General features: G+C 40.9%; 1 protein-coding gene and 2 long non-coding RNA genes across 18 annotated transcripts; 1 reads left to right on the forward strand and 2 right to left on the reverse strand.

The window, feature by feature from the left end:
* Window positions 1-184: 184 nt before the first annotated feature.
* Window positions 185-10,155, forward strand: LOC111936564 (uncharacterized). Of its 2 annotated transcripts, none has more exons than XR_002868266.2 (2): window positions 185-374; window positions 6,757-10,155. It is a non-coding gene; the product is annotated as an uncharacterized LOC111936564 (long non-coding RNA). The 2 variants fall into 2 exon arrangements; XR_015284594.1 differs by lacking the exon at window positions 185-374 and adding an exon at window positions 3,795-4,530.
* On the reverse strand, window positions 9,604-14,714 carry LOC111936475 (uncharacterized). The gene is made up of 2 exons (XR_015284593.1): window positions 13,671-14,714; window positions 9,604-13,185 (listed from the first exon to the last, which is right to left on the reverse strand). It is a non-coding gene; the product is annotated as an uncharacterized LOC111936475 (long non-coding RNA).
* A 3,502-nt stretch (window positions 14,715-18,216) lies between these two features.
* On the reverse strand, window positions 18,217-114,760 carry TSC22D1 (TSC22 domain family member 1). Of its 15 annotated transcripts, XR_015284585.1 has the most exons (7): window positions 110,039-114,760; window positions 106,528-109,382; window positions 78,458-78,564; window positions 75,542-75,589; window positions 72,869-75,394; window positions 71,694-71,884; window positions 68,617-70,735 (listed from the first exon to the last, which is right to left on the reverse strand). XR_015284585.1 is itself a non-coding variant. In XM_086881238.1 (4 exons), exons 2-4 carry the CDS (start codon window positions 109,347-109,349, stop codon window positions 19,373-19,375), a joined length of 3,135 nt encoding a protein of 1,044 aa, XP_086737364.1. In that variant the 5' UTR covers window positions 109,350-109,382; window positions 110,039-114,760; the 3' UTR covers window positions 18,217-19,372. The 15 variants fall into 15 exon arrangements, 3 of the variants coding, with proteins under 3 accessions (XP_086737364.1, XP_086737362.1, XP_086737365.1); XR_015284590.1 differs by lacking the exons at window positions 72,869-75,394; window positions 75,542-75,589 and adding an exon at window positions 71,041-71,182; XR_015284588.1 differs by lacking the exons at window positions 72,869-75,394; window positions 75,542-75,589 and adding an exon at window positions 71,041-71,182 and having other exon boundaries at window positions 71,694-71,952.
* Window positions 114,761-144,179: the final 29,419 nt, after the last annotated feature.

The following is a 144,179-nucleotide window of genomic DNA, read 5'->3' on the forward strand; positions in this document are numbered from 1 at the left end:
GTTGAGGCTTTCAGATCTCAGGGCATCTCCTATTTTATTTATAGCTCCTCTGTGACTAAATATTATTTTTCAATTACTATATTGTGGGTTTTTTTCAGTTGGGCTTCTTATCCTTTCTTTGAAGCAACGTGACCACATAGTAAACTGTTTTTGAGGAGTGTTTGCTGTTTGAGGTTACAAGATGAAACCACAGAGTTCCTTATCTTGTCTCTCTGCATCTGTTTTTACATGAGCTAGCAGAGCAAAAGAGCAAAGCAGTAACAACCGAAAACTCCTTTTTCCCCTCTCCCCACCCATATTTTTGAAGCCACGGGAGAAGTCCCCAGTAGGATCCAGCTGCCGGCTCTCGTTGGGTTTTTTTGTCTGCAGACCAGGTAGGAACATGCTTCTGAAGGGTGGGAACCGAGGGAAAGCAGGAAGGTGGAAAGCAGTCACCAGCCTGGCATGGTTCCCCCTGAAACTTGTGTTTGTGCCTTAGGAAACAGCTCTGGAAATAGCAATAAAGTTTGTTTTGCTGCCTTTCCTCCCCAAACTTTCGGCCTTCACTATTTAATGGCTGCTAAGTCTTGACAGAGAACATGTTTGGACATGGAAGCTGGTGGGAGTTTTGCTCGGTACGTGGAGTCCTGGGGCAGCGGTGCAGGGGTTGGGTGGGCTGTTCTCCCAAAGGCTGTTATCCAGTGTTGGGAGGGCAGTGACTGTCACTGCTGCCATCTGCAATAGCTTTAATCACTCTCAAGGGAAGACTTTTGGGTGAGCCCCGGTGACAAAATCTGCTCCTGTATTTATAGTTTTAGGTTACAAGCTCATTAGAGACATCTAATAGGGATAACTGGGCCACCTTTTCTGACAGGGATGTGGGGTTTGGGGGCTGGAGCATCTGGTCCCTGAGCTGTGCTGTGCTCTGCTGGTACCTGGAGGCCTTTCTGACCCACTCAAGCTTCCACAAACTTTGAATTGCTTTCAAAGGCATGTTTTACACGTTCCAGTGATCACACTGGATGTATCCCATCATGATGTTTCTATACAGGTGTGCTGGTACAAATCACTGTGTAAGGCTTTCCCCTTGCAAGGGTTCAGCAAAGTCTGGCCAAGCTGAGATTGGTGCTTAGTCCTGAGCTTTAAGAACAGCCATACTTGGACTGCTGGGGCTTTTTGATCCTGTGACATTTAACTAAGAGGGAAATTATTTTAAAAACCCATTATAAAAACAGCTTCTTATACATGTGTCTTAAGCTATCATTATCTCCAAATTATTGCTCCATGTCACAACGAGGTGCCCAGACTCAGAGCTGAAGGAACCTTCAAGGATCCTCGGGCAGACAGCACAAAGTGGCCTCCTGTGCTCTCTGTCTGCATGTTCATCACACTGAACCAGCCCTGTAGGAAATCAAAGTCGGGCCCAGAGCACCTGAAGCCCTGGGATGCCGAGGAGGAGGAGGAGGAAGCAGTGGGGGAAGCAGTGAGCACAGGAGCTCAAGCGTGTTCTGACCAAGACCAAGTCAACAGCACACATCTGACTAGGCAGCCTCCTCTCCTAAACTCATGGCTGGATTTGGGAGACAACACAATTTTTATAGCACTAAATGACCTCCTCAATCAACAGATTGATTTCTAAGCAAAAAACATTTGCAGTATCGAACTCTGAGGGATGCTCATTATTTGCGCACAGCCTCCAGCAAATCACACAGAAATTTTGTTTGAAAAACAGAATTAGTGTCATTATCTAAAGACCCATCTTGAAAACACAGCACTGATAATGACATAGGTTTAGTGCTGACTCTCAGAAATTTCAACTTTCTTCTTGAATAAGATGGTTGGGGGAGCTGGGTTTAGACAAACATTTCCTGCTGGCAGAAGCCATTTCTGAATCACTTGTCAAACTCAATGTAAGTCCAGGAAGCTTCACCACAGTGGGTGACTTCTCACTGCTCAGCCCCTATCTCAAAGTCTAACCTGAGCCCTGCTCCTCCATCAGCTTCAAGCCATTGCTCCTAACCGGCCACCTTCAAGAGCAGAGCAACAGCTTGCTTTTGTTTCTGTTGGTATACGTCACTGAAAGTGATTTCCCATCCTCTTCCTGCTCACTTCTTCCCAGGGAGGACCCTAAGTGACCCCAGAGGTTTTATGCACAGGCCTGTGTCCTTTATGTATTAGAGGTGGTTCTTACAGGCCTTTTCTAAGTACCAGAGGTGAAAAACACACATTGCATCTGAGATTGGCTGTTTTACCTACAAACCCTTTTTCATAGAATGATAGCATGGTTTGGGTTGGAAGGGGCTTTTAAAGATCACTTCATTCCAACCTCCCTGCCATGGGCAGGGACACTTTCACTAGATCAGGTTTCTCAGGGCCTGTCCGACCTGGCCTTGAACACTTCCAGGGATGGGGCATCCACAGCTTCTCTGGGGAGCCTGTGCCAGTGCCTCACCACCCTCACAGGAAATAATTTCTTCCTAATACCTAAAATAAACCCACTCTCAGTTTAAAGCCTTTGCCCCTCATCCTATCACTACATATCCATATAAAAAATTCCTCTCCAGCTTTCTTGTAGCTTTCTTTCCCAGCCATCATTTCCCTTCCCAGTGCTTTTTTCCACACCATTTCACCCAACATCCTCTTTGCTGGTAACCCCATCCCATCCCCCTGGGTTCACAGCCCCAGGATCCCATCCGACAGGGGCCTGTTACACCCAGTCCCAAAAGGTGAGGGGAAACCAGGATCTTGTTTACAGATCCCTTGGGGCAGATTAGTGAAAGGACATTGGATGATCACTGTTTATAAATATATATATATATATATATATATATATATATATACACCTAGGGTTTATTTTGGAACAGTTTGGTTGCAATGGAAAGCAGGTATGTGGCCGTTTTGGTTACTGTTGTTATCTACAGTAATATGGCAATATGAAAGCATAAAAATATCACTCACTCAGGAAAATGGTTAAGGGAAAAGAAAGAAAGAGGAAGAAAAAGTAAGAGTAGAAACGCATCACCACCCATGGATCTCACGGCAATACTTGATTGTTGCAATTTAGTGTCCCTGGATCAAAGTGATGATCACAGCCTTGATCTGTTGGGGGTGAGGAAAAAAACCCATAAAACACAGAGTCCGATGTGTTCAAATAGACTCAGGCCCGGTGGGAACTCCCTGGTGGCTCCCCTCATGGAGAGCTTTCAGTCCTCTGGTGGAAAGCCTCAGAAATGAGTCTGGGGGCACTTTGGGGGTCTTTGATGGTTTGTGACACCTTCTAAGACATGACAGCTGCCTCTCGCATCAGCGCAGTTGAGCCAGGAATGTCCCATCAGGAGGGATGAAAACCCTCAGGACCTTTCCCAGGAGGAGCTGTGGGGGCAGTTTTGCAACTGGGTGAGTTGTGTAAGGACAATTGGATGTGCCTCTTATCAGCCTCAAAGATGTTTGGCTTTGGTGATTGTTTGGTGATTGTTCAGCCCCTCTGGCTTATGCAGAGCAGAGGTTTGCCATTACACACCCAAAAACTCACCTCCTCTCCCTCGGGGGGGTGCAAAGCACCCAGCCGCCTCCACAAATGGGCCATTGTTTTGAGTCATTAACCATTAACATTTCAGCCTCTGGAAGGGCTGTTTGATTGCAGGACTTGATGGTATTGTCTTCCCACCAGACACGAGTGGTAAACCTTCCCCCCTGGACACTCTTGACACACCATGTCACACCTGAAAGGCATCTTCTTCATGACAACTTCATCTCCTACACTGAGTGGCTTTCCTCGCTTTCCTTTTTTTTTTTTTGGTTTTTTGTTGTTGTTTTTTTTAGGGTTTTTTGTTGTTTTTTTTTTTGTTTTTTTTGTGTGTGTTCCCCCTGATTCACCTGCTGCGCGGAGGGAGGGATTGACAGATCTTGCAGGCAGTGCTCACTCTTCTCCCTGCTTCACCCTGAGTGTCTGGGGGCAGAAGGTGACACAATTGCTTTTGCCAGTCCCAGGGGACATTTCCCCATCTACATGCCTGCTGTGCCTCTCCAAGGGCACCCAAAATCCGGTGCTGCTCATAAGCCCACATGCAGGGCTGAGCTCAGTGCTCTGGCCTTGCCAGAGGTAGAAAGCATCCATCCCTCCATGTGCCCTCTTTGCCTTGACCCATTTCACTCCCTTTCTCTGCTTTACTTCCTGTGACAAATTTGCTGTGCCGGGTCTGTGGAAAGCAGCTGGAACAGTTTTATGCCGGCGCTGTTTTTCTCCTTTATACAGCTCAGCAGGCTTGGATCCATTCAAATCTCCCTTTCTTTTCTTTATTTTTTTTTAATCTTTTCAGTGCAGCTTCCTACAATTTCAGCTTTTTGGCTGACTCGAGGCTTGAAGTCTGTCTTTCCTCTTCCCTGTGCTTTCTCCTGCAGTAACCCCTTATGTGCCATGGCCTTGCTTTCCACAGGCATGTGGAGGTCTGCTATGAACACCGGAGTGGAAAGCTGCTGGCACCCAACAATCTCACAGTGAAAAGCTTTCAGGACACACTGCGTGCTGTGCTGGCTCCATCCTGCAGACAGGTATGGCAGGTAGATGCCCAGCATCTCAGCACACAGGAGGGCTGGCTACAGGCTCAGGCAAGCCCTCAGGGACAGTCAGGAAGCAGAGCCATTCCATGTCACAGCTGCCTCTCCTGACAGCACAGCTGTGCCTGGGGCTTGGACAACCCCGGTTTTGATGGCACAAATGCTAACACATTCCTGGCCATCTCGTGGACTTGCCACAGTCTGATGCAGGAAGGCCAGCAGTCAGCTGCTCTTGCATTTGGCAGATGCCTGTGCAGCTGGAAGCCTGTGGTAGGACACCGGTGGGATGTCCCACCACCAGCCAGCCATGCTGCTGGCAGCTGCAAGCTCAGCTGTTGCTCTACGGTTGGACTAGATGGTCTTTTCAAACCTAAATGATCCTAGGATCAGCAGTGATGTTCACATTATTGGATAACAGTTAAAGCAGGGCAGGATGAGTTCTCAGAGGGGAAGGGGTGCCCTCACTGAGCTTCTATCAAGCTCCCTAACCAAGGCCCTGCAACACAAAAGGACATTTTTGTTTTATACTGATTTAAACTGTACTGGTAAGCCAGCCTGAAGCTGAGGTGAGTTCACTCTGCTCTTGCTGGGGAGCATTTGTGTGATGACTCTGTGTGTTTATTTCTGGATGCTGTTCACTGTGTGCACACTAGCATATGATTCTGTTTGTTGCTTGAGGAATAATAATAATAACAATAATAATAATAATGGTTATTGTTATATGCTTACAGGTGTGGTGTGATGCTGGCACCCGGTTCCCAACTAGCTGGAGTCAGACATGGAGCTCAGCACACTGTTTCCTAGAACAGATCCCCAAGTAGCACAGGGAACTGTCTCAAGTTTATGCTCCAGATCAGGCAGCTCTTTTGGGTTTTATTTTTATTCAAAAAACGTACGTGCCAAGAATAGGCATATTTGCTGATCTGGAATATTTTCTTGGACATTAAACAAGCCAATGGCAACAGTGCAGGAGTCATCCTTGTCCCATGGGTCAACCTCCTCTCTCTTTTTAACCAAGTTAGGCATTTCCAGCCTCACAGCCCTGCCAGCTCCATGCACCCATCCCAGCGGCAGAGCGCAGGGCAGACTCAGTGCCTGGCAAACCCAGCCTGGTCAAAAGCAAATGACAAAGGAAATACCTTTAAAAAAGGTCACTTTCTCTTAAGAAATGCTCTTTCCTGCCTTTTATCTGTAGTTTAGGGTTTTTTTCATATGATTTCATGGCATTTCATTTGTCCTGCATATTATATAGGAAAACCTTATTTTTTTATTCTGTTTCATTTTAAAACTATTAAAACCATCTGCCACTTAGTAAATACTAACATACTTTCTTTTTTAGATCAAAGTGTCTCCTGTCTGTGTTGTAATGGAAGTTTGACATTATTTTTTTTACAAGACAGGCAGGAGACACTTTGATCAGGTGCCAAACTGTTTCACTACAACAAACAGGCAACACTCTGAGCTAGAAATGATAAGATGTTATTATGCGCTGTGATGATTTCATGACATGTCGGCCATGATGTTAAAAAACCCCACAGAACATATAACTTAAAAAGTATCACTGTGAAATTCCAGCTTTTTTAAAATGAACAACTTATGAACTGAAAGCATTCCTATTATATTCTCTCTCTACACATCTAAGATCATTTTGTAGCATTATTTTTGGCTACTTTTTTGTAATTATTTTAATTTCAATCAGAATCTTCTGTCAAAAACACTTCACTAAAAAAATTCTGATTGATTCAACTTTAAAAACTTTTTTTAAAAAGCCTTTTTATAGACAAAATATTACTGTCCCCATCAGAGAACAAAGGAATCACCTGCTAGCTCTTTTGTCATTCCTAAATAAATTAATTGCTTGAGGATTATTTCATCCTTGTTTCTCAAATGCACTGTTCTGACCAGCCCCCCCATACGTGTTTGCCTTTTATCCTGGGATGCAGGATGACTCCAGAGAGCCCATGGCTTTCCAATAACATAAATACTGCAGCTACACACTGTGGAAAAACAAACAAACCCATGCACATTGTAATTTCAGTCTTGATTTGCATTCTGAAGAGGAGCTCTTCCATAGTCACCTATGCCAAGCACATGGACACCACAGACAGTCTGGGTGTGAGTGTGCGGCCCCTGAACACGAGAGCTGCAGGTGGAGCAGGTAAAGCCAACCAGCCTCTATTCCTCTCCCTAAAAGCAGGTTTTCTCCTGCTCTGTCGGCAGAAGCTACCCCAGATTTCCATGTGAACAGTCACAGCTGAGGAAGGATTGATGGTCTCTGATGGACACGGCAGCTGGAGGAGGTGTCTGCAACCCAGGATAACTGGTAGTAGAAGGGAAGCAGCATGCACAAGGTCTCACCAGTGGGAAAAAATGGTGCTTCTCATCTGCAAGTTGCAAATTATTTCACCATAAATGAGGTGAGAAAGTTCACGGGCCAAGACAAAAGTTGCATCAAAGAGAGGTCTGATTGAGTGCTAGGAAAAAACCCAAACAACTTTGGAAGAGATTCCCTAGGGGGGCTTTTTTGTCCTTGGAGGTTTCTAAAACTCATGCAGACACAGTCCTAAGTGATCTGCCTTCATGCTGAAATTAGCCCTGCTTTCAGTGAGAAGTTGGAGCACATGACCTTCCCAGGTCCCTTAAGGGTTTAGTCACTCTACATCTATGCTACTATGTCCCTGCAATCATGTTATGAATCCCAGGTCAGGAGATAACAAGTCTCAGGGTTGCCCAAGCATGGTCCTGTATCCTTATCCTCAGCAGCAATGGCATTTGCTGTGCTGGTGGTGCAGGTCATCTCCCGTTCCAGGCATGTGCCATCGGAGGCACAGCATCCAACCCTTCTAGGAGAAAGTCATTGGCTTCCCAAATAAATGCATTTCAGGCATGCATTTGAACCAGTCTGGGGTTGAAGGACTCATATCACACCACCAAAGGTCAGGTGGAGATCCAGGGCAGCTCCAGTCTGGGGGCATTTTGGCACAGCGAGTTGTTTGTCCAGCACAACCACATGCTGGTGTGGCGTCAGCACACGGAGCATGTCTGAGCACAGCCCAGGCCGCTGCACACCGGGGTTCTGTGTCAGTATGTGCTGCACAAATAGGCACCAGCACAGGTCACTTCATGTCTGGGTCTGCTTTCATCCCCTGATGCTTCGGGTCATCAGGTGTCACAGCCCGGAAAATGATTTTCCAGCATTTGTGGAACGAAGGCTGCTCAAGAAACAATTAGATCAGCCTCTCATCTTTTGAAAGCAAATTGTGTAGAACCAAAAGCCATAGGATTGTGTACATTTGTCATTTCAACCCAGCAGTAAGTATGTTAATGTGCAGTAAATCATTACTCACAGAATCTCAGAATATGCTGAGCTGGAAGGAACCCCTGAGGATCATGGAGTCCAGCTCCTGGCCCTGCACAGCACCATCCCCAGGTGTCACACCCTGTGCCTGAGAGCATTGTCCAAAAACTTCTTGAGCTCTGCCAGGCTGGAGCCGTGACCACTTCCCTGGGGAGCCTGTTCCAGTGCCCAACCACCCTCTGGGTGAAGAGCCTTTTCCTAATGCCCAACCTAAACCTGCTCTGACACAACTTCAGCCCATTCCCTCAGTCCTGTCACTGTCACCACAGGGAAGAGATCGGTGCCTGCCCCTCCTCTTCCCCTCACGAGAGGCTTGGAGACTGAAAGGTCTCCCCTCAGCCTCCTCCAGGTGAAGCAGACCAAGTGACTTCAGCTGCTCTTCATATGGCTTCTCCTCCAGGCCCTTAAATCCAGAATCTGGGAGGCGAGAGGTTTGGGTTAGGTGCTGCAAACCAACCAGAAACAATGCTATTATTCTGTGATTCCAGTTTTTCAAATAACTCTCCTGAACTTTGCTATGCTCCTCATGAAGTTCTAAAAGGATGATTTGTAGTAGACTGGAGATGGGACCATTACTGCCACTGGTTATTTTTGCTGGAAATGGCTGTTGCTCTTTTTCAGTCTCGTTGATTTAGCCAGCAGTTTCCGGAAAACAGACAAGTCAGTGCTTTCTCTTGACCCTTCAAAACACAGCCTAAGCTTTAGGAATCCCATTGGAGAGGTCTGGATGCACAGACCTGCCCCCACTGTTGGGGCCACTGAGGAAACACCGCTGGCTGTAGGGCGGCCGTGCCCCTGGGCACTGAAGGGCATTAGCCCTGGTGCTTGGGCAGAGCCTGCAAGAGCTCCAGGGAAGCAATCTGCTACAAAGCAGCTGGTGCCAAACACTGCCCAGGTTGTGGAGCTATAATAAAAGCCCTACAGATTCTTTTGGGGTGAATGAATGAACACCACTGCCTCGGAACTAAACGCTACTTTGAATAGGCTCAGTAGAGCCGTAGCATTCTATAACCCCACTCTGAACACTGTTTCTCCTCACCCACCTTCACAGCTGAAAGAGTGGCCCCTTGCCTTCCCCGTTTTTATAAACAAAGCTGCAACCTTTATTCCTGCCTTGAGGAACAGATTGAATTGCTTTTGATGATCCAGAACAATGTCATCCTTTATTCCCTCTTCAAAAGCAATTAGTATTTCAGCTTGATTATTTGCAGATAATATGAGTCACCAGATAAAACACACTGAATACAAAATGCTCCCTGGGAATGAAAGAGATAAATGGTATTTAAGGTCAAAAATTTATCATATGCTTAAATATCACAAAACTGTCACACATCATAGAAAAAAAAAAAATCAGTCCCTCTTTGTGAGACAGAAAGATGGATCCTGTGTTTGTTTAACCTCAAACCCTTAATTAATTTGTTGCAGGAGCAGGGCACCATGACACCAAAGGCAGATTGTGTCAGTGTCACAGCACAAGAACAAGTTTGGTGCATCACAATTTCAGAGTTGTCAAACTATCCAAAATTTCAGGCCAAATATGTCATTTAATCTTAAAAAACTATTTTAGATTTTTTTTCTCTTTTATTTGTTTCCTGATTTCTAGCTTGTTGTATTGCAGCTTGTTGATATTTTCAGCTCTTTTACCCAGAAACCCAAGGCTAGAAGCTGACTCATTCTTAATAGAAGGTACAAGCCTCACAGGAGCAGCATTATTTCAGGAAATCACATTTTAATGGGAACATCAAATCTATCTGGCATTACAATAAGGTCATCAGAAATTAGCAATACTGAAGGTTTATCCTGGGTTTGCTTCTAACACAGATGATAGCTGATATATCCATTCTCTGTACTGATGTTGGCAAGTAGCTTCATTGGCAAACGCTGAAGTATATATAGAGTTTTGTGAAAATTTAGATCAAAAATAAAGTTTGCTTTTCTTTTCTCTTTTTCTGAAAAGAAAATTAATGTCTGAGAGTTTTAATATACAGCATCATTTCAACCTTTCCCTAGACTGGTTGGTCTTCCAGGAGCTTTGGAACAGCCACAAACTGCCAGGCTTTGCTGGAAAGATTCTTTCTTCCCCCTGGGATGTACATCACTGTGTAGAGAACTGCTGTGGCCTTCCTCAGAGTGTTTTATATTTACATTAGATTTTTAGCATTGATGCAATAATGTTTTCTTCTCTAAATTACTAATAACTGATACCTGTACTTTCACATCCCCAAAAAGAAACTTTTTTAAATAAAGGGTGCTTGCCACTGAACCAGTGTAGTGAAACACAAAGAGAATTGTGGCACATACTAATTTTACCTCCAGATTGCCTATGATCAGCCATGCTGAGATGAAATTAGAAGATCTATGGAAAGTGGAAGTGTTTCCCCCTAGGCTACAGGGTGCAGAGGCGCAGCACTCTCCTCACCCCATGTGCCTCACCCGTGGCTGGGGGCATAACCCTCACGAGGAGTTCCTGGAGGGCAGGGTGGGTGGGCAGCTGAAAGCTCCTGTATCACCTGTCTTACAGGCCTTCCACCTCCTGATCCAACAGGCTTGGCATGGATGGCCTGGGGGATCTAGGCACATACATGCACCTGCCAAAACCCAGATTGTCCAGGAGCAAGTTAAAACACCGCAGGCTTTGAGGATGCTCCAGTAGAAAAGCAGCCCTAAACCTCCTCACTGACAACTCTTTAAAACAGAAAGGGACCCCTGCTAGACTTAATGCCTTCCCCTGCAAGATTCAACTAAGAACGATATTGTGAAAGGCAGATGGAGAGCCCATGGCTGCAGGCTTCTCACCAAGGCTTTGATAAGCCCTGTGCTCAGGGGCAGACAGGTACAGCACTCCAACCCATCTGCTACACTCAGCTGCATTGCTCTGACCCCCATTCGGTTTTCTCCCATCCCAGGCAAGTATTCAGTTTTCCCTTCTATCAACTGGGGGCCACTTCTCCCTGAAGGCAGGGTAGCTTGCAGTGAGCTGCAAACCAAATCCACTCTTCATGCTCACCTTCACTTTTCATTTCTCTTCAGATCTGGGGTTTTCATCAACTACATCTTTTCTACAAAGAAGCCCTTCTGGCTTGTTTCACTTGTGATTTTGCAAGTCTTTATAATCACTTCTTACAAACGCTTTAAGCAAGACCACCGAAGCACTTTGTAACATCCTTCTGGAGTATTTATAAACAAGGTTGTGGTTTGTGTCAGGGACCAGCCTGACATCACTTAGAGACCAATATTTACCTCTAGGGTCATGGAAATATTTCCAAAGAGCTGCTTCTTGCAGGGGTTCAGTGGCCTGGCGTGCTCAAATGTTTGGACCTCACCTCAGACACCTCACAGGATCATTGCAAGCAGGAATGGTGGCCCTGGAGCAGCTGGCACCAGGGAACAATGCCACTTACAGCACCAGAGACTGAATTAAATCAGCAAAAAAGTCCAACTTCTTTTGGTATGGACACTCCTGTAAATTCATAATGCTTTCATGTCTATGCAAAAGATGCAGTAAGTTATCTCTGGAGCACCTTTAGAGCTCCTTAATATCCTACCTCCCATGGCAGAAAGATTCCACTCTGCAGCAACCATTTCAGTACATTATAAAGCAGGTTTCACCACTCCTCAATGGTGCCAAGTTTCCAGCTTCTCTCCCGCTTTTCAAGGAAGAGGAAATGAGCTCCGACGAGCCTCCTGTGGGGAACAGGTCCTGTCTGAAGCACCTGCAAGCAGGGCCAGCAGGGCAGGAGGGGGAGGAAGTGCAAAGCACCGCAGGCTGCAGCCCCAGCGAGCCAGCCCATGGAGGGCACGCTGTTCTGGCAGCAGCCGGTTTCACAGAGATCGGGAGTTTAAGCACAGATCTAATTGAATTGCAGATGTCTTTTCTGATGGCTATCTGCTAGCAAAGCTTCAATTAAAGCAGGAGCAAAGAGGCAGAAGGGGGAGGTTCTCAGTAATAAAACTAATGGAAGGAAGAGTGGCCATTGACAGCAGCCTCCACAGAGAGCATAATCCAGGTGGATTCTTTTAAGATTTTTTTTGTTTTGGGTGGGGGGGAGAGGTCTGAAACCTCAGCACAGATGCCCAGCTTCCAAATCCTAGAGATCCTGAGTGTATGCCGGACTGGAAAGCAGCTAACAGTAATACAATACACAAATAAGCTCATCTCCATTGCTCCCAGTACTCCCTGATGAACAACTTCATCTGCTTTCCATTCTGAAGGCCATTGAGGTTTGTTATTGACTTTGGTTTTAAAGGCTGAAAAGTTTTACTCACTGGCCTTTTGTTACTTCCAAGATTATGGTGGGTTTGCCCTGAGCTTGCACTTGCCAGATGAAGACCTCTTGTCATTTTACAGTGCCTTTAGAGCTCCAAAGTGGGAGAACCTGAACAGAGCTCTCAGTGCACCCAAACAACAAGACTATAAATCAGAGCATTATGACTTTTTTTTTTATTTTTTGCCTGTAGCTACTTTCTCACGATGACTTGAACTGCATCCAATGTGTGTTACCACATACACGTCACTGAAAAACCACCCCCACCCAACACAGATGAAGAATCAAAATTAAGCTTTAAGATGGCCTGAGAATCTGGTTTAGCTGAGGAATAAGGTTTTTGAGAACTGTTTTCCCTTTCCTCAGCCAATTGTTACGCTGTACCCAAATTCCTGTTGTGCAACAGTTTGGAGGCCTCTTGGCCATGTCCTACCCAAACTCTATTGCTTGTTGGCGCAGCACAACTCTCCTGGGGGCATCTCAATGGACAATCACCCCCTGGGATTCAGTTTCAAGGAAAATAATCAGAGTTTGCTCGTTTTCCCTTTTGAACTGCTGCCCTTTTCCGATGTATTTACAATGTAAGGAAGTCAGTTTTTTCATGGTTTGGCTTTTAACTTTGTTGTTGAGCTTGGCTTTGCTCCTGTTGGAAATTGGACCCCAGTTGAGGAGGGCAGTTGCCAGTGTCTGCTGGAAACTCCTTGCCTGTGATTGTCAAGCAGGCCGTTTGTTGACCTAGCTCAGCACATACTAAACAAATGCAGTCAGAAGAGTCTGCATACTCATTGCAGGAAAAGGACTGGCCCAGCGGCAGGAGTTTTTCAGAATATCACCAAACATTTCAAATGCCCAAGTTCACTCCAGACTTCTCAGAAGGTCCCTCCAGCAACCATCCTGCAATTAATTTCATGCATCTGAAGTAACACTGAACAGCAAAGGTTGGAATTGGGCTGAGTTCCTTGAATTTCTGACTTCTTTCAGGTTTACTCCAGCAGAAAACTCACCAGGAAGTTAAAAAACATATTCCTAAAGAGAGAGGAAAAAAGTGAGAATGCATCATCTGTAAGATGTGACCTGTTACTAACATGCTCAGGATGCTTAACGAGAGGTTTTGCAAATGGCACATATTAAACAAACAAGTATGCCCTCAGCCAGCAAGCTGCTATTTCTCCCTGCAAGGAATAAATAATAATTAAAATTCTTTGTATTGAGACTTGTAGCTACAAAAAAAATCATGGGTGGTAATTCCTAAATACACTTGTGGGGTTCTTTCTGCAGCTGATCCACAGGAAGCTGCCTCCCAGGCATTGATTTATTCCATGAGAATGAGGGAGAGGCATCTCTAAAGCACTGCATTTACTCCCCTGCTGCTGAGAGGTTTTATTTGGGTGCTCTCTGGACAGTTTCCAGGCATGTTATTGAAGAGTATTTCTCTCTCTTTCCTCAGCAGTCACTTGCTCACTCCCCCCCACTGGGACAGGAGAGAGACTCAGAGAAGTTAGAAGACTTACGGGTTGATAACAAGACAGTTTAACAGGTAAAGCAAAAGCCGTGCACAGAAGCAAAGCACAACAGGGAATCCATTCATCACTTCCCATGGGCAGGCAGGTGCTCAGCCATCCCTGCAAAGGCAGGGCTCCATCACACGTAATGGTGACTTGGGAAGATGGACTCCATAATTCCGAACATGCCTTCCTTCTCCTTCCCCCAGCTTTATGTGCTGAGTATGATACCATGTAGTCCAGGATATCCCTCTGGGGTCAGCTGTCCAGGCTGTGTCCCCTCCCAGCTCCTTGCACATTCCCAGCCACTCTCTGGTGGGGTGAGAGGCAGAAAGGGCCCTGACTCTGTGTCAGTTCTGCTCAGCTGTAATAAACACATCCCTGTGTTACCAACAGTTTTCTGCACAAAACCAAATTACAGCCCCACACCAGCTCCTATGACCAATCCTAGCTCTATCCCAGCCCAAACCAGTGTATTCTCCATTCCTGATTCCATATTATTTACATCATGCTCAGGTCCCACATACAATCCAGTACATCCTCATTACCACTGTCACCATCCTCTGATACAATACACAGGTATCATTTCCTTAGTCTATGGATCACCCCTGTGAAATGTCTGTCAAGCATCCACAAACATCCACAAAATGTCCTTCGAATTCATTTAGTCCATGACTTTGGTCAGGACAGGAGACGTGGTGAGCTGTGTGGAGTTAGTGGGCACCAGAGGCAGGTCAGGTCAGGTCAGGTCACTGCTGCACTTGCACTGCTTCCTCTAAGGCTCCTCCACTGGTTTGGGTGATTCCTGCTGTTGTAATTCCTACAATACACAGCTCAAATTCCACATTACAACAGCGTCGAGATGTTTCCATTACAAGCTCCACCTCTGGTTCATTCGGAGCAGATCATGGGGTATAAAACTGCAGTTAACTCTTCTGCTTTCCCTGCTCTGGCTTGGACTTCTCCACAGACCACAGTCCCTTAGGAGTGTACCTGCTCCAAGTGAAGCCTACGAACCACAGACTCTTTGGGGGTCTGCATGCTGGGGCATGGACTTACCCACAGCCACAGCTGCTTTGATGTAGACCAGTTTCAGCATGGTCTTTTCCATGGGCCACAACGCTTTCAGAGATGTTCCTGCTCCAGCATGGCCTCACCCACAGCCAGTCCCTTTGCAAGTAAATCTGCTTCAGCATGGCCTTACCCATGACTGCAGTCCCTCCAGGGGTCTATTTGCTCTCTCCTGGGCTTATCACAGCCACACACTTTGGGGTACTCCTGCAAGACCTCAAGCACAGCCCCTGATGTTTTAAGGTGTGCCTTCTCCAGCACAGACTTTCCCTTGGGCCACAATCCCTTCCGAGGTCCAGCTGCTGCGGCACAGACGTAACCGCAGCCACAGATGCTGCAAGATGTACCTGCTCTGGCTTGGCTTTATCCAGGACCACAGATGCCTCAGGGTGCCCAGCTCCCACATGGGCTCACCCACAGATCACAGGCCCTTCCACTCGAGTTCACACTGGAGCTCCAGCCTGTCCAGAACAGCAGCAGCAGCTCTGGCCATCTGCCAGCCCGACACATTGCCACTGCCCTTATCGAAATGTTCCCAGGCACCGCAGAGTAAGGTGATAAGCAGCACAGCAGTTCAGTGAGCAGCCACTAATGAGCACTAGACTCAGGCAAGCAAGCCCTATGGCAAACAGGAGCCTGTCAATTAACAGCAAAAAAGCAATAATAGCTATAAAATTGATCCAGCACATTCCAGTAACATCTGGTAGTACTTTGAGGCCCGAAGCAGGTGACAAAAATGACTGTTGTGGCTTAAGGAGGCAGCTGCTAAATACCACAACAGCCACTTGCTCTTATTTCTCTTACCTTCCACAACAGTCACTCCTCCACAGTGGGATAGGGGAGAGAATCAGAAAAGTGAGAAATTTCCTGCGTTGAGATAAAAACAGTTTAACGGAGAAACAAAACAAGGAATCCCTTCACCATTCCCCATGGGCAGGCAGGTGTTCAGCCATCTCCAGGAAAGCAGGGCTCCTCCACATGTAACAGCGATTTGGGAAAACAAACACCATCATTCCGAACTTCCTCCCCTTCTTCCCCCAGCTCTATATGCTGAGCACAACACGTATATTGTAGGATACCCCTGTGGTCAGTGGGGGTCAGCTGTCCAGGCTGTGTCCCCTCCCAGCCCCTTGTGCACCCCCAGCCCTCTCTCTGGTGGGGTGAGAGGCAGAAAAGGTCCTGGCTCAGTGTCAGCCCTGCTCAGCTGTAACAAAAACATCTCTGTGTTATCAACACTGTTTTGGTCACAAATCCAAAACACAGCCCCATACAACCTACTCTGGGGAAAATCAGCTCTACCCCAGCTACAGCCAGCGCTCTCAAGCATTTATAGAGACCCCAGAATGTGAATCATCTAGACTTGCCTCAGAATTGTTTGCCAAAATAGTATTGGTTTAAAAAAAAAAGGCCATAAGAAGAAAAAATACCTGGTCTGTGACAATGTGTTTTGATCAGTTTATCATATTGCATTTATATTTAAAAATAAAGCCAGTGTGCAGCTAATTGACAACAAGAAATTAAACGACAGACAGCTTGAATACAGCCTGAAGAGTTACTGGAGATACGCTGCGAATAAAAATCTTGACATAAAAAGATACATTTAATATGACTCTCAGCGCATTTGTAAAAAGAAAAAAATTTGGTGGAAAAAGACAATGCTCTTGACCACTGATAACATTTGATTTAAAGTTCTCTGAAAAATTGTTTCTTCTAGTACAAAAGCAAAAATCAAAACAATTAATTCCAGAAGTATTACAACATAACGGACAAACATCTACTCTTTGTCTGGATTTCAAGCACAATTTTAGTCAATTTGAATCCATTTCATGTAGAGGCTGCAGCTTTGACAGAGCTATTGCTAAAATCATCTCAGCAACAAAACATTGCTCATTTTAGCAATAAATATGCAGCCCCAAGAACCAGCTCCAGTTTAGAACTACTCAGTATATAAATGATTAGATTTGCCACTGTTTAGTACAGTGTACCAAAATTATTAATGTATTACCTAACCAAAATCCTGAAGCCTTCCAAATCCTTTATTAAAAAACAATTTTAAAAAACCCAAACTTGAATTTAGAATATGTTGACGCAGTTCTTCAAAGAAATAAGCCCAGAAGTCAATTTCATTTTTAAACAAAAAAAAACAACCAAAAAGTCTTCACAAATTTTGGTAACTGAAGCGAGTGAAAAAGCTGAGCTATCTAAGTATATAAAAAAGTCAATTTTCACAATATTATGGCCTGGAAGCTCTAAGAGACAGTCAGAATATAAAGGCAACTGGAGACAATTAAGCCCTTTAAAAAGCACCAAAATTAGCATTCCTTTTGTCAGATCCAAATAATTCAAGTGTTGTTCTGCCACAAAGGCCATCAACAATTTCTAATTTTAGCTTAATCCATTAAAAAGAAAAACCCTGCATCTCTCTCTGATATTTCCTCATTAAGAACGCTCCTGAATTGTACACTGAAATCTCAAGAACACAAACTATGAATTCAAGTTCACACTCCCATGAAGACACACTCACACAAGCACTTTAATATGGGAATCCCAATAAAGGCAACTATACTTGCGATTCAGCTAAGCAGTGTCTGAACTGCTACATGGTCAGCATCTACCAAAAGCGAAACTTCAGCTATGAATGACACAAGAATGACCTGTCCTACCTTTGAACCCTCAGCTTTCTAGTTTCCTCTGCTACACTTGATTAGTCTCAGTAACAAGAAGCTCCAGAAAAATAGTATCTCCTGATTTTCATTACATGGAGGAAGCAGTCACATGACCCTAGAAAAAACTCTTTGTGATTAACCCTCACATTTTAAGTCAAATTAATTTCTTGTATTCACATTTTAAGTCACCACTGTAAAACTGCAAATTTCTTTGCTCCCCTGGTTGCAGTGTATCAGTCACACCTTCACTACTCATTCACCTAGAAACTCTTAAGCTTCAAATCATTTTTAATCGGTATTACTAAAGAAGCATTTTTTCCAAACTTACACACGCAAAAGTGGAAATTATTCTCAACAGTTTCCAGAAGGCAAAATTAATACTGTAATACAGGCTGACCTGGTGGGATAGCTGCAGTGCTTACTGCCTTTGTCACCCTGAGTTAAGGGTGGGAACTGTACCAGCATGGGACGAGCAGTGCACAGGCAAGGGCAGAGTTTGCCACTAGGAAACAACTTATATATTCATATAAAACAGATATCTGTGGCCCTACAGTCCTAACCATATAGGACTGGACCAAACCCAGCATTTCGCTTAGGCTCCCTACTACATCCTCCTCCGTTTAACTTTAGTATCTACCTGTTTTTAAAGAGCTGTGGAAAGCAGGCGCTGCATTTTTAGCTGAAACTTAAGTTTTACAGCCAACAGGCAGCATCTTGCACCAAGACTTGGGCTTCCTGACCTCACCACCCATGTAAAACTGCACTGCAACATCCTAAAAGTGTCTGCGGTTAACACCAGTACCATATACAAACAGTGATTTATCAATATTGTATGCTTTATTGAAAGTTGACAAGTGCAACAGTTAAATACATTGACGTGTTACAACTGTAGAGAACATGCACAAAAACATATGCATACTACTATACAGATCATATGCAAAAAATCCATACTGGGAAATTCAATTTATTTTTTTTCTTTGATTCATTGCTAGCAGGTCTTGATAATTTTTGGAGTGGTTTTTCCCATCTTGAACCAAACTACAATGAACAATGATTTACTTCAAGATAATCAGCAGCCAGGGAACTTCAGAAGTTACACAAACAGCATTAATTTGCCAAATTCTGAACAGTTGCGTAGGTGCATTCTTATTTTTGTAGCATAAAAAAAAACTTCTCAAACTTCTTCAGATCAGCCAATGAAACAACTAGACTTCAATCTGTACAACCTAAATAGTTACAGTTTTCTATTTTACAAAGTAATTACACTAAATACACAAATATACAGTAGGCAAATAACCTTCATTGTAATTATCCTATGAACCAACAACTGTATTGTCACCTACCTGTTTTCTATATATAATACAGCTTTATGCACCTGTCCACTGCTTCAGAAAACGGTGCAAATATTTGCACTTAAGGTTTCAGGTGACAATTAAGTGTTAAACACTGAGATTACCTTTCTCCCTCTTCCTCTTAGATCCTATGCACCAGTCCACACTTTGGAACCCCAATGCACTACAGGGGGTTGAGCCATCACTTCTTACTCCAGTCTATTTCTTCACGTTTCCAAGCTTGAAAAGCACTTGTATCAGCTGTAGCACTGGATGAGTGGAAGATTTAAAAACAAACCCAAAAAAAAATCAGGCATGCAGCTTCGTTTCTCAGCCATTTGCAGAAGCTGCTCGAGTTCCCAGTGTACTTGTGCTAATTTTCTGGAAGAAGTTTATTTTATTCAACCAACCTAAGAACATAGACTCCTTCAAGCCAAAGGGGTAAGGGAGGCAAGAGAGAGACAGATGAGTGTGTAATACAAGGGGGAGAAGCCTCTCCTGATGTGTGCAAGGCATGGAGTCCTCAGTCTGGGTTGCAATGTGCATTGAAATGGATGAAGGGCGGCTGTGGCGGATTCCCGCTAGTCCTCCTTGCTCTGGGCAGTTCAGAAGCCAGCCATCATGACGGCGATGACATCTTGAGCTATGCTGAAGGCCCTGAGCCCTGTGATGCCGGCTGAGCAGGCTGCTGTGTTGTTGTCCCTTGTGACTGGGAAGAGGAAGGCGGAGAACCAGTCTGCAGCTGTGCTTGGAACTGGGCAAGCTGCTCTGGGCTGGCAAGTGTTTTTAGCAGAGTGTTTTCTTGCTCCAGCTGCGAGTTCTTCTCTATCAGTTCTTTGATTTGCTCTTTGAGGACCTCCACTTCCTCCCTTACTGCGTACATCAAGTGACTCTTTACCAGATCCTGGAACACAGAAGAGAGTGCGGGCGTTAGGCTGCCAGCCTGTCCGGCCGGGGACGCAGCAGACCCTGCTGTGCGGAGGGCCGGTGTGACCGCTGTCCCCGGGCAGCGCTGTCCCCGGGCCGGGCCTGGCTGTCACCGCCACGCTCACGTGCGGCGCGGGCTGCACCGGGGCCCCGCCCCGCGCCAGGCCCCGCCCCCGCGCGCGCCGGCTGCAGCCAGTTCTGGGCGCAGGTTGCCGCATTTCCCTCCCTCCCGCCGTCCGCGCGCGACCGCGGGTGACGTCAGAGCGCGGCGCGGCCAATGGGCGGCCGAGTTATTTATAGCCGGGAGTTAAAGGCTCGGAGTTTGCCTAGCAACAGCCGGAGAGGCTCCCGGGAGAGCGGCTCCAGGCACCGCTCCAGTAACAAAGGGCGGCCGGGCCCCCGGCTCCGCGCCGGGCGGGGGCCGGGGCAGCGGCCGCGGCGGCCCCGAGGTGAAGCCGCCGGCTCCGGGCACCGCGGCGCCCGTGGGGAGAAGGGCGCAGCGGCGGGGGATGAACTCGCTAGGCTTGCGCTCGCCTGCGCTTAGGGGAAGAGTTAAAAAGATAAAATGAAAAGTACCCCAAAACGCCCCCTCTTTGGGACTGTAAAACCCCACAGATACGCTCCGCTTTTTGCCCAGCAGCGCCCCTCCGCCGCCGCACGGAGCCGGAATCAATCGTTCGGGGAGGCAAGAGCCAAGAGCAATGCCGTCATTCCCTACCCGGCATCAATACACAAACGTGCGCATTCCTCCCCGCGGGAAGACTTTGATCAATTAAAAATAAAAATGAATTTTAAAAAGCTCTCGAAACCGACCCCGTGCCTGCCCTTCCGTCCCCGGCTCCGCTACCGAAACGCGTCCCCGCACGGGTTAACCATCGCCGCCGCATCCCCATATTGTTTACCGCTTCAAGCACGAACAAGGTTTTATGCCCCATCGGTACGTACCATCGCTTGCTCGATTTTGTTGTCGATAGCTACTACGCTTGCACCAGAGGAGCTGCAAGAGAGAAAGAAAGAGAAGAAAAAAAAAAAAAAAGATACAACATTAGCAGCGGCTGAATTATTTAAGAGACAAGAGACGCGAGCATTGGTAGCCAGTTGGCTGAGAAAGTCATCCTCACGCTGCCCTGCCGCCGCCTCACCAGGATGCTCTAATGCAGCAAAGCAACCTGTAAAGCCCAGCCGAGCCCCCCGCCCGCAGCCCGACCAAATATCCCGACATTTTGCCCCTCGACGGACCACAAAGATGGAGCTCAATTTCAGGCTGCGGCAGAAGCGCTGGGCGCCGAGGAGGGCAGCACCTCCGGGGGGAGAGGCGGGCGCCGGTGCCGCCGCTGCGGCTCCCCCGGACAAAGGAGCCAGCCCGGCGCTCACCTGCCCCGCTACCGCCGCGCCAGCAGAGCCGCTCGGACACAACACTTATTTACCTACTGTCGAGCCTCAGAGACGAGTTGTCGGTGCCCAGCAAGGACGATAAGAACGAAATCGAGAAGTGTCTTAGTTGATAAACTCCTAGATCCATTGCCACCGGTCTACAACATTGGGCATTCATGCAACCGCGGCCAGAAACGCTCCCCGGAAAAAAAAAAAAAAAAATCGGGTCTCGCTCCTCCCGGAGGCGTGTGTGCGTGCGGGGCCGCTCCGCCGGGCGAGGCGGGGCCGGGACCCTGCGGGACCCTGCGGGGCTGCGCTCGGCCGGCTCCGAGCGGGGTGAGCGCTCCGCCGCGCAGCACAAAACCCGGGCATCCCGGCCCCCCCCATCATTTATGCGCCGGCGCCGCCTCCCATTGGCTGTGCCGTCCGGGCCCCGCCCCGCGCGGCGCATCTCATTAGCGCGCTCCCCCCGCCGCGCGCGGCGCGGGCCGGCGGTGCCCACGCGGGACGGTCCCGCACGCGCGGGGAAGGCTCGGTCCCGCCGCGTCCGCGAGCCACAGCACGCGCGGTGCCGCAGCGTCGCTCGCGCTGCCGCCCCTCCCTCCCCGCAGGAACGGAGGGGGATCTAGAATAAAAAGAAAACAACAATAAAAAAAAAACCCCAACAAAACCGAAAACAAAATAGGAAAAAAAGAGAAAACAGTAATAGTAATAATAATAATAATTAGCGGGCCGGGGGAGCGGCGGGGAAACCCCGCACGGCCCGGCGAGAGCGCGGGACGCGCCGAGGGGCCGCCCGTGGCCGCGCCGACACCGCCACCTATCGGCGCGCGGCGGCGGGAATGTCCCGGTGCCGGCTCCCACGGCTGAGGCAGCGGGCCGAACCTCTGCCTCGGCCCGAAATCCGCACGTTTCGGCCCCGCAAAGCGGAGCCCGCACCCGGCGGCTCTGCTCGCTTCGCCCGTGCCAAGCAGGAAAAGCAGGATACCCACGCACTGCGGATGAAACCCTTTCAGACACCTACGACCCCCCTTTATTCCTTACACACACCTTACGAGACCATACAGCCATTTATGAAAAAAATACTCAGCCACCGATCATCTACAAAAGCACATACGGCACAAACCTGTGGATTCCTAGCTAGCCAGCTGATACTATTCTACAGGAACAGGGAAAATGCCTATTCACTTCTTTTTAAGTTGCACCATAAGGCACTTAGTCTTAAAAGTTGCAGCACATGCATTAATAATTTAGGAAAAGATCCTTCTCCCACCTAACTGTGGTGTTTTTCTCAACAAATACTATGCTCTCATGTGTCACGGAACACAGCAATTACATTCAGTGCCTGTCCAAGTGATCTTCTCTACCAGTAACAGCTTAGAAAGAGAGATGAGACCCCCATGAAACACTGTCACAAGAAACAGCCAGCCTCTAAAACCACTCTTTTCTAGACCTGCACTTTCAGCAGGTATTACATTGCTTGAAGGCGCAAAAAATTAAGTCAAAAACCTCTTCCATTCTCTACAGCAAACTTTTCCAAGAGCTACAAGTCACACACATCACAGGTGCTGCTCACAGAGAAGTGGGAAAGCCAGGAGGCACGGAATAATCATCTTAAAGCTAAATTTAGCATTTGCGTATCTGCATCATCCTTCTTAGTTTATTTATATTGTCCTAGACTACTATTCTTTCATTCAGTAATGCCAGCAGAGTAGTACAAACTAATCCTGTTCACAGGGAGGTCACATTTAAGAACAAGAATTCCACACAGCCCTTTCCCCCTGCCAGAGAAGGTTCACATCCCACAAGGGTACAGCTCTCATCTCACCCTTTGGATATGTGGGGCATATCCAAGGCACTGCACAGGATAGCACCGAACGGGCTGAACATTAAAGGAAGAGTTTTAGAAAAACCCTTCCCTGTACTTGCAAACGTGTAACAGCGAGTGAACTGAAGCGACACCTTTGAAGGTGTGCATCAGGCTCCAGCTGCCTCCTCCTGAGGGACAAGCACCAGGAGCTACGTGCTGTACCTGCACTTCCCCACAGCACTTTCTCTGCAGAGGTTACTCACTACACACGATGGTGCTCATCGCGCTCAGTGATCAAGTGAGCTGGCAGCACATCATCTGTACTGGAATCTCTATCAACTCCTGTCCTCGACTTGGTCTAAATTCATGGTTTATGACAGGCTGGGCTTCAAAATCAGTAACATCTCAAACGACTCCTCGCCATGGCAGCACAACTAATAAAACTGCAGCTGGACAAAAGCTCTGGGACAAACTGTCCCGTGTATTTCTTTATCAGAAAAAGGACAGAGTAGGTGTAAAAACAGGCAAGTCCTACCACTGCTAATCAGGCTCTTATAAAAGAAGTTGGAAGATAGCAAACTCACAGGCCTGGACAGCCATATCCTGAAAACTCCTGCTTTGCTGTTGCAGGATAGGCAGCAGACAACTGTATATAGTTCCACTCACACATGTAGAAATAAAGTCATGGATGCATTCCAAGATGATTGTTGGTTCTGCTGTAATGACTGATAATTATCAAACGCCATTATTCTGTTTACAACAGAAAAATTATACCATTCTCAAACTAAATTAACAACACTGCCATCTTTAATCTATATTAATCTACACAAAGAAGAGATAACACGTATGATCCCAAATCAAATTCCCACTAAACTCATTAACCATCTTCCATTAACTTCAGTGGGTTTTTAACAAAATCTGTCATTTATTTTTAGATGCCTACAAGCAGAGTTGTGATTCAACAGAAAGCTGTCAGCTGCGTAACTAGAACTGCATATTAATATGCATGTTCTGCTTTGCCCACTCTATAAAAAAGCAAACCATGAGTGTCCCTTTATGGCAGATCATCTAAGAAACAAAAACCCCATGATATGAATTACTTTAATCTCCAAAATTGCAGTGAAATTTTTTGGGAGAAGAGCACTGCTATCTCTGATGTTCTCATTTCAACACCGCATCATCTGCCTGACAAGGACAGACAACGAACTCTAAGGACTGTGCTTTTGCTGTTGGTTTTAACAAATACTTCATTTGTGAAATAAAAAAGTATATGCAAGATTTAAGACAGTTCTCCAAACTCAGTTTTCCTTTAGAAGGAGGTCAAGATTACTACTGTGTTACTCAAAACCTTATAACCACCTCATTAACAGATAATGCACAGTATGTACTCCTCAAAAACCTTAAAATCCTGGGAGTAGGGGTGAGAAAGGCTTCAGAATTCCTTCGTTTGGTTAAGGCATTCTAGGTCTGCAGTGGGTTGGACAAATTCATGCCCCAGGTAGGACACACATTAGAAGCCTATCTTCAGAGCACCCCAGAGCACACAAACTGCATGAAATGACAGAAAAAGCCTCGAGATGGGCTCCTGAGAAATCAGTAGACTGGAGTACAATACAGCAAACAAGTAGCTCACCAGCATCTTTGATCCTCAGACAAACTGACTTCTTAAACTGAACATATATACAGCAGTCAAAGACTTTTTAGTATATGTCACCTTTTGTAATATTTCAGCTCTTAAACACCGCTCCTCTCAGTAAGTAATCTGTTGTGTCAAGCTATTTATGCTAAGCACTTGAAGAAAGTGCTTTTCATTTCAAGCACATAATGAGGTAAACTACAGCACAGAATCATTTTGTCTCTATGCAAGTCTGGTTTGTCATCTTTCTCCATGTGTGTTAAAAAGTTCTTTAATTTAAACCATTTCTCTTTTAAGTACCTTGTCAGTGTATGCTGCTTTCAGATGACAACATTAAAAGCTCTCAATAAGCATCTTCTGAACATAAATGTCATCTTTTGATGATGTTACAAAGATACCACACCAGAAACCATATTAGAAAAACAGCAATTGCTGTCACAGCACATTTGCATCTTAGGCTCAGATCTTGTGAGCTTCAATTATGGTTTTCAATTGCAGAAAGCAAGTAGTGAAGAGGTTAAAAATAAAATCTGCTATTTACTCAAGAAAAGGGTACAGTAATTAGATTCTACCTGACTCTGCATTCCACTTGGCATCTAAAAATGGTGAATAAATGGCAGAGTACTATTCTGCTTTAAAATTCATAGATTCAAAACTCTTTGTGCACTGACAGCAACCTCCCCAGCATACAACTTTTGCGAAATTGTGCCAAGCGAATAACTGAGAGAAAGCTCTGGCTGTGCTTGACATCAAGGACTGAAGGTTTATTTATTTCAAAAGGCCATGATTTTTTTCTTCATGTCAGTAAAGGTACACAACTGGAGAAGCTGTCCAACAAACTTTCTTTCCCACAGTAAATCATATTTTTAACAGAAGACCAAAAAAACAACCAAACAAAATAACCCCACCCACACAAGCCCCATCTTCAGATAGACTAAATAAAGATCACAAAATCTCAGCCAACTTCCTTTTCTAGCTCCAAACCTTTAGCTAAGATCTTGATATAAAGAAGCCAAGCTGCTAAGAACTTACTGCTCAGCTCCAAAAGACGTGTATTTTATTTCTAGACTGAATTCTGCTATTTCAATTTATGTACTTCTGCTAAATTGAAAAAGCTCTTTCTAAGGACAGTACTCTCTCAAGTTTTTCTAAATGTGAGCTTTTCCTCCCCCACAGTAATATTATTTGCATCTATAATTTAGTTTATTCATTTGCTAAAAATTGGAATTTAGTTCCATGAAAACAAGCTAAAAGGGAAAGCTCTGCAGGATGCTAGTGAAATGAAGTGCTGCATTTGTGGGTTTTTTTTTTCACCTGTGTCTTGATTTCAAAAGACACATGTCTGCTAAGAAAGGCAGGAAACTCCCTTGAAATGGAAAATGTAAACCTCCTCTCTCTGAATTATTATAATTTTGAAATCAAAGGGCTCTCAGGAAAAGGTATAGGAATAGGAATAACAGTTCTTTACTAGGAAAATGAAAATAAAAATGCAGTAGTATTAAAAAAAAAAACAACTAAAAAGCCCCACTGAATATAACCTGACACGCTGTTTGTTGGTCAGGGTGTTGGTAGCAGTCCAATTAAATGGTGGCTGCAGTCCTCCTGCAGTGACAGATGTGGTTCTGTTAAAGCAGTGATCCCACAGAAGGCTGTAGTTTTCCTCTGGAGGTCCACTGGAGGTGTAGATGGGTCTGGCCTTCCTCTGGGAATCCCCTGGAGAAAGGCTGCCTGTGGTGTTCCCAGTCTCAGATTCTATCCAGGTAGGAATGCTTGGCTCCTCCCCCTGGGTGGAGCACCTCACACTGGGATGATGTAATTTTATCAGTCCTGCAGTGAGACTCACTGGCCCATTAACAGAAGAGATCCCCCTGGAGTTCTGAGGGATGGGTCATGGAAGAGATAAAGAACACTGCCCCAGATGGTAACAGAATACATACTCCTGGTTACATCTTGCATTGCAACCTAAGACATCCAGATGTGCAAGCACAACTAAATAAACATTTACTGGAAAGAATACACACACACACCCTACTGGGGCTCTGGAAATAGCCTGACAGTATCTCTGATCGCAGTGTGTACACAGAAGTATCATGCTGTGAGCTCTGCACAAGAGACAGAAAGCTGCATTTAAAGCAAGAAGATAATCATGTAAGATCAAAAGAAAAAGAAGAAGAGGTTCTCACTGGTTCCTCTGAGGATATCCTCTTTCTCTTTGACAGGCAACTAATTGCCAAGTCAATCCCAGTTATTTTTAATGAGAATTATAATGATTCTACCAATTTTAATGCTGAGAAAACAAAACATACTGTCTATAATCAAGTACCTGGATATAGCCAAACACAGATGACCCACTTGTTACCCATCAGAGAGAATTCTGCAGGGAAATATGAGCCATCTTAAAGCAATTTTGATGCTTGGAGAGGGATGTATGGCATCCCCTTTCCTGAGATCATCCATAGATAACCATCTAGCAACGGAGTTGAGATGAAGGTCTGTGTTCTGTACAAATCCAATGAGTTTCAAAGTCCCCTCACAGAGTCAGCTGAGGTCTATCATAACTCAAAACCTGTAATTACATCCAGATACTATTCCACTTTAAGAAGTTATACATTGCAGCAACACGCAGCTTGTGGATTACAGGCTTTCCTCATTTCAGAAACCGTTAAATGAATAGCTGTGAATCATTTTACTACAGGTGAAAGCCCTCCTCCTCAGCATCCCATAAAGTGCCCTTGACCAAGGACTGCAAAGGAAAGACTCCACCACATGTTAGCATCCTGAAAGTTTTAAGTGAGACACTTGAGCCAGGAATTGATTTTCTTTCCTCCAGAAAGTTGCACACAACGTCACACTGCATGTTGACACTGTCCCCAGAATGGATGTGGGAAGGAAGTTTAGTGTCATAAAGTACCATATATAGAAGAGTGATAAAATGTGACAACCTTGAAGTTTCACTAACCAAATTTATTTTTCCTTTATGTGAAATTTGGCTTCAATAATTTTAGATTTAATGAATAAAACGAGTATTCAATTCCCTGGTCTTCTGCGTACCTTTCATGTGTAAATGCTTTTCTCAAAGGCAAGAGCACCCTGAAGGAAAACCCACTTACACAAATATTTAATCCCACTTACTCTAACTGTACAACAGATTTTTCAACCACATACTCCAAAATTAAATGAAGAGGGAAGGAAAGAGTCACTGGAGCATTTTAAGTTACACTTAACATAACAAACATGGCAAGTGTACGGAGTGTTTTGGCACACTGACACAACAAGCATTTGGAGTGATGACATTCTCTGCATTAAAAGGCATCCCTGACCCAGGGGACAAACAGCCCAGGAGGGACTATAGGACAATGGCTGACACCCACTCACCCCAGGTTACCTTCAACAGTACACAGTGGGTTTGGTAATCAAATTTCTAAAAAAGACAAATTAACCTGTAACTAAGAGGATCATCTTTTATTTTTGAACTTGTATTATTTTGATTATTATATCCTGAAATTAAGCCTGGATTTTCCACAGAAGCCTATCACACTAGCAGCCAACTAAAGGTTGCCAGGAATAAAGCCAAAACCTCTGCAATTAACTAGAGTTGTCCTGTGGTCTTCGAGAAGCTGAGAATGAAGTTCCCTACTCCAGCTTTTACAGAAATTATTAAGAACAGCTGATGAAAAGTACAGAAACAAAACCTAAGCTCTCAGTGTGGGAAAGGAGCAGGCGGGATGTAGAATCCCAGCTGCCTGAACGAGGATGAAAATCGGCCACTTCTCAGCTTTTGTGGTGGCAGATCCCTCGTCACCACCCTGCTGTGCAGAACCATTTTAAGGTCATTCTGTTAAATAATAATAATCTCCCAACTCTACAACTTGTTTACCATATAGGAAAATAAAGACAAGCTCAGAGCTCAATGCCACTTTTCTTCCCCAGCAAGTATGTTAAGACAACAGACCTCTATCCAGCTGCCCATTTACACTCCCACAGTTTCTGTCTCTGCAATCACTAGCAAATGCCTTTGCATGTATCAGCTGTATCAATGAACAAGTAAGTGACTTTCAGATTAACTCCCCTGGCTCCAATGCATGCATATGACACAAATTTGAAATGCTGTATTTCCTAATCTCTGAGCGGTCAAAATACTTTACATTAGTAATGCCACAACCCACAGTTTATCATAATTTGGCAACTTCCTAAGAAAATACAGGAAAAATTCAAGACCTTCTGTACCATCCATGAACTGTACGTTAGCAGGCTGAAATTACTATAGCCTATTTAAAGGTATTGTTTTATCTGAATGGAGATTTTCATTTATAGAAATCAAACCCTATGTACCTCCAACAATTCAGGAAGCACAGGGAGAATTTCCACAAACAAGTAAGAATGTGACCTGATTTATTGCACAGTGCAGTGTACCCCAAAATCTTACTTTCCCCTTTAACAGCTACTGAGCTGAGCATTTGTGGGATAAATTTCCTGCCTAACCTGTACTTGCCCTCTGGGATATTCCTCCCATTTGAAAAAACAAGCATAGGATGAAGCCCATGAATGCCCAATTTGATGGATGCCTATGCTGCAACTCAGTACAGCATTAAGAAACAGGTAGAGCTCAACTCTGGAGTAGGAAAGCACTCCCGGGCTTCTTAATCCAGGCACAGCTACAGTGATTTAAGAGACACAAATCCTGCTGACTCACAATTGCAGAAATCCCAGCAGAGCATCTCCATTTACATTCTCCTTGCTGAAGGAATAAATTGTAAAGCAATACTGATTTGAAAGCAAATACAAGATACCTGGGAAGGTATGTAAGACTATGAAATGAGGTTCAAAATTTAAAAATTACCTAAAGAATAGATTGATTGAAATTTTAATTTGAACTGACTGCCTGGTGGCTTTAGGGATGCATTACCTACTTTAGCACAACGCTTCGTTCTTGAAACCCTGCCACACTGTAAACCAAAGAGAACAAATCACAGATGTGCTGGCTCAGCGTATTTTGAACATGTCCCTGGAGCACCTTCTAGGCCGGAGACTGCAAACAGCTGGCATGGGTCCAGGTCATTTACAAAAGGCTGTATATCCTGAAGTCCTGGTTCTCCTTCAAATGGGATTCAGCCTTCCTCAGTACCCTACTAATTCTGCAAAGGGACCTCAGGCAGTAAGAAGCTGTAATTTTGCACAGGACAGCATCTTCTAGCTTAAAAGCATCAAGCACCTCAAGACTGTTGGATCCGTGGTGGCTGTGCAGAGCGCACACCACTGACATTTAGCTGCCCTTGAGCCAGACATTCTGCAAACAGCAGAAGACATTCTCTTTATCTTTTAACACACAACTTGTAAAGGAAAGATTACAGCATATCGTTTCATACCTAATCAGTATCTGCATAATTATCTTTATGCAGTGACGGCTAAATTTACAAGTGGCACCCCGTTTATGAAGCATTCCTGTCCTCTCCCTAAAACTGCTGATGAATGTTTTTTAGTGGATATCCACCCAAACCATTTAATTAGATATCCAAGGGTCTTTTGTACATACAAGGTCCAAGGCTCATGTATGTATTGTGTCAGGCACCTAACACTTCTGAAAAACAATTACTTCATCCTCCAGAAACCACTGTCATTATAATGAGACCCTGAACCTCTGTGGCTTAAAACAATTCAAAACAAAACCCAATCCCAACAAAAACAAAACAGAAGCAACTGCAGTATCAGAAATCTGAGTAACCCACTCAGTAATCCATGGGAGTCCGAAACAGCTCCCACCAATGTTTCCTCATTCTTACACAGGGTGCTAGCCCAGTAGCCACTCTTCTACAGCATCAACAAAATGAGCTGCCACACTGCTCTCAATATATGGGAAGGAGAAAAAATCCCTACTGCAACACAGAATTTAAATCCCCTCTTCCAGCTCCACTGACAGAGCCACTGCTGACAAGGAACCACTGCTGTCCACCAAGCACAAGCAAGAAGACAGAAGGATCTCTTCTAAAACCTAGATGGGCAACCTCTTATCCAGGGAGGCATGCCTCCTCCCACACAAAGTACAGAACAGGGGAATTTCTCTCTGACTCTTCCCAGCTACTACTAATTGATTGAGGCCCTTGCCAGGTGGTCAGTAACATCAATCAGCAGCTCAGGCACAAGCATTCATGACATCTATAAACAAGAATATTTGTAAGTGAATGTTTGAGTCACAGAGTAGCACTGCTGCCACTCAGATAGGCTCCTGACTTGAATTAGTTTGCCCAAACCTGTTTTTCATCCCCATTTCTGAAGAACTTGTCATTTTAAAACAAGCTGTCAATAAACTGAAGCAGGTAGAAAGGAGACATTAAACAGATTCTGAGGCTGGGGGAATTTACTTATACTGAAAAGATGTCAAGGTACTTGAAAGGATCCTTTAAATACTTGGGGGGACTGAGATGTGACTTGAGTGAAAAATTACCTTTAAATAGAGAAAACACTAGGTTTAAGGGGCTATCGGACTTCTGTTTTATTTCTCCATATTGGAGTACAACTACCTAATGTTTCCCTAATGATGAATTAAAGCCTCTTTTCTAAAAAGAGTAAGAACATTAGCTCATAAATACAGTGGGTTTTCTATCTCTTGATATCACAGAATCATAGGATCATTTAGGTTGGAAAGACTTTTAAGATCTTTGAGTCCAACTGTAAAACTTAACATTGCCAAGTCCACCTGTCAGAGGCTAGAGGCCCATCACTCGGGTATGTTTTAAATAAGTTTAAATTACTGATGTTCTAATAGGGGTGAGCTAAATATAATAGCAAGACAGATGTTTTCATGCCTGCTTTTACTACTCATATATTTTAGCCTGTGTTTATTTTCCCCCCAGCCTCCCTGCTCACATCTCCTGCACTTCCAACCAAGTTTCAAAAAGAAGCACAGAGGATGACATACCGCCATGCAATCGCTATGAATATGGAAAGATGGTGGTATACATCCAAACTGGACACAGTCACCTGTCTGTAGTCTGCACTACATACACAAGAGGCTGGAGCTCCTGCACACCCCTACAATCACCATTTCCAGCTGTCTGGCGCTAGACAGCTCCCCAACACCACACAGACATTAGGGATTGTTTTTCCAAAAAAACTTGGTGGAGCTCCAGAACATAAACTCTGAATCTTGGACTTCATTCTGGCAGCCAAACTTAAAATGAAAAATATGCATGAAGTATTTAATTTTATTAAAAGTACAAGTCCTTCTCAGTATGCTGCAAACTGCCCTTGACCAAGGATGGCAAGTAGGGAAAGATTCATCAACTGTATCCATACCCTCCTAAGTTTAAAATAAAACGCCTGACCCCAGAATTGCTTTTCTATCCTCCAGAAAGCCACATACAACTGCACTTGCTCTCAAACTCTGCGACTACACCAGAAAAAGCTAAATGCCTCTTTATATTTGACTCATGCATCCAGCAGGGTCAGTTTTGGGAAAAAACATACAGACATATACAGTATTTGTCAAGAAAGGCTGCCATTTGCAATCACCATTTACTATTTATGATGATACGACAACCAGCCAACCTGAATTCACAGAACAATAACCAGGAGAAAACGAGCATCTCTGCAAGAGAAACTAGAGGAAACAAAGGCAAATGAAAATTAAATAGAAAACAGCTTGCACAGTAAGATTACAAGAGAAACTGTCCATGTTTTCTGTATAATGTTAACAGATGAAGACTTAGGTTTATGACTAAAGGTGCTACATCATGCTCCTATGTGTATCAGTAAAAGTCAGTCACAACAAAACCTTTTTAATAATGCAGAAAGGTTAAAGTAAAATGACATGTCTACTCCACCACACTTTTTTCATTACACATCCTTTGGAATAGCTTGGCTGATGGTAGGAAACAACATCCTCCACATTACCTCCCTTGCTCGGTAATATATGATAGCAGTCACTGCTGTATACATGTGCCGCTCACACATATAACATACCTGCTGCCATTATGCATCAATTGCTGTTATAGCATATTTATACTATTCTTATCCTTAAGCATTCAGATTAATTTACCACAATTCTATTGTTCATTTGAAATTTCAACATGTTTTGAGAAACTGTCAATTACTAAAAAAAAAATTAAAATTGACCTTTTAAAAAATGTTGTTCAATGTACAATTTTAAATTTTAAAAAATGACACCATTCACAGAGCAAAGCTGTTCTCTACAGGCAACACCACAAACATAACATGACAAAAATATGAAGCTAAATGTGTTAGTTGATATATGTAAATATTTATATAAGATCAAGGGGTTTAGATTTTAAGGGTGTGGTATAACTAAGGCACCAGTTCAGAGATCAGAAGTTAGGAACAAATTCCATGCTCCCTCCCACAGATGGGTATTTTCCTTCTGCACACAGAAAAACAACTCTGCAACATGAAGAGTCAGGGCATTTTTTCCCCTCACTGTCATATATTTTCAACTCAGTAAAATAATTCTTCAAGCTACTTGGTATTTATTTTAAACACTAGAAAGAACCGCATCAAAAACATACAGTTAATATTTCACTGTTAATATGCTAAAGGAGGTTACAGAAGCCTAAGCTGTATTTCAATGCTCTCCAAACATTTAACAAGACTGATTAACTAAACTTTTCTTTAATCATGTGACAGTACAGAAGATAGTGCACATTATATATGAAAAATATTTGAATTAATACAAACTTACTTGATAATGAGTTTCAAATCCTGTTTTTTTCCAAATTCTCTTTTTTGGTTTAATATTACATTACTTAAGATTTGTAATAACTGGAATGACTTTTTTGAAAAGAAATAAAAGCACTGTAGGAGCAAATGTTTTATAATATGGATTATTTTAAATACTGCAGTAAAGATATTTCAAGGCATGTAGATTTTCACTGAATAAGTAATCAACTCTGCATGGCAGTACTCTCAAGCAGTATGATGTTCCTAGCTTGAAATGTTTTTAACAAGTGCCAAGCACCTTGATTTAGAAGTACTAAATACTTGTGCAAACAAAATAAAGGAACCTCCCCCAAAAAGTAAAACAAATAAATCAAGCATCTACATATTAAAAATTCTACAAATACCTCTTCAGATGCTGTTCCAGTTCCAAGAATAACACTTTCATGATTATTTGGTCAGGCACTTGTTTCTGGAGAAGTGCCACTTTCATTGATGGATCTATTTAGTACCTGCTGATTAGTTTCCCCCAGATGGAGGGTTAAAAGAAATACCTCTCAGTCCTTGGTGGCTGCAGGATTAGCATTAGCATTCCACTATTAACTATGGGTCCTGATTTCTTCAGCACTTTAAAGAATTGCAAAGCCTTGCCCGTTAAAGATTATCCACTTGCTTCAATTCAAAGTTTGCTGAGTTTAATACTAGTTGGTCACGATCAAGAAAAACAAGAAGGGTGAACAGTGACACCACAGATCCTGAGGTCACATGGTGTTCTGTTACATAAGGCATCAAAAGAGATTAAAATCTTCATGATTACGTTTTCAAATCTCAAACAAATGCATCTTCTCTCAGCAGCGCCAAATTTGCCATCTCTGAAGCTGATTCAACCTGCTTCCAACTTTTTGTGAAGCACATGTTAATCACTACAGGTAGCTAATTCTGATTATAGAAAGGCAGCTCAAGTTGTACTGTTTCTCAAATCAAAGTTCTAAGGCTTAATGACATTCTAATTAGATACAAAAGTGACAGTAGCCTGTTTGCCAGAAAATATTTTACACTGACAAATCCTGTCCGTCACTGCTACTTTAAAAAGAACCAGTGATGAGAGTTGGAGACATGTATCTAGTTAGTCAGATAAAGATAGCAACTCATCATGTATCAAGCCAAAATTCAATCAAATACTACATGTTCTTCCTCACAGCAACACAGATTGCCATAAGGAGGTTCTGGTGCATTGTACTAACTCTGCCGTATAACTATGAGCCTATATGCATAGATACCATTATCCAGCATTGCTTCAACATAAGCATGTTCCTTCCTTGTCCTTGTTGAATTTCTTTCAGTGGGAAGAGAAGTTGACTGCCCACAGGACATTGTAGAGAAGCAAAGAAGATTAATTTCCTTACTCCACAGGAAAGCTGCAGTGTGAGAGAGAACCCCTCAGCACAGAACCAGCCAGCCACTTGTTGTACATGCACAAGAGCTCCCAGCACACCAGAGAGCATGGACATTGATTACAATGCTTACACCCTTCCATCAGACCAAGACCACACAAATGCAGAGACAAAACCAGAAACCCAACCTAGCAAATGTTGCTTGGGCTTACTGCTGACTGCTAAAGTGATGTCAGATGTGTCTCTTCAAGTAGATTTGCCTTGCAAGAATACATTGGAAAGAAACCAAATGGAAGGGTCAAACAAGTTCCTAGAATTACAGAATGATTTGGGTTGGAAGGAACCTTAAAGACCATCTAGATCCAACCCCCCTTACACAGACACCTTCCACTACACTAGGTTGCTCAAAGACCCATCCAACCTGACCTTGTACACTACCAGAGATGAGGCATCCACAGCTTCTCTGGACCTCCTGCACCAGTGCCTCACCAACTTCACAGCAAAGAATTTCTTTCTGTTACCTGATCTAAACCTGCCCTCTGTCAGCTGGCTCAGAGCATGGCCATATATTATTTACCTGCTCTTCTGCTGCACCTTGCCAAGTGAAGAGGTAGTTGAGGTAATTGACAGCAAGACAAGTAGGTATAATACAATTAAAAAGAAAGGGGTCTGGCTTGGGTGAGGGAGAGTTAAAACCAACTCTACTTAGAGCTAAGACGTCTACCTTCACTCACAAGGAGTATTTTCTTTAGGAGGTAGTGAGGAAGCAAAGAAAAGAAAAAATGTAAATTGTTTCCCCCTGGAAATGAGGGGTGCAGTGGGATTAGTTCCCCATTCCCAAAGCCTAGAGGGAATTAATTTAAATTAAGCTTCAGATGTACTAACTGTGAAGGAGGGCGGAATATTTCTAACTGGTCTTCCCCAGATCCTTGTACGCCTGTCTTACAAGGACAGAGCATAATGTTCCTTTTAAGGCACACCAAGGAGTTGAAGCTGACAAGTTACTCTTTACAATAAATGTTTCTCTAATTACATCAAGTCCATCTCTCTCAGCACAGCATGGGAATTGGTAACAGTCAAGGCTAATTTTAGCATTTTCCTCTCACTCCCACTGAAAAGGCACAGAGGTGGGACCACTCAGATGGCAGAGCAGTTGTATTCCTGGATCCTGATCCTTGGAGAAGAGGCAGACTGACATAACAGCCCTAAAAGAGGGACGTTTACTCTGAAAGCAGAGCTACTCTTGAAAACTTCAAGCGCTTTCAAACCACATATAAGAGGGAGGTGAATCCAAGTCAACAAGTTTCAGCAGAAAATAAACAAGGAACAAAGGACACAGCCATCATACCAATAAACAACTACTGAGAAAGTCTGACCCAGTATTATTGAGTAACTTCAGTATTCAAAATGAAATATGACTTACAGCATGGAATCTTGCTTATTTTAGAGTTGAAGCATCAAGTCGACTAGAAGAATGCTCAAAACCAGTTCCAAAAAGCTGAACTAAAACAGAAATACTACTTTGAGTGGCATCCTTATATACCCTTCCAGAGTTGGAGACTTGGTACAGCAGTAATTCCTAATGAATCCTGCTGGTTACACAGTCTCAGATATGCTACAGCCTCCGTCGGACATTCTACACAGTTGAGCCATGGCAGTCAGGCTCAGCTAAGTCCGTGTCCCACGGAAGTGCACCAAGAGAGCTGACAGACTTTAAGCTGCCACTCCCCTAATGCAGTTTAACATCCTTCTTGCCACCTCTGTTGCCTGTAAAGCTGCACAGTTGACACCATGAAGGAGAACAATCTTTCTCCATACCTACTGCGCATACAGTACACGTGCACTGGTCACAGGCGTTTTCCCGGACACCTGAAACTACAAATACACGCTAACATATGTTGGAGTGGGAAAGGGATGAAAACAATGACATTAACCTTTCCAGTCTTTACTTTCTCCTTTCCTATTCCGAGATGCCCACTGAACAGGAGTTCCATCAGCAGCAGTGTCACAAGAGTTAAAAACAGAGTCCATTAAGTTGTGCACATCTGACTAATACACCACTCAGCTCCAAAGCTGTTCTGACTCAAATCTGGGTTTCCCATATAGCCAGAAAGATCACTAAATGATAGATTACATGGTGGGGAAAGGAATTTCTTAAAATATACCGTCTAATCACTGAATAAAATTTATGGAAGATTAATAACTGTACTATCAACTCACATCCACACACAAATAAAAAGATACTACAAACTGTTATCTTTGCAGCATCCTTCTCATGAATTTCTGCTAAAATTCTTGTAATTTGCTCTGCTTATTAGAAGAAGCCACATCAGAATCAGCTTGAAAGTGAAAAGCACTTTCAAACTACATATACACACCCAAGCATGTATGATACGAGATTACAACATATATGCAGCTGCTTCATTCTGCAAAGCAGCAAGTTCACTGCTGGGCCCACAAAGAAAAGCCACAGGTAGCTCCATCTCTGGTAACACAAATCACCTTTCCTCATGCTGCAACCCTAGTTCTGGAGATGACTTTATGCTAAAGCAACACTCACAGACTTCATTTGATGCTACTTCTTTATGTCAGGGAAAATGGTTTCTGATCTAAAAGCACCTGATTCAAATGAATCAACTTTTTGTTTGGGGGGTGGTTGTGCCCCAGAGGAATCGTTATGACTTCCACTTCTCACCTTCAGGAAAAACAGCAAAGGATATAATTTGTCAGTTACCAGACTGAAAACAAATTAAAGTGAAAACACAACTGCTTCAGAGGCAGGTATTCTGACAACTATGTAATTTTTCTCATAAGCATTTCCCATAAATTTGACAAAGTTGGTTCAAGTGCATTCAAGTAATTAAAAGCATTACTCAGTTATGTGTAAGTTAACAACTTACAGGTAATAGAAACCACAAAGAAACTGTAAACTAACTGGATTAACTAAGAGATTGAATATTTTTATTGCTTTGAAAAATAGCCTCTAGCTGCTACTGAAAAATGCCTGAAGTACAAGGATCTCTGTTCTTCTGTCACATTCAAGAATTCAGCATCAAGCTATGCTTTCCTTCCTTTGTCCTGAACTATCCTGGCTCTTATATAAAGTGACAGATTGCGCACAGATGAATTATCACTCTGGGTACATGAGAATGTCAGATACAGGCAAATTTTAACATTTAATGAAACAAAAAAACAAGATTTCATGCATGAGAGCATCAGGGTACCTAGGTTCTATCCCACCCATAGCTCTTATGTCCAAAGGGGAGGAGGGAACCTATTTCAAGATTCTTGATTTGTGGTACTCCTTAATAGCTTTGCTTTAAAAAAATAAAAAATACATCAGCTCAAGTTTAAATCTAACCTGTAAGTGAATGAATCTGGCACTCATCCAGCAGAATTTACTGTTAATGTCAAGTGTAGCACTTCAGCCCAAATTCCTCAGCATGTCACACATCACAGATTTAGCTGCCATACCTTCACGAGGTAAACATTTAGTAGGTTCACTTCCCACGTTCTATAGAGGACTTCAGACACTGTTTGAATAAGGCAGGCTTCACCATAAGATAAAGCAGAAAATAAAGCCAACCTTTAGACTACAGATATAAAGCACCCTACGGTAACAAGCATCAATTTTGACATGATGCAGCCAACTTAAGAATAAATTTTAAATTCGCATGTGCCTATGAGTGCTTGATAAAGCACAAAATATACCAAAATATTCAAGCTATTCTGGAAACTTTAAAGTTACAAACATGCAATCCTTAAGATATTTAGGGGTTAAAAAATACTTTATAAATACAGCAAAGAAACCTTTATATGAAGTTACAGTGCTCACTGTTATGGGAGATATCCCATACATAATTTGCATCCTAATCCACAGGATTTTTGATGCCCTGTTCGCTAGCACCCTCATATTTTAAATCAATCTTTATAGAGTTCTTTGGCATAGGGTTTTGCAAGGCTGCTAGTCAGCAGCAGCAGCACACAAAAACTAAAAGTGACTTCAGAAAATATTAGAACCCATGAGTAAAGCAATGCATGCCAGATTACCAAAGGAAATAGTTTTGATGACAAGGAAAAGTAAAAAGCACCAAAAATCCCTGTGAAAAGACACCTGCACTGTAGTGAAAACCAAAGCACTGAAGCAAAATACAAAAACATGGACAAGAAACTCAAGTATCTCATTCCCAAATGCTTGCAGCAAAAATCACTGATGTACTTTTGCTATCTTCATATTTTGAATGACTATAATGAAGTGCAGTTCAAGAAGAGCTTTCAGTCCATCATTATGCAATTTTAAAAAAAGTCCTTAACTATTAACATCCTAATTGAACATCTGAGGAATTTCCTTATACATCCCTCACAATCATCACCACATGATCCCAAAGGTATGGCATTCAGTTACACAGAGATAAGCACTACAATCACACATGTTTAGCCTGTTAGTTTATACTCAATTTTTATTTTCATCTTGGTACCCCTGTACACACTGCTGAAAAGCAAATCCTCCACAGGGAAGATCTCACTGGATTAAAACATACATTTAGCCTGGGAGCCACTTCTAAGCATGGCAAGAGGCATATATTTAGGTGAACACCCAAAAAGGCAAGCAGATAAATGCAGCTTTCCTACAGTATCCTCCAACCTGCCAGCAACCAGCAGCTTGAGGAGTTCCTGCACAAGAAGAAATAACTTAAGTGTTTAATGATGCAAGGTAATTTTTTTTTCCAAGCACTGGTCCACTTATTTTCCTTTCAAGAAATTACTTACATCACATAGTTCTGAAGTTTTCATAAAATTCTGGCTGGTTTATTTGTAGTTAACTACCGAGGGGAGAGACAATATTTAACTATCAACTATGAAGCATCAATCACCCTAGCTTGGTGGATATGGAGATATGATTTTGAATCTCAAGAGCAGTCCTGATTTAAGAACACACATTAGTAACACCTGGAAGCCAGCACAAGCATGAAAGAGCAGCTGCAGGAGCCAGTCTTCTCCAAGAGCCACAGTGAGCCATCTGCAAGTGAGGGCTTTACATTCCACTAACTGAAAGTCACTGAACTTCTGTCATTTAATCATACAGAAGAGCAAATGTCAAAGCACCTTCAAAGTGCGGAACTCCGTTAGCATTGGTACTGAACACACACTGCCAATTAGAATGGTTACTGGTTAATGATTTTTGTACTGTGAAGATCAGTAAAATCAGATTAAGACTACAGGGGACAAGCACAGTATTTCTTTCACTTTTACAAGTAAGGCATCTCTCCACCCTGGCTATGCTTTGTTTCCTAGTCTAGAGAGAGTGCTCCTTTCCTTTGCTGTAGCACCTGTGAAACACAAACCAGCAGAATCTCTGATTAACAAGAAGCCTGACGAACATGAACTGGCACAGCACTTAGCAGCAGCTCAGCATTTTTTGCTTCAAGGGTTTGATAATTTATTTTTCATCAAACAACATCATACATCAGCCGAATACAGAACTAAAAATTAAGGATTTGCAGACAGACATTCAGCCAGACTTGGAGGGGAAGGAACCCTGCCCCACAAAACATACCAGCTTTTAACTGAAGCATACTAGAGAGAACTTGAAAATACTATGAAGTTGCAGTTGCTAGTAGTACAACCTGTGAAATGAAGCCTCAACTTCAACAGATAAATGCACCATGAGGAGAGACTCAAAGCTTCCTATTGAAAAGAGCCATCCAAAACCTTCGCAGGAAAACTGCAGACTAAATCTCTGTCCTGCCCAAACCTCCAAACTGAGACTCATTATTAGGTGTGAGCTAACAGGAACCAGTTAAAGCTGTGCTTATGATATTCTTCCTCAGTTATAGTGGAGCTTTATGAAACTAAATTACAGCAGACATTCCTTGAGCATTTGGTGACTTCCATATTAAAGGAGCAAATTAAAGATTTAGAATAATGTATTTCTAACCTTTATCAAGATAGGAAATTCTGGTGGGGGAGACACCTGTAGAGCAAAAATTCTTCCTTTTTTTCAGATTTCAGAGAGGAGCATGTACTCAAGCAGAAGTTCAGGCCCAATAAGCTTTGGGAGCCATAAGACTGGGATTCTCTCTGCTATGTCAAGTATTTTCCCACAGAAGGAACAACACTTCGTTATCCTGCCTCTCTTCTTCAGTTAGGCCAGAAATTCCACAAGGCAAGTTCTAGCTAAAAAGTGATTCTCTGATGTTTAAACCCTCCATTAAACACATCACTTCCCAAGAGAAGGCCATTCCACCAGGACCAAGCATTTGGCTCCTGGACTACCCCAGGGCCTCTCATAAGCAACACAAGGCAAGAGCTGTGAATGCAGAAGAAAGAAGGGTGTAGCTTGCTACTGGAACTTTAGGGTCTGACAAGTGTTCTGTGTATTACCTGTTCTTGTACAAATGACTTCCATCATGCTGTGAAACCTACTGAAATGGTTAGAGATTTGGCAGGGAAACAGCATCAACGAAGCAACACCACAGGTGACAAACTAAATACCTTGTCATTTTGAGACACTGATGCCACATAGGTCTTTTCCTGTAATGAATCCCATCAGTGGTCCACCAGGAGTGATTACACTACATTATTTCAAGTGTCAACAACATCCTAACATTAAGCATTAGCTCGTTTAGCAGGCATTGGAAGACAGCACTAGTCCTATACTTCATTATTTTTACTGTGAACATTTAACTTTTAACCTGTGTCTGTTTTGGTATACTTCTAAACTGACTGCCTTTGCCAGTGTTTATTTCAGAAAAGACTGAAAATCATCACCTTCAATTTACTTATCTGGCTATGTAACAACAGCCACCAATTTTAAATTAGCTGCTTCTGACAAAGCATTTTCTTCAGAGACCTTCTGACAGTATTTTCATTTCTTCCCTTATCAGTCAGAAACACAGTATGTGACAACATTTCAGATGCGCTGTAATGCCCCTCAAGCCAGAAACTAGGACTTCAGTTCCATAGCCAGTAATTATCTGTGATTTTCTTGAAGTGAATTGCTGTAATCAGGTGAGCAAAAATCTATGAAGGTTATTTGGGAGACCAAAATAAGCACTTGGAAGAGTATCACTGCACCTCAGAGGAAGAGATTATTTTTATATAGACTAGAATTGAGACTGAAAAAATGTATTTATAACGAAATTAAATATTAAATAACAGAATCACAGGAAAACTATCAAACTACAGATTTGGAAACTAGAAAACCATGTCAGTGAACTAAAGAGAGATGTAACAGTAAGAAGCAAAGATTAGAAATAAAAAGGCAAGTGGAAGCAGGGAAGAAAGAAGGAGAAAAAGTAATCAGGGCAAGCCAAACAGTTAGGAGAGCAAAGCATTAAAGAGAGAAGGGTCAGGAACTGCATGAAAGAGCGAAGAGGATAAAGGAATTATTGGCTAAAAATACCCAAAAGAAAGGTAATAGCAGATGGGGTACATTTCATATAACATCTGAAAAACAGAAAGAGCATTTCTGGAAATGCTGCATTTTTCAAAGAAAAAAAAAAAGAAATATAGGAAGAGAAGAATCAAAAAACTAAATCTACAGCAAGCAACTGCCAAAGCCCTGCAGTTTCTCTTGGCAGAACAGCACTTTCACTGATAAACCAATGCCATGGGATCACTGTCTTATGATAATAACTTTTAGAAAAGACAAAGAAAAAGGGGAAAAAATAATTAGACGTTTCAGACTCTCAAGTTCCTTTTTCCACGTACAAAAGCAAAAACATCCAGTCTGTGATGACTCTCCTTAGTTCATGCTCCAAATACAGCATACTAAAGAAATGCTTTAACCTAAAGTAGCAGAAGTACCAGTTACATTAGGCAAGACCCCTACAGGGCTCATCCTACCCCTCTGGAAAGGGCTAAAGTGACAGTGCTAGGGTAGCTCCTCCTTCCAAAATCACGCATCCAGCCCTCAACTGTGCTGTCCTGCCTTTTGCAGCCATGCACCAAAGCGCCTCCAGCACGCAGGATGTCCTGCCAGGGGCACTGCAGCTCAGCCATGCACCACTACCCCCTGGTGTAGCCAGCACAGCAGCTGCCCTTCAGTGCAGGTTGGTTAAACACCATCCAAAGCAAAAACCCAATCTACATCCATCTTTCCACAATCACAATTGATTCAGTCACCGCACGCGTGAGGATTTTTTAGGAGAGCAGCATTCCCATGTGAGCTCTGAACAATGTGCTATTTTCACTCCTCTTCAGAGCACAGCCATTTTGAGTGGGAAGGACAGATGGATGGATGCAATGCCAGTTTATTGACCTACGTGCATTTCAGCTGCAGCTAATAATGACTAACACTTCATATTGTTCACTGAAAAATGCACAAGAAGTGGCAAAGATGATGGGTTCTAAATGTACTCCAAAAACTCTCTGTACTTCTGGCTTCTGAATATCAATTTATCAAGTTCGAAGAATCAAGAGTTTTGTTTCCCAAGGCATCTGGGGGGAAAGGGAAAAAAACCCAAACCAATCAAAGTTTATTTCTTTCCCCTTAGGTGAACAGTTCAATATCCCATTAAATCTTTGCAATGGTCATTATCAGAACATACATAGTGAGCTAAGTCCAAAGATGTAAGCAACCTGCTCAGCATTCATGGCAACAGGCCTTCCACTGAGAAAGGCTGAACTTTACGTGTTTTAATAAAAGGCACAAACGCAGCTAACAAGACAAGTTGAATAACATTTCTTTACTCTCACTCTATTACACATATTCCACTATTGTATTTCACAACAGGCTCCAACTTACTGCCATGAAAGGTTTGCCTACTTCATCCTGCCCACATGTTTTTGCCTTCTCCTTTTCACTTGATCCAAAGGAAAACCAAAAATTACCACCTGCTACTTCATGTGAATAATATGAAATGAAGGCAGAAATGAGTGACTGGTAGAGTGGGAAGAGTGAGACTGTATGAACATTTTCTAGGCTGCTTCCCCTTTTCTTACACACATGCCAACTCCATCAGAAGCCAAGGTCTCCCAGGAAACACCAGGCAGGATACACGACCACCAAAAAGCAAATATGAAGTTTTGTTATTTTCTATCTGGATATTTTACTGTTGTTAAAGTGGGGGAGGAATAAGAAAGAGCAGATAAGGAAATAAATATTCCTGGCTAATTATCTTTTCTAAAGATGCACATGATGGCAGTAGCATTTCGCTTTCCCAGTCCACAGCTGTGTGGCATATCTGATTCAAGATGCATTGTGCACTACCAAGCAAAGGGCATACTCAGTAAATACAGATACAAACAGACTGGTATTTACCTGTGTCAGAAGTTTATCAGAACAATTGAAGAACCACATTCCAATGAAGATAAGCAGGCAGGCAGAAATGACAGCAGAAAAGAGGAAAAAAAACCACCTCAGTTATAATCCAAGTTATCGTATTAAGAGACACACAACAGCAAGTACAATTAACATTAAACCGGTTATTTCAGGGTCACTGAAGAAGTGACTGAATTACTTTGTGCCTAGGAAGAGAGGTATTGACACAGATACAACATTATCCAATTATTTTATTCAAAAGTACTGTTAGAGTCATGGATTTGTCACATATGACTGTGTTTGGACCATTCAAAGAAACCCTGCAAGGTAAGTGCACGGTTAAAAAAAGGTCTGCTCGCAAGCTTAGTAGAAGTAATTCACATATTGGATATCAAGTAATGTTTCTAAACCTCACTTTAGCTTAGACAAGGTTAGATGTCTAGAGGATAGCACCCAGGGTAACTGCCCTTTCCCCACTAATCACAGAAAAAGCCCTTTCCCCCCAAAATCACAGAATGAATATCTTGAACTAAGGTAAGCATTTTTAAATATCCTTCCCTCCTAGAAAGCAGACTTTTCAGTGGCCAGCATAAGCCAAAAGGAAAGCTCATAAAACAAAGAACAAGCACACAAAGCCCCCAAAATCATAAAAGAATTCTGGTAGCTAAAATGTACTATGCACTTCAGCTACTGGTACTATGACCTTACAAGGCTACTCAAACTGAGACCCTTACTGGAAAGGATTTTAGTAGCACCTTCTGTGTTCCTGTGCTTTGTGCTGGCTTCTGAGCCCATCTATTTCTCCATTCCCACCTCTCCTGTATTCTTTATTCTTTCAGGTACTTTTCCCTTTGGATTACCCAACAAGCACACAGTAAGCTTTCCAGGTGTTCTCCTTTCCCCTACTCCCAGAAAACACAGCTGGCAATGAAGTGCTCAGCATGAGGGAAGCGTAAGAAGATGGGTAGAAGGTGAAGGCAATGGATACCAAGCATACATAATTAATCTGAGCTGCAGATGTCTCAGCAGAGAATGCAGAAAGAGTCTTGTAGCAGCCCATACTGTGAGGAAAGCTGAGATCTATGGCCCACACAAAAAGGTCAGTCTGGCAACCTTTAAAAAAGCCAGAGATAACAAGATCCAAAAAAATAATAATAAAAAAATTGTTATATATTATTCCAAGCTGCACAGAATAACCTTAAAATAATTTTAGTTTCAGATGTTTTTTACATTTATTTCAACAACTCAAAAAGAGTGCTCAATATCTAGCAAATCTCACTGAAGATAAAAAAATTATGTTTAAGGTTTGAACACAATTACACAGCAAAAGGTACCTTAAGAAACTGGAACATTATCTGACTATTGCTGTTTTAGCATTTATCCCAATTATTTTCTTGTCATCCTGAATTAAGAGAAAATTAGACAGTTTTCAGTCTCAAATTGCCACTTGTGCATAAAAAAAAGTTTTGACTAGGATTAAAAGGTATTCCAGATTTTTTTCTTAAAGCAAGTGGCAACTCAGGCTGAATTGAAACTCCCTTCACCAGTTAGGTGCCTACTTTTTTTCTTCAAAGTCCCTATTGTATTAATAATTCAGCTGCCTATAAAACGCTCATTTCCATACAACAAGCATAAAAGACAAATAATCCATTTTTGCAACAAGCAGTCCTTTGTTTTATTTTACTTTTGCACCAACTTAGAGCAAGATGAAGCTGCCACTAATATCAGTGCTGCAAGTAGGTATCAAAAATACAAATGCAGGGTTTTTTTTAAAAAAAACACAAAACCATAAACCAAACAAAATCCCCCAGAACAATGAGAAGCTATCGTGTGACCATATGCATAAAGTAATGCTTGGAGAAAAGCAAAGAAGTCACAGAGATTCTTAAACTTCCCATACATCACACTATCCCCAAAAAGAGGAATTAAAAGTGCATAATGCTTGCTTGCATAACCAGAAATTCCTCACTCTCAGCACAGAAAGGCTCAACGTTATCACCACCAAACTTGCCTCCAGAGGGCTCTTTATATGTGGAATTATCTGTAACAGTCACACTAAGTCAGAAAAGCCTCCCTTGTTTATTACTGGGAACTTAAACAAGAAAGATAAAAAGTGTAAACATAGGTCTAGACCATTCACTGTTTTTCTCACAAGCTTCATCCAATTTGGGAGTTGTTCAACCACTGCAATAATTAAGGATACTTTGAGAGTACCATACCTGAGCAAAATTTATTCTCATATACCATACTGCTGACACTGCAGATTCAGTTGAACACCACCCCACCCTGGAAGCTTTAAAGCTTTTTCTGCCTTTCCTTCCCTCGATGCTTCCCTCCTTTTGTGGTCCATGGGCTTGGAGAGGCAGATGCTTCTCTGGTCAGACACACAGCTATCTTGTAGAGGGTCAGGCAAACCCCTACTGACAACTCTCCCCCAGAAGTCTAGCTCTAAATAGCTTTTTAAGTTAAAAGCTGAATCGAGGGGAAATTTAAATAAGAAATATCAGCCCAGGACTCTGCAGAATCAATCTGTAAGAAAGTGGAATAGTCACCATGACACATAAAAGCAAAAAGTAACTTTAATGCCATTAACTACTTCCATCAACCCCATCCTCCCAAGAAACCCATATGTATAAGGTCAGTGAAAGCTGTGTCTAACTTACTGAGTACATTTCACAACTATCATGTACAAACAGAACCTGCATTCTTGTGGGGCATCACTGTCCATTGCCCTGACCCACTCCCCACTAACCTTAACTACCCTCAGTTTGGCCAGGTGTGGATTCAGCTTCACTTCCGACTTGCAGACACGAGTCGTTTCCCCTATGTACATTAACTGGACACAGCAGGGAGCAGCAGAGCCCGCTCCCCGCAGCTCCCCGTGCCGCTGGGATGGGTTATTTCAGGAGTTAACTGGACACAGCAGGGAGCAGCAGAGCCCGCTCCCCGTGCCGCTGGGATGGGTTATTTCAGGAGTTAACTGGACACAGCAGGGAGCAGCAGAGCCCGCTCCCCGTGCCGCTGGGATGGGTTATTTCAGGACACGGCGGCGCTGGGCAGGGACAGAGGGGAGGCGGCGGTGGCTCAGCCGCGCCACCTGCCGGCCGCGCCCGCGCCGCCGCTGCGAGTGGCACACACCGCCGCACCCGCGCCGTCGCCGCCTAGCTCCGCCGCGCCCTGCGGGGCGGCCCTTCCCGCCCACCCCGCACAGGGACGGGGCTGGGGAGGGAAACATCGCATCCCTCCCGGAGTCGCCGAGCCGCGGGCGGAGCGCTCACGGCCGCCGGGAAGGCGGCACCGCCCCGCCGCGGCCGCCAGGGAGCGCTGCGGGCCCGGGCGCCGCCGCCGCAGGGCCCCGGCGCAGGGACCCTCCCCGTGCGGGCCCCGAGCCGCGCTCGGCGCCGCCGCACACCTGCTGCAGATAAAGAACTACACACATAAACCGTGAGACGCGCACACAGAACGGCACGCAGCGCTCCAGGCTCCCGCTCCTTCCTCCCTACAGAAAACGGCTTTATCTCCCTGAGAACGGAGGCACAACCATTGATATCTGGCCTTCACCCACAGCGATAACTGCTAAGCGCGCTGGCACAGGAATATCTCGGGTTTACAGAGACTGGGTATATAAATAAGAGCATCAGAGCAGACAAAACGCGACTGAGAGCGAAAGGGGGTTTTGTGGATGCCGGTGGAGCACAGCCGGATATGGGAAACCACGGCTTGCTGGGCACATGTGCTCCCATCTACTGTGCATCGGTCACACTTAGGCCAGGGCCACACACCTGCCACCGCTTTATACAGCTTTATACATCCCCACCCAGCAGCCTTCTGTTACTCCAGTCCCATCGCATAAACAGAGTGCCAAGGGAAAGCTCACACAGACAGTCCTACCAGAATTCTGAGAAAGGGAACCTTTACTCTGGGATGTGTTCCCACCAGCAACTCATTTCACTGACTGCCCTGAGAAATGGGGTGTCTCCAGGACGCTGTAGCAACCCCCCAGCCTCTTCTCCAGGACATCCACCAGTCACTCACTACGCTTTCAGGTCTAAAGAGACCTTGGGGCCAAAACCTCTATTGGTTTTTCCCTCTAACCAAATATTTAAGGCACGCAGGAGAAGCCCAGAAAAATCTCCACGGCGCTGCCCATAGAGGAAGCCAGCACAGCTTTGATTGCTGAAGCCTGCTAGTGAATGGAGGCAGAGACAGCGATCTGAATCAGACTGAGCACACCATGTTTTTCTTGGGAGAGTAACCTGCAGAATGCCACAGCAGATAGGCTGCCAATTCAAGTCAAGCTAAAGCAACGCGCTCCCCTCCCCTCAGTCCTCTCGTCAGCAAAAAAACCACAGGCAAGGGTGGAAAGATACTGGTGTCACACCAGAAAATCCACACTTCATGGGAAAGGGGAAAAAAAGATAATTTCAATTTATGAAAGCATAATGTGTATTATTATTAGACCTATTTTTTGTTTTCCTTTCCAAACACTTAATTGACAATATATTTAAGCAACCTTCTCTTTTTCCCCACTATAAAGCCATTGCCATTTCTCAGACTGAAACAATCCTTATCAACTGGATTACCAGATTCCCTCTTACGTTTTCCTGAAAACACCCCTAAATGTGGTCCTTTCTATTGCTAGGAGGTCATTAGCCAGTCCACAAAAAATGCATGCCCACTGCATTGCAGCTTTATTGAGAAAGGACTCTTTCCTTTGGGCCAGCCTCATAGCCCATGACAGGAAATAACAACCCAAAGAGTTGTTTTAGCAGAAGCTGCCAAAGGGTCATCACACTTTCACCTCCAACCCAGTCCAGCTGTGGTAGCTGGTGGTTACCTGTGAGCAAATACTAAATCAGTGAGTGAGATGCTGTGCACTCAGATCCTGCCACTGTTCCCAGGGATACCACAAGAAACAAGCCCTTGCTGAACCTAGCTTAAGAAAATATACACAAGTGTATGTACACAATGCACACAAGTGAGGTTTTATGTCAGAACACAGAGATTTTAGAGTCTTAATTTTCAAGACTTTTTACTGCTAGAATATACTTTTAAAAATTTGGTTTGGTGGGTTTTTTTAGTGTTTCTTTATGAAAAATGTGAAGCTTAAACAGAGTGTACCCCCCTGTGCAAACATTTTCAGTGCTAGTGAACATGCAGCTTAGTGTTTTTCCTTTTAATGAACACACAAACACTTGAAGGTATTGTTGTTTGGTTTTTCCCTTCCTTGTTTTTTTTTGTTTGTTTGAACAGCACATCAGCCAACATGGCACAGACTTGTTCTTCAATTGCCAAAAGCATCACTAGTATAAAAGTGATGTCAGCACTGTTTTGTTAGTAACACTGGCCTTCCCTCTGAACAGGCTGAACATACACATTGCCAGGTCAAGCATTAATGGAAACTATTGTTAGTTTTCTTAGCCTGGCAGCGTGAAAGCTTGTAAGACAAAACAACATCATCAAAAAAGATCTGGATTCTCTTCAGACAATCACTCCAACTCACATGAAGACCCATATGGGTCTGAAGAAATGGACTGAAGAAATGGAAAAGGTAATCACAAAGAACAGGGATCAAGCCTTGATTTTTTTAAAAATTTTTCTTTTTCCCTCCTTCACCTCACCTTCCCCCTAACTGACTTACCTACACCTGCACTGAAACATAGTATTTTGCAGAAAAAAATATTCCTGCAAGATTGTGAACTCAATGAAAAACAGGTACTTTATGCAACCTACTCTTCCAGATTTAGTATTGAATCAACTGTCATAACAGGATTTGATACAAGAGTCTGAATCTTTTGTTACTGTGCCAACCTGGAGTTTTGTCTACTGTAGTAGTTTCAATACAGCATGTAGACTCCACAAGTTATCTGATCTAACCCAAATGTATACTTTTAAATTATCAAAGCAATGTTTTATTCAATTATTTCACTGACTCAGCTTTCCTGAAGTAGTCAAGTTCTTTCTACTATCTACTTCACAAAAGAGTGAAGCAGGCAGTGAGTTTTCTTCTTGAGAAAAATCTCTGAAAACTGACCTTTGCCAGGATGCACAGGGAAGAACACTGATGGGCAATTCTTAATTCACAAAATGCCTCTTGCTACAGGTTGTACATGTTAGAGAATTGAAAGTTTCTGCCTTATATGAGTATAAACAGTAACACAGCAAGTCCAATAAAAAGAAAAAAAGAATGAAAAGGAGTAGGCAAAATGTAAGACTTCAAAACCACTTAAGTAAGTATAATACAGGTGTTACCAACCACAAAATAACAGAAAAAAATTAGACTGGAAGGGTCCTTTGGCTTCCATCTAGTCCAACCTCCTGCTCAGATGAAGGTGAGCCTCAAAATTACATGAGGCTGCCTTCTGAAGCAACGGTACAAGAATAGACAGAGCCCAAAGCTCATGAGTACTACTACCCTGACCGACCAACACAAGCTGGAAGGTGCCATCCAAAAGACTCGGCTTTAGGAATGCTGAAGAGCAGTGAAAAAGAAAAGGTGCAAATTTCATATGGACCTTGCAATTCAGACCAGCAAAAGCCATGCATTTGTGACCCCTCACCCTCAACTAAAAAAAGCACAAGTTATTTTCTGGAACAGCAGAAAGGAAAATAACAGAGTATCCAAAGAACCAGCAATCAATTCCCAAAATATTACAGCTTAGGATAGAAGAACCAGGAAAAACTGGTTCCAGGAAAAAATGGCTCATTAAAAGTACAGTTACAAAAGTACAGCAGGCAACTCGTCAGAACATACCTTACATTAAGCTGTGTATGAAAAATTACTTCAGCTATTTGGTTTCTGAACTCCTTGATGGAGAGCAAGCCAGAATCTCAGCTCTCTGCAAGCAGTAGCCTTTAGTGTGTTATATTCATTTTTTTTGTGATGGTTTAAGGTAAGAGACCACATCAGCCTGAAAAATAAAAAGTTTAACTCTCGTCTCTCATGGATGTTCTTAATTAGGAAGGTCTCATGCCCTCAGACTTGTAGTAGCAAACGTGATCACGGCAACAGCCAAAGACAGCAAGAAATTCAGTACATGAAACCTTTTCATAAATGCCCAAATTGCATTTGAACTAGGGCAGGAGCGGTATCAAAGGGAGAAATGACAGTGACAACATCACCAAGTACAGCAGTCACACAGATGGCAACAGATTTTGTATTAGTGTCCCAGATGAAATCCTGCTCCCTTGCCTTGGAAATGTAAAAAGGACTAGGTCTTAGCTCCCAAGCACCCTGAACTTCAAGAATTCAACACAGTGACTGTATCAGTAGATTGTGCTAATTAGATCCAATTATATATTTTAAAACAATGGTCACAAACAATTATGTTGTAATTAGGTATGATATCATGATCCAAGGTGCAGACAGCATTGAAAGAAGGCAATATCCAAACTGACAAGAGATGCTATCTAAAAAAGAACCCCAGAGACTGATCCAAAATATTCATGCCAAGTAGAATTAATTTTAAAAATGCTACATCTGTAATACATGTACACAGTATCACAAAGAAAACTTAAAACACAGGCAAGATTTAGATAATTTGGTCTTAAATTAAAACCAGGCCTGTGAATCTGCACAAGTTTTATACGCTTTGGTACCATTCCGTAATACTCTAATGACCACTTTTCACAAAGCTTATCACCTGCATAGCTCAGGACTGCTTTAATTTATCACTCTGAACCACTGTTTCAGTCCAAGTGTTTAGATGAATGCTGCCTGAATTCAACCACTATTGGCAGTTTGTTAAAGTTTAAAGATATAGATTTAATTAGTAACTCAGTGGGTACAGCTCTGTACAGCCACAAGTCAAAAGCAAAATACAGCAGAAAAGAACAGAAACATTAGAGATGTAGAAATCAACATTGCTATTACTACAAGAGAAAAAAAACAAGCAAGTTACATGAAGACTAAGTGGAGATGTATCTTAACCTTACATCATCTTCTCAAAATGTCTGTGTTACTTAAGTATTTTTGACGTCTATTAAGACCAGTTACTTTTTTTCTACACTCACTGCCAACACTAAACACACCTTTCCATACTACAGCTTCTAACCGTTAAAGGCTGATTATTTCTAATGTTCCGAAAATTTGATGGTCACAAAGTTGTGATGGAATTTTCCTTTTTTCTTTTTTTAAAAAAAGAAGTTGTACTCTAGACTGAGCTGTAACAGCAAGGTTAGACATGCTGGAAATGTTTGCAATACATGTTTGCTGAGGTTAAGAATAGCCCAAAGATAAGCAGTTGCCTAAACTTGGCAGTTATGAACTGGGACTCTACACAGGCACAAAACATTCTTCTGATGCTCAGACTCATTTGTTCTCAAACACTGACTGTCCTGGCTCCAAAGCCATACAAAAGTTTAATGAGGTGACAATCCCCTGCTGTCACAAAGTTTTGAGAGATTCAGGTCACAGGGGGAAAAAAAAAAAAGTAACAAACCATGGGTAATTTGACACAACAGGAACTCACTGAAGAGAATTAGATAATAGGTGCTGGGACTTGGGTTTTTCCCATCATCAAGATAAAAATCTTATTTTCTTCCCAACACTAAATGAGAAGCTTACACTTGGTATCAGAAAATTGTGTATATATTTGATCTCTGAATCTTGGGTAGAATTTAAAGAAAACCTGATAAAACACATTCTTTACAGGGGACTCACAGTCATTTCTTTCCCAAAGCTTTCAGAAACCTGGAACATCTTAAAGTAGTCTTACCTTTATATGCATCCATGTAAAACTAAACTTGAAGGAGTAGGCTAAGTGCAGAAAGAAGAGTTTTAGCAAAGCATGTAATGTTATCCAAGGCAATTAAGTCTGCCTTTCATCAGCAATACTGTCATATTAAATCTGCCTTCATTAACAGCATAGAATTTCCCATATTTGTCAGAAATATAACTGCAAATTTAGTATTATTTAATCTCACATGCATTCTGTACCGTTTCTCTTGAAACCACTGTCTTATACTGAAAAAATAAAAGTCTTAGCAGCAATAATTCTCCCAGCCCCTGAAACACATCCATCTTGTCATCTTGTCTACAGTAAAACATGTTTTTTAGTTTTGGGTGAATTTTTTTTAACATTCCACTCTGGAAAACAAAGAATACTGAATGCCTTGTTTTATACCAGTAGAGCTCATCAGACTCATTATTTCTATTTAAAATTTGATGAAGTAACACTCAAACACTCTGAATGAATTCATACACTAACAGTAACTTAAGTAAGAGTAATTGTACCTGCCTGCTCTGGATTAATTTTATTTAACACCAGTTAGCATAATATGTAAGGATCCACTAAGTTCAAATGATTCCCTATTAGGAAGCTCCACTGAATCATTTTTCAGCCCATTTTAACTGAACAAAACTTTTCCCTAGAATCAGTTTCTGAAACCTGATAAGGTACAATTATGGACAGATTCTTCATCTATATTAGTCAGACATTAAAGTATTTCATATTCTTTCTTTTCATCATGGATTCTTACTAGAAGTACCTAGGTTTCCACCCATTTTAAAAGCAAAACCAGAAACAATGGTATTTTGGTCACTGAAAATCTAAGAGGCTTCTGCATTCAGTAAAACAATGCTGCTTCACAACAGCATGCAGGACCACTGCAATGTCATTACATTACACAATCATTAAATAATTTCCAGATTAAAAAAAGGGCGGGCACAACAATCTGCTATTTCCTCATCACATGTAATGGACAAAATTTATATGATAACAATTTAGACTCAAACTTTACATGAGTAAAACTGTCCCCTTGTCTGTGCACAGAAGACAGCTTTTCTTTCTTTGCTAAAATAGCTTTGTCCCAGAAGTAGCTTTCAATGAAATGTTCCCCCATTAAAGGATACCACCACTATAAATACTTACTGGAAATAAAGTGTTAAATAAATTATGAAGGCTTAATAGAAGACTTGCCCTCTTCCTCAGATTGACTCTCAAACTACTCATAATTAACTACAACAATCAGTATGATCCTCAAATATTAGCTAATAAAAATGCTAACAGAAGCCACGAGAATTAAGAAAAACTTACCAGTCAGAAAGGCAGAATAAATATTCAAACTATACCAAAACACAGGAAAGCATCATAACCACAAAATAATCAAAACCATACATATAGCTTGAAAGAATCTCAAAATATTTTTATTCCTTTCTTACTCTAAAGGACACGGAAAAAAGAACTTCAGCTTCTCTCCCCTCCGTATCATGGGAAAGAAGTTTTATGTTTCCATCTTCATAATTACTACTTTTATCTTTTCAGAAGTACAGTCACCTATTTCCAGCTGAAACCAATGCATTTATTATTAACTTAAGCAAGGAGAATTTGGACTTCAAGTCATTAACGATTTCAAAAATATAGGTTGGATGATCTATAATTAGCATTCCTGATGATTTAAACATGGTTTGATGATTACTAAATTCATCATCTTTAAATAAACACTTCTGACTCAGCATCAGCAAAATAGAGACATTTTCATCAACTAATTTAGCCTAAGACTTTTTGGCAAACAAGAATAGGAAAGAACCAATAGCTTTATAAGATCAGTGAAGGCAGGAGTAGACATGCAGCTATGTTAACAACTAGAAGGGAAAATATTATCATGAAACTGAATCCAGAATCACTGCAGACGTGTTCCCATACCCCAGTGCTTTGCATTTTAAAGTGACTAATCAGAAAGCAGACACTACATAGACAAGAAAAAAGTCCTTATCTAAATATTCAGGTAAGTGACCTGCCCTTTTTTAATTATGATTAAATACTAACACACATTACAAGTCAAGCTGTATCTTGTAGAAACTCACAGAATATAAAATGGAAAACATTTATTTTAGTACTTAGTGGTCAAAGAGGATGAAGCTAATGACTTCAGAATCAAAGTTTAAATCCTATAATGGAGCCACAGTATTCAGCTGCCAGTGATGAGCAGGAGACTTCTCAGGAAGTCACCTGCTAAGTGAGCCAAGAAACAAAACAAATTAAAAGCACTGTGTACCCATAGTGGAAGAATGTACAAAGGGTGAAAGAACACATGCCCATTACGATCCTCAGCAAACACACAAAAACCAGAATGAGGCACCACAATTATTTCATCAGTTCACTGTTGTCCAGAACTCAGACCTTCTCACAGCTCTCAAAGATCTGACCCATGTTTAACAGCCAGAGCCAGAACATTACAGGTCATCTGAACTTCAAAATATTTTTTGCAATACACTGGTGTCACACAAGGTTGACTGTCAGTCTTTCTAAACTCTCACACAAGGATCTGTTCAAGGATAAATATAATCCTTTACACTAGGTAACTGATAATATACACACTCCCAATAATTAGTTGCACAAATTAAGAACACAAATCATTTTGCATTTCAGGTCTTAAACTCTGTTTTGCCTACAGACTCCTTAGAAACCTGGTTTGCACACATGTTCTTTCCAAGAGATTCTTCTGCTGAAGTTAGTATCTGTTTGTTTGGCTTTTTTACTTACAGATAAGGCACTTCTAGTTTTCAAAAACTCATCTAAATTCTTTAAGTTCAGCAGAGGACCCTTCCTTCCATCTTCATGATGCAGGCATTCCATCCTACGTATTTTGAATGAACTCATTCTTTTCAGATTCAGTAACCCTCTCAACCTTTAAATATTGCATTAACTTACCCCACATTAAGATATCAGAGACTTTTAACTCTCTTTTCTACTGTGTTAAATCAGTCTTCAGCCACTGGGCCAAACCATTCCTCATTTTCCCCCTACATCAGTTGCTTTAAAACAGACGAGACATTAGAATGACGCCAAATGTCTAACGTGAGCTTCTTCAGAGATCTGACCTGATTTCAAAAACAAAATAAATAAAAAAGCAGACAAGTGTCTCTCTACTGGGTACAAGAATGTGGCTGAATATACTAGCAACCTATAGTGGCTGTGACATTTTGAAACAGCCTTGCAGCACAGTGTCTGAAGCTTCACAGAGCACAACAGCATCAAACATTTATTCATGATTGCTTCAAGTAGCTTTCCACTTTTCCTGGTTTCCTGTATCAAGGCTGTTGAGATTTTTTTTCTTTTTTTTGACTGATAGGTATTTCCTCCAGCCAAACAGATGGCTGAGAGAAGTCACCAAATTATTTTTTAAAAAACTTGTCAACTTGTGTAAGTTTAGACAATATTACTAACTAACAGTTTAAATATCTGGAAAGTTTTATGAATGATGGCTTTTCTTCAGATGAAGTTTCTTACATCATTGCAGAGAAACTTATTACAGACTTAATACAGTTTGCGATCTTCACTAAATCAAAATAGAGAACTATCCCAGAAAATGGAGACACTTAAATATATGCTGCTTGTATGGATACTGCTTGAGGATACACATACATGGAAAAGGTTTCAAGGTCAGATCTAGGACCCTGAATTTCCCTAAGTTGCCTCAAAACAAAGTGCAACAGTAATAAATCACAATGTACTACCAAAAAAATTTCATTAACAGTCTGAAAATGGACTTAGTAGAGTTCTAGCAGGGGAACAATGCTGTCCAACACCATGTGCCGTACTTCATAGCTGTATTTTAAACCAGATTTTATATTCTGAATTGTATATATGTTCTAAATTAGTTATAAATGGTGTACGCTCAGACTTCTGACTTTCTGTAAGCCCCAGCATCTGTAAGTCTTTACACTGAAATTATTTCCCATTATACTACAATTTCTCTTACGTGGTTCACCAGTGCAGTACATTTATAAACCGGAATCAGTATCTCCTGAAATAAATAATCTCAGAGAATCATTTTGAGTTTTGAATAAGGGGAGATTTTTCTCAGACCCACAGCCCTTTACTAGTAGCTGCCGAATCCAGCAGCCCAACAGAGGCGCCACAGCCCCAGGGTCTGGCCTGGCAGGGAGGCTGAGCACAGTTCCCCACAGGCACACACAAAACACGTGCACAGCACACACACGTCTGGCAGCACAGGTCACTGCAAACTCAGCACTTCGGTAAATAGAGCCAGCACCAACATCCTCTTCCCGCTGCCTGGGGTGAAAGTCCATTGGAAGAGAACGCACAGATGTGCGCCTGCACTCACACAGTATAAGCGGCCCTGTAACTGGCCTTGGGCTCGCTCGCAGTTTGCCCAGCAGCTGGGGTCTGCCCAGCTAGCAGCACAGAGCACACCAGCCCTCATGGCCCCACTCTGGGTGCTGGTACTCAGGCCCCCTCACAAACATGCACACACTCATTACAGAGCCCTCTGGGATGTGGCCTTGGACCCTCTAGCCCAGTGCCTCCCGTTACTTCATGCACGGATACACACACTAACGGGGCTCTCAGCCCAGAGTCTCTGCAGCACTTGGCCTGGACTCCCAGCTCCTCCAGCCGTATCATACAGATGCACACAGGTTTTTTTCTGGACTTCATGGCCACTCCCAGGTCTCTCCTCCTACTCCCTCTCCCCTTCATTGTCCTCAGTCATTGCACTGCACGCACATCCCCTCACCTGACCCCGCCATGTGGGTCCTTGTGACCCATGGTCAGACTCGAGCTGCTGGCACTGAGACCCCTACAGGCACACAGTGTTGAGCCCCTTACACAATAAAACAATTAAGAGTTTAATGAGACTGCACTGATGAAGCCAGGGCACGGCCTCACAAACATACTGACCAGCCACCTGCTTACACACAAGCATCTCCCTTTGCTCCTCTACTTTACCCATGGTTCATTCCCCATAAAGTCACTGATCCCTCCTTTCCCCAAGCTTGTCCCTTCCCCAAACATCCCATTCTGAGCTGTGTACAATTCCAAAATGTTCTTACCTGCATCTCGCCCCTTTCCAGTCTGCAGCTAACCTCTGTTAACTCAAGTGTCTGTCACCCAGGTCCCCACGGGCTGATAATCTCCAGTGACAGGCAGTGGCAGGAGCCAGGTCATGAGGCTCACTTATCTGACGAGGTTACCAGGCTCCCCCCGCCTGCTGCTGTGCCTCAGGGCTTTGCTGTGCGCACGGAGACAAGCCTTTTAATCACATAACCTATCACCCTTAATATTTCCAGGCTGAACATCCAAAGCCATTATGAGGGTATTTATCAAAGCCATGAAAATAACATTTCAAAGTTCAAAGCTAGTGTATTTGGAAAACCATCATGTTCACCACTTGCTTCAAGTTGTGGGGGTTTAGATTAAAAAACACAGGCATATAATTTATCACATTTACTTATTCAAGTTGTTGCTCTTAAGTGTCAGGTGCTGGCTCATGTGTAATCCCAATAAACGTTTTCCAACGGTTATCAGGACACTTAAGTAATACAAAAAGCACCACATACCTTGTTGACCATATCGTATTATATTTGCTTTATAAACACTCAGGACTGTTAATGTTATTGCTAAGTAACTGGATGATCTACCATACAGTATTTGCATAGCACTGTCTATCAGCAAATAAATGACTTTGAACTCTTTTAGTTCACAATTCACAGAACTACACACCTAACTAACACTGAAGTTTTTTTAAAACTTTTGATAAATTATCCAATTGTCTGGATGACAAGAACTTATTCACCACTAATATTTAAGAAATTTGAACTGAGATTAAAAAACATGGGAGGTTTGGGTTGTATAGGAGATAAGAGGAAAGCTGAAGTTTAATTAGACAGCAGCTCAGCAAGGCAGAACTAGAACCGCAGACATAATCTGGAATTCACGAAACACCATTTTATGCCTAGAAGGTGAGAGAACTCATCACTCCTTACCTAGTGGTTACAGTAGCTGCAAAATGCAAATATGTTAATGTACAGAAAAACAGTTAGTCAGAAGAAAAATAATTAATTAGAAAATGGAAGAGGAACAGACAAAGAGGAAGCAGGGCTGGGTTTTTATGTTACAAGTTAAAAGCTGTTCCACTGCCTCCTACATATGGCCTTCTCCAGTAAGCCTGTGCTCTCCTTCACAAGTACACGTGGTGATAGCTGATCCTTCTTCCTTGTCATTTTCTCTGAAAAGCAGAGGTTTTATTTGAATCAAAACCTCACTATTTCCAAACTATTTGATCCCAATGACATAATGTACAACCTAGCAAAAGAGCTACTGTTACTGAATTACTTTTGACACTCCCCCTTCCCAAGTCTCACTCTTAAATGGCTCATTGCCTTGTACAAAACATTATACAGAAATTCATATTCTGAGGGAGCAATGAGCTTGGCCAGACAAGCTGAAGGAGAAAGCATGGCTGGACAAGACCACTAAGGGCAAGCAAAACAGGCTTTTGTATGGGAGCAAGTTTGTAAAGGCTGAACTTCAGTGAAGGGCTTTGAAAATCTGACTTAATAAACAAAACACACTCTCAGCACTGCAGTGATGAGCTGAAACCCTGTCTGACACTGCTATGGAAAGGTCAAACATACAGCAAGAGTCAGCATATGGTTTTAAATGCCCCATTCCTCCATGCAGAAGCATCATCTCACTTCAGTGGTGTAAGCAGCCATACACCAGCTGAACGGCAGCAGGAGGAGCTCACATATTCCCATTTGTGAGGTCAAAACAGTGGGTAATTTTAGAACTACTCCACAAGAGACACATTAAAATAGATGAATGACAGGAATTTGGAGCAGTGGGTGTGACTACAAAAATTCTGATTACCAAGTGTCTGGAATTGAATGCTCTACTAGCTAGAGAATCATCCAAATATTAGTTAGGCAGGTTTTCTAAACATGGAGCTCCAAAAAGTCTATGGCCACCCACACAGCCATATGTTTAGGTTATACCAGACATTCCTAACAACCTGCCTTATTTTTTTGTTTGATCTTTCCCTCATCATTATTCATTTCCCACCTGTACTATTACCAGAGAAGCTGTGGCATCAGTGTTTGCAGCCTAAAGCTCAACACAGATATAAGCACAAAAACCTCGCACAAGAGGATAAGATAACAGATTTAAGCTGCTTTTGCAAAACACATTGACCTCTTAGCATAGTTTGGGAAGGTCCAAGGACACAGAATTTCTTTTCTATATTAAACATGAGAGAGGAAGTTTCAGATTGCTTGCAAAGTCAACATTACAACAGCTGGGGCAGCTGGAGGAAGAACTGGCCAGAACAATGTCCTACCCACCAAGTGGAAGTGGGCTGCCTAAACAGAAGAATATTGCTACACTTTAAAAAAGGAAAAAAAAAAACTTCCAGGGCAATGCTCTTAAAATCTTGACCATCAGCAAGAATCAGAAGTAGAAAGAGTAAGGCTGAATGAAGAGAAAGGACAACTCCCTACCTCTCCCAGCCCTACAGTGCCTACTTAACATGCACTGCGCATTAGCAAAAAGACATTCCAAGCAGATGAACAGCTTCTTCCAGGCTAAACAGTTCTATAAAACAATGCACGTATTAAATTATATATTAATTAATATTTATTAATACATATATGAAATCTGGCATCACACAGGCCTAAAGTCTCTGTGGATAACAAACTATACATCAATTCTGTCTCTAAGTTAAAATGTAAGCTATTCTAGAGACTACATCTCTGAATTTTTCCAGGGAGAATCAGAAGGAAGTGATACAAGACAGAAGCTTTTAAGTACATTATATATGCTTAATCAGATGAACAGCCATGGGTTTTTAAATCCTATCATAAACCAACATTATATTTCAATATAACAATAAAAGAGAACGGAAACAAAGCTCCCACCATCAGTGTCAATGGAGAACTACTCACATATTGATAAACTAGGATTACTTTAGAATTTGAATGTGATAGCATCAAATTTGTAACAGTTTAATGCCATTATCAAAGTAACAAATTGTACCAAAATTAATGGCAGGTCCTGACACATCCAATTATGCTAGAACTTGGATATCACCATGATAACATGAAGGCATAAAAAGAAGCCTTTCAAAAAACTATCTTTAGATACATGTAGTAGTTATGCATGGCCTAAAATACTCAGAGGGAAGTATTACTGAAAAAAAAAGAATGTTATCAATTTCTGTGATGATGATGATGATCAGAGAAACACAAAATTTAAAATTTTCAAACTGCTGAGATTTCAGCACTCCGAAGAATGACTGTCCACCAAGAGCCTGTTATATCAACACTATTTTCATTACTATTTGTGCAGACTTTCATATAAAAACATGTGTGCTACGTGGTTCAAAGTAGACATATGATGGAAGGAAAACAAGTCTAAATGGCTCAGAGATCATTTCCTATACTGAATTACACTTTCAATCCTATTTTAAAAGGCAGTCAGCAAGACAGCAGTAGATTTCTTCAGTAAATTGTGATTCCTTTGTTTTAACAACTAACCTGTTAAGAACTTTTAGCTGGTCTACGTAATGTCAAAATAAGCTTTAGAAAAAAAGGTTTTTTGTCAAACACAAGAACTCCAGTCTCAGATGTGTGCTAGCACAACTCAAAAGTTACAACCAAGCTGTGTAACGTTGTCATGCATCTGCATAAGCAGAAATAATTTATTTCAGCTTGTGAAGCACCATCTGCAAGCAATAAACTTCTCTATCTTATTCTGGCATCCAGAAACATGACTAATGGCCTTTCACACAAAAGATATGCAGCTGGAGAAGGTGCCAAGATAAACCTGGAGTACTTGTGTTTATTGTACCACATCTTACACAATTATTAAGAGTTCCCAGGAACTCTTAGCCTCTCCTGAAGTGTCTTCCTTCTCCCTACACATGCTCCAGTGACAACATCTATTCTAACATGCTGTAACAAACAGGTTTATTATAATCCAAAACCTGTTAATATGCTCCAGATTTCTAGGTGAAATGTTAGAACAGACCCGATTAACAGCACAAGAAGGACTGCTTAATCTGGGGGACAAATTAAGCATTTGGGGGAAAAGCACTGCCCTATGTACTGCCATCCTTCCAAGTAAGAGCAACGCTAATTAAGCACATGTTTAGAGTCAGAAGGTACCATATAATTTGCAAGAGGTACGTACCGCAGGTGACTATGTCAACCAGAAACACCAGCCTGCCCTTCAAGGGTACATCAACTCACAACAGCATAAATCAAAACAATGAGTACTAAGAGGTTAAGATTCCACAACTTGGTAACAGTGTTGGATAGTACCTGTCCATCCATGAACACCATAACATCTCCACAAAAATTCAGCAGCCGCCTCTCAAGAAGGCTTTCTTTCACTTTCAACTTGCAATAGTCTACCATTCTATGAAATTAAGAGTGGCATTAATGACTCCTCTTGAATTCTTAGATGAATAAAGATCTTTTTATGAAAAATCTTTTTACGAATGGCTTCAGGACTAAAAAGCACCTTCTCAAAACAGAAACCTTTAGTTCATGCTCTTCAGCAATTGAATCTACTTCTAAAGCATAAGGATTTAAAATTATTCTCCCTTCCAGTGGGACCTTTAGTATTGATCTTAAACACTGTCATGGCTGTAACGGAGAAATACTCCAAGTCCACTGTATCTGAAATTTAGAAAGTATGGAAAAATTAGGTTGTAGGTTATGTTATTTCAGTACTAGCTATAGGACATGGTTCTCACCTTCCTCAAGCCTTAGCCTACTTTATTTCAAGTTTCACTGAACTAACACTCGGGTATTAAGCCACAGGAGTGGCAAAGCCACCTCTTGTCTAGCAAGTCTAGCATTGTTTTATAAAACATTGTTTATAAAACATTGTTTATAAAACATTGTTTTATAAAAACATTTACAGAACGAGGCTTACACACTCAAACTCATTTAAAAGCTTCACCTTTAAACAAATTAGTAACATACCTGTTGCTCATTACTGCAACAGCTACCATGAGCAAGCAGATTCAGCAACATTATTTCTGTGAATTCTGCAGCTTAAGACTGAGGACTAAAACCACCAAAAAACTCCAAATGGTTTAGAAATCCACACTGCTTACATAAGGCATCTCTTTAACTTGTAATGCACATCACTGACCACCAAAACCATGTTAATACTTTGTTTAAAAATGAAAGAATTAACTGACTTAATGCCTCGTTAATCAGTCTGTGCTCAGCATTTAAACCTCAGTGCCCTTACAGGTCAAGACCATTCAGGACAAGTCAAAAAAGCAGCACATATGAGTTACAGATGGCAAAAAAAGCTTCAACAGTCTTAGTGACAGAGGGACACCACTGCTGCAGAGGCTGATCACTGCTCCTTGTGGGGACAAACCCCTTTGATTGCACACTAGTGCAGAATCATCAAAAATTAGATAAATGTAGTATAATAACATTGTTTAGAAAAGCTGGGGAAAGTTATTTTAAAGCCCTTACTACATAATTATTAGAGGCTGGTTTTGACAGTCTTTAAAGTCAAATGGAAGAAACAGAAGCTCTGAATTTCCAAAGCTGTTTACAAAAATTATATTCCACACCAGCTTACTCTATTTAGCTGTAGAAATAGATGAACATAGCTATGGATCTGTTTATCTACAGACACATAATCCCATTTCCACAGACAAAATAGATCCAATACTCCACTTACTCTTACAAGCTGCAGGAGGTTGGAGTTGAAAAATTCGGTTTTTTAACTTACTAAGCACTTAAAAGATACCAAAAGTAATGGGTCTGAAGCTGAAAAGAACACTATCCTCTCTCACTGAATGACCTCACTTTAAAAGTAGTCATCTGCATCCTTAACCCAATCTCCTTACAACCACTGGAATTGCTTCTCACAGAATCCTCACAGAACTCATAATCCTGGTCTGTTTTTTTTTGCAGGCAGTCGTGTTAGTTGCTATAGCTTGAGCTTATTTGGGGTTTAGCTTTCATTTTAAAGGTCATATGAGTGCCTAGTGCCATGAGGCAGTTCTTTACTGCTTCTATAGACAAGAGCACAATGTTTATAAAAAACATTAAAAATACACACCTACTTCCTATATCTGTAAGAATGGTTTAATTTAGCAAAAGGCTAACAAACAGCTGAAGCTGTCACTAACAGCACAGTAAAAAACAACATATAAACATTCAAATATTTGACAAAAAAAATCTACTGTCTTTAGATGAAGAAGACACTAATACAAACACAGTAAAAAAATAAGGTCAGTGTGCTAAGACAGCAACTAGGCAACAAGGGCAGAGGGCTTATTAAAAATTGGTGGTCTTCACTAACAAAGCTTCACACTGTTCACAGGTACAAATTATTCCTTTCTAAAACACCTCAAGCTGTGAGGAAAAAACCCAACAAGGTACAATCTCCAGTCTCTGAAGGCAAATTAGTTTTGTGTCATGTTAAAAAGAGATGGTGTATCACATATTACACCATACTTTATACTACAGGGTTATACCTTAGGGGTATTTCTGTCAAAGCAAAATCCTTGTATGACAGACTATGTTTAAGTCATAATTTTGAGGGAACAATATTCAACTTTAGGTGCATATGAGGAATTTGAATTCATTTGGGGTGTAAATAAAATCCCTTGCCTTATAAAATAAATCAGTTATGTTTGTACTGAAACACCATCCAATGGTCTCATGTAATAAGCAAAGTCCTTTTCTTGGCATAGAGAGAAAAAGGAGAAAATAATTACATCCTGAATTTTATACAGACTAAGCTGAAGTTCAGATTTGAGGGGGTAGGTGGAATTTATAACACATTTATAGCTATAAGGTGCATTTATAGCACATTACAGTCACTGTAATTTTAGTTGAAAGGTAAATTCCTATATTTTGGTACAGGGTGAGGCTTTATTGATATTAATGTATTTTATAAATTAAGTAATGGATCATATTGAAATTAATTAATTTTCTAGGCTTATCTAACCAGCACAGATTCTCTAAATGGTGGATGGAGTCTGCTAAGTAAATAAACCTCTTAATTGTATCAGAAATTGATGAGCAAAGGAGCAAAGAAGTGGGGGACAAATACAGGGCTTTAGCAGTTCTACTGTATTTTCTTTTAGGTAGTGCAGAAAAAAATTCCTTCAGGCAACAAGAACACCTGCCCCGCAGAGAGACAGTCACTACGTGATTTTATGCCAGTGAAGTCCACATAAAAACAAAGCTCCAAAAAGTAGCAACCTGAGAATAAGCAAATGTTACACATCGATCAAACTGATGAGACTATTCATTAAATCAAAGGATTACACAAAGTGGTTCTCAAATACCTAGTCTAATTCTGCATTTTGTGCTAAGAACCAAACGGAACAGCTAGTCAAGCCATAACAGCTTGCATATACTTTGGTATTTATAGAAAGGCAAAAAGGAGAATTTCATTAGGAAAAAGTACATAGAATCAAAAAGCAAGCCAGATTTTGCAACAGCAGACACTTAAGGAGGGACACAAAACAGATGGCAGTTCAGGGTGACAAAATGTGGCAATACAAACCATTCACTGCTTAAGTGCAATGGCAAGTGAAGATTCGAGATTTATCTCATCCATTCATACATGGCGCTAAAGCCAAGAAAATGGTAAATAGGCAAATTTGTATAGAATGACCAAAGAGCAGAGATAGCCTTCTGCACCATTATTACACTGTCATCAAAATTACAGTTTTTAAAAAGTCTTTGAAGGAGGCAGAAAATTAATGTGAAAACGTAACCCAAGTTCAACTACAAGCAGGAATTTGGGTGTTAATGTTGCCTGAAGAGACAAGCAAAATGCCCTGTAGCTTCAGTACTGCCACACTGGAAGCACTGGTTTGACTGCTAGAAGTGGAGATACAGTCAGACCTTCCAAGTAGCATGTATTTTTGGAGAATGATGTGAAGACTGACATAGGAACAGAAGTTTCTATTCTCTGAACAAATGTAACATTACTGAATATTGTTCTCATCTGCAATGCTGCTTTATAAAAAAACCCAACAGTTCTGAGTTAAATGAAGTATCAAAGACCTGACCATTGTACTCATTCAAAAGGAATAAATGGGAGAAACCTCCAGAGCAGATGCAAGTATAGAGAAGAATAGCTAAAAAAATTTTATAAAATTTAGCACTAATACAAGGGAACAGATACTTATAAGGTATCACCTGTACAAGTATAAAGAGAAAAAAAATATCAATACAAAAATGACTTCTAGGAACATCCACAGTATAATATATAACAGAAGAAATCACAATTCTTCCCTAAACTCTTAAGAAATTAGTTACTTTGTGTGCATAGTAAATACTGCTTACAAAGTTCAGAAACCAATTAAGCAATTTATGAAAAACATTAGTTGTATTCTAGGATAATGTAAAGGTAAAATTGGGCAGAGATTAACACATGGAAAGATAAAAAGTTTGATGAGAATGTGCTACAACAAAAGTTTTACCTTTTGATGTATAGCATATCCTTTTTTTTAATCACCACTCTTAATTTATTAGGAAACTAAGGTAAGTTCTTTGAATATCCTCTTATGCTCTTATTAATTTTTTAACCTGTTTCTAATTTCAAGCAGCTACAAGTGTTGCAGCTGCCAAAGATATAAAAGGTCTAAAAAAATTACTTAAGAATAAATGTAGAAGTCCAGAAGCCCTTCTAACTTGTCCCTACTTTCTTCCCCTTAAAAAAGCTGCATTGTTAACACAAGTTTTAGACACCGCTAGGTGAGCAACACAACTAGTACCCAAGGCATAATAAAGCTTCAAATCAGCACTTACATTCTATTATACACTAGAGAACCTAACCATACAAGCTGTAAATCTATGAGTCCGGATTTCTCTGTCATTGCTTCTAGAGGGGAAAAAAGGTTTCAAGCTATTTTCTGTCACATCTTCTGCCTGTTAAGGGAGACTTCCTACATAAGCCAGCTGCTTAGTCCAGTTCCTGTGCTGCTTCAGTATCCAACTAAGCCTCAATTTCACTGTAATCCTGAAGTCACCCAGGAACATTCCATCTGTACACAGCAGCTGTGCTGATGTCAGCTGTTCTTCATTTACTCTTACATACTTCCCTCTGATTTCATCTCTCCATTGCTTATATATGCACACAAAGATTTTGCAAATCAATTTTTCATGCTTTCTCATCTAATATAAAGTACTACCAGAGACCAGGAAACCATTAAAAGAAATATTACAAATTTCACTATTCCTAGAAGTTCTAAACACATCAGCAGCAGGTATGTGGAAGTTCCTCTGAAACATTCAAATGGATAAGGACACTTTAATGCGAGCTCTAAAGTAATTCCAACCAATGAAGAAACCGCAGTTCAAGTCAGGACAAAGTTATAGTTAGGGAAAATCTATATAAATCACATTTCTATCTTCAAAGCCCAATTATGAGCTCATTAAATCCATTTATAACCATACAAGTTGTTATTTATTCAAAAGTTATTTTCTTCAGAATTACAGGTGATATCTTAACCTGAATCTGGCAAGAGGAGGTCAGATACTAGTATGGTTACAATTGCTGGAGCAGTTATCCAGAAGAAAACCACCAAAAGCCATACGCCTCCTTAACTGTGTAACCTCCTACAACCCTCTCTCAAGATAAAATATTATCTTGTCCCCATGAAAGTGACACCCTTTTGTACAAGGTATAATTTCTTCACTTACTGTTCCTTAACACCAGGCTAAAACCCACACATTTTCCTGATCTCCACTTCTTTACACAGAGAAAACAAGAAATGTCAGTTTCTACCAGGGAGAAAGCAAAGCCACTCATGGGAGAGCAACCAAGGAAACAAAACAATACAAAACAGTTTATGAGAAGAGTAAGTTTATATTCTTAAAAAAAATTAGCAAGATGCTGTCATCAGCAAAAGAATCACAAACTTCATATGGTCTTTAAACTGACAACCCAACTTAAATAGCAAAACACAGCAATTCCTGCAACAACCCACCAACTCACCTCATGTTGCTGACATCAACTTACGGACCTGTCCTAGGAGCCGTGCAGCCGCCAATTCTTCGCCAAGTCCATGCAACAAACAAAACTGGAATGGCTCAACCATTTGTCACCACTGCTTTCAGAAAATGCCTTTTTCTAGATTTTAGTTAAGACCATTTTTTCTAAACCTACCCCTAAATCACATTCATTTCTTTCAAGACTCAGGGATGCTTTCATGTCTGATAAACCAAGGTATGAGCAGACTTTCTCCAATTAAAAAAAGAGCTGAAAAAATATTTTTGACACTGCTCAAATCCCCTGTCCTGCAAACAGGACTGAAATCCAACTTAAAGCACACTACTGCTGAAGGAACAAGTCTGGCTTGCAGAAAATCACAGGAAATTGTTCATGTTTTGTTACCCACCTCCTCAATGTAAAGTAAGGGATACAAACACCCCAGAACCTGTGCTCTTTGGTCTCACTTTCTTGTTTATAAAATCAAAATAATTTTCTGGTTTACAAAAATAACACTTTTTGATACATCGCCCTTCCTGAAACTAAACAGACAATGCATCACTCACACAAAATGACAAGTTTAGCTCTGGCTGAAGTAGCAACATCAGCAAGAATTTCCCCCAAATTTCCTGATCTTTACAGGGTATTTCCTCAAAGCATCCTGTAATAGAGAAAGAGCTGCAGCATAAGCCACAGAGGGTGGACAGAAGGTGAAAAGAAGAAAGCAAAACTTTCAAGTTAAACAAGATAGCTCTTCTGGGACAGGAAAAACAGTATCAAAAGCCAGGATTTTATCGACCGGCTATGAAACAATTAGGAGGAGCTGGTATCTGGTCAAGAAGACATTAAGGATTATATGAAGTGAGTTAGGTAGCTCAAATGCTCAAAGAAATCTTTAAGAGAATAGAAAGAGGAAAACCAGACACATTATATGCCTGTTTTCTGAAATTCTGTTAGTACCAGGCATTAAAAACCTTTGAAATCATACAGTGTTTTTCCATGTTTCCTGGCATTCTGGAGTTTGTCAGAAGAGTCACTTGGTACATACACTTATAGCAAGTACAATATAAACAAGAAGAAAATTGTTTCAGATATCTTTATTATTTAATAACACAAAGGCAGGAGTTATTTTTCTAAGGAGGTATCAAGAACCCAAGATTCCAACTGTAAAACTCAGAGCATGACAGAAACACACTAACGCAACGGTGATAGACAAGTATCAAAATACTGACGGTAGAATCGCAACAGGCTTTTTAGTTTGGTATTTGCTTTTGTTTTAGTGGTTTTGTTTCCTAATTGTGATGGGGAGAAGTTAAGCCATTTTAGGAACTGAGACAGTAACATAAACAGTTCTCAGTGCCTGTTTCATAAGTATTTGAGAGTCCTAAATTTACCTACTACAGAACAAAATGACCAAAAATTCTGTCTGAGGCAAGTGTCAGTATACCTATTAAGGCACAAAGGATATCAGACCTTAAATGGACTAGAAATTTGAAAAACGGGTATTTTCAACTAAAAGCACTGCTGGCACAGAACTCTAGTCACAGATGTTAGAATCAATTTCTGAGACCCACACATCTTCAGCTATTCACGTCTAGATTACTTCTGTTCAGTACACAATTAATCTATACCTGTAACAACTACTCCTTTTTAAGTTCATCACATACATATTTCCACATATTATAATATGATTGAATTTGATACATTAAACCGATTTCTTTTTAAACTTCAAAGTTAACAAGCGTTACTGTGCTTGCATAGTTTAACACAGTCATGTGACTTATCAGTTCTCTAAAAATACCAGGTTATAAATTCAGTGCTTTACTCAATAACCACAGAAGCAGCAAGATAAACAAGTTTGATAATGACAGCAAAATAAGATATTAAAAAGCCATCCAACAGAAAGCCAATTTCAGAAAGTCCAGTGAAAATGGCTCACTACATAAGTATGTACTTAAGCAGCACCATCTGAACAATTATTTTTAGAATGTACTAGGACTGCAATGCATTCCAGAATAGTAAGAAGTCACAACTGCCATGAAGCAGTAGCCTCAGGTTCACATTAAGGCTATTAAATAATTTAAACAAGATGGCAAATTTAACAAAAGATCTAGACATTAGTTAAAAAACAATGTTTTGTGGTAACTGATTTAAGAAATTAATTGGATTCAAGTACAAGCATCTGGCTAGTTTACTTCAACTGCCAGAAGCAGAAAACAGCACAATGAAAGCGCTCTTCACCTACTGCCAGAGGGTCTGGTACACCTTCCTGCCTCCTATTCTCACACTCGGCTTCAGAACAAAACTTTCCCCTTTTCTAATCTGAACATTAGAAGTAGGTCCCATTCTTCAAAACTAATTTCCTACAGTGAGAACAACACAAGTACACAGGCGTGTGTGTGTTGCTCACTACCTCTAAAAAAAAGTTTTTATTTGAGATCTTGCAAGACATTTAATTAAGTTTGACTACAGAATCCCTTAAGGGGAAAACAATTAAAAGCTTTCTACTTTCTAACAAACAACTTCTCACTCTTAAAGAAAAATCTAAGATTTCCACTTTTACAGCTCTCAACAGTTCCAACACACTTTTTTGTGACACAAAGCCACAGGAAACCTCAAAAGATGCAGTATTTTCCATATTGCCCATTATGACATTTTGGCTCAAATTTATTTTTAAGTAAACCCGGCAAGGTAGAAGTCTAAATACCATTTTCACAAGAACCTTTATTATTTCTAATTACTTTAATGTAAGTAGAAAAGGCGTTACAAATATAACAGTCTGAACCACAGCAGAACCCTCTTTCACAGATTCACGTGGCATCTCCTATGCAAGGGACAGCAAGACCCGACCACATTATTAAATCTGTAAACTCTTAATGTTGGATTCATTGGCTTGATCTTCAGATAGGAAGATGCCAGGTTTAGATTTTATAAAGGATATCTGTATGACACTGTAACAAAAGGACCATGGGAGGCTAAACACATTTCCTATAGAACAATGTATTAGGAGCAATTTTCTGCCTAGGCCTCCATTTCTAGGGTGATTCTGTGTGATGGAAAAAGGAGTCATTTCTTTCCCAATCCCATTTTTTGCCAGGAGATCCTGCTTAGGGAAGGCCAAGATCCAAACCCAGTCATCTTCCATCAACATAAGATCTTCTGCCGAAGGCTTGTGATGCAGTATAAAGGTTAGAAGGTGTCCTGAAGCAATTTGGAGGGAATGAAGAGGAGAGAGAGTCACAAGATGCACCAAAGTAATAATGCATGTAACATAGTTCCAAATGACTTCAACTCAGCACGAAAGAGGAACTGATAAAATCTCCTTAGAATTTCATTGCCAGTTTTCAAGTGATTTCTTTTGCCAAAAATCAAAAAGGAATTTAAAAAAACTTCCCATGCCAGCAGTGACACAGCTGGAAAAAGAAAGGTCTGACTGCGGGCTACTGATGTTTGCAAGGAAGAGGCTGATGCTCTGCACAACATGAAGCGAGAAAGGCAGAATTTACCTGAGCTGATTCCCTTTCTCTGGACCTGAGGGATTGCTGATTGCGTGGGTTAGCAGCACATCCCCCTAATCAGTGTTCCAGTCCATTTCCTTCACATGGACAAAAGAACAGGACTTTACAAACCCAGCAGCCACGGGCTCCTCTAAAGGAAGAAATGTATTTACATGTTTAGGACTGGAAACTTTTTCAGTGCTGGGAATCAAGTCAGACTTCAAACCCATTTGACGATCTCCACCTTACTGCACATTCAAACCTAGCACTAGTGTAAAGAGAAAGGGAGGAGATGAAAACTGTGTGGCTATGGACCATACCCAATCACTGGCCTTATCTTGGCTCCAGCCACCAGTTTCTGCTCTTGACTTACTTTCCTGTCAGGAGAAGGGTCACACCAAGAACATCATTAGTGCTTCACAGAACTGAAGTTCAAATATGACCCATGGACAGGAAGCTTACACAGAGGTATTATTTCCAAGTGCCCAGAACATTTTTCTCCTCTCTCTCTCCCCAACACTTTTCTTTACAATGTTCACGCTCTTTCCCTCTCTCAGCCTAGAGAAGTGGAAGACAACATCAACAAAAAAAACGCACAGAGAAACAGCATAAAGTCATCCTTCACACCTGAGTGGACGGCAGTTCAAAGGGGCCCTACCTACCTGCAACCCTGTTGTTTGCTTCAAGAACTGTTTGCCCAAGGAAAAAGAGACGAGCAAATCCTGGAAGCAGATCCTTCCCCAAAGGAAGTTTCTTTCTGAGTCTGCAACCTGGAGCTTTTGCTTGAGACTCAGTCCTCTGAGTGGATTCTTTCTTCAAACTCTCACACTGGTTTCTTTACTTTTGTGGGCAGCTGGAAAAAGAATGAAGCCGTAGGCTGAGGCAGGGACTCCATACTTCCAGGATAGGGAGGCAGAAAGACTGGAGGGGAAGGAAAAGTGCTAGTTGGTAACTTCTTGAATAATGATCTGTATTCCCTCATTTTCTGCCACACAGAGACATACACATAGTCACTGCAATAGGGGAGGATGACAAGAGATGAGTACTAGACATGCAGTTTTTTCATGCTCTGATGCCAAAAAAAACCAACCCCAAAGTGTTGAATTGTGAACTTTCAAGACTATTAAGACATCTATCAACAGATGAGATCAATCATAAGATGTTTTGTCCAGAAAGTTCTCTCTGTCTACAAGTAGATGTAGGTAGGGGGGAGGGGAGAATTAAAGTGCTCATTTCTTGGAAAAATAATCCAAATCTCTCTTCTGTTCACTTTTTCTCAAGTGAATTAAAAATGGCATCTATTGCAATGCAGTGAACATCTCCCCATAATCTCTTTTAGAATAAATGGTCATACTTACCTGAACGTTTCCCTCACCAAAGGATTCCTAACACCACTCCTAACTCCTCTGCAAAGGACTTAGTCCAATCTCAAGTCTTCTACTTTATTTGCCAAAATCAGACTGATTGAATACTAGCAGCAGTTCAATGCTGTTGTGACAACCTTAAATTTAGCCTAAGCAGATTATGATTGCTGTGGAAGATAAGAACCTATTCAAATTCCTGCATCATGTTTCTGGATTTCTAAAATACTCCTCTTTTTATTCCTGAAAACCCAAAAGCCCTAGGAGTTGTCATTACATGAACAACAAACAAAAATAATGTGTAAGAGAGCTGAAATTTTCTTCTTCACAAACCCTGAAAACTAGTTAAGACTCCTGTGAAATTTTGTCAGTAGCATGGAGCCCACATAAAACAGAACCAGAAGTCACTGGACTTCCAACAGCTACAGGAAAAGCTGCTCACAAATGCATTTACTAGTTATTATCCACTGCAGTACCTTCTCCACAGCAGCAGTGTTAGACATTTGCATGTGGGGCAGTCATTGTGCTGAAGCACGTGAAGCATCATAGTTTTACCAGGAGGCTCTTCTTTGCTCTCAAGACATCAGGTAGAGCATGATCCAACAGTTAACTAAGAAGGTACATTACTCATTATGTTTGAAGAATTTTGCTTAATTCGTTTTGGGGCAATTGGTGGTGTTCCTTCATCCTCTCTTCTAGAGCACACACCTAAACAAAATAGTTTCATATGATTACATACCTAATATGTTCTTCAATTGCAAGCTTTCCTCTGTTCAAAAAAAGCTTTCTTTCTTTTTTTTTCATTGTGCATAATACAAGAAAATAGGGAGGGGTGGGGAAGGTTTGTCATTAAAACCACAGCAATTTTGCAGTTAGAGTAGCATACAAGAAACATTTTTGTTCTTTAAGCAAGTGACAGATAAAGCCATCAAGGACAAATCCTGATATTTTAAAGTAATTAAAACAGAAAAATCAGCAAGTTCTTTTCAGAGAAACTGCTGGGGAATGCAGAAGGATACTCTGCTTCTTTGTTCCTGAATATGGTTACAGTATCTCAAGCTAAGGTAAGAGGATGTAGTCTAACCAGAAGGAGTGGTTCACAAAAATAGGGCTCTTTTTTATTGTAATTTCATTGCTTTTCATCAGCTTAAGATCAAGACATGTTTCTATGCCCTTCAACTGGACAAAACATTGTCTTTCTCATTATTTCAAACTTTCAAAGATTAGAAAGCGAAGCTCTGTCTTTTCAGACCACATATATGTTCTTGTGAAAGGAGGCCTTCCTATCCAGAAAGAGTGTGTGACCAACAGAAATACATAAATGCACTTGGCCAAGAGATGTCTCCAGGCTGATGTTTATACTCTCATCTTCCAGTACAGAAGACAGAAGAAAAATGAAAGAAGATAAAATACAATAAAAATAATGTGTTCAATGCAAATTTCTACTGCTCTGTACCTGCTGGCTAAGAAAAATATTATAAAAGGACAGTAGCAGTTGAAAGCATTATTTCTCCTTAAAGACTTCCTTGTGAACAGAAGGTTCTTTTAAACCAGATAATTTGGTAAGTTCCTGAGATTTAAGGCATTGCAAATTGCTCTAATACTAGTTATCATTCATAACCACAATGCCATACACAGTACCACAGACTTCATTTCAGGCGATGCATTGAAGCCTACAAACACTACTGACTTCCAAAGTCAGTATTATTTTCCAGCAACAGAATGTATCCAGATATTTAAAACAACAGAAGGTATCAGAGCAGATCGGCTCAGACGAAGCAGCATGACCCAGCTTACTTCGAGTTCCTTTTGAACAGGAATCTGTCCAGGGCCTCTGTAAGAAACAGCCTTTCACATGAAAGACCCTGTTCAATGGAAAAAAAACTCCAGATCACTTTCAACACATAGTCCAACATCATCTATTGCAGCTTCAGGACCACAGGAGAGAGGAGTACTTGGTCTTTTTTGATCCATGTCCTTTCTTCAGCAGAAGGCACAAAGATCCAACGTCAAATTTAAGGGGAAAATAAAAGACATTATGAGGATTATGTCCATTGATGTTCTCATGGAAACAGCTAAACAGTTTCTGAAAGATCAAGCTGAAATAAGCTGTTAGGAATGATTTGTTTTTAAATTCTTTTTCTTACATCAAAATGATGGTATCTCTCCTTTTACACAATCTAGGCAAAACTCTTATTTTTATCCTTTCATACATAATTCTTCCCTTGAGCAGACTTGTCTTGAACTGTAAAGAATAAACAAGGTTGGTAATTTTTGTGTTCTAGCTATCAAAAACCCTAGCCTGATTGATTCCTACACAGAAATATGTATTTCAGGCTGAAACAACTAAATTTTTCTGCATTTTGAGATGAGAAATGTCAATGAATACTCCATTGCCCTTATGAAGATTCAAAAGAATGAAAAAGAAGTCTAGAAAAGACCATCCAAAGTACCTGAATCCCTCTTAGAGGAATTCTGGGAGAAGCTCTTTTTGTTGCCTCACATCAATCACCAGAAGTGATTTGTACTGCCTAGCTGGGATGTTAAGTAAGCTTAAGCAACAACAGCTCTTCGCAGTCTGTAGTTTTTTATTTACCACAAGGGCAGGCTCTGATCGGATCCTTTGAGCTGAAGCAGAAAGAAATTACGGCCATGATGACACAAGAAAAGCACGATGGTGATCAGATCATGCAGATATAGATGAAGTCAGGAAAGCACCTGTAATTCTGTTTGTGAGCATATGAAAGGTGGTAAGGAATCCTAAAACCAATACCCTCATCATCTTTGGGCAAAGAGAGGAACCTCTGTAATGTCTTTCCACAGTGCCCTGACTGTTGATAAATACACCGGGAGGAAACCTCCCTTCAGTGCTTTCTTCCTTCTCTATAAGGCATGTTCCACAGTGAGGAGTGGTCTCCATTTTTCTGCATCAGCGAGCAGAAGCTCAATAGCCAAGAAATTGAAAGTCTGAACAATTGTGAGTAAATTGTACAGGATACCATCTGCAAAATAAGCAAAAAAATTGAATCTCCATATTTGGTTAATGGTATAGAATATAAGCAACAATACTTTTCATATCTCTAATACTGCAGCTCCAACAACTGCAGGATCCAAGTAGAAGAACATAAAAAACAGGACAATTGCCATACCTGATTCAAGTTACCTGCAGCCAGGTCAAGTACTTCTCAACTCTCAGACTGAAATTTTAAAGCATTATGAAATTATTTTAGGTGCAAGGTGCAACTATCCCTGCAGAGCTTTTGTAGCTCCTATAGTTGTTGTCCTGCTGCCATTAATTACACATCCACAAGTATGTGCAGGCTACAAACCCACCACGGGATCTACACACCAGCATCCAGCTGAACTGTTATTCAAAATAAACATTACAAGAACAGAAAATTTTAGTAAAACATCTCTTTTCTGGAAACCAGCACCAACATGGCACGTGCACTGAAGTATCAACAGGAGTGATATAAGCTGTTTAGATTCCAAGCTACAAAAAAAACAAGTTTCCAAAGCTTTACTTTAGGGCTTTTTTGGGGAGGAACAGGAGGAGATTTGACTGAAGAAAAGGGTAGAAATCACTGAACATTATAATAGCTACATGAGATAATGTTATTTAGTCCCAAGATGGAGAGAAAAGGCAGCAAAAATCCTGGCTAAAGTGTTATTTTTAAGATTATCAAGCAACCTGTCATTAAAAGTAAAATATGCCAACAAATAAAATGGTAACAAATCTTGACTTTCTAAATTTCAGAAGGTGGTTTAAAAGCATTTGGCCTCTCTCCAGAAATGTTTTGTGCTAAACTTCTTTAAAGGCCTACTAAAACCCAGAGGGTCACGGCACTGTCTAGATTATCAGACAAGGCATCAGACAATACCTACTTAAGACTGGTATGGGTACCAATCCCTGAAAGACCCTCCATAAACTCCTAGTTTAGGAGTGGCAAAAAGCCCTGGCTTTTCTGAACCCAGCATGACACAGAATTCTGAAATTATATACAGCTATCACAACACCACACATTTGAGAAACATAGCCAGTATTTCTTGGCACATATACAACAACAGGAAAATACTGGAGGTATAAAATTGAATGATTGGTTGATTATAGAAAATACAACCTTGTAAAAACAATTCCCATTAATAGATGCATCAATTTTATACAATTAAAGAAATGGGTATTTTCTACACAAGGTTATAATTATTTTTTCCTTTTTAAAACTGTTTACATTGCAAGAATATTTTTAAATGTCTTCATTAACATGCTTTTTACTTCTTGTCAGCTTTTATGCCAAGTACAGTTGAGAGCAAACCTTTTTTGGCCTAACTAAACCACATTTTAATCAGATTAACAGACTTTATTGGCACTAACATACATTTCTGTCATAAAAACAGACCTTCTTTCAGTCATAGGGAAATTCTTTGCTTCTGGGCAGAGCGCATGAGCCAATATCCAAAAAAAACCAACAAATTGTTTTTTTTAAGACATTATATGATGACAATTTGTTTGCTTTCTTCTGCTTAAGAAAGCCAGCTACAGATATAAAGGTTACAGTATTTCTGCATATCATGAATTTACTTGAAAAAAATTACATAAAACTTTTAATATCTTAATGTTAACAATGGTTTTTGTACTTTGCTTTGTCATTCTTGATGCATGGCTTGCTTAAAATAATTTGATTCTATTTACATACAATTAGGTAACAAATTTCTTACACTTTTTTTTTTTTAAAGCACCATTTCTCTTATTGAGTTTTCAGTCTTCACATAATTCCTACACTTCCCTGACCAGACTCTTCTAGACTGGCTCTCTGTAGAACCTGGAAGCTGAAATACCACATACAAGCCATGCTAGGAGGAGTGATTTTAGTGCTGTTTAAACAGCCACATCAGACTGGATACTTTGACTTTGTGGGGGTTTGGGTGGATTTTGTGGCCTTTTGTTGGGCTTTTAGGAGGTGGGGTGAGGTCCGGTCTGAATTTCCAGGCAAGAATAGCTCAAGGCTTTTCTCTGTAAGTTTTGACCCTTCATTACTTCCCTCTGGTGTCTGGGATCTCTGGAGAGCTCAAACACAGCAGAGAAATGCCCTTTTAATGCAATATTTACGCCAATATAAATATTTAATAGACTAATGTTAGGAAAGGGCAATATGGACGCACTGATAAATAAAAGCTAAACAAATTACCTGGGTTTTTTTTCAGACATAAATTTCACAAGGTTTTCTTTTGGAAAGCATTCAAAACTTGTATTTCATATTTGAGCATTTATGTTACTTTCCATATCAAATCCTGACTTCTACAAAGGGTGTCCTTACTTTTAGAGTTTATAAATGTAGCATGCACTCAGAGCAACAGGCTTGATTCCTTCTTCATTTTCAGAAGTAGTAAGAACTCTACAGGCAAAACTGGATTGAGTTTTCTAGGAACTGTTACTGCTCAGACAGCAAGTGATGTTAAATGCTACTGTAAGCTCAGTTCTTCCACATTGATAGGTCTGTGATGCAACAGAGGCTTATTATTGGGGCTTATTATTGTCTAACATGAGCAGTTGACAGTGGAGACAAACTGATTCAGTCATGACTTGCAAATGATGTGCAAGCACACTATAATACCTCTGTAATACAGTCTGAATCTCAGGTTCAAAATACAAGTTAAAAAGTCTCATGTGCAGTCAGTGATGCTTTAGATCAGAATTGCTTTTTTGTATTTTTACCTAGTATGTGGTACCAGTACATGAAAAAAGCATTCTAAATTGTCTTGTACTGCTACCACCATACAAATATGCTGTCTTTAAGTAACCAATGAAATGTTTTCTGCAGACTTGCTGACTTAACTTTCCTTATTGGACTAGTACCTCAATTCACTCAAATTTCAGTATTAAATTAAAATGGTGTCATTTTTCCCAAACGACTTGGAATAAGGCCATCACAAGTTTTATTATAAAAATGTTTCAGTCAGCTGAGGTAAAGACCATTTGAAATGTATCATTTTGTTCTGCTTATGTAAAGCTATTTGCATTGAGTTGTCCCCTTATCTTCTCTCCATGCAAGCACCTTCACACCTACCTGCTTTGATCAGCCAGAACTCCAAGCTTTTGCACTAGACACAATTAACTTTGGCAGTGCCTCTTCATAGGCATACCAGTATGTAGTGTTTGACTGTCATTCTGTATCTGTTGAAATATTAGCACTTGGTTTAGGTTGTATACAAGGAAAAAAACAGTATCAAGTCATACATTAAAAGAATACATACAAAAACACTGAGATCTATTTCTAGGCTAGGCATACTGTCTTTACAAAAATTATTCAGAACAGGGAAAAAGACAGACATCAAATAACCAAACCAAAATAGCAACTTACCCCACTGACTGATCTGGGCTGGAGAGTGTTTAACCATACACTGAATCTCACAGGACCCTCTTTCCTTCATTTGAGTTGAGATTTCATTGACAAAAATAACCACAATCCAGGTCAGATAAAAAAGAGCTTCTCACGCACTCGGGCACACACGCAAGATGGAATCACAGAATCATTCTGGTTGGAAAATTTATGAACCCTCTTGAAAACAACGCTATCTTTTGAATCACTACCTAACATTTCTGTATATGATTAATATCTACAACACACAAGTTTATTCTGAAGCAAATCTCACAATAACATACAACAGAGATATTCTTGGCACAACTCTTTTAGCATTTAATTAGTTGCTTGATCTCTGATTTCTGTACCAAATATATGTAAAATGTTTCCTCAGAAAGAGATGTTATAGTTAATAAAATTCCTTTGCCTAATCCTAAGATCAGGCAGATCCTAAGAACAATTCTATGGAAGTCCAATATACCTCCTTTCCTTCTGTTTTCTTTTTAAGGCAAGATTCTAAGATAGGTTTGCAGCAGGACTGAAAAGCCATCTGCATTTAAAGTTATCAGGTTTTAGCTGTATAATACATGCAAAGTATAGTATTTTCTACTCAAGAGCTTTTTAGCCACCTAAAAACACCTCCCAAGCATCCATGCAGCTGCTACTTCTACATACTCTTAAGCCAAACTCCATCTTCTAGTTTACCAATATGTACCAACAGGAAAGTATAGTGCATGTGACAAAGCTTGGCACAGTTGACAAAGAAAAATGCAGAGTTCCCTAAGAAAGTGAAAGTCCCTAACTGTTGGCATGTGTTCAAAAGCCTCTGCTTTTTTGAATCTCTAGAGGATGCAGTTAAGAATTACATTCTACAAAACTCAACCAAGAATTAGTCTGTATTTCTTAAGTATAGTTATTCTTCCAAACAGCTATTTCCCCAAGTTTCAAATTGTTCTTAATTTATAGTTTAGTATCTGCATAACTGAAATCCCCATAAGCATTTTGCAAACTAGACCAGAGTTTAATATTGCATAACTGCATTTTTCCTCCTCCTTTTTTTGATGGCCAAGCATTATATTACTACTTCATGCATTTTACATGTGAACCATCGAGGAATTTCTATTTTTTTATTTCTTAACTGTTTTCGTCGTAGACTTCAGTCCAACAGGAACACAACTGTCAATTTCATACTTCAAGATGCAACTTAGTGTAACAATCTAGCTGGCCCATATTTGAACAGTCTTTTTCCAAGTCAGAGAATTTCTATTTACCAGTCAGTTTCTTTCATTTTATTTTTTAAAATAAAGAATATATATCTATCTCAGAATCCTGACAGAAGACTCATATATGCTACCCAAAAATATGCACTCTAACAGTACTTGCATAGGCAACTGCACAACTTTGTTAAAGAGAAGCTATAGGAAGTATTAGGGCAAGCTCATAATGTCACACTGCAACACAGCATTAAACTTTTTTCCCCAGATGAATTGAATACAGGTTTCAGAAATATGACATATTCAACCTATGCTAAATGTCTGCTTTTCCAGAAATGTATCATATCATGACTCAGTATTTTTGTTATTTTCTCTCTTGTACATGTAAAATACATAGAAAAAGGGGTGCCACAGAAAAATTAGAAATTCATTCACAATCACAGCCAAGTAATAATTTGCTTTCATTGCTTTTTTTACTACAATTCATTCCAATAATGTGGAATAAAATATATTCTGCATTTAAAAAGTTACTTGGAAGATGCTTCCCATCTCCAAAGGTCAGAAATAGAGCACTAAGGCAGAGGAGGACATGAGGAAGGGTGTAATTCCACAACTCCAGTGGAATCACTTGATGACCTGTTAGGAGCATGTGGCAGACTGTTCTCAAAGAGCTAATAATTTCACCAAGATAATCTTGGCCTTTAAGGAAATGAATCATTAACTGGATAGCACAGATTTTTGAACTCCATTGTATCTAGAGTTCCTTAACTGCAGCAAAACAATACTGACTACAGACTAAAATAAAATGTATGCAAATATATGACAGGCATTGGAACTATATTATATGCAAGGTCCCTTGCAACACAAACCATTCTGCAGTTTTATCAATCTAACAGCAACTTAGTAACAGTGGTAACAGACATTGACAATAATAAAGCTTAAGTATTTTAAAGGGAACGTTAAGAGATAAAATGTAAACATTAACATTCTTTTTACACACTATCAATCCATGCTTTTTACCCACTCCATTCCCCAGTATCCATAAACACACCTTCCTTTCATCTTCTTCATCACTTACATCTGAGCAAATGGTTATTCTGAGTAGTGTCCCAAATAACGTAAAAAAATTATGTCTGTGCAGCAGCTCGCAATCAGAAAAGCCAGTATCATCTAATTACACCGTTCTCCAATTACCATAAGGCAGATTCAAACTATCACTACACACTCATCTGCATAATGAATATGTAGTGAATCCAAAGTTAGTATGATGTAAAAACATGATACTATGGACAAGGACATGGGTAATCCATCTCCCTGTGGCCCAGGCAAAGTACACAATACAAAGGGAAGAACCAGAGTTACTATGAGAAAGCCAAATTCAAACAAGCTTCACAATCTGTTTTAGAACTGGAGCTAGCACTAAACACAGAAACATACAAGTTGTAGGAAAAGGGGGCTCAAAGCTAGTGCAACCACTAAGTCATCTTCGTGTTTGTTTAGAATCATTAACTTTGTTCAGAAATTGACAAAGTTAATAGAAATTTATTTAGTTTACACACACAGTCTGTAACTCCATAAACTTGCAAATTTCTACTTACTACATTTGAATAGTTTGCAATCATAAACCTCGCATACTCAACAAGATTACTGCCTACTACACACATATCGATCACAATTCTGTGTCTTCGAAAGCAAAACAAACCCAAAATAACAAAAGAAAACTAGTATTTCTACTGCACATTCCCCACAAAACCACTTTTGAAGCCACTGTAAATTTTATATCCAGTGTCTAACCTCAAAGAACAGAAGAATGGACCAATGGAGTAGGTGAACATGGCCCTGTTTTTGCCTCCACAAGCACAAGGCAAGGAATAACAAGAGGCATCCCCCCACATTATTCATTCTGATGGACAACCACCAACTACCCAGGTAGTACACCCCAAGTGGAGAGAACAGCAGCAGCACAGCCAGGGTTTCTTTTCAGACAGTCAGCAAGCCAAAATACACAAAACAAAAGGGAAACTACAATGGGGAACACAGGAAAGAGATACAAAAAAAATTGAAATACTGGGAGAAAGGGAAGAGCAGCAGGGCAATACAAAAAGCATAACTGAAGTCCCACAGTCAACAAGACTTTTGACAGAAACCTCTGAAAGACATGCATACACTTTTTTTTTTTTTTTCAACTCCAGTACTCATGGATCTTTTTGTTTGTTTCTCAATTTTAAACCAAAATACCTAGCGGGGAAAACATAATTGAATAAGATCTGTCACGGCTGGTTCCTACATCCTACACTAACCCCTGCAGCAGAACCACTGATTGGATTGAACTCCACTGAATTCAATGCTCCTGAAATATTAACTTTATTCATTTATGAAGCCATGGCAGGACTAGAGCCAGTGCTATGGGTACAAAACTTAGGCTTCAATGTTAGCCTGACTACTGCATCAACCACACTAATTTTTAAGTACAGTTCAGATTCTTTCATGATCTGATGCAAGTCTATATGGTTTTTATTTTTTAAACACTTCCAATGCAAGTTGCTCAATGCCATCTTATTTGCCAAATATTTAAGAACCATTCTAATATCACACAACAGTATCTACTGGCAAAAATATTTATTAATAGAAGTGGCTGCTATGCTTGACAAGAGAGCTAATATTAAAAGCTATCCTTCTAAGTAACACATAAAGCTGGCAAAACATTTTTTGTTATTAGTTCCATCTTACTACTTTAGGCTGAATGAAGGATAGTATAAAAACATCTGGCATCACTGTGCAAAAAAATTTAAAAGGCATCACAGGTACCCTGCAACCGAAACTTTTCTAGCAGAGGCACACAACAAAAACAAATAAAAAAGGGCCCTAAAATTTACTGTGGACATTTGAAAAATCAGACTGTATTAAGTTTTAAACAAGCAAAGCAGGGGATTCACAGGAAGACAGCTTTCAGTCTTTAAAATTTCCATCCAGTACATGTCTATTTGTGCTGTACTTCAAAGAGCCTGATCAGTTGAATTTACAGCTCATAATTTTAAAGGTATTTTTAATTCTGAATTTCTACACACACTTTTTTTGGATGATCAATGAACACATCAGCACTTAGCAGAGTTGGCAATCAAGTACTTGAAGAAATTAGGCCCTGTCAAGAATATTTTGAAATAGATACAATTTTTCTTCCCAACACTTGTTTTAATTGCTCATATTGGGAGAGAAGAACATTAAGTTCCCAGTTTTTATGTACCCAACATTTTAGAAATCTCTTCCTCCACCAGCCAAAGCAGGGAAAAATGTTTTTAATGTCTTCTCCAATTTCAAACGGTTTTGAGTGAAGAATCCTTGTCCCAGTTTCAGGAGCATTCTTCTTTTGAGACCATCAGTACAAGAGCATTTTAGAAAAAAATTAAGTGAGACTAGTCTGTGCTAGAATTAGTAGCATCCAAAAAAAACCATGAATCTGAGAGTCAATTATAACTCAAGTAGTTTTATTAGAAAAACAAACCTGTGGGGGGAAAAAAAAAGGTATGCAATAGTTAAGTCAAAAGTACAACAGAACTACACATGACCGTATTTTTGTTCCGCCCACAGAAAACAAAGTTCAAAGTATTTCCAAAGAAGCAAAATCACACTTAAAAAATATTTATGAAAGGTAGTGCCCATATCCTCTCAGAAAGAGCTCAACATTAAAAAACGCTCACCCTAAAAGGCTAATTGAAAAGAATTTGGGAATTCTCAATCTAAGACTGCAGCAGAAAGGCAACAGAATCCTATGCTGTGTACTCAAAGAATGCCTTCCTACAATTTTCAGATAGCTTGCAATCTCAGAAAACATTTTAGAGTTTGATTTTTCAGGTAATTTAACTCAATTAGGAAGCTAGAATCATTGGTTTGTTTCTCATGCTGACTTGATCCTTAGACTTGCTTTCCTTTTCATCAAGGCACATTCAGGATATTTGCAAGACTAGCAGTTTGTCAGCCATAAAACTGCTATCTTTCAAAATATATCTTGAAAATGCACATGGGAAAACATGTTCAGCATTTGTAAAACACGTTCAGCATTTGTAAAACTACTGTTGTCATGATGAAATCATTGAGCCCCCAAAATACAGAACCTGGCAAAGGGAAGACAGACTTCCAGACACCTCCCTCTCCTGTTTCTTTTGATTCTCAACATCCAAGGTTTTTGAAAAAGTTTCGCAGTAGTTCATGAAAAGGTTATCAACAGACTCACGATAGGGTGTTTGAAGAGAAACATGCAGCTGCCAATTCCTCCACCTTTGTTTTCCCTCAAGTTATTTACCAAAGCTATTTAGCAATTCAGCAAACAGGAAAAAGAATAGTTGGAATAAACACGAACAGCGGTTCAAAAGCATATTCCATTTCCTAGGCTCCAACACACTCGCTCTGGTCTGCTTACTGGCCAAAGCAAACCCACACGAAGACCTAACAAGTTCTGAATTACTGGTCTAACGATAGTCTGAGCATGTTATTTTCACTCCACATGCGTTTACACCACATTCTCTACCAGATCAGAAGACACAAAATGAGAAAGCGATGAACAGAAACCTTCCAGTTCTGGAATATCCAGAAACAGTAAGTCTGAAGTACCTCACTAGGCCTAGTGAACCCTTGAGAGTTAGAGATGTGTACAATGGATGTCTCTCCCCTCCCGTGACAATCCTGCCTATCCAGCTGCTGCTCACTCTGGAAAGAGTATTGCACCTGCACAGGTTGTCAGCTGTCCAGAAGCTTCCCAAAGAAATAGGTTAACAGTGTACCACAAAAAGTGGAACTGCTGACAGACAGCTGCAAATTCTCTGTCAACTTTACAATTCTTTACTTCAAGTTTCTCTTCCCTTCTACTAACACCAGTGAAAAGGAATTCAAACACAGGAACAAAACCAAGACTCTCATTCCTTAGGTATCTCCCCAAAAATATGCATAGCATAATTCAAAATCCTTCAGTCACAAACGTTTGAGCTCAGAGCAGCTTTGCCAATCTCACTGTAGATTCCAAGACTCTAAGAGCCAGAAAAAGGAACATGATATGGCTATAACCAAAGGGTACAATAGGCAAGCACTATTTTGTGCTAGTTACAGATTGCAGAAGGAACAACTAGTTTTTTCATGGTCCTTCCATAAACTTTAAAGAAAGCTAGATGCTCTCTCTCTCTTTCAAACTACAGTGCAGTAAATTAAATTAATTTAAAATGTATGTTCGCCATCATAACATAGTTTTACATACTGATGGCAAACACTCATTTTTATGATGTGTTATATAAAACACAAATTCTGTCACTTCCTAAAACTCGCTAGTTTTAAGTTAAACTTACGATTGTATAATGTATTAGAATAAACTAAATATGGATAGTAAATAGTGCCACAACCATGGGCTTAAGAGAGACAATGCTACAGTGAATTCACCACATTTGCTTTCATCTTTCCAAAACATCCTATCTGAAGCCTTTAAATAAAGCAAACCAACAGTTTAGGGAGAAAGGCAAAGGTACAGACAGAAAACAGAGAAAGGTAAAGGGACTTTAGGAAGGAAGCAATCTGTTTGAAACAAGGCAGCCACTGGAATTTGCAGCAGTATCTATATAAAGTTTCATGAAAAATGTTCCTGGGGGGAAAAAAAAATTTAAAAAAACTACAGGCGTCTGTCAGGAGTAAGTTAAAGGTGTGTTCTAGAGAACCAGTAATTAACTGCAAGCTTAAGAGGATTAATAAAACACTGGCTTGCAGTCCATACATCAACCTAAGACACTTAAGGTTTCTGGTTTCAGTTCTGTGATTGAGGAAGAACATTATTTGTTTTAGTGAAGCACCACCTTCAGTTCTGGTTTTACAATCATTGGTCCCAGTTTCTACGTCCATTTTTTAAAAAAAATAAAATAGAACCACCAAACAAGTATCTTATCTCCTCGCTTTTTAAGTAATAGAGTTTAAAAGAAAAATTTATGGACGTATACGGAATTTCTCACAGGATCACCAACTAGCTGAAGCGATCTCTGGAGACCAGCTGGTCCAAACCCCACTGCTCACAGCAGGGTTAACTAGCAGAAAGCAGTAAGAAGCTACAAAAGAATACGCTGCAAGATGTCCCAGTGTGCCAACTTCTGAGATGCAGGAACAAGCAGGGCTAGCAACTAACAGACCACCCTCCTCAACTCCTGCCCATTTTTTAGGAGTGTGTAATAATGGTACTTCCTGGTAAGAAACAGAAGCTTCATTTTTGGGTCCTGGGTACTACTTTTTGGAAAAACAGGCTTTTTCTTTACAGGAACTATCAAACGTTCAGTGATGCACAACGTGTCACCAGCCCACAAGATAGTTATATTTAACATATCATTCTGACACCTGATTATCAAATTGGTAAACTTTCTTGTTTACACATGTCACAATTTGGTATTTCCCAATTTAGGGTAAGTCCTTCTCTATTTGTCAACCATTTCTTCCAGGCCATTTACCATGCCTGCACTGTCACAAACTGTCTATAACTAATTTGTCACTAAAGAGTTATATACAGCAGAATTAGGGTATCACATAAAAAGCTTGCTCTCTTAAAGTCCTAATTTCAAGAGTGTAAAACAATTAGTGAAGAAGTTAAATTATTTTCCAACTGATACAGTCCAATAGCTATATTTCTTATTTAAACTACTTGTTTTGAAACTGAAGAGCAAAGAGACAGCTACAGAAAATGTGTAAATTTTCTTCTATCTGCAAGACCTAGGGAACACCAAAAGGCATGAAAAAACAAAGTGTGAACAGACATAGAAGATTCAAAGAGCAAGTTCCAAAAAGTGCAAAGACAGCAAGTAATGTTCAGGGACACGATTTTGATTTTGAAATTGGTGACCCCTGATGTCATTGCCCTTAAAAAATGCAGAAGGGAATAGAAAAGCCTGCATGTTATGTAGATCTTGACTGTAAAGCTTGTCATTCATTCAAGATTTTGACTGACTTCAAGAGATTTTCATCAGGATGCTTTGGGACACATGGGTTTGAAGAGAGTACATGGCAAGACTACTAAATAAACCAAAAGAGCAAGAAAGCAAGTAACATATCCACTCTGGAAGCATGAATATTAGCATGAGGGATTTTTTTGGTTGTTTGAATTCATTTCTTATTGCAGCATTCAAGCATTGAGTCGTATTAAATCCATAAGAAGAATTAAGGAGACAAAGTTGTTCCTCCCTAGCCATCAAGTAAACATTGACAGTTACTTGGCACCTACTAAAGACACCAACTTATTTAAACTGGACCCAAGACTGAAATTGTCATGGACATTCCATATCACACTTCTATATTATGTATTATAAAATAAGATTTTAAAAATCAACAATTTTTTTTAAGCTATCTCCTAGCTTTCATAAGCTAATGGCCACATTAATAATAAAGAACACATACTGCAAACACACTAGGACAAATGTAATACAAGATGTGCAATTCCAGTGACTTCAGTAGTCTCTTGAACATGTTTTCAACTGAAGTTACATTAATAAAAATCTTAAATACATAATACCTTCAAAAACTACTCAAATGTCAAAGTTATGCGAAATCAAAATCTTCAAGGAATGTATCTGGATTCCTATTTTTGAGTTTCATAGTTACTAGAGATAGATGAAGTTCAAAGAACTAATATAATCAGCTCTACGTCAGAAATTCAAATATCACAGCAATTCACATTTTCCTCTGTCTTGCAAATGTTCCTTACAGAGCCATTCTGACAAAAAAACCCCACCAAAACACCAAAGTATTGATAAGCAGTTGTAATACAAAAATCTCAATGAATTTTTAGCCAGCTATGAGTAAACTCCAATAGAAAATTCTTCCCTGGATACATCATTCTTCCTCCAGGGAAAAATGGGCTCCGAATATCTAGAAATAATAGGCATTTGTCAAAGGCTTTGAAATTCATGCTGCCTAGATACAGCACAAAAATAATCACATTCAAATATCTTAAGAATGCTTTTTCTAGATCTATCTAGGACTGCAAGAATCATTAAATATAAATTAAAAAGGAAAGTACTTGTTCATCTTCCTACAGCTGGACTTCCATGCATTAAATCTGAGGTTCAATGGGATTTTATTAATTACTAAGTATGTTTTCTATTACATAGCTAATTATTTGAACTGATTACATTAACCTTTAAAGGACAAAAAGTATTAGTACAAATAAAATGCAATGTTAGGTTCATTTGTGCATCGCTTGAAAACCTTAAATTACATGGGGGATCATCCAAACCAGAACAGAAAAATTAGCATTACACAAATATCAGAATCAGGTCCCACAGCCCTAACAACTGGTCACATATTCCATACTAATTTCAAACAGTGCAAAAATATTTGCTTTTCAGTCTCATATTCCAATTTCTACACCTATTCTATTCCATCTGATGACTCCTTAAGCTGTTAGATTTTAGCAGGTTATAATTTTTTCAAGTAAGAGACACTGGAATGAATGACAAGCTTTACAGTCGAGATCTACATAACATACAAGCTTTTCTATTCCCTTTTGCATTTTTTAAGGGCAATGACATCAGGGGTCACCAATTCCAAAGCAATTTACATTGCATAAATTATGCACTGAGCTGTTCTGGCTTATTTTTTTCCTCTGAGTTTTGTGTTCATCCTTACTCTACACTTACATATTAATTTTTTTGTAGCAAAAAAACCTTCAGTACCATCTTGGTACAGTTTTTAAAACTATTTAATCCACATCAATTAACCAAACCTAAATATCTAAACTTGGCAACACTAGAAACTCAGCAATCCCTTTCATCATTTCCTTCCATTAGTCTCAAACCCCTAATTACAAGAGCATGAATGTTTCCAAAGCACAAACAGCAGTGACAATTCTTTTCAAAGGCAAAAGAGAGTCAATACAATTCTTGGTTCTAAGTAATTAAAAGGAAGAGCATCAGGAACACCTTTGCTTAAAGTCCACATCCAGCAGAAATAAAATTCCATCCATCTCCAAAGCCTATTAACCAATATTGCATACTTCAAACACTTATGCTGAAATCCAAACTGATTGCATAATAGAAGGTTTTGCAAAAGGCACCTATTAAAATTTCTGGCACTAAGTTATTAGACTAATTAGATTTATAAACTTATCCAACCCAGCAGCCACTGTTCTGCGGAATTACATGGCTAGTTCAGAGTAGTTTAGTCTCTTACTGTTGGAGTGTTCATCACAAGCATATCCTGCTACATCCAGGAAGCAGCACATACACAGACATTTCTTACACGCACATCTTAAACATCATACAGTACCATAAATATGGAAGACAAAAAGACAAGATTAACACTTGAAAGTTCAGCGTGATGCTCTAGTCAATGACAGTATGGAAAACAGTTCTGAAATATGCTAGCCAGTCTAATTACATATACCTAAACATACTCAGTATAGCAGCTTAAAGTAACAGGCTGAAACACATACTGTTAGAAAGCAATATCTGGAGGAACGGGATATACTTGCAGCCTTGGCTTTACCTTCCTACCTGCCCCTTCTCACTCACCAGTGTTTAGAAATATTCATGTGGGGAATGTTTATTTCTGAAGAACATACTCCTTTTAGTCATAATTATCAGCACCCTTTCTTTATCCTGTATCTTGGGTACCTAACCACCTTCATCAGCACAGTCCTCCCATGCAGTCAAGCTTCTGCTCCTGATCTTCAGAGGCCATATTGCTCAGCCATATATAAATTGCTGTCTCTTTCAGGATATAAAACAAATCCAAAGATCACAAATCAATGAAGCCACAACTTCCTCAGGCCCCTTTTTTCTTCAGATGCTTTACAGATGTATCAACAAAGCTATGTCAGCAAGGATCAGGTACATTTTCTGAAGAGTAGAGCTGCACTAGTAGTTTATACATGTAATTGCATCACCCTCCTCAATCTTTAGCAGTTTTTCTTCCAAGAATATAAAATGTTCATGTCTGTGCCTCTTCCAGTAGACATTAGAAAGATGTGTCACATGGTAAGGACTAACATAGTAAGAATTTTAGTCATTATTCCTTTATGGATATTTTATTCCATTTTCAGTAATACTGCACATATTTTCTGAAAAGTTTAACATATTCAAAACCTACTGAACAAGTAATCCATCACCTTAGTGTTCCCAACAAACACAGCATATTACAGTACCACCCAAACAATAACATGGTGTAAATGACAACCCAGCATGAGGAAGAAAAATTTCCTGAATAGTAGTTAAGGTATAAATAAAACACTTGGCTAATCCTATTTTAGACATGTTAATTAGCATATTCTAATTTCATATTCAGGACACTTTACTAAGGCTACGGAAAGGTACTATAGATCAACTTATTACATAAAATAGGTTACAGACATAAAAACATGCATGAAGACTAGAAATTCAATTACTAAGTAAAAGCACATTTGCTAACTGGCTTCATACATTAGCTATATGCCATGAAAAGACTTGGAATCTATTACCCTGGGTTTTGAATTTTGCATTTTCAGAGTAATGCCCTCAAATGTTACCTTATGTGGCAGCAAACATTTGAAGTAACATTTTCTATATAGTAAATACATACTACAGTTACTTAATGACTTTAATAACTGCAATATATTTTTTAAAAAAATAGATTTTAGTTTTACCAAATTTTTATATTTAAAACAAGATCAACAGGCTTCCTGCACTTCTAAACTTATTACACTTTTTACTGTTAACTTGCAACACCATGCATTATTTCTGTATAATCCACAGTAGACTCCACTTTAAAACCTAACCAAACATCCTCTCCAAACACCAAGTATAACACCTGAAAAGTCTGCAGACTCCTCCAGCCTCTGAAGTAGGGGTCAGGAACAGGTGGTGGGGATCAAACACAATACTAATATTTACCTGGAGAGAAATGGCAGATCCATTACCTGGAACTTGTCTTAACACAGGTTTGGACACAAGTTCTTCCCACAATGGTACCCTTTGGGGGATCACATTCAGGTCTTGTCTAAGCACAACACTTGTACCCACAACTGGACAAGATACAAACCTCCTCCTCCACTGTTGGATGGATTAAAACAAAAATACAACACAATGAAAAGAAAGCTATTTTCAATGTATTTCAAACTAGAAGTTATAAATAAAGTCAGAAAAAAATAAACCATGCCTAAGTAGATTACTTGTCTCCTTTAGGGTTTAGTGACCTGTGACGTGCTTCCTGATCTGCAGAGAATCAGATATGCCAGCAACTCTGAAGTCCTGGAATATATGCTCCAGTACTTATTAGCAGCATAAAGTCAAATTCCTACTCTATGTTAATTACTTAAAACATTTGAAAAAGGAGCACTGTGATGAGGACGTATTTTTAAAACTTATGCCAGATCTCAGAGTCCTAGTTAACTAATTTTAAAAAAGTAACTCCTAGTGTCCTGATTGCAAAAATGACCACAGAGAGACTAATCAACCTAAAACGTCCTATTCTCTTTTTTTTGTTTTGGCTTGTTTTTGCTTTTTTTACTGTGAAGACCATTCACAACAACTTTGGTAATAGCATTTACCCAATGCAATTACACATGGAAGCACAGGAAACATTTACCATCTTTTATTCCAAGTCCTTCCCACACAGCAATAAAATTGAGAACCTTGTAACATTAAATCTTGCTAGTTGCCTATTTATTCATTAGCAACAGCTAGGAGTTATCCAAGAAGCCCTAAGAGGGGTTTTTACAACAGAAGCATCTTTCCTACCCCAAGGCAGGATGTAAGCACCAAGAGTAGGGAAAAGCAGAGAAGGAGGCTGCTAAAGGCCACCCCTCCCTCTGGTACCAGCAGTGTCCTGCAAAAGGACAAACACACCTCAGTTGTATCAGGCAACCAACAAACCTACTTGTATGTTTAGAAAGAAGAACTGACCTAGAAAGGCCTACACTGTAACCTGACATGCAACTAAGAATTTGAAAAATACACAAGCAGAGAGGGAGAACAGAAAAATACAGCTACTGAAATTATTTCTTTTTATTTCACTGTTACAGTGACCACTTGACTCTGTACAGTTGAGTAATTCTTTGCAGCTATCTACCTACATGCACTCCTATAATCAATATAGTTATTTTGTGCTGCAAATAAGAATTCTTTCATGTTTCCACAGGATTTTAAGCTCACTTTCAAATATTTTACTAAATAGGCATATAATTGGAAAATTTCAGAAAATTTAAACTTAAACAGAAATTAAAATTAAATTTAAACAGACGCTTTTGAAGCTTTAACATTTAAGGCACTTTCTTCTTTTACAGGCCTCTTGGATGTTTGCCAATGAGGCTCTAATGCCAGTGCTATAGCATCCAAAATGCTATTTTGAGCCATTGCTGTGCTGACCATTACATTTTTCAAGCACAAGAACAGCTTCCTGAAAAGTAATAATTGTGAATAAGTGTTTTTGTTCTTAATGAAACCACAAATATCTTGCTTCTACTTACACAACATCTTAATTTCTGCTTTGACAGAGTAGGGCAAACTTTAAATGTGCAACAACCTCTAAACTTTTTTTTTCCCCTGTAGGTCTCCACAAGATCTTGGGGCAATGAGCTCTACAGACAAAATCTTAATATTAGCCAAGGCAATTTTACCCGTAGCCTCTTGTTCTCAAATTGTTTGAGGGAACATAGGCACACACAGCCTAGATCATAATATAAGCTAGTCCTCATTTATAATTTAAAGTACAAAAAAAAAGTGAATGTGCCATCACAGCTTTAAGGCTCCTTATGAGTCAATGTCTCAGTCAAAAGTCTGATGTAGGTTTATCATTCAACTTCAGAGATTTACTCCTTGGTTTAGATATTACTTGATTGGTTAATTTTGAATTCCAAAAGATAATGTAGATTATCTTACATCATTTAAGAAAAATACACCACAACTCTATTTTGAAATGTTGTAGGACAGGCCTCAGCAACAGCAGCTTTTTGTTTTCAAAGAAATTATATTACCTTCTTAATTTACAACATGGACATTCTGTGCTTTTTATCTGTCCAAAACCAAATGATCCTTCTGGCATATTTGACAAGAGATCTGAACTCTCAAACATACTAATTCATCACAGTGATAGTGGGTGAGAAAATCCTCGGGAAGGCAAAAATCACCAGGGTAGGACACTCCACTGAACTTGGAGAATATATGAGTGATGAAAGAGAAAAGGAAAGCCAGTGACCCTGACATTGGCTCCACTTCGTACAGACACCAAATGTTTGGAGCAAGCAAACCTAGTCTACAAGGACAATACAAAGGCCTTCTGGTTCAGTAAGAATTTCTCAGAAGATTTTCTGAGACTACAAAGAAGTGAAAATAATACAAATGGAGGTCTCACAATCTGACGAAGAATTAACAGCGCACCAACTTTAGTTAATCCCTTATATCATTCTTTTCCTTACTCCCTTTTATTGCTTCTACTCTTCATACTCAACAACAGAAGGGTCACTTTCCTGAACCCAAGTATTTACTATTTATCAGCAGTCTTCAAGTAAATAGCAGATGCTGAACCAAACTGAACAAAATGGAAAAAGCACACAACACAAAGGTGAAGCAGAAGAACTCTAAGACATGATCCCAGGCTTAGAAATGGGATGCATTAGTCCATGCAGCATAACCTAGCTCAGCAAGTTTTGCATTTTGCCAACATCATCAGTAAAGAAGCAGAACAAAGTTCTGAAGCCTGTACTTCAGCAAGTAAGCAGAGCCATGTAATGAAGTTAAAATACCAACAGTTCACACCAAGCAAACAAAATACACAACATAAAATCTTGCAATACAATTTGTACATACGAAACATACTAACCTAGAAAACCTACAATTAACATCAAACAATTGCTTCTATTGCTTATAAATCTGTATTGTCTTGGCCTCAGCAGTTAAGCATTGATTAAAGCAGTCACTTTCAAGGACATATGGCATCCCTACAACACTGTCATACCAGCCAGACTCCACAAAACCCACTCCAGCTGGCCAAATGCTTCTCCACAAGCCACTTCTCCCCATGGCAGTGGGCCTCCAGCCATGAACTATTAAGATAATATATTCTTCCACCCCCTCCCAAGAAATTATACTGAAGCTAACAGACATACATACATTTCTACACACCTTTCTTCTAGGTAAAGGTTCAAAAGGTTTTAGTAGTAAAAGACTTGGAATCCATACAGCAAAGTGCTTCAAAAGGCAGACCTCAATCCAGGATTTCCAAGCCCTTCACCTCACAGGGTTCTTATTGAGCCTTCTCTTCAGCACGTCTTTTTTCTATTATCAGTTACTCAGTTGGGTGAATTAACTTTATCATCCTTCAAGGAAAATCTATCTGCCAAGTCAACAGCATCCACAGTGACATGTCTGGTGTTCACTGCTATGTTTCAAACACACCTTCTATTCAGTTTTCATTTTCAAAACAGCCAGAAGCAAAACGTTCTAATTTTCATGTTTCCTATCTGTGCCATCTTCGTCAAATCCACATCAATACTTAGAGAAAAAACTGCTTACTTCACCAGAAAAAAATGCACATCTCTTCAGACACAGTATTTCAAACCATTTCTTACCAGTTTGAGATTAAAAACAACCCTTGTTTACCACTTAAGAACAATCTCACAGAAACTAGTCACATTCACTGACAGACACTGTAATTAAAGAGTATTCAGACATGGCTGGATCTTCTTTCATGAAGAAAAAAGGCTACTTTCCCAGCAATTATTTTTGGTACAGTTTTCTTGTGGTCACATTAGGAAGATGAGAATACCAATGATAGTTACTTCTCTTAACTCATATTTCTGAAAGAAAATGAAAATCTTTCCAGCAATCTCATGATTTCTGAAACGGCTTTGATTTATGTTGTCTGCTTCTGATGAAGAGGCAAGATTTAGAAACAGTCGTGAAAAACATGTAACAGATGAGGAAAAAAAAAATTTAAAAAGGGTTACCCATATGCTTGAACAATTCTGTAATGAAACAAACAATTTTAACAATATCACTTTAAACGCACACCTTGGGTTGGAGTATTTAACTTAAGTTATAAAATGCTACAGAAAATATTTGTTTAATTTAATGATTTTTCATATTATAATTATTTTTTTTGAGAATGGTATCCAGAACAGAAGTTTTTAGTAGAAAATGCATTAAGAATTTCTAGCATAAAATTTACAGAAACCCTACGTATTCATATTACAATGATACAGACAACCAAAACTTATATTTGACCAATTGTGAGCACAGACCTCACACTGCCAAGCTGCACACAGCTACATGGCTATATCATTTGATGAATACAGTATGTGTGACTCTAGTGATCACAGTAACAAAAGCACAAGATTTGCCTGCACTCCCAAAGGCTACAAGGCCTAATCCAGAGCAACCTGACAGCAACTTCAAGAAAGGATTTTTAAAGAGTAAATTCACAAAATCACAGGATTTTAAAGCCAAACTAGAAGGATGGATGTCAGGGATTTAGGTAATTGCATGGCTCTTATATTGATCTGACTTATCTTCTGGCTAACATATTACATAAACTTCATCATTTAACAAAAAGATATCCCAGGGCTTGAGTGCATTTTTGTTCTTTATTGTTGTTCTTGCAATATAAAATATTAATATAAAAACAATTAGAACATTTTAGATACTTACAAAATGTACATGTTTCAAAACCATTAAGAATGGTTTAGCCTATTATGTTCAGAGCTTGGAATAGGAGGAAACTTTTTTAAAATAAAATTTAGAAAAAGAAAAAAAAAAACAAAAACAACCCAAACAGGTTTCCTTTAAACATCTCTCCAGATAAAAAGTATTAAGAAGGAGGCATGCTTAAATATGTAAGTATCAAGACAAGCCTCTATCTGAAAATACATATGAACACTTCATACTATTTCAATGTCCTTTACAAAATTCTTTGAACTTTTTCAGAGAAAATATTTTTATTCAGTAACTTCAGATGAGTTAAAAAAAAACCAACAACCTGTTCTAAATATTTTAAAAATTTGGACGGTAAACATACATAATAAAGATTCCACTTTGGTTTCTGATGGTCAGACAAATGCAGGAAGTGAAGATAACTACACCTGTCTGCTATAACATGCTAGTATTTCTTTTTCCTCTTCCACAGACCACTGTGCTCTAGAAGCTGAAGGTATCTTTATGCAAATCATTATCTTCCATTCACATGTTAAATTCCAGTGAAATAACTGGAATAATAATAATAAAACTCTGCTCAGTTTCTTCTCCACCTCCAATACTACAAAGCACTACAGATCTACACACCCCAAGGGCAATTGGTGAGACCTCCTGAAGAGGCTGACCCATGCCTCTGGCAAAATGGCAGCTCAATTTTCAGTGCAGTGCTATTCCAGAGATGATGCACTTCATTAACATGGGTACAACTCCACAGGAACACAGAGATTACTAATCCTGCTTTGCTGCTCTGTTTCTACATAAACCACTGAAAACATTTAGGATTTTGCACATTTTAAAGCATCACTTCAGAAGCTGTATGGAAATCAGACACCAAGTCCTTCGACATATTTTCTGCTCTGTGTTATAAAGCAGCCAGCAAAACAGAGCACCAATTCACAACATGGCCTTTTAGCTACTATCCCACAAATAGGAAGAGGCTGTACTGCCAACTGCATATACTTGACTGACACACTGCATGTCTGACAGTATTTCAAAAATTGAAATGCCTTTCCCCACCAGAAAGAAGAAAACCAAAGCCAGCATCATGAACATTTCTTTCACACCTTCTACCCTCCCATCTCTCTCTCCAATCAAATACAGGCTCAGAAACTCCTCTTTTTCACAAGCAATTACAAAACTGGAAGGACTCATACACTTGGAAAGAAAAAAAAAACAAAACATGGAGGCACATGCACATCCTACACCAATCCCTGAACATTTATGAGCAATTCGACATTTCACCCAATTTGGGATATTAGGCCTACTAAAGAAACACTTGGCAGTGCAATATGCTGATCCATTCTTAACATAATAACCTCATTCAGAAGATTAAAGAGGTACATTTATACCTTGAATTCATTTGGGTGCTACAGTAAATTATTTAACAAGTACTTAAAGTACGTACTCATTAACTCATGGTCCCTTTTATTTTCACTTGGTCTTACTTTGTAAGACTGCAAGAAATGAGACTGTAAAAGCAGCAATTCTTTCACCAGTACGTTTACTTGGGGTTGTTTTATTTAAAAAAAAGCTTTATATATTCTCATATGCATACATACAGATAAGGAACATTAAGAATTTCAGACCAAAGGATTTCAAAAACAAATAAAACAAGATGTTCAGGAGACATTTCAAGTTAAGGCTAGGTCAGGATTTTTCACTGAATAGCTTATAACATAAACAAACCATAATGCTAAATATAAACTAATTATTACCATAAAATCCTTCCTTAACAGATTTCAGAGATGCTTATAGTCTGATAATCCTCTACTGAAAGTGACATCAAGGAAGAATTACAACTAATACCATGCACAAGTTGACACACAATCATGAAACATCCTAAGTTGTTCTCCTTCCCTTTACATCCCTTTTCTATATGGCAAGCATTACAGCATGAACCCTCACGAAATCCTAAAGGGAAAGAAAAGCATTCCACTTCTGTCAGGCTCAATCTGGAAGTACAAATTAAAATGCTGTTTATAGTCCACAGACAGACTTCCTCAGAAAAATATGGAATCTTTCATATGGTACAAAAACACATTATGATATTTCAACACACATACATCCAGTAAAATTATGAAGCTTAAATAATCTTCCAGGAAATCTACAGAAGCCTTTTTTCCCTTTTGCTTATCCAGCTCAGTGGCAATATATGCCAAACAAGTCACTCATTATTCAGATTCTGTCTGAGAAATTTTTGCTTGCTTTTCTTATAAAGAAAATTATTTCAAAACTGCAGTCACAACAGACATCAAAGCAATCATACATGAATTACTGGGTTAATTTTTAATCACAATCTTCCTTAATAGCTATAAGAGCACTAAATATATAGAAACACAAATTTAATACAGTTACATTCTGACTTTTTGATTTCTACAGTTTCTTATATATAAAAGCTGACTGCCAGTCATCATGTCTGTCATCTATCCATGACTGTGATGGAATTGGGTGAAATGAAGTTCAGAGGAAGCTTAAGAAGCATTTAAGTTTTCTCCTATCATGACAGGGATTTCATCCCTCTACATTGCACAGACTTCAAAATGACTGGAGAAACATTAAGAGCTATTTCTATTATTATATTTGTTTACAAGGATTTAAAGGCAAACACCATTTATAAACCAGCGTAAGCAACACTTAATGGATACCAAATTCAGAACTTAACACTTACTCAACTAAAGGACTACTGACTAGAAATATAAGCACCAAAGACAATTAACATTCAGTTATTAATAACTAGGACCCACAACACAATGAATTACAAATAAAAAAGACTAACAACATCTGCAAAAAGATGATGTAACTCGCATTTGATCCACACCTTGTGATCTTGCAGAAGGAATGCACCAAGTGTAACACAGCGCATAAAGAAACAACCATACAATAATAGCACTGCATGTTGAAATTATGTTACCTGTGTAACTCATCATTAAGAGCTACACTGCAGTACCGTAGGAAAAAAGAACCCTATTATTAAATGCATTAAGATGCTAAGGCTATTGTTGAATGTGTATCCACATTTTCAGCAGCTTTCAGTACTATCCCTAGTACTTAGCACAGTACTTTGACACTGTTGCTTAAACAGCGGCTGAAGAAGTTCAAAACTCAGTAACACACCAAGAAATCAGAGTCCTGAAAATTTCCTGCTGATATCCATGCTAATTAAAACAACCAAACACATACAAACAGAAAACAAACAAAAACAAAACAAGACCAAAGAATGGAAAAAAGACAAGACATACTAACAAGGCTGGAAACTATTTAAATTTCAGAGAAGCTCAAACAAGATGCCTGGCTGAAGTTTTAAAACACTCTACAACCAACTTACAGTTGCTATCAAATCTATACCTTAGTAGAAGTACTGCCTGTATTTTTTAACAGACTGTGGTCCCATTCACCTAGTAGTAAGTTCATCTCTAAGTCTAAACTTAGAAAAAGTCCTTCTGCTGCCTGTTTTAGCAATTTATAAAATGGTACTTCTCTACACTCAAAAGAATGGATTATTCACAAGCATGTAAAGAGATGAACAGGATATCCCCTAAATTTAATTAAAACAACTACAAAAACATTTTCTGAGAATTTTCTTGAGGAAAAAAAAAAGCATTAGTTGTAAGTACATTTGTTGCTCTTTGAGAACTACAGTAAGCTCCAAAACTCTGTTAAATTTCCAAGCCATAGGGATAAACAAAACTACTTCTTACTCTGCTCTTCTAGCATATTTTCAAAATTGTACACCCATTTCAGTCTGTACAATACCTACAAGCCCCAGCAAGGAAGGCTAATTATAAGGAATAGTTTGCTTTGGTAGCTATTCTCTGTTGAACAAAGAAAAGTTACTTTTACTGTTCTGGACCATCACTAACCCTGTGCTGCAAAAAGAAACAGTAACTGGGACAAGAACTTCAAGCCTGAATGCCCACAATTCTTAAATTTACATCCTGATTGTCAAAGGTCATCAATATAGGAAGCCTCACCAACATTTCAAAATAGTGTAATAAACCATTAAACATGAGGAACAAACTTCTAACAAAACCCAGTGGAGAAGAGTAGGAAAAAAAACAACTCGGGAGTCATTTCTGGTACACAATAATGCCAAAATAATTTATAATCAAAGTAATTGTTTGCTCAAAGAAAATAGTGAAAAAGTTCACTGTGGTTTTTTTGTTTTACGAAAATATGTTAAAGATCTTACTTCTGCAAGTATAAAAAACTTCATAAATTTGAACAAGTTCCCATTAGTAAAGCATAATTATGTGCTTGAACATGATGAGTATCATTCTTCATCTCTGCACAGCACCAATAACAGAAGTCCTCATTCAGTAGGTACTAGAGCAAGTCACTTCATCCATATGGTAACCAACAGTGATACAACACCTAAACTACCACAGGCTCTAACACTTGCATGTATGGCATCATTATAATCCCTGCCTGCCAAACATTCATAACCTCTCAATATCTCTCTAGGGAAAGTCAGCTCCAGTGGAAGATGGAGATTTTTGCATATAACTGCAGCCACAAACCAAATCCTACTTCCAACACTCACAATGTACAATGGGTGTTTGGAGGCTTGCACAAAATGAGCTGATAAGGATTTCAACACCACTGACTGTAGCACAATTACTATCTTTGTTAGCAAATTCCAAAGGCAGACAAAGAGTTAACGTGCTCCCAGACATTAAAGCCAGAAGGATGATCAGGTGCTCCAATTTGATACCATAATTACGCTGCACTTCCATCATGCAATTCCTAAGTCTGAATGCTTTAGAACAGGCTAAAATAAATAAAGTTCTGTATCTCCAGTCACTCAGGAACTCTTTCCATCTTAGCTTTAGGCTATGGTTTCCTGTACAACCATGCTGAGAACAAACTGGTTTCTTATTTACAGTGATCATTACCATGAAATAATTTACTGAATAATTGTACCCCTAGTCCATATTAACAGCACTGCTTTCGGTGGCGTAAATGCAGTAAATAAAAAGTATAGGCCCACTTAAAAGAAGTTTTCAGTCATTTGTTAAAGTATAATACGTATTACACACAGTACATTTTAGTCTTATAAATTAATCAAAAGAATAGAAAAAGAACCAGTGCATCAAGTCAATGAGAACCAAGACACACTACTCCTTTCTAGTCATTTTTATGTTTCATCTACATCACACTGCAAACCCAGATCACAAATTATTCCCAGAAAGGTCATAGCAAGAATATACTTGCTATAATGGCACTGATATTCAGGTGTGTGCAGTTTTTTGTTTAAAAGACCATAGTAGCAATACTACTGTTTACAATTAGATGTACTTCCTAAGCTGTTAGGAAACAGGCCTGAAAAGGCTTATTTACTTTATTACCATCTGTAAGATGAACAGGTTATAAGGGGTCTTTATGTAGCACAGGTGTGTTAACCATACCCCTTCTTATTTATGCCTAAGCAAGATACATTAGCATATTGGGGGTTGCGAGGTTGGGCTGGGGTTGTTTGTTTAGGTTCTTTTGGAGGAGATGGTGGTGTTTGTTTTTTAATTATTTTCCCCTCCCACTCGGCTAACTTTGCTAGCTTACCACCACTGACACAGTCATTACTCTGTTCCCCATTATCTAGATCACAGTAACTTGTAAAGACTGGAACACTTCACTACCAATCCATTTGTCAGTGGGTTTAATTTTCATTTTCAGATAAGCCTGTAAAGAATGCAAATACTGAGACGGTAACAAAGATTGTTTTTCAACATTAAATACTTTAAAATCTTGCTTTCTCATTTTCACATACGCAGATGGTTTCATATTTATGCACTGCTCCAAAGAGCAACCAAAACTCCAGTGCTAAGGAATGGTTTCTAGAAATCAGTTGAAGAGATTAATTTCTCAGCATCTGCCTGAAATGCTAAATTACTGCTTTTACAACCTGTAACCTGGTATCTGTTGGTTCTTCCTATCTTGAAAGACAATGCAATAGCAAGCACTGCAGTAAACCTTAATTCTAAGTGTATCATGGCACACAGAAAATGCATCTGTAAAAGACGCTAGGAAAAGCTCCATCAAAAACGGTATTGCCACCCCCAGCTGGTCAGCAGACAGACAAGGTGCAGACTCTAAATTCCACATTGTTCTTTACTTAGAGCAGAGCTAACGAAGTCAATTCCACCGATAACAGATCTTTTACTCCATCAGACGAAGTGAGAAACTGGACTTGTCAGCATGACACAACAGCAAACACATTTTCTTCATCAAAGTTCTCTCTTTCTCCTCACTTGACTTGCCGTTAGTGAGGTTAATAATTTTTTCAAGTTACTCAGAAAGCTCAATTGAAGATATGAACAGATATTTTCAACAGTTCATCTCCTAGAACTCAAATCATGTGATTTTCAAAATGGTAGCAAGACTATGAAGCAAGTTTAAAATCTGTAAAACAAAAAATAACACCAAAGCCCCAAAGATGCAACAAAAAAAACCAAAATCATTCTAAATCTATGCTAATCTACCAGAAATCCTTTGTTGTAAAGTATCTATTCCCTTTCTCACCAAATATAGAGCAGCAAAACTTCCAGAAAACAAAAAACCCCATATAAACGTTAAAACCACTTACAAAATCAAAGTATGCAAAACTTCACCAAAAATATAATTGATGCATCCAGTTCTACTTTACTTCATTCACTACTGCTTACTAAAATCTTCAAAAAGTATTGAATTAGTCCATATTGTAAATGCAAAAATTTCACTTGTAAAACTGTAAAAATCTCACCTCTACCTGGTCAACCTTTCCACTATGTAACTGCATACATGATGAACGTTAATCCAGCTTCCTGACTGTACTTCACTTCACAATCTAGTACTAGTTACTACTGCTAGAGATTTCTCAAAGGCTGCTCACAAGTCTTTTGATTCTCATATTCAGCTTTAATCTTCCAGCTGCTCTACAACCTTAGCAGAAAGTAAAAACACACATCCTACACAAAAAAAAAACATTTCTAAATGGATCTTTTAATAAAAGTTTCTCTTAAAAAATAATGAGATTGTCAGATAATTAAAAAAAAAAAAGCTTTAAATCTCTATGCCTGTTTTGCATTTATCATCCATCATCTTTTTCTCCTGTCTCTTCAGCTTCACTGAATGACATGCACAAACAGGTGAACAAAACTTGCACCAGCCTAAAGAATGCAAAGAATTCTACAGGAAATGTCAAGGACAGGGAGGCAGTTGTTAGTTCTCTTATCCTTCATTCACAAAATCTGCTTTTGAGTAATGGCAAACAACATTTCAGATTAAGTTATTTTTAAATTCACTTATAGCAGCCTTTGTAAATGCTGTAAAACACATTAACTTTTAAAGTCTTCACTTTACAGGTAAATTAAAAATTATGCAAGTCCATACAAAATCTTAATACGTGCCTGTACAACAAAGCATTGTCTAAAAATATGTAAAACTCATTTTGCAACACTAAGTATAAGTACACAAAAAAATTCACTGTGATATAAACATGCGTTCTTCCATGCTTAAATATCAAACATGTGAAAATAAAAGTTCTACAGTTCTAAAGATGAAATACTAAACTCAGAAGACTCTGTCTAAAACTAGCAAGATTTAAAAACTGTAGTGAAATAAATCAAGGTAACCACTCCAAATCCAAGAAACTATGTAAGAACTATGCACTGAGACCATACCATGGCTCAAGTTAAGGAGAAGAATAAAAAAAGTATTTAACAGCCAAAAAACTGACCTGCATTTTTGTAAACCAAAAAATTAAGAGATGATGAATCTACCAACACACACACAAACATCTATGGCATACCCAACAGGCTTAAGAAAGAGTAGTCATAAGAACTGTTTTTTTGGTGATTTTGTTGGGGTTTTGGGTTTTTTGTTTGGCAGTTTGATTGTTATTTTTCTAATACAAAAAGTACAGAGAGTAGTATTCATATTCTCTGTTTATTTATTAACATTTGATAATTAATTTTCTACATGGCATTCTGCCAAGTACCTAATTTTTAATATCTAATCTTCACTATGACTTGAAATAAGTCATTCATACTGGGGAAATAAAGGTTACAGTTCTCAAAGGAGATACACGCCACACTGTCTATATTTAAAAGGCCATGCCCTGATAACAGGCATAGGAAGAGCTGCAAATGGTGTTCTAAAAACTGAACAGACTTAGAGATACTGGCATGGCCTTAAACGCAGTTATATACAGGTTTAAGGAAAGCTGGGAGTTAATCTATACAAGGTATTACATGGGTCAGATGCTTTTTCAAAGGCACGCTAAATGGAATTTTACAGCTACTTCGCTGGCCCAATTATGTCATCACTCACTCCTTTTCTCCTACCTTTTCCTTTGCCAGGTTTAGAATCACTTGGGATGTATTGATAGAAATCTTGAGTGATATATGCGTGTGCACGTAAGACCAAGAGAAATGGGGATTTCAAACACATATATTTACAATACACCTGCTTCTGAAATCCTTACATCCTTTTACAATATACTTCACTTTACCTCCTGTAAAAGGGGATAATCTAACAAACCAGCAAAAAAACTAACTAGAGAGATCCCACGGCCAGAAAAGTGGGGAGACAAGCAGAGTAACAACATATCTTGCACTGCCTTTAGTGAGTAACAAACTTTAAGCTCCAGCCCTGAATTCCAGTGAAGATGACAATAGAAGTATCCTGCCCCGAGATCCCCTGGAAGCAGAAACAGAAGCAATCTCACTAGGTTTTTAATGTCACATACATATATACAGGGAAACGTGCTGCTGTAAATTGTCTGATTGTACACAAAAATGACCTGGCCACTACTGCCATGCCAAAAAACCCAATTATTTTTTGTCTCCATTTAATAGAGTCATATCCTGCTTTGTGTAAAGAATGTAAATGGTTTTCCAACTGCAGCTAAACAAAAGTGTAGTCTACCTGGAGATGACAGATTGAACAAAGACACAACGTGCATGGGAGAAGAAAGGATATGATCTTTGGCTAGCCAAACAACAGAGGAAGAAGGTATTTCTGGCTATTGTTACCCTGAGGGATTTAAACATTCTGGAAAAACTACCATTCATGTCAAACTGTTAACATATGCTCTTAAAATCAGCGTACAGACATATTCTAGGTGTCATTTTCCAAAACACTGAGTATCGATAAGATTATGATTCTCCTATTGGGCTAGGATCCCCTGAAAGCTTAGGGGGATTTTCTGGTTGATAAAAGAAAATAAAATCAAAAAACAACAACAACCACACAACAACAACAAACAAGTAACACCACCAAACACCAGTGAGGCCTGTGAAGAGAAGGATTAGTGTCTTGGTTTACAAAATTCAAATGAAAGAAAACCAAAGAACAGTTCTGAAATGTTATGCTAGCAGCATAATGGTGACACTGTTGGCTTTAACACCTCAATCTGCCTTCTACCACCTTCATGCACTTATTGACTAAAAAAACATAATCAGAATGCAACAGTGTTGGAACTTGTCTTCTAGCACTCCTGGAAGACAAGCTGCTACTCATTATAGTTCTCTGGCATCTTAGAAAGATGTGATGAAAGACACTACAGCAGTCAACACCTTATGATCAACATAATCAGAGACTGCTGATAGAGTTAGGACTTTCAATGTTAAGAAAAGAATCCAGCCTCTCCCAGCAACCCATTTTATTTAAAAAAAATAAGTAAAGTCTAGCCACTGGTATCACTCCTGATTTAAGTTATGGCACCAAGAAGGTATTTAAAAAGTGCTTCCACCTCCCATTGCTATGGCATTTTTCCCACCTTGTGTTTAGTGCCTTGTCTCCTCACCCTAGCCTCAGTTTTTCTAGGGTTTTCTGTCCTGCTCCACATTCCCAAGATGGGAAGATTTATCTTAAAAGTTGTTTCTCCCATTCATGTAGCTTCCTAGAGAGGAAGTTCTTGGGAAGAAGCAATGGTCTTCCTGGCCACTCACAAACCCGTATCACAAAAGGTCCTCAACACATTGAGGACTTCCACACATAATTAATATCAAACCATCATACTTTAAAACTGATGTTTTAATCAATTCAGCCTGCACACACAACAGTCTCAACTTCCCTGCGTACACTGTGAAAGAAATGAGAATATTCATATGCATGTACTGTTAAGACCAGGCAGTGGTCATTTACTTGAAAAGGTGAAGGTGAGAGAATACATGTACTTGAACTGGTGAAAATGGGACCAAAATATGCAGTTTTCTTACTCTAACTGCACAGAATTGGTGCACCAGATTCAAAGGTTCACCACCCTTCAGCAGGCCTGTGTGGATCTCATCACGCATTAATGCTTTAAAGCAAAGCCATCAAGACCAAAAGTACCCCATGTTCAATTCAAAGAGCCACAACAATGTTGGTGAACATCCCTTATCCCACCATACTCATTTTCCTTAAGTGTCTCTTGGCTGTCAAAGAGATTTTTAAATACACCACAGAATCACAACAGGTTCAACCTTAGAAAAGTCAATACTCTTAAAAAGAGAATCTAAAGCAGGATGAAGTCTAGACTTAATCCTATAAAAAATATATACCTAAGAATAAATATTAATTATTTCTGTATAATTAATAATCTAAACTGCAATCACCACTAGTATTTTCACACTCTACAGTATTCTTGTCTTCCTCAACACAATGGGAATATATACACTGAACAGACTGTTAAGCACAATTTATGCACACAGTAGTTTCAAACCATAATCAATACAACCCACCCTTTCAGGAGAAAATTAAGTTCTTTAATACAATATCTGCATGTGCTGAGACCTGAGAAATAACATTTTAATTAGACCTAAACATCACACTGCTTCATTTCACAGAATGGCTGTAACAAGACCTGCAAGTTAGTGCAAATCAAACTATCAGAGAGTCCATCTTTTAATAAAGTTACAGGCAGTCTTACCTCTCATCCTCACCATCTACAAGAGGCGTTGTCAACGGCAGCACCTTCAGCGGGAAGAGGGACGCCGAGGATGGCATGTTGCTGCTACCGCCGTCTGAAGCGGCTGATGTTCCACCACCGCTCTCAACGCTGGCAGCTTGAGGTAAACCCACCAAGGAAGGTTCTGTAGGCCGTCTACCGTCTTCGATTTGGCTTACAATGGACTGAGCTAGTGATTGTGCAGGGAACTGGGTAGAGCTTAGTGGCATCTGTTGCGGCACACTCTGTGCCACTGGCATACCTATACTTGTTGATATCAAGGGAGGCTGACTAACACTTTGAGCCAAATTGCCATTCTGCACAGCTGAAGCCTGTGCTATGTTCTGTGGCTGTCCCAAACCTACAGAAGCAGAAGGTATGCCAGGAGGCACAGCTGAACCAGCTTGACTCGGTGCAGGAACAGTACTGGCAGAGGGTATAGGGCTTACCGCAGGCAGCTGCTGGCCAGTCATCCCTTGGACTACAGATTCTACTCCTTGTGCCTGTGGCTGTACAGGTAACAAGGTGTTTTGCTGAGCAATGACCATTTGTTGAGGAAGGCCTGCAGCGCTAGCCTGTAATCCCTGCTGCATTATTCCTGTCTGCACAGGCTGCACTACTTGGGAAGATGGAGGAGCAGCCGTTGATGGCATAACTGGAGGTGGAATTTGGTTTGTAGCAGATGGTGGTTGCACCACAGCAGATACGCTTCCTTGCTGCCCAACATTTAGTATTTGACCACCGGCAGCTACACCTGGTATTGCTGCTGGAGCATGTGCAACAGGCTGAGCTGGGGCAGCAGCTGGATGTGCTTGCACTGAAGGCTGCATGCCCTGTGCCTGGGCAACAGGAACCGGTTGCCCAGCTCCTACTCCTGTAGAACTTGGTTGCATGGCAGGGGCTGGAGTCTGAAGGATCTGCTGATGTTGAATGTAGTCTGGCATAGCCCCTGTGACAGAGTTCTGGTTCACCGGCTTAACGTGACCCGCGGCCATCTGCGTAGGAACTGGCTGCTGCTGCTGTTGTCCGTACTGCAACTGCTGCTGCTGCACCACTGGCAAAGTCTGCACAGGCTGTGCTGGCTGCGAATACGGCAGCTGCTGTTGAGCCATACTCTGAAGAGCAGGTTGCTGGTGGCCCAGAGATGGGGATACACCTAGTATATTAACTGGGGCTGGCTGAACCCCAGTAACAGTGGTTAGACTGGCCTGTGCAGGAGGTTGGACCCCTGGCTTCTGCTGTGGATAGTTTCCTTCTTGAGAATGCAGCTGGACTTGTGCAAGCTGTGATTGAGAAACACTCTGTGGTATACTAGATGCTGGAATTGCTGGAGGAGCAGCACTGCTAAAATCCATCTGCTGCGGACCCACACCTTGAAATGCTTGCTGCTGTACCACAGTAGGTGCTCCCATTTCTCCACTTCCCACACTTTCTGTATAGTGACTCAGTGTGCTTACATTGCTGCTAACAGAACTCCCACTGGTGCTCTCCCTTTCAGAAGTCACTTCAAGCGGGTTTTGTTTTATCGTCTCTACTGCTTTGTTTACTGCTACTCCCTCCGAAACTGCAACAGTGTTTTCTTTATCATAGAATTCAGTGCATGTCCATCTACCTTTTTTGAAAGGTTCAGAACTAGAATCTAATTTTACAACTCTAAACCTTGATGTGCCAGATGCAGGCTGCTGCTGGCTTGATCCCACTGCCACTCCTGCAGTTGGATTAGTAACATTGTTAATGACACTAGAGGAAGCACTCGTACCATTGCCAACACCACTCAAGATATTCACATTAGCATTGCTGCTAGCTCCAGACAAAGCATTTACATTACCAGTACTCATGATGTTGCTTAAATTGATAGTACCAAGCACATTGCTTGCCACACTAGAACTACCACCACCAATATTACTTAAGGTACTAGCTCCAGCAGCAGGACTTATACCTAAATTGCCAGGAGTACTTGTAGTGCGGATATTAGACACGGCAGATGCCGGGGAACCAGTGGATGATGCAGCAGAAACTGGTGCAGTTGATATAACATTGTCAGAGCTTCCAGTTGTTGATAGTTTTCTAAACGATGGACTGGGTGGTGGTCCTCCAGAAATTGGGGCACTACCCACCCCAGGATGCGATGGATGATGGTGTCCATGATGGTGGTGGTGAAGATGGTGGTGATGATGAACATGATGGGGATGAACACTTCCATTGATCACAACACTCTGCTGTGGGTGATGAGACAGAGGAGCATGCTGCTGAGGAAGATGAGGCTGGTTTGGAGAAACAGCCCCAGGAGTCTCTGCCTCTTGGAAGTTATTTAGAGTTTCTTCAGAAGAACTCCTCTCAGGTTCTCCCAAGTCAGTGGCTCTGGATAATGACACATCCAAGATTTCTGAAGATGACAGGTCTTCAGTGTGAGACTCATCCAGGTCATCGTAGCTTTCTGTATCCTCGGCTATGCTGTTATTAGAGCTCATACTAGCTGATATTTGGGCAGGGGTCACACTAGTAATTTGAAAGCCACTTTTCTTTTTCATTTGAGCTCCAGTCTGTGCAAGGGGCTGTGGCTGGAGCTGAGACTGCGAGAGGAGGTTCAGGCTTTGTGGATGAGGGGGTGTCGGCTGTGGACCCGCTGTTGAAGCTGCTGCAGGAGACGGAGGCGGCGGCTGGACCAGCAAAGGCGGCTGATAATCCTCGGCGGAGAGGGCAGCGCTCCCAACGCCGGTACCTGGTGCAGTGGGAGCAGTAACGCAGCTGCTGCCGCTGCTACTGCTGCTGCCCCTTCTAGGAAACATCGCCGGGTGCGCCATCTTCCTAGCACTAATGTCTGCGGCTGAGTCAGGCTGGTGCATTGTATCGGGTGTATTTTAAGAGTGCAATCCCCCGGTATGGAAAGAGACAGACACACACACACACACACACACACACACACAGTTAGCTGTATGCTCAGGGCAGGGCAGACACCACCACGCACAATCCACCCCCACCCCCCCCCGACTCCCGCAGCGCACGGGCTGAGGCGGCTCGGCACCGCCGCTCACCACCACCACCACCACCCCCCTCCCCTCCCCTCCTCCACCCCTCCGAGACAGGGAGGGGGCGAGCACCGGTCCTCCGCCGCCTCTGAATGTGACACTTTCAATCCTCCGCCATTCACTTTCTTTCTCCCTGCCACCCTTCCCCCCGCCTCCCTTTGATTTCTACCACCACCTCCCCGATCGGCCGCACCCCCCCCCTTCCCCAGCCCCCCGACTGCGCCTCTCCCGGGAGGGCAGTCGCCCGGCCGCCCCGGGGGCGAGCCCCTTCCTTCTCCCGGCGGAGGCTCCGCGGGGCGCCGCGGCTCGCCGGCAGCCGGCAGCACCGCCCTCCCTCCCTCCCTCCCCGCCTCGGCGGGGCGAGGGCAGCCGGCGGGCCCGCAGGGCAGCCCGGCGAGGCGGCCGGCGCCCCTCGCCATCACCGCTTCTACTAGTAAGAGGAGGAGGAAGGCGCGGATACGTACAGGACTGGCGCACAGCAGGGCGGCAGCGGCAGGCTGAGCCGGGCAGGGACATCCCCGTCAGTGGCAGCCATGGAGCTGAATCATTTTGGGTATTATAGAGACGGAATAAGGACGGAAGAAAAGCAGCAGCAGCAACCCGACAAGAGAGTCCATGAAAAGGAGTGAGGGAGGAAGGGAGGAAGGGAGAGCCAGCCAGGCAGCCTCTCTCTCCTCCCTGTGTCTGGCTGTCTCTGGAGGAGGCTCCGCTCCGCACGCTCTTCCTTCCCCCTCCGCCGCCTCCTCCCCCTTTATAACAGGCGGCACCCGCTCGTCCTCCGCAGAACCGCGCCTGGAATCCGTCCTCCTCCTCCCGCGTGTGCGTCCGCCCCGTCCTTTCTTCCCTCAGGGTCTACTCCCGGCTTCCCCGCCGCCGCGGGTCTCTCCCTCCCTGTGCCTGCCCCGTCTCCTCACGGAGCGCTGGAGGAGGCGCCGCGGGGGGGAGGAGGGGAGAGCTCGCCAAAGGGGAGGGCGGGCGAGAGACAACGTAAGATGGCGGCGGCCGCTGCGCACGCGCGCCCCGCCGGCAGACATAAAGCCCGTCTGGCCGGGGCCGGCGGAAATGGGGCTCGGCTCGCGTGGCGGAAATGGCCGAGCGCCGCCGAGCCCGCGGCGGGTGGGGGTGTCCTGGCTGGGGAGGGGGCGAGGCCGCGGCCATGGCGGGCGGCCGGTCCTCTCCCCGGCCGCGACGTGTACCCGCCGGGTGCCCCCTCTCTGCCCGCAGCATGACTGTGCCTCACATGACCTGCCGCCTCCCTCCCCCTCTCCTCAGCTCCGCTGCAGATTTATTCAAGTTATTCATCACCTTCTCTCTTTCCTCCCCTCCCTCGGTCCAGAATATTCCTGCCCGCTCCTTCCCCCGCGCATGGGGAGGGAAGCCGAGTGTGCGCGCATCCCGCTTGCTCGGGGCCGCCTTTCCCTTTGTGCCCGGGGCGGGCGGCTCGCCCCGGTGCCCCGCTCCATCCCATCCCCGGCGGGGGTCGCCGCCCACCCCGCAGGCGCCCTCAGCATCGCCGGTGCCGGGCAGCGATGGCCGGAGGTCAGGGGCAGTCGATCGAATCGATCACCTGCATTCACATGCGGCGTGTGTATGTGTGTGTATGTGGAGGAGCTTCTCATGAAAGCTCCAGACGAACCGTACCGAAGCACTGATCAGGAAAAAAAAAAACCCAACAAAAAAACCCAAAAAAACCCCCAAAAAATTACTAAACGGGATCGAGGTGAAATCAACCGACGACCCTTCACTGTTCCAGTGCCGGCATCCTCAGAGCCAGGCGGCAAAGCTCAATACGCCCACCGCCCTTCGCCCCTTCGGTGAGCAGCAGCCACCTGATCTCCAGAGACACTCGAAGCACAAATACCTGCCAGGAGATTTTCCTTTGCATCCTTGTGCCTGTTGGCTTGCACAGAGCTGCCTGGCAGGTATCTCATGGCCCAACCATGACCAATGGATCCCCACCATTGGCGTTGCTCTGCCTCTCCCGGCAGAAAACCCCTCTCCAGGCAGACTTTCAGAGCGCCTTAGGTGGGGTGTCCTGCATTCCTGCGGAGACAGAGACAGGTTCACACCCTCTGCCCTGTGTCTCCAGCAGCCTGGTGGTACTTGGGGTGTGCATTGTGCCTGGAGAGCTGCTGGTGTTCCCAACCCCTGGCAGCATGGCCTTGTCTCCAAACAGAGGCATCCATGAGCAGGCAGGAGGTGTCTCAAGTCCCTGCTTTGAAATTGGTCTGGCTTGCCTGGAACGGTGAAGTGTTTGCAGGACTTGAAGGGCTCAAGCTAATGTAACCTGACTGTGGAGCCCACTGGTCAGGAGAATCAACAGAGCATGGTGAAAAAAACAGGGCTTGGCTCTTGCTGCAGTGAATATTTAAGCACATAAGGAAGAGTAGTAGAGCTTTAATGGGAAAAAAGGTTGTGAGAGTCCAAGGTATTATATCATATAGCTGAGTCATTAGAGAGTTCTTATGGGAGATGTAAATGTTCCTTCAGGCAGAGAGGAGATTTGAGTCTCCCATGTTTAGTGTGTGGCATTTAATCACCGAGGAACTAAAAAGCTGCTTTTCTTGCTCCATTTTGTGAAAAGGGCAAGGATTTAAGGTCACACACACTGAGAGCTTTTGCTGCCTGTTCCTGAATTTCACCCTTCCATCTTGCTTCTCCCTGCTAACCTGGCTTGTCTGGCTCTCATTTGGTGTGGGGATGAGGTGGCTTTTGAGAAAACCCTGTCTTTTGAAGGTTTTTGCAGTTTAATTCCTTTTATCTGGAATGCAGGCATTCAGCTCAGGTCTCCAGGTACCTGAAAGGTAGACTTGCAACCCTTGCTCCTTCCATGGCTGTACTGCCCTTATATAGACACTAATGAACAATTGACACATAGTTAAATAATATTCTTCTTTTCCTATGGGCAAGACAATATCATCTTTTTAAAACTAATAATCAGATAGAAGTCCATACTTGCAGACCACACTACCTGAGAATGAGCTGCCTACATGTAACCTTCGCAGATTTCAGGACATCATCACAAAGGTGCCCACAATCTGTCCACATCTTGATCCTTGGTGCAACACTGAAATCTTAGATTGTCTTTAATGAGATACTCACATGTGTAAACATTTCTGAGATAAGAGCTCGACACTGCAAGTCAACTGCCATTAAAAATCCTTGTTCTGTCTGCTTATAACTTTTCCAGAACAATTTCCTTTGAGGAATTGAGTCTTCTATGATGAGTTGCAGCTCAAAGATGATTTTTTTTGAATGTTTGAACAAAGTCCAACTACTTTTAAAGCACATAGGCTATGAATACAGATGAGTTGGTTTCTAGACTTAAAATTTTGTGTGAAAGCAGCCTAAAAAGGATTGAACTGTAAAGTTTGTATGCACCTAATCAGTATCAGCAAGGCTGATAAATAATTAAAAGAACAGTACTGTTATTGATTAAATGTTTGCTTTACTTATGATAATTAAGTTATATTCATTTTGAGTAGCTGGGCTGCTTCACAGTACAGTGTGAGAAATTTATTTTTTTTTAATTTGGTCTATATAATTCTCTTCTTATAAAAAACTGAAGAAAAATGAAATTTAGATAACAGTGTTAACTTATCTGTATAATGTGGTCACAGGTCTGTTAACAATCAAAATAATGGTCTAGACTAGATAAAGCACATCGGAAGAGGCACATTTAAAAATATTTTTTTTAAGCTGTTTGTAAATATGAACATTTTCATGTTACACCCTTTTTCTTTCCTTATCTATTTTCTTCAGGTATAAGCTTACTTCTGTTTCTTTCATTTTTTTGGTAAGCATTAGTCTAAGCATAAAAATGGGATTCTCGGATTAACAATTTTAATTTCTTTTCATATCCATTAAACCATATGAAATTAAAATTAAACCACTGAAATTTATAATCGTTACGGATTGTGTTCTTTAGTTTTTCAAGGTGGGAAAAGAAATTTCATCATATACCTAATTTACAAAACACCAGACATTTAAAAATGCAGCCACCACACAACTGGCCATGTGTAGAAAGTAAGTGAAATTACACAGTAGTTATTCCAAAAAAGTCTACCTGCTTTTTTTAAAATTAACTGTATTGATCAGCCAGCTGGAACCAGAGTTACTTGTGTCATCACTGGATGAATTCAGCAGCTTGCGAGCATGAGCATGGTCACTGCTTATAACTACAGGGCAGACAGTCCTGCAGTCCCATCATTACCTCAGCTGCACACCAAAGACTGCTGGAGGGCTGCCAGGATAGAGGAATCCCTTTGGATTGCATCTCCTACATACATGCTTCCCAAATGAACAAGCACAGATGATCTTGATGCAGTCCTAGCTGTCAGGCAGGGAGAGTAAGTGTCTGGAATAAACCTTATTTCAACTTTAAAATCTTATGATTCAGGCTAGTGCAAGAGGACAAGATCTTCACAGTGTAAATATTTAGAGATCTGTCTCCTGTATATGTAATGTTTCTTCAGACAGAGAACAACAAGCCTTGTTACCACCACAGATTCTCCAAGGATACCAAAAGAAGCAATATTTTAATATTTTCTTTCTTTGGCTCCTTAACTGTTTGACACAGTTGTGTGCATTCATCCTAGCGTATGCAGTAGTTTATGTCTTTGTACTGAGTAATTATAAAGCCAACAAGCAGGAATACTATAGGGTTTTTACTCAAAACAGTCAGAATAATGACAAATCAGTCTGATGCATGCTTTAAATCCTGTGTGACTGCTTCATAAATAATTTTTTTTAAAATTTAATGAAAAGAATTTTTTCCCCATGAAGCTGCCATTGTTGGTTTAGGCAGAAAGCTCCTCTGTTCATTAATATTGCTGACTGCAGTCTCTAAGTTGATTTGCAAGGATGTATGCAATTTTTTCTTCCTTCTAAGTAGTCATAAGAAAATTCTCACCTTTCAGCCCTGAAAAAGTGGTAATTCTGCTTCTGCATTTTCTTAGAAAGTTCAAGTCAAGTCTTGATCTTCCTTTCTTGTTTTGTTTTTAGTTGGCCGGTTAGTTGGTTGATTGAGTTTACTGATTCCAAAACGCCTACTGAGACATTTTTCATCTCTTATTTTAATTCTTATTAAGTAATGTTGAACATTTGGGAAAGGAAAGTTTTCTCACAAGTTTTTTTTTAAATAAATGCTTGCAGAAATCAACAATTCTGAAGTCTTGGAAAAAAAAAAAAAAGAATATCAGTTCTCTTTAGACTAATAAGGTATATTCCAATGCCAATATACACAAAATCATCTTTCTTGATCACCTGGAAAAGTTGTTTTAAAATATTCATTATTACCTGCACTTGGGGAATGTGGCCAAGTAGGTAGTCTTTTTTTAATGGGGATTGCATTCAAATTCAGATTTAATGAAAGATGCTTAGAAACTTTAGCATTGCTTTAAACTTTATAGGTGTGTAGACTACATACAGGAATATATAGACTTCATTGTGGGAGTGAGGGTTAAAAGTAAATCCTCCACCAGCCCATGACCAATGAATTAACAGCCAAAAGATCACCATGATTTTATCACTGTATTCATCTTGATCTCCTTTATTCCTCCATTTTCTCTTGCATTTGTAGTCAACTGATGAACTTGCATCTTATAGAAGTGCCAAGTTATGGAAAGTATTTCCCAGATACCTCAACATGCAACTGTAATGAATGCAGTACCACTGTAGTGTGAGATCATTTATTTAATTAAGTGTTTGTAGAGTACAGGTCTTAGATTGCTAACTGTTTGATCTTTGATTAGTCAGCCAAATGGTATATATAATTAAGCTGAAGATTAAATAGAATAGATGATCAAATCAATGGAAAATGGTCCAACAGTTAAATAGAGCCTCCCCCATCCCCCCTCCCCCTCTTTTTTATTTTTGGTCTGGTAAATCAATGAGAAAAGCAGAAAGTCAACCATATTTTTTAGATTAGGTTTAGTTTATATGAATTAATCATAAACATTTGCATAGGACTGTTTAAAAATTACGAAAATGTGAGCTCTTAGTTTGTAGTTCTCGGTTGCAAAGATTGTGCAGAATTGTTCTCTTTTGACTGATCCTAACCCTGATAGAGGAAAGCACTTAGGAAAATGCTTTGTTTAGGAACATTATTTGTGTTGCCTCACTATACTGGGAATTTTGTGGTGTCTAAAACTTCTGTGATTTATGTGTGATTTTCTTGAATGGTCAGGACTCAATGTATCTGTTGAGATAAGGCAAAAATTTTAAAATCTCAGCCTAGAATTAAATTGTGGTTTTCCCCTGAAGAGAGGTTTCTTCGATGCTGAATGCTTTGAAAAAATAGACTGTATAGTTAGTTAGTATTCAGTACAGCCACACAATTTTTGTCATATTATTACATGGTAACTGGAGGCAGCTTGAATGTTCTGATTGTGGAGGGTACAGAGAAATTCTTCTTGAACTCATTTAATTGTCTGAAGCTTGTGTATCTAATTTTCATCTCCCTTTTGGCTGTGTCAACAGTATTTCTGGCCATTTAAAACATATTCTGTGGAAGCAAGTATTTGTTTGCAGAAATCCAGAATTTTCTATTGCTATTTCTAGTACTTGAGCAAACTTCAGCTTTGTTTTTTACATGCATTAGTTGTAGTGTAACTGAAGTGCTTACTGAAAGCAAGCACAGACTGGTCATGGGCACAGCAGAAGTAAACACAATTTTTATCAATAGTCACTTGATATGTTTCCTGATAACTGCAATAATAAAAGTTATATATTCTACGCTATTTCTCTGCTAAAGGACTTACAAAGTCATTCACAATAACAGTAAATTTAATAATTTAATTCTTCTACATTTGTGAGGTCTTTGGTTGGTTTTCCTACGTTATGATTTTTCAGGCGTCTTGTCTCCGATTATCCATGCATTCTAAATACTGTATGTCACTTTTGCTTCTGCACACATATGCTGACAAGCCTTGAAAGTCATATTAAAAATGCCCTTGTGACAAAATTCAGTGGGAAACAGGTTTAGGATTTCCAACTCAAGCACGAGGAAAAAAATTGCCTTTATCACTTTCAGTAGAACAAAAGATGTGCAAAGTCCTGACAGTTCAAACACATAGTCAGAGGCTTAACTTCAGTCATGTGAATAGTCCCTTTGACTATTAACTTTTGGTCACCAAACCCCTAAAAACTTAACATTAGATGTGTAAATATTTGTAGGCTCAGAAGACAAAAAGATGAGGCGTGTGCTAAGGTGTGGCCTTATGGAGACTTAGGATTTTGTTTACCTTTAGTTGGTAACACTGTTGAGTCCTTATCAAGAAGAAAGTTACTCCTTGTGCTGCCTATATTTTTTTGAAAGATGCTGACATTATTTCTGATAGAGCTTTGTATCTTAGCTTAAAAGCCAGCCCTGCAATATTTCATCTTTAGGATCAAGCTACATTATCTCGTTTCCAGTTTTACCTGTTATCAAGGCATTTTAGCTGTTGTTCATAAGAAATTAGAAAATTCCCTATTTTAAATAGGTCATCAAACAAAGATGCATGCTGCTATTGATTGGAAAGGGCTTTATTCCTGCTCAGTTTTAATACCTTTATTAGTAGTTTCAGCATGGAAGCACTGATGAGAGTTTAAAACCCACTGGGGTTACTTGCCACATCTCACTGCTGAATGAATTCTTAGATAACCCATGAGGAAAAGCAGAAATAGTGTCAAAACACACCTCAGACTGATGGAGCCCATCCTACTTGAATAAAGGGCAGTGTGTCAGTGTGTCTGTCCTGTGAGATGAAATATGGTAACATTTTAAGTGAAGGAATTGCTTCCTGCAGCAAACACCCCCTGCCCAGTGTCTCCCAGTTGCCTCTTTTAAACCATCTGTGGGAAGCAAAAGACAAATCCTGGTCAGCATGTATGCTAAATTGAGCTCAGTAACATGCAGAACACTTGCTTTCAAATTGACAGGTGCCTCCTCAGCAGCCTAGTGAGGATGGTCAAAGGGGAATCCTTGGTGAGAGGACTTCTAACAACTCCCTCTTGGCGTGGGCTGCAGGAGATGGTACTTTTTTCTTGGTGCATAAAGGAGGAGGTTAATAGGATACAAATGAAATTCACAGACATGCAGATGAGAGGTGGTGTGTCAATCACACAGGTCCAGGAAATAACATGCAGGCTTAGTGTTTCCAGGAGTGTTTGCTTGGTTCATGCGCTTAGTAAACACAAAATTGGATCTGATTTTGGGATATAAAATGGATGCAAAGTAACATTTTTAATGTTTGGTGACATTTGTGTAGATGGTTTTGCTGGTACACCCTATGAATTGTAATAATTTAAGAACATTATGGTACTGGAAGTATTTTGGTCAACAGGAAGTAGCTCAGAAAAATGCAGCAAAAAAGTGATGTTGGAAAAAGCAGGAGTTTCAGTCATAATGTGTGTTTGTTTGTGAGTGTCCTCAGGTTGAGGCATTAAATCCCAAGATAAGCATCTGTGACTATTTAAAGGGGAGGGGTAGTATTTCAAAATCCAAATTCAGCTCACCACCAGTGAGGTACCTGAATTAGAAGTGTTGCTGTAACATTGCTCATACAGCAGGAACATTCACCTACAAGCTCTGCATCCTCTGGAACTGTCTCTGCTGACTGCTCGGAGAATCCAGGGTCCTTACATGTCTAGCGTGTGTCTATCACTGGGGACCTTGGGTAAGGTGGGAGGTATGTGAGCCCATGGCATCAGAAAAAACATATTTAGACTGAAAATCAGAACAAATGGTTTGGAAGGTATACTGGACACTAACAGTGGAAGATACCCCATGAGGAAAGGGTAGAAAATCAATTACAGTGACACTCAAATTTAGCCAAGATAAATTACTAAAGAATTACAGAGTAATCCTATGCTTACCAAGTGACGGTTCGTATAATCTGTAAGATTATTCCTACCATTAATATATACAATACTCTTATCTGGCAAAGGACAACAATCAATAATTGAAGGCTCTTACCTGAAACCGGGATTAAAGTGACAAGTGATTATCCAGAGCAGGAAAGAATGTGATTTTATTCTTTAACATTATGCGGGGGAATAAAATCACATTCTTTATACAGATAAATCTATGCATGTATATAAACATGTGCATACATATGTAAGTATTTTTATCTGTGGTTTTATATGTGAAAATATACACTGTATTATTTTATATGTATAATCTTAATGTATGTTTCCTAACTGAAGCTTGGTGGTGTTCTTATTGTCTGCTAATTGACACTTCCGCCTCCTCCTGCTGTCAGATGCTATTAGCCAAGGGTGCTCTGGGCTTGGTTTGGCCTGACCTGTGCAGCTGACAGCTCCTTCCATATTTCTTGTCTTCCTTCTTCCCAAACTGGACATGTCTCTACAGTCCATGTGAACATGGCCTCCCAAACCTAGCACTGGCAGGGAGATGAAAGCAGATTTGCGGTTCAGCCCTGGCTTCATGTTACTGATGTTGTCGTCTTTTCTCTGCTCTGGTATCCACTGCGTTTGGAGGCAGTGACGCTTCATGTTGATTTAAAAAGTGTTTAAGAACACCAAATCTGTATTGTACAGATTTCTTCACTGTACAGCTTCTAACAACTATCCGAACATACCTTTAACCTATCATTTAAGTTATGTACCATGTTCCTTAGCACACTTAAATGCATTTTTTAGGTGCTGATTCTGGGGTTTTTTCTTCATTTGCCTTCTATCCTACTTCTCACTTACTTTCTGTGACTTTTTCTCCTTTCTGATGTTCAGAGTATTTTCATTCTCTGCAAAACTTCCCCTTAGTTTTAATCCTAGAACAGCAACACATAGCTGCCACCGCTTTCAAAATACTGCTTTCAGGCTTCCAGTTAGACCAGCTTCTTCTCGGGTAGGGTCACGCAGAGGTTATGCTGCTTCTCAACTAATCCTCTGAGGCCTAGAAACAGGTTTTTCAAGCAGAATAAATAACTCTGCTGAGCTATTACACTCATTGCAAAGTGTTAAATAGCTGATTTCAGTGTTTTTGTAGACAATGATGAGTGAATACTGCATTTTGTTTCTTTTTTTAGCCTGCTTTCCTAACGAAACAAAGCTTACACAACTGTTCTGCCTGGCTGTCTGTCTGCTTGTCTGTCAGCCCCTCTTTAATAATCTGAACCTGTTCGTTGATTTCAGACTGGAATAGAGATCCCAAGGGTATGCTAGCACTGAAGAGCCTTCACTTCTACACCCTAGGAAAGGATGAGGCCCTAACACAGGCTCCAGGGAGCAACAGGTGACTCCATGGCCTTTTGGGATGGCAGTGCCAAAGCACCGCGGTTCAACTGGCAAGGTTTGGCCACCTACCACACAGCCCTTTCTGGGGGCAAAAAGAGCTTGAAGAGGGGCAATGTTCTGGTGAGGAGAAAATTGTTGGTGAATTGGGAAGGATGGTGGCCTGCTCTGTAGTAATGCAAAAGTCTGTAGGCAAGCAAGTATTGTTATTGCTTTTATTCATGGAACAAGTGCATTTATGACAAAGAAAGATGCATGCAAAAACAGTTTCCTTCTCTGGAGTCTTTCTCTTCATGTGTATGCACATCACGGACTCATGGTGCATGTGTATTCATTTTTCAGATGGTTGGCTTAGTCTTGGATTTGGGTCACTAGGTGCCACTGATATATAAACAGATGTTAATAATATTGCAGCAGGAATGTGAGATTTCATTCTCTGGTACCCCAGAGATGGAGCCTACAGCTTGCAATTTTCAGAGTCCTCATGGGCATTCAAGTTTCCAGCTCCTCCAAGTCTTAAATCTTCTCAGCATTGCTACAATTTTCAGCTGTTTATCCTTGCAGAAGCCTGTTCTTCAGATATCCAGTGTGCAGCTACTTGGTATTTGTCCCCTGTCTCTCTTTGTGCCATGGAAGATGAGACTTTGCAGCTGCTGGTTAGCAGACTTCATACTCTAAGATTTTAACATCTTCCTGCTTTAGCCATGGAGGTCACGGTCTGAATTCTCAGTTGCCTCTACTGATAGCAACTAAGATAAATCATCTGATTCACATGTTAAGCAATAAAGGTGCACATAATTACAGTGTCTTTAAAAAAAAATAATGGTGGCAGCTACTACAAACAAAACCAGAGAGAGAACAAAATCTGAACAGCTAAATGAATACTAAAAAGAGAATACACGTGCATCTGGCATCCAGGGCTGAAAGTTTCTGTATTTTATCAAAAATGGGCTGCTAGTGAGAGTGAATTCTAAATAAGGTGCCATCAGCTGAACAAGTCATTCTGTCAGAAACAGATTTAATGAGGCCTATTTCCTGGAGGTTTGTACTTTGTACCTGGATTCTCCTCTGTCTAATATGGTAGTGACCTTGATCCAAGCTCTTCTTGTGGATGGGACATTCTTAAACCCATCCCTTTCAAGCTTCTCTGCCAGTGGCTGACATCGAACAGTCCCAGGAAACAGTTCTGGCCACTCAAATTCAATGCTCTGTACTGTCAAATTATCCAAATGGTGCTTGGCGTGGTGCTGACCTGTGTAACCGTCCCCCAAACGGATCCAGAACACAGTGAGCTTTGGCCAACACCATTTCCATCAAGTAGCTGGCCACCATGTTTTGGAAAACAAGAGCATTTGGTAGTACGTGGCATGGGCTGTACACAGCCTGCTGCCCTTAATAGCAGAAAATGGTCCTGGAAAATAAAAAGGAATATAGGCATATGCTATATCAGTTACACCTTTTCCTTTGGACTACTGATACACTACCAGAGCTTTTATCCATCTGCCTATTTATACAGACCCATAGAAAATAAGCATGTTAGAAATCTCTGCTCTGCCATCAGATTTGGCTGGAAGTGACTGAGAGCTTCAACATTACTAGTGGGTGATGGACAGCGATGAGAAGGGAAATTCATAGACATGCAAATGTACACACACATTTATGCATGTATGTGCCCTTGCATGAAGGCTGCAATCACAAACCTTTCCTAAGGAAATCAGGCTAGAAATGCTGTGGCCAAATACAAACTGGTCAATCTGGTGGAGTGTGCTCTGTCACCAATCTTGGCAGTTTCGATGGGGCTTAGGTAAAGCAAGCTGTAACCTGGGAGCCTGCCCTTTTGGAGCTCCACATTTGCTCAGGCCCCTGAAATTACTTTAGTCGAACTGAATTTTATGTGGAAAAAGGCCACTGAGAATTGACATACACTATTTGAACACATTTGACTACATTGCTTAGCACACCCACAGCAATACCTCGGCTGTGGGTGTGCTGGGATGTGCAGGAGCTCCCATTAAGCCATCTCGGAGTCTCCATCGGTGAAGTAATCCGAAGCTTGACACAAGTACTTGAAGCCACTTGAAGAATGGGGTGTATTCTTGGCTGGTGAGCTTGCCCTGAGCTAGTGTACATGTTGGCAAATGCAAGGTTCATACAAGGTTGGGTCAAGGACACTGCAGTCTGTCAGAATGGACTACCCAGACAGTGCCAGTTCTTGGCACAATCTAGAACTTGTGTGCTGTTAATTTCCAGTCTGAAGTACCCTCCTGCCCTTTGAAGTTTCAAAGAAAACTTTGAAAGCATGATCTGCTCTAAACTTGGGTAGCAAATCCTCCTGAGTATTCAAGTAGCTGAACCAAAGGCTGCTAGTGGCAAGAAAATAGCCTCTACTTTCTGTAGCATGCCATCTTCAAGGGAAGGGTTTAAGAGGTGGATATTAGCAGGTTACATCTCGTCTTTTCCGTAGGTATGGTTTACATTCACAGCCCAAACCTGCTGCTCACGCTTCCCTTGATATACTATCCCTCTCTTCATCCTGCTTCCCCAATGCTGGAATGTGGAATTGTTGATACTCTACCAGCTGGGGGGTGGTTTATTTGTCCTGCACAGGGGAAAGACATTTGCACGTTATTTTTTTCACCCGCTTTCTGAGGAATTTCCAAACAATCTGTGCTGAAAAAAAAAAGTTTCCTCGTGGACTTCCACAAAAACTCATGAAAACCCTGGTTCTTAATAATTTGGATGGTGATTATTATTTTTTTCTCTCTTATCAGCCATCAACAGAAGATCAAAGTGGCAGCCTTAAAGACAGGGTGGTATAGCTAGCAAGGGTACAAGACATTACAGGTTGTCAAGATGGTATTGTTCAGGGCTGTCAAAACTAAGGGCAATTTATGCATGGTAAGGGCAAGCTAAAATCAAGGCCTTGCAGAAGAACCTAAACATTGTAGTAGTATAGCTTCTAGAAATATTTCATTGACTGAATGTTAATGTATCTGTGGGACTTTCAGGAGTGTGCATTGAGGGCAGCAGAAAATGGAATGGAGTTTAATCTGGAAAGAGACAAGAAAATTATGTCTTTCCCTGTTAGAATCAAAGCCAAAGAGAATTTGGACACTTTCCATTACTTAGAACTGACTAAGCCTCTCTTTTGAATTTAGTTTAGTGTCTATTGCAGAGATGCCAGCAAAGCTATCCATCAAATGCTGGAAGGGAAAAAACACAGGTGCTCTCCTGACCCAGCTATTTATAGGAAAGGCTGGCAATTGCATGTGATACAAATGCCCTGGTTGTGTTTTCTACATTTCAGAGCTCTAAATCCAGCTCTTTGGCTGAAAACACAGCTCAAAAATGATAATTGGCTACCAGTTGTTGCTGTTTAGCAAAGTTGAAAAAACAGGAATTAAATTTAGCAACTGGAGACTGGGAAAGGAGAAGAAAATCTGGGCATCTTTGTAGAAAACTTTCTGGTTCGAGACAAAGGTGTAAGGGTACCATAGAACTTGCATGGTATATTAGTGTAAGTATAATAGTATTTTATCAAAACCTGTACATCCAGTCATATGCATATTTAGGATGCAGAAACTGCTGTGGCTTCTAGATACACACCAAGATTTGAATTGGCAGATATTTCACTAAACTTCTCAGAAATTTTCTGTTTGTTCTCCTGCTATTTGAGGAAATCCCAGGTAAACTATTTTTTTCTGAGATAATGATTGTTGCCATAGGTTTCTGAAAGTTCTCATAATTTGTTAATTCTTAAGGCTAAAAATTATAATAAATATGAGAAACATCTGGGATTAAAGCAGAAACATTTGGAGCCTACTGAAGGGATCATTGAGAGCTTTGCATAATGATATGAGCATGTTGCTTCCTTTCTCAACATGACTGCTATTGTCTCAGTTCCCATAAAAACTGTTTCACTATATTTTTAACCACTTTTTAAAGCAAGTCTTAGCAGATTGCAAAGCCAGCAACAAATAAAGCAGTTTCAGATTCTTACCTCTCTCAGGAATCTTCCAGCAGTTCTGCTAAAACTGATGTGCGAATGCATTGACCTACTTTGGCAGAGATTTCCACAAGTCTTACAGGACTTAGAGTTCTTCACTCTATTATTATTTCCTTCTATATGCTTTAAGCAAGGGATTTGTTAGAAAGTCACATAATCAGCAACATAAATTGCTGCTGGATAAAAAAAAGTGCATATTTATGAAATAAATAAATTTTTAAAACCCCAAACCAGCTCTTATTCTGTATTGAATAAGAGCTTGTTCAAAGGCAGCAGACTCTATGCAGACTACCTGCTCACCTGATAAGTTAGTGGAAAAACAGTATAAGCAGTGGGTGTGGACAACAAATCCAAGAATATTCCATTTTGCTGGAATACCAGAAACCTAAGAGCCTCAGCTGATCTAAAGTAACAGAAAGAGTTTAAATGGAAGGAGTGTAGATTTGGATTGGATATTAGGAAGAATTTCTTTACTGTGAGGGTGGTGAGGCACTGGTATAGGTTTCCCAGAGAAGCTCTGGATGCCCCATCCCTGGCAATGTTCAAGGCCAGGTTAGATGGGGCTTTTAACTGCCTGGTATAATGGAAGGTGTCCCTGCCCATGGTAGCAGGGTTGGAACAAGAGGATCTTAAAGGTTCCTTTCAAACCAAACCATTCTATGGTTCTGTGAAATCATATCCCAGCAGTACTCCATTCTGCCTTATGCAAACCCCATCTTTCATAAAAGCACTTGAATACCTTCAGGGAACTAAAAAGGTGGCTATAACTACACCCAGATTCTGGTCCTAGCACCCTTTCTATAAATAATGTGGTGAGACCATTTTACTCATCTTGTTGAACAGCATGGTAGAAAGTGAAAGCCCTACATCTCATGTAGCATTTTTCTAACCTACTTTCCAAAAGATTTGAAATATCTGTAAGTGCATGTTTTTCCCTTTTTTTTCTCTGAACTCCAGCAATTACATGTATTTCCAAACAATATGGGAATTTTAATGTATTTGATAAAAAGATAGAGGTTCACCTTTAGTTTGCACAGGCTTAACGGTGTAGAGGAGAAAGGCTGTAGTGTAAGGAGATTCAGGGGTGACCTTATCACTCTCTACAACTCCCTGAAAGGTGGCTGTACTCAGGTGGGGGTCGGTCTCTTTCTCCAGACAGCAGCTGACAGAATCAGAGGACACAGTCTCAAGCTGTGCCAAGGGAGATATAGGTTGGATATTAGGAAAAAGTTTTTTTACTGAAGGAGTGATAAAGTACTGGAATGGTCTGCCTGGGGAGGTGGTGGAGTCACCATCCCTGGATGTGTTTAAAATAGACTGGCTGTGGCACTCGGTGCCATAGTCCAGTTGTGGTGCTAGGGCATGGGTTGGACTCCATGAAGTCCAACCTAGTCATTCAGTGAATTCTGTGAACTTTTACTCCTGATATGACATGAGGATGGAGAGAAGTAAGAAAGAAGTAAGAAAGAGAGAAGCCCTACTGCATAAAAGACATAGAGTAATAGCCATAGCTCTCCTGAGTTTCACAGACACAGAGCTGCAGGGAGCCAGGGGCTCTCCTAGCCCTGCTTCAGACCAGCTTGCCACCCTGAGCAGCAGCAGCTGCAGAGGGAGGTTCTGTAGCCATTACTAATGCAATAGCATATGTGACGATGATTTTATAATACTGACGCAAGGTAGGTGGGGAGGTGACACACCAAGCCCCACACCTGCCCCAACACTGTAACGTCTCTGTGGAAAGCCGGTGCTAGTCACTCACAACCCCAGAGGCTGTCAAAACGCTCTGAATGTAATTCTCTGTGTGATAAGCAATGTGTACATTGCTATGACACTGTCGGAAGTTCTCCGTGCAAGTCGTGCCATCTGGGAAGGGCAGTCTCATCCTGGAAGGTAAGCCTGGCACTGGCTTACCCACATCCAGACCATTTTTAAAGTATCCTTAAATGCTTGCAAAAATAGTTCAGGGTTCCTTAGTAGCTTATATAGAAGAATAGTCCTGTGAACTTTACAGTTTGTTGGCCCATGGTGAAACCCTGATACTGTGGAGTCCAATAGCAATCTGGGAAGATCAGGGTACCAAACAGAACAGCATCTCAGAAACCAGCTGCTCACCAGTTCTGGCCTGGACTCCCGTGGTTAACATGATGCTTCAAAGAAAGTTTAAGTGACAGCTTGGGCATAGGCAGCTATCAAATCCTCTTTAAGTTCCTGGGGAGTTTTTTTGGGTTTTTTTAAATGCTTTACTTCTGTAGCAATGTTTCCAATTCATAACCAAAGGTGAAAACCTTTCCTTAGCAATAGCAAAACTACTTTTATTTGGAGAGTGTCCAAAGCATCTAAAACGGATGTGAGTGAATCTGTTGGGGTGTGGCACAATTTTTTTTCTCTGGTGGAACCAAGCCAAACAGAGAGGTATTTTTATGCAGAGCCTGTGGGTACCTTCAAGCCCTGAGCAGTTCATCAATCTCAGGATCCATCTCCAATCAGAAAAGTCAATTTAAGAGCTGCTCTTGTTTTACACTGGGGAGAGGTACACAGAAGCCTTTTCTGTTTTATCTAGTGTGTCTCTGTAAGGGGCAAGCAGTAAAATAACATCCTAGAACTCTGAGAAATATATAGCATCACACTGTATGTTCACAGTGTTTATGATGAATTACTTGAAATACATAGACCAAGAAATGCAGGATTTGAAAGAAACCTAAGAACTAATATTGGTTTCTTGGAGTGCTGAAATAGCAGAAGATAAGCTTATCAAGTGAAAGCCTAGCTCCACTGAAATCAGTAGGAGTTTTGTTTGGGCTTTCAAAAAAATGATAACTGCACTGTGAGCTAGTTTATGGCTTTCACTAGGTAGGAACTACAAAGTGAAACCATATCCTTATACAGTAGACAGGTATTTGCCAATCATGTTTGGGCTAGGATCAGGAACAAACAAAATTTGCTCTGTTCTTTCTTTTTTGGTCTTCTAATTAATTTCTGCTTCGTTCTACTGCTGCAAAGAGCAGACACTGAATTGGGATTGTGTGTGTTGACAGTCCTGGCTTGAGCCTTCCCGCGGGTTGGCTGAGATTTCACAATACATTTTTTCCCATGGTGTTTTCTGTCACATATTTTTTTAAACAAGCACTATTCTGTCAGCTATAGAGGACAAAAAGAAAAGATGTGCTGTAGAACAGCAAGCAAAAGGCAATTTCAGTTTTAGGATTTGCAAGATTATGTAATGGTATTAGCAATCCTTTTCTGTAATCTCTTTATAAAATGTATATTCTATTTATTAAACATGCTGTTCAAAGGAATAAAGGCAATTAAGGAACATTTCATTACAAAGAATGACGCAATTTACCTTTGGCCACAGAAGCATAAGCTCTACTGACATTACAAAGTCACTGCCAACAGATCTGGACTTTGGCTTCAATCTAGAGGAAACAGACACCTGAAAATGAGCCCAGCTGAGCATCTACTTGCTGCCACATTAGCTGTGAAAACTATGACGGACATGCGGATCCACATGAAGTCATACAGCAAATATTTGGTGCTGTTACATGTACTGTGGTTCTTCCTGTTCAGAGAACTCCTGTTCAGGTAATTTTTCCAAGAGAATAGCCTTCTGATGCAGTTGATATTGGCACCATTGGTATGAGCTTGTCCCCTTTGAAATCACTGATAAAATTTCTGTCCTCTTGGACAGAAGCAGTATGGGGCCAGGAAGCTATAGAGATAAAACACCAAAATCTACTTTGAAAGTTAAGGAAGCATTAAGGTCAGAAAAATAACTTTCATTAAGTATGATAAAAATCAATGCCATTTGCACTGTCCAGCTATTCATCTTTGTACATGCAGATTATCTGCATCTGGTTATCACACTTCATAATCCCAGCCTGGCTCTGATTGAAAAAATGCTTTACAAAACATACAGCCCAGGGCAGAAGACTCCATAAAGTCAATGTTTTTACTGCTTTTCTTTTCTTCTTGATGTAACAACCCTCTTGTCATGGCTTTTTTTTTTTCTTTGTTCGTTTTTCTTTTTTTTTTTTTTCAGAGGGGGAATAAATAGATGATATAAGATGATAGCATAAAATTGATTCAAAATTTGGAACACAGCCAAGAAAACTTCTGAGAAGACAGATCCTTGGTATCATGTGCTGAAGGTCAGCATGGGAACCATTGCAGAGCTTTTCTGTGGACGCTGGCTTCATCCCTGTAGGCACCAGTGTCTCCCTGTATAAGAACCACTATATTAGACACCAGGAATCAGCTCTTTAGGTGGGAGAAACGTACTTGCAATTAAAAACTTCAGAGAGGTAGGTATTAAAAAAAGAGATGGGGTAGAGGATAGAAGAACCATCCAGAAAGAAGTACTACTATGTCTGCCACCCCAAAGATCTACTGTAACAAACAAAAAAATTGAGAATAGGAACAGAACCGAATCAAGTTCTACTCCAACAGGTCTCTGTTGTAGTGGTAACAGTGAATCTCTTGCTGCTGGTCCATTAGCTGGCACACTGCTGTAGTTACTGATGGCATCAACATTTATTTTGGGATGATGTGCATGAAGGGAGGAGGAAGGAGTGATTTTGCTCACAGCAGCTTGCCCAGACACTCTGGGTCTTGATATTCCTGTCCTGCAGTCCATTACTTCCAGAAGAAACATTGGACAATCATTTGCTCTTGGGCTTGCAGGTTGAAGGAGGATTACAGGTCCCTTCCCTTTGGCCTGTTTGTTAAAAGGAGAGTGGCACAGTGCCTGCTGTAGACTGGCCACACGTGCTGCAATGACGCAGCTGCCACTGGGTTGCAGAGGACAGACTGGCCAGGATGGAGCTGGCCCCCCCAGCAGCAGCAGTTGTCCCTGCAGCTCCCATTGCTGATTGCAATGTGTGGCAGCAACCACAATCTCACCTCATCTTTCTGCTTCCCACCTGTAGCATCCCAGACTTGACCCTCAGGGCTGATGAGGAGGAGGTGAAGGCTTGCTAGGGATGAGGGGGAAGAGGAAGCAACTCCAGATACAGATTTCAGAGGAGAGGATGCATTGCAGTGTGGGCATGAACAATCCCAATTCTCAGGTCCAGCTGTTGGCTTCTGAAGTCAGACTCCTTCCTATTCAGGAAGGTCAGCAATGTACAGCATTACTCAAACTACAGTGACAGAAACCTAGTTAAACAGAAGTGATGAGAAAAGCCTGGTGGAACGAGCCCAGAAGGAGGAGCAAAGCCCTTAAACTTATTGGGCAAAGGCTGACTAGCAGCTTCCCTGCTTGGCCCAGAGAAAAGGGAAAAGGTGTAGTATGTGCCCCTGAACTCTCCTTCCAAAGGTCACATACTGAAATAGTCTTTTGAAAGGATTTACAAAAGCTGAATAGCCATGTTTGATATCTCTAATAACACCAGTATTTGTAACCAACTGCCACAAAGCCTGTAGTATAAAATACTGTGGCACACCACTCAAGGTTCCTTCACAGCAATGACTGTCCATGCGAGCTGGTTGCATTTTTATGTGCCAGGAACCTGCTTGCTGTAGGAGGTATTAAGTTGCAGTGAGCATAATGAAATGCTATAATGTATGAGCCTGGATGGATGGGGCAGTTCCAAGCAGACATCCCATCAGCAGCAAGATTCAGGCTGCTAAGAGGCACTATGCCACGGGCCTCTCCTGAGCTTTTGGGTAAAGTAGCTTTTTAATTGCTTCTTCCCCAGGCACAGCAGAAAGTCCTTAGTGGTTATGTCTCTTAGCTGAATTAAGTTGGTGCCTGGCCAACCTTGGTCACAGAATTTTTTTTAAGAAACCTCGTGCTGTTGGCTGCATTAAGTGCTTCATAAGTGGGTGATCATTGCTGACACGCATTAGGTAATACAGGAGTTATCTATCGTTCAAGCAGTGTGCTCAATAAATTTGATTGAACAGGCATGGCTACAACATTGGCCAAAGTATAAAAACCTCTCTCTTGCAAGTTTCTCTTTTTCTAGTGTCATAAAATAGGAGATTGAGTGTAACATTAATTTTACAGACCAGAAGAAATATAGCTTAAATAGTAGTTCATTATTTTTTAAAAATAGCTTTGATTCTTTAAAAAACCCAAACCAAAACCTATCTGTTATTTATTACTGCATTACATACTGTCTGACCATACAGCACAGCTTGCTTCTGACAGCTTGGTTCTAAGGCTTTCTTATGAGATGGAAAATCCTTTTGGACCACAATCCAGAGGAGTCCCAGCCCACAGTGTCCACATCTCAGGAGAGAACACAGCTCCACGGGTCATCCAGTCTCTGTTCCTGCTGAATATAAACCTCCCTGGAACATTGGTTTGTGGATGCAAACTGGTAGAACTAGCTGAGAGCAACTTTAAAGGCCCAGGATTTAGGAACACAGATTCCTAAAAGAGTTAGGACTCATTTTTTGCTTTACCCAAAATTAAATGCAGGTGCTGCCCTGGGATCAAGGACCTGATCCTCAGGCTCTCCTTTCCTATGCAAGTTCTTTGCTTACTGATGTTATTGAGAAGATACCTCCATGGGTTATGCCATTTCTTATATAATCAGCAGAAACTATCTTTTCAAGGTCATTAATTGCAGTCAAGCTCAAATACTCAATGTTTTTTGGTGGGGCATGCTTATGTAATCTGGAAGTAGTTTTTATTGAATTATACCTTTCCTAATTGTGGCTCCTAGAAAGTGAACAATCATTTCTGAACTTGAGGAAATCAACAGCTTAGTGTCCCAATTACAGGCCAAAGTTTTATCCATAATGTTGAACAGAGTGTTTTCCATTTGTGTTTGTATAAACGCAGAACTGCTCAGTTAAGGTGTAGTGATTTACAGCAGAGGTTGCTTCACACAATTTTAACCAGTATCTGTCTCCATCCCAGTATTCCACACTTCTGAACAAAACTGAAAATAGTTTTTTTACTGAAATAGTTCTGCAGGAGGCTGAGTATCCTCCCTACCAGCTGAAGGTCCAGCCCACCGCTTGCTGCAGTCTCTAGGAAGTTTTCCATGACTTCAGGACGCACTGGGGCTGGCTCGGCGTCTGTTCCTTTAAAGCAGCAAACTGGTTTAGCTAGCACAACCAGCGCTTTGCAGACAACTCAGCAATTACGGGATCATGTAACTACAGTAAGAGGCTGAGCTGCAAATTACTGTAATTATGAATATTTCTGTTGCAAGGCAAATTTACAGCCAGATATGTCACATCAAAATTATTTTATTTTATGGGTAATTCTAATTTTGCAATACATTTCTAGAACTTCATTTTCCTGTTAAACAGCATTTTAATTTGAAGAGTCTCCTACAGTGGTTGTGGTGGATTATTTTAGAATTCAGAGGCAGATTATGAAATGCAAGCATGCTAAATCCTGATCTGAGACTGAATAGCACAGTTGGGAACAGTGATTAATATCATCATAAAGGTATTGGACAGTGTCTCAGAAGAGGCTGAGTTGTCTCCTGTGCCTCCCATGTACCCAGACGAGGCTCAATCTGCCATAAAAGGGAAGCACCTCCAGAGAGCTCAGCTTCTGGGGGTTTTAATCTCAGAAAAGAGAAGGAATGTGGGGTGAGACTGCTCCCAGGTACATGTGTACCTGGTTTGAATGCCAAAAGCAAAGCAGCCAATCTTTTGTGTGACCTTGAGTAACTCAATTTTCCAGTGCTTGTTTTTATTTAGTTCTCCACCTGTACGGCGGTAAATACAGAGAGGATTGGGCAGGATGTATTCACTGATGGCATTTAGGTTCCCAGAAACTTTGGTAAAATGGTCTTGCTCTTTAATAAGTTGACAATTTCCCAATCATTTTTTTATTACAACGTAGTCTCAGGTAATCTGCATCACTGCTACCACCTCTGACCTTGGCTCCAGGATTCTGAAAGCAGTACAGACTGCAAAGTAGTGATTTCCATGGATTTAAGTCTTGTGGAACATTCCAGATTCCAGCCATAGTACCATTTTTTTAAGTAGACCTCCATGTTTCTAAAGCGCCAACCTCCTTAGGGGGGGGCTTAAGTGCTCCGAAGTTTAAGGCACAGCTCAAATGTTACTGAAGGTGATGTGCAGCACAGCTTGTCTTCTGGCTGTTCATGTTCTCAGCATGAACTCTGTCCCATCCCTGATTGACACTGGGCAAGTGCAGCAGCTTCGCCCAGCTCCCTGCTCAGCACCAGGCTGTGACCCACTGCCAGTGGAAAGAGCTGTGACCTGGGGCCGCCAAAAGCAGGAATGACCTGCTCACCTTTGTCTTCGTATTCAGTCATGTTAGCCTCCCTCTCAGGAGGAAGCCAAAAAAACAACCACCTCTCTTGCCAGCTCGTTCATTAGCACTTAATGGGACAGGCTCGACCCGGTTTCCCCGCTGTTGATGGCAGGGGGCTTGAGGCACGCGTGGCATGCAGGGCCAGGCTGGGGGCATGCTCTTGTCCGCTCCCAGGTGGCACCAATGACCTGGGCTGTTTTCTTCAAGGAACAGCTGCAGGCTGGGGCCGGAGCTGGGAGCTGGCTGCAGCAGCACACTGTGTTCCGCTGCTGAGGTGTGAGCAAGAGGAGCTACAATCTTCAGCCCCCCTGACAGGGTGATAGAGGGTGCTTTTGCTCTGTATCCCTAAAAAGGCCTCAGCAGTCATCACTGTGATACTCGGGAACTCTCAGGTCTAATAGCCTATCCCTGAGAAATAAAAGCTTTGTTACGTCTCCTCTTCCTGTTGCAGAGATAGCTGATAAAGATGTGGGGTGGATTTACTTCCACCTGAGTCTGTTTTTCTGCTGTCTCTGGTGTCTGGCAAAATCTCTCTTCTAAATATTAGGTGCACACAGACAGATCCAGAATATGGGAACCAGACCAAGGTATGCAGCCATGTCATAGAGTAGCCTCACTCACTGCCTTCCCGGTTCACACCTATTCCCTGCAGTTTTTGTTGTACTCACAGATTATTTTCACATCCCTCATCTAGACTCTAAGTCAAGTGGCAAGGTACTGACTCTGACCAAATGGTTTGCAGTGGGATTTTCTCTTGGTGAAGTGTTTGTCCCCAGCCCAATACAAATGAAACCTCTGGTTACAGGCTTTCCTGACGATGGATGCATAGCAAATTTTCCCATCCAAAGTCATGTCCTTATGTACAAACCGGTGGGTGGCACTGAGCCACCCAGTTTCTGAGGTGCCATGGACAGGATCCTGACCCTGAGCCTTTATTTTAAAAAATACTTTTAGTATTTTCATTCCCAAATGCAGAAACATCCAAGAAGCTTTGCAGTGGAAATAGCCTGTGCAGTGTCTCTCTTGCCCGCACGCTTTTCAGAGAGCTGTTTTGTTCTAGCAGGAATGTCATGACACCCTTGTGACCGGGCTGCTGGGGTCAGAGGGCTCCAAAAACTGCAGTGGTGACTGGAAAGAAATTACTTTTCAGACACTGGAAGGGTTTAATGAAGAGCAGAGAGTAAAATGGTGTAACAAAATACTAACATGTCATTAACTTCTGCATTATGTCACAGCCAAATTGCTTATCAACAGTATTGCCCATGGTCTGGCCTTGCAAACATCCCCTCCAATGAGGCTAATTCCCATCAGCTTGACGGCTGAGACGTGATAGTCCCCCTGGTGAGGTATCAATTATTTATTCCGCGCACTCCAAAAGTCAGTGGGTCCCTTTGATATGCAATATGACTGTTAAATTAGCTGCTGAAGGACTGCCGCTGCTTTTCAAGCTTCAGCCTCAGCGAGAGACATTTCCACCTCATTGCTCCTTATCTCACTCATTTCCTCATGCAGCAAAGCCCATTTAAGTGATTTCGGCCCCCGGGTGCGCCTTCCCACCTCCACACTGCAATTCACTGTCCCGCACTTGTGCCGGTGGAATTGTTTTGTGTGGGCAAGAGGTAAATCAGTCCTCTGAAGTATTAGTGCTCCTCCGTGGGATGCTGTCAATTATTTCATCCAGGAGCTGACTGTCCCAACATTTCCTTCTGATGTTCCTCTGCACAGACAACTTTTCAGCCCTTCCCCAACCAAGGAGGTCCACTTGAACCACCAGGCAGGAGACGCCTCCTGCATGACTGTTGTCCTTTCTCATACATGGCAAACTAGATTAAATTCCTCATGAAATTCACTAGCAATTTAACTGAGAATTAATGCAAATAGCCAATTTAAAATATGCCCATGAGGAGATATTTAAATACACACTTACTGGTCATTTATATTCTATTACATTACATTAGGCTGGAATATCCATCTGTTATTTAGCTTGCCCAAGACTTTTCATTAAATAAAATTATAACAGTTGTTATAATGCAGAATTTGTTAATGCGGGTTAATAGCCAAATATTTTATTACCTATAAGAGTAAAGATAGAAAAAACTGTGTGATCTCATGTGAAAGAAGTATTCCTTCTATTTCCTTGGAAAATATAAGGTGGAGCCTTACACATTTTTTGAATTTTAGAAGTGTAAATGAGGTCAGTCGTCTTGGCTTTGTCTCAGACCTCACATTTTCAGTGGACTGCTCAGACTGAGGGATAGGTATCAAGGTAGCTATTTCAGCTGTATAAAAATTATTAAGTTTAATTAAGGATTAATTTATAATTAAGGATGTGTCTACAATGACACTTTGCACTGGGAAGTATTTCTGAAATGCATCCCCTAGGCACCTCCATTTTCCCTTCTAGGGTTCACAACACGGGGTAGTCTCAGAGACCCCAGCTGCATCCCTTGCTGATAAAACTCAAGGAAAAGGTGTTCCCTAGGGACACATCTGGTGTGTTAATGGGATGAAACTAGAATGAGACCAATATATATCATGTAAATGTCAAGTTTCCAGCATCTGATCCCCTTGCACTGAACTATTTGCTTAACTGTACATGGCCAAAGTCAGTACCAATCCTCAAAGCTCACCTTCCATTGTGGAGATGTCTGGATACATCCTAGGAAACAAACTTAGAAAACTCAGTCCTTTGCAATTCTGTTTGAAGAGCATGATTCCACCCCAGCCTTGCATCTGTCTAAAGTTCCATCAAACTATCTCCCAGTTAGGACCGTGCCTGTGGAGGCAGCTTGACCTGCTTTCAGGCTCCAAAAAGCGCTTTTGCAAAACATGTATCCGCAAGCAGGAATCTCTGCTCTCTAAATTGGAGTCACAGCTCATGAGTCCTGTCCCTCTTACATCCCGGGAATGCCCAGAAACCTGTGTCCTGGCATGGCATGACATGTTGGCACAAAAAGTAGCTAGGACCCAGGACTTGAGCAGAAACACCTCCTAATGATGCTGCGTACCAGAAAGTAATTTCTGGAACCCAAACTATGTAAGTAATGTAACGTCTTCTACTGACCTCTCTTTCCCCTCTCAGCTCCCAACCTTATAAATAGCTCTTACTTCCACCTTAAGGATTTTTCCAGAGCCCTGCTGAGGCTGTTGGTCTTCCTATTTTTAGCTTTGCGTTTATTGACAGTGGTTTCCTCCTTCTCTGCCGATTCAGACTGCAACCTAGAAAACAAAAAGGTTATTTGATTCCCAAACTGGCTTTCTGTGGACAGATCTTTAAAATTTCTGAAGACAAAAAGAGAGGTCACGGTTACTTTCCGTCACAACTGGCATATACAACTTCTGTGAGTCACCAAGGGAGCCTTGTGTTGTCTGCCCTCACACACTTCCTGAGACCCAGGAACACGCTCTCTGATATCCAAATGCAATCAATTATCCCTGTGGAAGCCAGCAGTGAGGCCTGTAATGGACATGACTAGGAGTAAGAGGGCAAGATGCAGTTTAGACAACTCCAGCCAAAAAATATTGTCCCTAAATGCATAGGAAAAAACTTCTAGATTTAATCATACAAGCAATTTTTCCCATTTTTCAGCAGGTGCCATGGAATCACTAATCTTGATCTTCACACTGTAGCAGTATATGCTAGAACTAGATATAAACTAGATATAAGCTAGATATAAAATTGTCATTTGGACAAATTTCTTGCCATGTGTTTGGATGTAGTGCGTGGTAGGCTTGGTGGGATCATGCCAATTTAGGGTGTTTGTGATTTGCAAACAAACTTGTGAAGCTGAATGGTATGCCCATACAATTTATGGAGCTTAAGGGAAGGCATGGGAGTAAATACATCCCGTCAAATGTGGCTTTTACTGATGCCCTGCTTTATTCTCATTAACCAAAAAGAGGAAAAAACCCTCAGACTGTGGGTAGTTTTAGGAGCATATTTTTATAATTTACAGGAAAAGTCCTTTCTTGTGGGGTAATAATCCAGAAAAAAAAAATGGAAAACAGTGATAGTATCACTTTAAGCCATCGGCAGATAACTGTTTGACAAACATAATCATTTATAAGAACTTGTGTGTTTCCTTGGTGTTCTGCTTCAAGCACGGAATTCCAGACAAACCCAGCAAGAGAGCTCAAATGACAGAAAAAGCCACAAACTGCAACAAAAATTGATTTTTCAGAGGTACGTGACATAAGACTTGATTTTCAGAGACGTGCTTAAAGTGGGACACATGATTAAAGAACTTGCTGAATCAGAGATTTTGTGTACAAAAGACCAGTTATGCAGCTAACGGGCTGTGCAAATAGGCTGTGGGATGTCCTCGAGCAGTCGTAGCTACGTACAGAGGAGCTGCACGTTCATTGCTGCTACAGCTTACATGAACGCTACCCGGGAAAATACAACTCACAGTATGGCAGCAGCTCCAAAGATTTTCAACTGTGAATTGAATTTTGACTTCTACCTTGCCTCCACAGGTAAGATCTGCCTTGAAAAGCCAGCAGGTTAGATGTGGTCTGTGGTAGATTGATCCTCTGGGACTTGAAGTGACTCAGACACTTGATCTTGAGGGAGTAATTGATAGTAGCGATATGTTGCCATCCAATCTTTGGGCCAGTGAGAAGATGAGGGTGATAACACAGTTTGTGGGTGAGTTTCAAGGCTGTTTCTTGCCAACGGAGGAGTGCCAGGGTGGCTTTTGTCCAAGACCATGGTGGAAAACATGCTCCAGCCTCTCCCAGCCTCTGCTGTTTCTTTTCTCATCCATGCCTCCTTCTCCTGGTCTCCTAACCATTCTGACCCTATTTCCCAGCCTTTGAGCTGTTTATCTTTCACCCAGCCTTCTCTTCTAGTCCTTGGTTCAGTCTCTGCAGCACCACAGGGGACAGAGCCAGTGGCCTTACTTCAGTCATAGTCTTTGTTCCTCTTTCCCTTGCTCACCTTACAAGGCTCCTAGTTCTGATGCTTTCACCATGACCTCCTGTATTTGTGCTGCTGCTTGTCTTCTCTGCCACTGAGGTGGGCACCTCCTCCTCCAGGCAACCTGGGCATCAGGCAGTGGAACGCCAAAAATCCAGGAGACACAGGCACCATGCCCTCAATTTGTGCACTGAGAGCCACGCTGGCCACCAAGAGCAGAAAGGTTTGGTATGAGAGGTGAAACATACTCAAAGCAGGTGAGACCCCAGGAGAATGTAAACAACCACAGTTAGACAAGATGAAGACATAACCACCATCTCCCCCACAAACGAGTCTGTGAGAATAAATTGATTAATAACTGCATCGCAGTCATGAGTGACACAAAAGGGACCATGAGGAATGGAACAAATCTGCCTCTGAGAAAGGCTTGGATAATGTGTGGTCAGTGGAGCAGTGGGCCATGCACTGGATAGTGAGAAACAAAACACAGAACAGCTGTTCTGCGGGTGGACACCATACCTTCTGCACCACTCATCACAGCGACTGGAGGATGTCACAGCAATCTGCCTTGAAGGCAGTTTAGAGGAAGAGATTAGAAATTTAGTTGGTGTGGACAGGTTGTGTCCTTGTAGCCTAAGACAGGAGGTGTAAGTACTCCTTTACCCCATATTTAATGATGTCCAGAGGCTTCTTGCAAAGCTTCCAAACTGGAAATTTTGCCTCACTTTGCAGGCTAGTGTTCCTTTAGCATAGTTCTACCTGCATGCACAGCATTGTATAGATTCAAAGCAGCACCTCCCACCACACCCTCAAATGAATAGCTGGGGCAGACGACAAGGCAGATGTGTAAGACATTTGAGGTATGAAATGCTACTGAATAAGCAAGCAGCTGTATACTGATCTAGCTTCTTTTTCCAGATGGTCGCAGCGAGCAGCATCCTGCAGGGAGCGTTATAATGGTCGAGTCCTGAGCTGACAAAGGCTGAGTAAGTGTAATAATATCTGCGACTTGAAAGAAAGGATTGTACAATTCTTGCCAAGAACAGATGGCAAGATAGTGTTCTTAGCCACAACTGATACCGACCTGCTAGCAGGAACCACAGATCTTTATTGCAAATATATCTTATAACAATTGATGCAATCCCTTAATCAAAGAGCCTTGACTGCTCCTCTAGTTAATTCCCCCATCCAGTCGGCATTACCGGGCAGTGTCTGGTATAAGGCTTAGCCACATAAGCCGCTCCTAGATTCCTATCTCGTGAAGATGCTGGCTCGTATCGTGCATTACATCAGCCCAGTCAGATTAGATAGAGAAAGGGGCTTTATTCAGACTGCCTATCAGCAGTGCCTCACGTAGATTCTGTGACTCTTAAAGGATCAAAGGACTGACGAGTGATCCAAAACCCAGACGTCACGACATCAAGAGACGTACTGTGGCACAAAACCTAGGCAGATCTTCTGCTGAAAATGCCAACCAAGGCCACAGCAACCACTCATTTTGTACATCTTAGCATAAACTGTGACTCAGATTTTGCACAAGGGTCCCCTTTGGGAAATTACGTGAATTCAGTGTTGTGGTGAGTTCAGAGTAGATAGGCAACCAGTGCTACAGGTCAGCTGATGAGGGAAACTCAATCAGCTAGTACAACTGCTTGCAGTCATGGACCTGTGACCTTAATCTAGACAGGGGAAACTATTTTAGCACAGATTAGCCAGCTAGAGCTAAATTATCTCCTCATTAGCCTGCATTTCAGTCTGAGCTGTACCTTCAAATATTTGATAACATAAATTTAATATCAATATAAAATAAAATTTAATCTATTCTTTAATATCAATGTTAAGAGGTAGCAGTTAGACTGCACTAGCTAATGGATTTTACAATAACTCCTTTTGTCCTAAACTAAGCAAGTACTCACCTGCCATAAGGAAATCACCTCTGGTGTTTCATTTTTAATTCATCCTAGCTTTCCTTTTTGCTACAGATGCATTCCCCCTTCCTTTCCCATGAGAACTTCCATATTTAGACTTGCTTCGGAAAGCTGTTACTCTCCAGCATGCCATACATAATATCAAGACTGTGAAACTTTGCCCTTGACCATTCACTATGAAGTCAGCAAAGAAAGAGATGGGAAAGGTGAAGAGAGAAGGGGGGAAGTATTTTTAAAACACCACTGCTGTTTTAAAATCCACCCCTTTACCTGTTATTTATAATGGTTAGGGGAATGGTGAGGACATGAAGATGAACCCTGAAATGGAGTTGGGGAAAATGGTCCTCTCTAAGGGGTAAAGAGGATTCCCATGCAGAGGGAATGGCAGTTTCAGACATGGGCAGTGACAGAGCCCAGGCTGTTTCACTGGGCAACACCTTGAGTTGTGGACAGACAAGGTAACTGTGAGCAGTTTGAACCTGTGCTCTATAAATATACCCCAGCCAATTTCTAAGCATCCCCACTAAATCCAGTACCTGTTAGAAAAGTTCTGATGGCCTCAGGGAGAGCCCAGGGCTCGTGTTTGGTTTAAAGGTCAGCTGTGGGTGCCCAGAGCAATGTCAGGTTGAACGTATACCTCCTGTGGGCAGGGCTTGTTCCTCACTCAGCTCCTCCACGCACCACCAAACTTGCCCACTCAGCACAAGTCATCTCTTGTTACAGCAACTGAAGTGCATTCTTCTCAAAATCCCACAGATTAAAAGCAAAAACAGCCTCTGAAATGCCAATTGCACTTTTCATAAGAATGCCTTTTCTTCTTCTACCTGTATTGCTTTTCATCTTTACTGCTGCACACTTATACAAACCATCAGTGCTGGGGGTGGTACTGTCTTTGCTGTTTTCTTTTCAAACAGATTAAAAACTTTATCTTTGCAGATCAGATGTAAGCTCAAATGCTCTCCGTGCCACCAGAGTCTGAACCACCTTTGTGTCTGTGGGCAGAGTGTTTGCCTTCCCTTTTCCTTAACTCAGAGGTTCCTACAAACCCAAGCAGTTGTGTTTGATACTCTGGTTTATTAAGATTCACAGACATTACTGTTGCAAACACCAGTGGGGATAGATGGAGTCTTATCATGTCAGCTGAAAAATAACAAAGTGACATTCACTGAGAAAATGAAACATAATACATCTAGAGGAAAACCAGATAAAAGGCCGATGTTTGAGGCGACGAGAAACCTAGAAAGTCAGAGCTTTGGAGGAGATCTGGGAGCGGCAGAGTGTGAAGAATGAGCTTTGCAGGGACAGGTGAAAGGAAATGAGCAGGACGATTTTGACCCAATGTTGCATGTCCCTGTGGGCAGACAGGGCAGTGTCAGTGGAACATGCTGGAGCCGGCTGCCCTGTCACTCGCACAAGGTGCCAGACCATACAGCTGAAGGCACAGCAGGGTGAGGCATCCCCATGCTGGAGCCAGGCTGCAGTTTGCTTTCCCCTGAAGCTTTCCAGCATTATACACCTACTCCCCAGCAGTCCGAGTAATCCTGTCTTCACCCGGGTGTCTTCCCACCTGCCCGTCACTGGCGACTCTCCCGGCACTGACAGCAGCACAGGTTCAACCAGACGGGTCCTCAGACTGGCCAGATCCGCAGAGGCTCCTTGGTGCCTTCTGTTGAAACAAGAGCAATTCGCTCAAGCAATAAATCAGGAGGTGCAATGTCTAAATGTTGGTGTGCTGCAACACAGTTTCAGGCATCAAAGGAAATTTGCCCATCTCTACAGCTGCAGATGGAAAGGCTATAGATCCAAGAGTAAGATTTATATAGCTCACAGTGCCATTACTTTAGGTTAACCTTTTGCTATCTCCCTTGTGCTTCTTGAAAGTGTTGGAAAGTGCACTTCAAAGGGGCATTGATTTCAGTGGGACTCAAAGCAAAGCATGTACTCAGGGGGTGGGCTGAGGCAGGACCTGTAACTTCTTTGAAGAGTAGGTCTGGCATGCTGTATTTAAAGTGTATTTTGAATGCCAACATATTTGCCATTCCTTAGTATCTGCTCTGTGCAGGGACACATTTCCTTCAGCCTTCTCAAATGGGGCAAAGACAACTTTGTTGGTCAAAATCGTCTTGGGAAGTGTTGGCCTCACGGAAGCTGACATCTTCCTTCATCACCTCTTTCTCTTTCCTACACAACAAAGAAACCCAAACTGTGTGCAAGACGTCAGCAGAGAGGCTCTTACACACTCCCCTTTCATAATCTAGCACACTGGAATCTTCTAGTGAAATCAGGCCACTGATGAACCACTGTGACACCTGTAGAAGTCAGAAAACTCCAGTGAATCCTGGCCTCAAGGAGCTGTTGGCAGGCTGCCTTTGCTTCCATCACTACATCTGGTCTCCAAGCAGAAGGCAAGCACCTCATTTCCCAGGTTGATTTTAGGCCATTAAATAAGAGCATTTCTATGACATGAGAGGAACAAAAAAGGAAAAAGCGTACTAAAAGCTAAGTCACATGCATATTCTGTCCCTCTTGCACACCCAAAACATAATATAAAATTAATAAGAGATTTTTGATAAAGATTCTTTTCATTTCTCTTGCCAGAAGCTCAGCATAATTCTCCTTCTCCTTGGTCTGCCCTTGTTGGTTCCCTCTATCCATAGCTGAGGTTCTCGTGTGACACAAGCAACTCCCTGTGTCTAGATGTCTGGATGTCTTCCCCAACATCTTTAACTTGCAAGGACTTTACAATAGCTTCCCTTACAGCCCTAAATCTACATCTGAACCTCTTTCTGTGCATTTTCTCATCCTCACGCTCGTATTCCTAAAGCTGCCTTGCTCATTTTGAAGAAGTTTTTGAATCATTTCCAATGCTAATCTACTTTCAAAAGCAGAGCACATGGAAGATGTTATGTATAAACATGGTTCAAGGCAGTTGGTGCATCTACCTTTGATCTTATCTTTTTTCATACTTTCCTAGAGGAGTCTGGATAATGCTCTCTTTCTGGTGGATGTTTTCTGAGATTTTTCATTTTTTTTCTTACATTATTTTAATTTCCAGATAAAGATGGAATCCATTACTTTTTAAAAATTATTTTGATTTACAGACATGTATCCTGCAACTCTGAAATAAAGAGTTCAAGTCTACTAAAGGTTCATTAGTCTTCACTGCTTTTTATTAACTCCTTCGCTGATACCCAGGAAGACCTTGGGCTGAACCATGTTTTGAAAAAAACTGAAGATGATTCTGTGTTGATAAACATCCAGTCCCAAGACGTTTGAAGGAACAATGTCCTCTTTCTTATTCCCACCATGGTTAGCATTCGTCTGGCTGTGCAGGGGTCTGAACATCCCCATGGCCCAGATTCCTTTCTTGACTTGCAATTGTTTTGCTGCGTGACCTATCTTTGTCATCAGCCCCCACAGCCCTTATTGCTGTCGCACTCCAGTCCTGGGAAAGGCACTTAACCTCTGTGAGATTCAGCCCTGACCTCTGCAAAAGAAGGAGTGCTCTGGAAACTGGAAATGAGCTGGTTTCACTCATTAATGGGAGCTCAAAGGAATTAAAATGGCCTCTGGTCTCGATAATTCTTCCTGTTTTCTGAATCATTCCAAACTACCAAGGAGTGGTGCCTGCTACTTGACATGCATCTTTTCTGGCCCCTGATAAAGAATCTGATGGAGCCACACATTCCCCTGCCACAGCAGGCAGCTGCTCACAAGGCATTTCAGCTTTTTGCCCTGTGTTGTCCAACATCCAAATGTTGGTGGGGAAAATATTGAACACTTTCATATGTTTTCCTTTGTACTGAGACTTTGCTGGACAAGCTAAATTCTTCCCAACTGGAAGAACTGCTGTTCTGTTGGAACAGCATCTTCTGGTGTGCTGTTTCATAATGCGGATTAAACCCTCATTGCCTACTCTTAAAATTTCATAATTTCTGCGTAAAACCCTCCCTGCTACAGAAGACATTTTATCTTCTATTTAAGGACCACAGCACATTGGTTTCATGTTAAAATGTCTCTTTCCTCCTCATAACCCTTTATATTCTCTGAGGCTCCTCTCTCCATCCAGGCAAACAAGGCAGGTTTACTCATCACAGATTAGAGCATATGGTTAATAACAACTCATTCATCTCCAAGGAGCAGAGTGAATGCAAGCAGCAATTACCCTAACATCATTTTTTATCAATAGTCTCTGTTTCCGTGTTTTACTGTGTCATATACAGAAGTGCTTCTGTTTCCCCATTGAAGACTGAGGTGAATCAGCTGAGGGAGGGGAAGCACATGTTTAATTTTAGCTCCTTAGTATATTTTGAAACGAGACACAAATACTTCTGTTGTGATTCCTCAACACAGGCTATGATTTATTCATTGTGCAGGGGGTCTTCCACAATGTGAGTATATGGGGATCCTTGACATAGACAGAATAGTCCTTGAAAATCAGTCTATTACAATTTTTTACATTATCACACACTTTTAACATCCTCTTTTTTAAGATTTTATAAATTATGCCATCAAGAAACTTGTAATTTCTTCTTAATGATCACTTTCAGTAACAAGATGATGTTTTCTATTTTGCTGGATGCCAAAATAAATATAGAAAATAATTTAGCTTTTCTTGCATCCCTTCTGTGTGAACTGTAAGTGAATGAGGCCACTGAATCTGTGAGAGTGTCAGAATATTTTAGCTATTCAAGCAAAAGAAAAAATAGCAATAATTATTTTAAATGTCCATTGAGCCACAACACATCAAAACAGGAGTGAAATCTCAAACAGAGAAGCATTTTTGGAGGAACATAATGATGCTGCTGCTGCTAGAAAATTAACTGCCACATATATGCAGACTTTTCAATTTCTATCGTCCTTCTCTTACTTCTCCCTATTTTGTTTTCCAACTTCAAGCGAATATCAAGGAAGCAGTCAGCCCCATCATGAAGGCTAATATTGTGTTAGATTAAAGATGCAACATCCAGGGAAAAAAAAAAAACACTATGAAAAATAAAATCCCTCAACAAATAGATTTTCTTCCCACTTGAAATACAATGAATATGTTGCATTAGTTAATAATCCAGTGGCTTACAAAGATGTGACTGTTATAATTAAGAGGTAGGAAAAAAAAACCACCTGTATAAACCAGCTTGAGGTCAGTAAAATATTACTTTACAGCTGGATGAAATTAAATCTCAGGATCATAGTTTTTATATTGTGGAGCTTCTAATAGAAGTTACTGGGTTTTAAAAAAATTATATTGTCTATTATATTTCTAAGAAGG

Source organism: Cyanistes caeruleus, chromosome 3 (genome assembly GCF_971803275.1).
Source record: "Cyanistes caeruleus chromosome 3, bCyaCae1.hap1.1, whole genome shotgun sequence".
Taxonomy (NCBI): Eukaryota; Metazoa; Chordata; class Aves; order Passeriformes; family Paridae; genus Cyanistes; species Cyanistes caeruleus.

Excerpts from the sequence above, each read along its gene's own strand:
- TSC22D1 (XM_086881236.1), bottom strand. The coding sequence starts at position 109,391 with ATGCACCAGCCTGACTCAGCCGCAGACATTAGTGCTAGGAAGATGGCG. Across the intron at positions 20,654-106,527 it reads GTAGATGGTGAGGATGAGAG|CTCCTCTGGTGCAAGCGTAG; the intron begins GTAAGACTGCCT and ends TCTCTCTTGCAG. Across the intron at positions 19,634-20,601 it reads ACAAAATCGAGCAAGCGATG|GATCTGGTAAAGAGTCACTT; the intron begins GTACGTACCGAT and ends TCTGTGTTCCAG.